The sequence below is a fragment of the Canis lupus genome, chromosome 38 (assembly GCF_003254725.2).
Source record: "Canis lupus dingo isolate Sandy chromosome 38, ASM325472v2, whole genome shotgun sequence".
Taxonomy (NCBI): Eukaryota; Metazoa; Chordata; class Mammalia; order Carnivora; family Canidae; genus Canis; species Canis lupus.
The window spans coordinates 7,813,601-7,957,779 of NC_064280.1; the positions used below are offsets into that span (position 1 = coordinate 7,813,601).

A 144,179-nucleotide genomic window follows, 5' to 3' on the forward strand; every position below is an offset into this window, starting at 1 on the left:
TTCACTTCACACCTGTTAGAATGGCTAAAATCAAATGGACAAATAAACCTCTATCACATTTGATGCTTTCACTGGTTTACATTGGGTAAAAGGCTAATTTTAGACAGATTATCAGTCAAGAATGACAACTAGAACATGGAAATTCTTTTTACAGTAGTGTATTCCTTTTCCTTTAAAAAAAAAAACGTATGGAACGTGCTAACACACATATTGCACATACTGGTACACTCAAGCAATAATAATTACAGTGAATTTCAATGCATTTATACTAGCCATTAACAGCTGGAGTAGTGGAAGATCTTTCTAGAATATAATAGTCTTGATTGACATCAATTTTAAATGTCACTTCAATGCATATTTTTGGTATTGGCTATTATAGAAATGCAGAATATTATATTTTACTTTATGTGGCTGTTCCTTGTAAATATCTTAGATTATTCAACATTTTGAGTTCTTCTGCATCTCTGGACCTCAGTTTCTCCTATGAACATTAAGGCTAAATCTGGTGGTGTTTCTAGATCATACAGTGTTTGAGCTTACTATCAATCACTCAGTAATTGCTCAAGAGATCTAACTTCATAAATATAATTAAGCATTTGTAATATTTCACAATATACTTTTTGGGAGGAGACAATATCTCATGAATATTTTCACATTTCTGCGTAGTTACACCTTACTGAGCAAAGTAAGATGGTTAGATGATTAAAGAGCAAATATTACTTGAAAGAGTATTATCCACCTTAAAGGTAATGAAAACCCAGGGACCTTTCCCTTTCCAGAGCATTTGCTTTCAGAGCTAAGGTCTTTTTCTCTCTGGAAATAAGTGGGAACTGATGTGAAAGCTTCTCTAAACAAGCTTTTCATATAATGTTGGGATTCCTGTCCCGTAGTGCAACCTCAGTGGGTGTGCAAGGTAATATCTGGCTTCTATCATGACATTCTATGGGGACTGAGGTTCAGAGAACTGGCAATAAGGTGGTGTATGACTAATAGCAATCTGGTCTCTAATCTAGAGATGCCATGTGCTCTGTCAAGATAAATAACTAGGTATGGATATAAAAACTTAGCAATGCTAAATACAAATCATTTTATAATTTCTCCAGTGTACTTTCCTGGCTTAAGAATCATGAATTACTATTCAGTTTCTAAAAAAATTCTTGAGCACCTCTATGTTTCAGGCACTGTGCTATCTCACATTATTATCAATTAATTTGATGTTATAATTTTATTGAACTGGCTGTGAAGGTCTATATCATGATTTAAACAATGTAAAATTTATACTGATTATACAAAGGGTAAATTTTGGAAATCATAACTGCGCTTGTCAAACAAAAATGTTTAAAATATATCTGTGAACTTTTAAATCTTCTGGCTTCATCTAGGTAACGCACCAGAGTTTTCTTTTTCTCTTTTTCTCTATAAAACCAAAACTTCATGAACATGCCAGAAACATTTGACTAAGAAATGTCACAGACTCATAGACTGAATAATCAACATAGGGAAGAGTCCGTTGGTATGTAAAAAACAAATTTGTTGATTTTCAAATTAGCAAACTTCACTGAAAATTTAATTTGAATGTGTTATCGTGTTGAAGCCCTAATAATAGTCACACAGTGAAAAATACCTTTTGATGAAATACCTCAGTGCCCATATTCATATTATTTTTAAAAATTCATTGATGTTTGTTTTCTATAAGTTAAGAATGCTTTCATTGCTAGAAATAAACCCTTTTAGGGAAAAATAAATTAAGATATACTTTCCCCAGTTCTCTATATTTGAGTAGCTTGACTGAGCTAAGCCAATGATAATTTGATGTTTTCAATATAAATATTTTGCTCCTTTGACCTTTCCCACTTTAAGAGGATATATGTGAGTCACAGGCAGTGAAAGTATCTTTCAGGTCCCATGGTGGTGAGTAGAATTAACATAATTTATATATAAAATACTTAAGTATTAATTTTTCACAATTTATTATATTGAAGATGGAGACTGGGAAATTTAAGAATACACACAAACAAGCACACATACATTAGCCATCAAAGCAATGATCTAATTACATGTCATGTAGCTTCTAAAAATTCTACTGCAGAGGTGCCCAGGTGGCTTAGTCAGTTAAGATCTGACTCTTGATTTCAGTTCAGGTCATAATCTCAGGGTTTTGAGATTGAGCCCTGTGCCTGGCTCCTTGCTCAGTGGGGAGCCTGCTTAAGGTTCCCTCTCTCCCTCTGGCCCCCTCACTCATGTGTGCACTCACACTCTCTCTGAATATAATAAAATTAAAATTTAAAAAATATATAAAAATTAAAAAATCCTACGGTATGTTCATTAGATGAGAGTAGAAAAACGCTAAAATATTTTTAACATTTCTCTTATTTTTTGGATTCCCCAAGAGGAACTCAGAAATCTCCAGAGGTTCCCAGATCACAAATTGAGAAATGTCATTTTAGAGTATAACTATTATCTATTTTTATTTCTTTATAGTGTTGATTAGATGTATAAATTACAAATTATTTGTTGCACCATGGATGCATGTTTGGGTTCTTTTAAGTTGTTTTTCAATATGAATAAGTCTATTTCAATGGCATTGCAATTCCAGATGCATATTTTAAGTTTTCTCTGATATACAGGTAAGCATGAAAGTACCAGATCAGACAATTACCCTTCAGCTTTTTAAAGTAAAGAAACACTGTTTTCTGGGAATAGTGTTTCAGTTTACCATCCCATCAGCAGGATAAAAGTTTTTTTCCATTTCTTCACATCCTCTCTGTTGCTTCTTGAAATTTATGATTTTGTTACTAGATTGGTGTAAAATTGTTAACTATGGTTAGCAAGTAATTTTCCTGATTACTCATAAGCTTCAAACTGTTTTTTTCTTCATATATTTATTATCCATTTGGTATGTCTATTTTGTGAAATAAAGCTCTTCATATTAGCAAGTTTTAAATATGAAAATTAATTTTGTTTGCTATTAATGGAGTTATGCCAGTTTTCTTTCAGTGAGTGTTTTCATATTATATTTCATTTTTAGTCTCAGTTTATAGAGGTGTTTTCTCTCTAGACAACTCAGTTGGATTAATTTTTATAAACTTTGTTATCTTTGTTTTTTAACTGGAATTTCAAACCACCTACATTAAAGGTAGGTAGATATCTGGGAGTCATATCTATCAATTTATTTCTGGCTTTCAATTTGTCTCATGTATTCCATTTTTCTATTATGGTTTATTGCCTCTTTTCGAGATCAGAAGAACGTTTTCTTTTTCTACTTTTCATTTACCAGTCTGGAATATTTATATTGTTTCTCTCCTAGAGATTACAAAAGATATGATAACATGATTATTTAAAATATTATGACCTAAATTAATCATTGTCTTCATGTCCTCCCTCAAATACCAATCTCTTAGAACACCATACTTTAATATTTTAATATTATATAATTTTAGTGAGTTATGTGTTTATCACTTTAAAACTAAAAAATACATTGTCACTACTTTTTATATAGTTAGTAACCATAGAATATACTCAGATGTTTACAACATACTTTATTCTTCATCTTTTATCTCAGATTTTCTAAAACCTTATTTCCTTAGTATGCAGTGTTCTATACAAGATATATGGCTTTCAACAAATAATTACAAGACATGCTAAAATTCAAGGGAAAAAAATCTCACAGTCTGAAAAGATGAAGCAATTATAACAAGACTTAATTAGAATACAGTTATTGGAGTTATCAGACTGACAATTTGGAATAACTATCTTTAATATGTTAAAGGCTAATTATAAAGGTGGGCAACATACAAGTTCAAATAGACAATTTTAGCAGAGATGGAAACTAAAGAAAAAATAAATGGAAATGCTAAATATAAAAGTGATATAAGAAATAAAGACTACTTTCAACAGCCTCATTAATAGATTTGCCAAAGCTAAAGAAATCATAAATTCTTAAGGCAGGTCAACAGAAATTACACAAAGTGAAATGCAAAGAGAGAAAAAGAATAAAACTAAGAACAAACAATTTGGGGCCCTGAGTGGCTCATTTGGTTAAGCACTGTCTCCTGCACAGGTCATGATCCCAGGATTCTGGGAATGGGTCCCATGTCAGGCTCCCTGATCAGTGGGGAGTCTGATTCTCCCTCTATCTGCCCCCCCTCATTCTCTCTCTTGCTTTCTCAAATAAATAAATAAAATCTTAAAAAAAAAAAAACAAATAATCCAAGAGTGGTGGGACAAAGTATATTGCTATAACATGTGCAATTGGAATCCCAGAGAGAAAAAAGAAAATGAAACATAAGAAATATTAAGAAAAAAATGGAAGTTGACTAAAATTAGTTCCACCAGAAAAGATCTGGGAATCATAGAACACCAAGGGAAAAAAATCACAAAACAACAGTAGCAACATCAACAACTAATCACACTTTGTCATATTATATTAAACCTGCAAAGATTAAAGACAGAAAATTTTCAAGCTATCTGGAATTAAGAGTGAGGACATCTTATTGACAAATTAGCAAAAATAAGAATATGACCAATTTCTTGTCAGAAAACATGTCAGCAGGCAGCTGGGTGACTCAGTCAGTTGAGTGTCTGACATTTGGTTTTGGTTCTGGTCATGATCTCAAGGTTGTGGGATCAAGCTCCCAGCAGACTCCACGCTCATCATTGAAATCTGCCTGAGATTCTCTCTCTCCCTCTCTTTCTGCCCTTCCCCCACTCATGCTATCACTTTCTAAAAATAAATAAATAAATAAGAAAGAAAGCTATCAGTAAGAAAATACTGGATTGCTGAAGAAAAAAAGAAACCTCTCAACCTAGAAATTCATTTTTTTTGTTTTAATTTTGTTTATTTATTTGGGGTATATTTGACAATGTTATTTTAGGTTTCAAATGTAAAACATAGTGATTCAGTAAGTTTATAAATTGTTATGCTCACCACAAGTATAGCTAAAATCTATCCCCATACATCACTATGACAGTGTCATTGACTACTCCTTATGCTGTGCCTTTTATTCCTGTGACTTATTCAATCTATAACTGAGAGTATATATCTCCCACTCTCCTTCACCCATTTTGACCATCCCCTACCTTCTCTCCCTCTTTCAACCATCAACAGCTTTTCTGTATTTATAGGTCTGATTCTACTTCAAGTTTATTCTTCTTTTTTCCTTTTTTTTTAATTTCACATATGAGTAAAACCATGTGGTATTTGTCTTTCTCAGTATGACTTATGTCACTTAGAATAATACCCTCAAAGTTCTTCCGTATTGTCTGAAGTGATACAATCTCATTCTTTTTTTATAGCCAAGCTGTGTTTCATTGTATATATACACCACATATTTTTTATCCGTATATCTATTGACGGACACTTAGGTTGCTTCCATATCTTGGCTATTATAAATAATACTGCAATAAATGTATGGGTGCATATATATTTTCAAATTTATGTTTTTCCCCTTTGGTTAAATACCCAGTAGTAGAATTATAAGTTTATATGGTATTTCTATTTTTAATTTTTTGAGGAACCTCCATACTGTTTTTCACAATGGCTATACCAGCTAACATTCCCACTAATGGTGCACAAACATTTCCTTTCTCCACATCCTCAACAACAACTGTTATTTCTTGTCATTTTTATTTTAGCTCTTAGACAGTTTAAGGTGATATCTCATTGTGGTTTTGATTTGCAATTCCCTGATGATGAGTGATATTGAGAAATTTTTCTTGTGTCTATTGGCAATCTGTATGTCTGGGAAAATGTCTATTCATTCACCTAGAAATTAATATGCAAAGAAAATATCCTTCAAAAATAGAGAAGTAGATTTTTCTCAAATAAAATGGGAGATCCATTGTCAGCTCACCTGCTCTACAAGATATGTTAAAGTTCTGATGGCAAAATAATTTAAAATTTTTTTACCTATTTTATTTATTCATGAGAGACACACACACAGAGAGAGAGAGAGAGAGAGAGAGGAACAGACACAGGCAGAGACAGAAGCATGTTCCATGCAGGGAGCCTGACATGGGACTCCATCCCAGGTCTCCAGGATCACACCCTGGGCTGAAGGCGGCACTAAACTGCTGAGCCACCTGGGCTGCCCCAAAATATATATTTTTTAACATCAGAAACTGGCCTTTGCACAGAGTAATTAAGAACATTTGGAACAGAATACATAAAGCTTTGAAAACTGTGTATGTGTCTGTGTGTATGTGTGTTTATTTATTTTAAGTGCTCTTAAAGAGAATTCACTTAAAGTTAAACTTTAAAGATAAACTTTTTAGTCAGTAATCATTCATGTTAAATAGAGAAGTAATCACCTTTTCCCATATACCATTTCTTCATAACCCAAAGATGATGATTAGTAGGGTTAGTGGGGAAGAAGAAAGCAGAGGAGGTCACTAACATTCAAGTACTTTCCCACATAATCTTTTATTTTATTTAATAAAATTATAAGGTCTGTTGTACGATAAACCTGGAGACTATTTCAGCACCAAAAAAATTTAATCTTTTTCTGGGACACTCTCTTGTTTCTCTATTTGAGCATATAATTATGCACAAAAATAGGTTATCATTTATAATAGTAAACAAAATTTGATTTTCCATGTCTAGCCTTTTACTGTCAGAAAGAAGAGAATGATATAAAAATACTACAAAAGATAATGTTAAATAAAGAAAAATAAGCAATCCTTTAGGCGAGACTGTTCTACAAATCTACCTTCAATCAGAGTTGCCTATAAAGGCTTTTTTATAAGATCATGAAAAAGATTCCTAAATGTAATGTGTACTGTGTACATACAAGTATATAATCTAGATGTAGGCCCCTGTCCATTTGTGAAAGCCACCATAAATCATAAACTATATTTTCGTATAAAATTAGAAAGAAAATTTATAGTCAATAATAGAACAAAATTCTATTTCTCTGGGTAATTATATTCACCATCTTTATAAAATAAAACTTCAGAAAAATTATCCTCGTCAAACTTTTTTTTTTCCCTCCACTCTGGTGACTTGCTAACAACTAACATTGTTATTTTCCTTCATCTAATTTAATAAGGAACATTAATCATCCATTAGTTGGTTCTTTAGCTTAATGTTATTTGCTCTAGTCCACAAATAAGACAGCTATGGCTTGAAGTTGTTAGCATTGGAATTCTATTAGGATATAGCATTTATCTTGTCCCTTCATATTAGTTCAGTTAATTGCATTTGATTTTTTATTATTCTATTTAATGAAAAATATACACTGTTATATGTAGGGCCAGCCCTAGGCAAAATAGTTAAGCAAATTAATGTGTGTCTTCAGTTTCTCCCTGTTCATTGCCCTTCTCTTATATTTAGGAAGAATCTCACATTTAAATGAAATGATTGATTAGAATGTTGACTTTTCAAGCATCATTGCAAGTCAATGGCCTGAGAGTTTAGGACAGCTGAACATTTTGTGACTATTGTCTGGTATGTTTATACATTGATTGACCAAACATATATATAATCTAAAAGAATTAAATATGCTAATAATCTGATTTAAGACAAAACATGATGTACATATCTGTACATGAGAAGGCAAGATAATGGAAGAAAATTAGTCATTTCTATCATATATTAGATAACAAACAAAGTGAATGAGTTAGCCGTTAGTGGCAGTATGGTAGAAATAACCGATGAACAACCTTTCTATAAGAACCTTAAAATTCAGTTTTATATTGTCACAAAAGAATTTCCAGAGGCTAAAAACAACGCAAAAATAGGAACTATGGTAAGTAGTCAAGCATCAAGACAGTCTTTACCAACTTGGGATCCTTAAGCAGCTCAGGCTGCTGTAACAAAAGTACTGTAGATTGGATGCCTTATACAATAAGCCTTTATTTCTCACGGTTTTAGAGCCTGGAAAGTCCAAGATTAAGGTGTCAGCAGATCCAGTAAGGACCTGCTTCCTGGCTTGTAGACCCCTGTATTCTCACTCTACCTTCGCATGACAGAGAGAGAGAGAAAGAAGAGATTTTTAGTGTCTCTTCATTCTTGGGCTCTAATCTCATTCATGAGGGCTCTGACCTCCTGATCTGATTACCTCCAAAGACCCTATCTCTAGTTACCAGCAATAAAATTCTGTTTTGATGACTATATGAATTATAGAGGACAGAAAATAAAGCCCCAGCCTGCACATAGTAGGGATTCCGTAGTAGATGCCCACTAAATAAATAAATAAATAAATAAATAAATAAATAAATAATAAATAATAAAAAAAAGATTTCCACACATATATAAGATTCTCAGTGAAATTGTGCATAAGAAATGCCTATATTTTGCAATAGAAAGTGGCTCTCTTAACTTTCATTCTAGTAGAAGAAACAAAAACAATATATGTCCCTAGACGATTCATAAGGCTATGCCAGCCACCCTGTGATTCTTAGCATCTTCAAATTTCAGACTTCATTCAAGTTTTCTTTTCCAGAAGTATAAACTGGAAGAAGCAAACACAAATTCTCTTTGGAGGAATGACTTTTCAATCTAGTCTTCAAAGTATTCACAGATAAAAATCCAAGGAACATGGGCTTACAACCAAGATGAAAGCACAAAATTACATTAAAAAAGAAACGATGAGACCTATGTGGACCGCAGTGCTGTAGTGAGAACCAGTGGGGAACAAATAAGTTGGATTTTAATGAATAAGAATTTAGATAGAGAATTTTACACTTTATCAGAGACAAAACATAAAATATCACTATTATATTTGAGGATACAGAGGAAGTACATGTTACATGACAAATGAGGAAGAAATTCATTATAAGACTGCTGCCAAACTACTCTAGAATTTTGTCACTTAAAAGAGCAATAATTTACTTATAGAGCAGGAATTTTGTTTGGGCACAGTTGAGTGGTTCTGCTGGTCTGGAGGGACTTACTCATATAGTTGCTACAGATCCAAGTTCACTGGAGAACACGTTTAATCTGCAGGGGTCCCACCGTAGCGGCTATTCTCTGTCACTTCTAAAAGGATGTAGTTTGAAGTTATTCACTTGATGGCAGAATTTTAACATGACCTGGAAGAGGGACTTTTGAAGTCTCTTCTTATATAGTACTCGCTACTGTCTCACTAGCCAGAGCAAATCAGAAGTCCAACCCAGTGTAAAACTGGAAAAATAGATGACAGCACTTAATAAGAGGTTCTTCAAAGTCCTGTCACAAATGGCATGGATAACTGAACGGGGAGAATTAATTGTTTCTAAAGAACACTTTTAATTAGAAGGTGAATTAAAACACAGGAAAATTTTATTTTAATTATGTGTAAATAATTTTACTAAAATCATCTTTTCTTTATTTTTCAGAATCTCTATCATTCTAAAATACATATTTTTATTCTTATAACTTAATTCACTTTATGTTTTTGCTCTATGTTTTGAGCAGTATCTTTCATGTCTCAGAATACTAATTTTTTTTCTTTTTCAATTGACATATAGTGGACATACAATATTATATTAGTTTCAGGTGTATAATATAGTGATTTGAAAATTACATACATTATGAAATGCGCATCACAGTAAGTATAGTTACTGTCTGTCATCATACAAAGTTACTACAATATTATTGATTATATTCCCCATGCTGTAATTTTCATTCCCATGACCTATTTGTTTTACAGCTGGAAGTTTCTAACTCTTAATCCCCTTATTTCACCCATCCTCCACTGCTGCTACACCTACCACCCTGGCAATCAGCAGCTTGTTTCCTATATTTATGTGTCTCTTTCTGTTGTTTGTTTTGTTTTTCAGATTCCACATATAAGTGAGATCATATGGTATTTGTCTTTCTCTGTCTGACTTATTTCACTTAGCATAATGCTGTCTAGATCCATCCATGTGGTCACAAATGGCAAAATTTCATTCTTTTTTATGGTGTGTGTGTATATATATACAGTATATGTATATATACTGTATTTTCTTGATTCATTAAATATGGCTGTTATAAATAATGCTGCAATAAACATAAGTGTGAATATCTTTCTGAATTACTCTTTTTGTTTTCTTTGAGTAAATGCCTAGAAGTAGAATTACTGAATTGTATGGTATTTCCATTTATAATTTTTTAGGAACCTCCATACTGTTTTCTGTAGTGTCTACATCAATTTACATTCCCACAAATAGTGCACAAGAGTTCTGTTCTCTCCATATCCTCCCAACACTCATCGTCTTTTTGACACTAGCCGTTCTGACAGGTATAAGGTCATAACTCATTGAGATTTTGATTTGCATTTCCATGATGATTAGTGATGTTGGGCATCCTTTCTAGTCTCTATTGGCCACCTCATGTCTGTTCAGGTCCTCCTAAATTTATTTTTACTATTTTCTTGGGTGTTGAGTTTTATGAATTATTTATGCATTTTAGATATGAACCTCTTATTCAATATACAAATATCGAATTTACAAATATCTTCTCCCTTTTTTTTTTAAGATTTTATTTATTTATTCATGAGAGACACAGGGAGAGAGAGAACCAGAGGGAGAAGCAGGCTCCATGCAAGGAGCCGGATGCGGGACTTGATCCGGGGTCTCCAGGATCACGCCCTGGGCTGAAGACAGGCGCCCAACCGTTGAGCCACCAAGGGATCCCCCAAATATCTTCTCCTATGCGGTAGGTTGCCTTTGTGTTTTGTTGGTTTCTTTCACTGTGCAAAAGCTTTTTAGTTTGATGTAGTCCCAATTGTTTGTTTTGGTTTTTGTTTCCCCTGCCTGGGAGGACAGTTCCAGAAGAGTATTGCTAAGTTTGATGTCCAAGAGTTTTCTTTTGGGAGTCTATGGTTGCAAGTCTTACCATTTAAGTCTTTAATCTGTTTTGTGTTCATTGTGTATAGTGTAAGAAAGTGGTCCAGATGTACTCTTTTGCGAGTAGTTGTCCAGTTTTTCCAATACCATTTATCAGAACACTAATCTTATCCTCAGCAGAATCTACTAATTTTACATTCCTTCATTGAGCTTAACATTTATTTTTATTCAAGAAAAATATTGTTTATGTTTTATTTTCTTGGAAGCTGTCATTTTAATTTCTCTTCTTTTCCACTTGTTTTATTTCAATATGAAAAACCTGCCCTACTAATTCAGCTGTGTATCCTACTTAGGTTATTTTATTTATTTAATGTGTTTAATCATTCTTAGGACACTCATGTAATACACCCCCTTGTTTGTTGCTTTACTTTGTCCTTATGTAGATCATTCTATTATAATGACTCTGGAATTGTTAACTGGCAAGAGCTAGACAATATAGAAAAATAATGTATTTCCATGGCAATACAGTAAACAGAGTACAAATTTAGACTTTTATGATGAGTTTTTTCCTCAGTAATTTTGTTGTCCTTAATTTCTTTTTTAAAAGTATTTTATTTATCTGACAGAGAGAAAGTGCGCTCATGAGTTGGGGCGACCGAGAGAAAGAAGGATAAGCAGATTCCCTGCTGAGCACAGAGCCCAACCTACCATGGGGCTCAAGGCAGGGCCTGATCCCAGGGCTCTGAGATGATGACCTGAGCTGAAGTCATACACTTAACCGAATGAGCCACCTAGGGGCCCCTGTTCTTAATTTCTAACAAGTGGTGAACAAGGATTAAAGAAGTCTTTGCCTACCAGTCAGAATGGCCTCAACTCATTCTGTAGGGGAATTTGTTGGGATTGCCATTTAATCAGGAGGTATTTGTGGCCTAAAAGATGCCATGCTATTAATGAGCAGAGGAACCTTTCTCTTTTAGCTAGAGTACGCTAGAGTGACTTATGCATATCAGGTAGCAGTAGAGTGAGTGGTCTTTTCTCTCTCTTCCTCCAATGAGAAAATTCCCCCCCCTTTTTTTTCATTCTGGTTTCTCCCTTAAATCATTAAAACACTTAATTTCTCTGTGAGATCTCTCTAATACAAAATATGTGGCTTCAAATGTCCTTAGTTTCTTCTACATTGTTACTTAGTAGCTCATCTTATTTTAATTGGTGAAGGAACCATGCACATGCTGAGTAGAAAAGAAAAATAATCTCAGAAAATTATGCCCAGGTCACCATCATAACCAAAGTGTTTTATTTTAAAGTAAGTAAATCCACTTGGATGTTAATATCTTATATGAAATCATATTTTATGGTTTCTACTATTGCCTACACTGTAGTATTTAATATTTATTGATGACTATATTAGTTTAAGAAGCACTAAACACTGATTTTTGCAAAGACATTACCATGGTCTACATGCTTAATCTGATTCTTAAAAATTATTCCAAAGAATATTAAAGGATAAGGACATGGAAATGAATATGTGTGTGATAGTGCAGCAAAGAAAAATATAGATGCATTTTTCACATTATTTTCTTCCTAATACTTACAACTGGAATATCAATTGTTTGTTTTTTTCTTTTCTAACTCGTGTTACTTTTTATATGTTGGATTTATGACCTGTCACAAATTTCTGGTGCTCAGATATAGGTACTATGATGTTTTCTACAATTTTGAGTTATTTGCTTTGCTTTTTAAAATTTTGCCTTGCTATAACTTGTTTCTACTAAATGATGGCAGAGATTGGATTTTCCTGTTTTACAATAAAGATATCTAACAGGTATGTCTGCAGAATGCACAATAACCACTGGCCTTCAGTTACTAGATCTATATAATTGTATCTGTGGCTAAAATCTTCTTTTAGAGAATATTTTCAATATTACAGATGCTAACAATCTGTTTAAATGGATTTTCTAGGCTTATAGGGAAATCACAAAATTGTCAAGCCTCGGTTTGTTTTCTTTTGACAATGTTACCCTGAAATACACAAGTAAATAGACTAGTTTTCCCCTCTGGAAATGTAATTCTCTGTGATATGCTAAGGCAATACGTCCCTTTTCTCATATTAAAAAAGCTGATGGGAATTCTTTTATTTTACTCTATATTTGTTTCTTTATACTGACTGTTGTTTTATATGTTGCTTTACACTGAGTAAAGTTTATAATTTCCAAATGTTAGGAATGGTAATACATTCAAGTACAAACTTGATTTGTTGTAAGAGCAATTTTTACCATTCATACTCCAATAAGATTAAGTCATTTAATGTTATGTAATTTAATGCACTAGATGTTTTGAATTTCATCTAATTGAGAACTGTTCTTCTAATTTTGCAGACATATACATATACCTATATTTTTGTGTAAAGATTATTACTGTTCATATATACTGTAAAATTAATCCTAACTTTTCATTACTACCTTGATTTTTTAAAATTTTGTAAGGATTTTTATTATTTTAAAATGTATTTGGGACACCTGGGTAGCTCAGCGGTTGAGCATCTGCCTTTGGATCAGGGCCTGATCCCAGGATCTAGGATCGAGTCCCATATTGGGCTCCCTGAGAGATGCCTGCTTCTCCTTCTGCCTATGTCTCTGCTTCTCTCTCTGTGTGTATCTCTCATGAATAAATAAATAAAATCCTTACAAAAAATGTATTTAACTTTAGTGATGTAAAATGTGGTGTTCAAAGCAGAACAAGTAAAATTTTTCAAAGTAGTACGATGATGGATTACAATTAGATTTTTATTAAACTTTTTTTTTTCAAAGACACCATTTTCTGGGGCACCTGGGTGATACAAACAGTTAAGCACCCAAGCTTTTTTTTAAGATTCTATCTATCTATCTATCTATCTATCTATCTATCTATCTATCATCTATCTATCTATCTGCAACAGAGAGGCAGAGATATAGGCAGAAGGAGAAGCAAGCTCCATGTAGGGAGCCCAAATTGGGACTTGATCACGGGACCCTGGGATCACAATCTGAGCCAAAGGCAGATGCTCAACCTCTGAGCCACCCAGGTGTCCCATTTATTTATTTATTTGAGAGAGAGAGCAAGGGAGAGAGAGAAAGCATGCACACATTCTGACTTATTTTTTTCATTGTAACTGACTGAGCCAGGCACCGCAAGAGTCCAACTCTTTATGTCAGATCTGGTCATGATCTCAGGGTGGTGGGATTGAGCCCTGCATTGGGCTCCATGCTCAGCACAAAGTCTACTTAAGATTCTCTCTCCCTCTTCCTCTGCCCGTACTCCTATTCTCTCTCTCACTCTTTCTTGGTCTCTCTCACAATATATAAATCTTAAAAAAGAACAAAAACAAAAACAAAAACAAAAACAGAAACAACAAAAAAAACATAAAGATACCTATGCAGTTTTAGAAAATAGATACCTATTTTCCTATGCAGTTTTTCTTGAATCTTTTTTTCATTATCAACACCCCCTTTTTCTTTCATTATCACCCCAAGAAGTAGCCTTTTTAGATATTTTGTCCTAATCATACACCTAGTCCTGCTTGTGAATGTTACTTATGTTGTTTAGTACTGTGGCCCTTTGGAGGGACATAAACCAATACAATATCTAGGATTTTTTTTTCACCATCCCCAAACATCACCTTTGTTGCAAAAATTTGCCTGAGACAAAGGAGCCTAATATTTATCCTAGATTTGTCCCTGTAAGGGCACATTGAGGGCTTTCTCAGAAGATGACATCTGTGCTCCAGACCTTTCCACTAATCCTTTCTCTTACAGCTATCTTGTTCTAACACTTTTAAATGCTTTGCCACTATAGTTAATCAAACATTTATGGTAAAAATGAATTACTCTATTTCATTGTATTACAAAACATCAAAAAATTTTAAATAGTAAAGAAGAAATATAAATTAAAGTTATGATTTAACACATATGCTTAATATAGGCACCTGAGACAGAAGTACTGACAGAAATGTGTGCTTAGATATGTTGCTTTTTTTTTGTTTTAGAAAAATTTGATTCTATTATTTATATAATTTTCATCATGTATGTATATCCCTTGCCTATCCTGTTAATCACAAGTTTTTCACATGTAATAGTAGTTCATAAGGATAGTAAACCTTACTCTGTAATATATGTTCTGAGTCATATTTCCCAAGTTCATTTATAAAATTTGACAGTGTGGAGAAGTGCGGGGTTCCTTTCACTTAAATATAATTAAGGTAATCAATCTATTTCTGTGGAACTACTTGTTATTCATTATCATATTTTTTGCTCTCCCTGTTCTAAATCAGGTAATTATTTATCTATATTATATTCTGCGTGGTCTAATTTTTCACCTTTGAATATTTAATCTAGCTGAAAATTATTTTGGTTTATGATGTAATGGTGGGAGTGTCCAATTTTGTGGTCTCTGGCTTTCAGGATAATGGTAGCAGCATAAGCAGGACAAAATTTCTTGTGATATCATGCAAGATTTTCAAAATCTTTTTCAAAGGTGTATAGGCCCAGTTCATTTGACATGAGTCTTTTTATCAAGAAGCGTTCTACTGTATATATATTTGCGTTTATTCATTCAGAAAGCTATGCATTTACCTGTCATTTATTCACCAAGTGTCTATCAATTACCTATTGTGGGTATCAAGTGTGGTATGTCATATAACAGACCGAAGTACTTGCAGCACTGACTACCACAGTGTACGTAGCTTAGTCATAGATTTGATATGTGTACAGATAATAATAAAACCAGCCTAATGTTAATCTCCTGATTATTTTACACAGTACACAGGTCAAGGAATATTTTTTTTTAACACTAAACATTCTTTTTTTTAAAATTTTTATTTATTTATGATAGTCACACTCAGAGAGAGAGATAGAGGCAGAGACACAGGCAGAGGGAGAAGCAGGCTCCATGCACCGGGAGCCCGACGTGGGATTCGATCCCGGGTCTCCAGGATCGCGCCCTGGGCCAAAGGCAGGCGCCAAACCGCTGCTCCACCCAGGGATCCCCAGGTCAAGGAATATTAAAATAAAAATTTATAGCCTTTCACACAAAAGTTTTGTTCATGCTTTTTCATGATAATAAAACATTACTCAAATATTATTGACAGTAATGTTTTCCAAATATTCAGAAATCTCAACATATTAATTGCAATGTCAAAATATCAATAAGTATGTTCAACGTTATTTTAGGGGTTTTTTTCTGCCTGTAAAAATGCTCTTCAAGTATAATCTGATCTCAGTATTGTATGCACATCTTTTCAAATCTCCCTTTATAAGGACTAGCATGAATTCAATTAATTTTTCAGAAATGACCTACTTTAGTCATATGTTTTCTAATCCTCAGATCCTCCTTATTTCTATAAGAATTCATAATATTAAATAAGAATTATTTATTATTAAGAATTATTTAATCTTGAAAAGCAAAACATGTTTTTTCTATTATTTTGGCATATGCAGTTTTGAACACCAAAAATGTGAGGACACACTGGCAGCAATAGGTTTATAATGTCAGTATATCAAATCAAAGGGAATGTCAGGAATAATTTTCACTCATGAGATTCAAAGATACATCTTCTAATAGTTTTTATATAATAGGTAGTTTTGATTTCATTCCACACCAGTAAATAAATTGATCTACTTTTTCATTTCTATACTAGAAATTAAAATAAGGATTTGCTTCTGAAATATAAGTTGCTGTTAGATTGAAATCAAAGTGGTGGTGAGGGTCACGAATGCTTGTAATGAGTGGACACACTTTTTTAATTCAGCAGATACTGGAAAATCAAGACTAATATTTGGAACTAAGAGGTCTTTTTGTTATTGTTGTTATTCGTGCTACTAACTCATGTTTTGGGGATCTAATCTTACTGAATCTCAGTTGCATTATTATTGAATAGCACTTTCTGTTGACTCCCTGTTGTGAGAATTAATGAGACTAAATCACGTCCTAAAATATAATAAGGAAGAAACATTTCATAATGCACAGCTACACTATTTAGAAAAAAATGAGAGCATTGACAGATATATCATGAAAGAAAACAGAATATTAGCTTTAGACAAGGCCATAGCCTGAGCCAATAAAGCACCCAAGTAGGAAACAGTATCCAAATCAAGAAAACAGACAGTTTAGCACATGCTCACAGCTGTTTGTGCTCTTTTTCAGCATTCACCACCTTTAAGCTTGATTATACTATCCTGGCATTTAACAACAGACTAATATAACCTGCTTTAGTGCTTATAAAAATGGAATCCCTCATTATTTTCTCCTTTGGTTATGTGATCTTTGATCATTGTCATCACTCTATTATATTCTATGGTAAATAACTATAGTTTATTGATCTATTACACTATTGGTGGGCATTTGTTTATTTTCCTTTAAAAGCCCAGTACATGCAGTGGTGATATAAACATTTTACCATATACCTTTTGCTAAATATGTAAATACATTTCTGTTGGAAATACATCTAGAATTGGGATTCCTGGACCGTAGGGTGGGCACTGCTCAGTTTTAGTAGAGAATGCTCAATAGTTTTCAAATGGTTTTACCATTTCTTTACTTTCCTTTTAGTACTTAGGTTCACCTGAAATATTATATGTTTACTGGTTTAGTTCCTCCATATATAATGTAATTTCCATGAGAATAGGTACTTTTTCTGTTGAAGTAAACCCTATGTATGAAAAGTAACTCATATATTGTTTATACTAAAGAAAAGCTTTCATTTTGAATGAGTGAATAAATGTACATTATTTTATGTGTTTTTATATATGCAGAAAATTGGGGGGACCAAAAAGAATGTCTACCTCAACCAGTCTTCTCCATTGTCTTTTCTTTGCATAGTCTCTAAAATATGATAAAAATTGAACATATGTGACATCATGTGAACCATTAGCATGTTGTTTAAATAAGTAGTTTATTGCAATTCTTAGTTTATAGCAAGTTCTTGAAAAAACTGGAAAGAAAAAAAATGGAAAGAAGATTAATATATTTGGATAGATTGACATAAAAATGTTTGGATTTAAATTTTTTACTGTACTTTAAATCTAGGAAAAATGTCAAAATATGAAAAATTATCTTATTTTAAAAGGTATATTTATATGTAAATTTATTATTATGCCCATTTTGAAAAAAAAGGATATCTTTTCCTGGCCTCTTCTGTCTCTGATAGACTTATAGCATTAAGTTACAGAGTTTTATCTGTCAGATCCATGAGTTTAAAAGTGATTACCCTGTTTCTTACAATTCTAGGCAGGATTCTAAAGTTTGACAACTAGAATCTCGCTCAACTTTTTTTTTTTTAGTCTGCTTTTGTCAATCAGAGTTTTGTGTGCTGGGAGATAAAGCAGCTCATTCTATGTACAACTCAATGCTAGCATCAAAAAGGACAGAGCCACTATGATTTTCATAATATATTATTGATATGATTTACGACCTGAAGTTCAGCATTCAGAGAACCAAGAACTTTTCTACAAATATATTTCCCTGCACACATGTGAAATCCACTTGTTGAATCTCAAGTAAAAGACATAAAAATCCAATGTTATAAAATAGGCCACAGGTCGATTTGCTACTCACAAAACCTTACATTTTGATAATTATACTATAAGTAGTAGAAAGTAAAATTGAAAGCTGGATTCACCCAAGCATAAATACTATACATTTACTTTCCATTCTCAGTGCTACTTTTTTTCTGCCCTATTTGGTAGTGCTGAAATATAATGTTTAGGCCAAAGCTCAAACCAAATATATCTAACACATGGAGGAAGAGAGATTTTATTAAATGATGGAAAATCCTTCAGGTTTACAAAAGCATCATATATTGCAAAATAGGAATTATCTTCATTTTTCTTATTACTTCTATTCTTACTTCCAGGAAGGAGAGAAATATGTTCAGATACTGACTGCAGGGCTAGCCGGGAGGGACCTTACAATACCTAAAGACAATTTGTTCTGGCTTTTCTGTGAAGTAGTCATTCTAACCTCCTGATTGATCACCTCCCTGTGCTTTTACATTTCTGATTATGAAAGTCCCCTGTGAATTCATGCAGAGGGTTGGAGGTTGGATGGTGGGAGGAAGAAAAGGAAAGGCTTTCTTCTATTCCATGAAAATAAATTCTCAATCTTACTGGGTCACTTTATGTCATCGCCATTGTTGCATATTCTCAGACAATATGTGGAAGAGTCCAGAGAAGCTTTCACAGGCAGAAATACATGGATTGAAAGCTTTAAAGGAAAGAGAGAGTGCCTTACGTTTTATTCTATTTAACAGAATAAAAGGAGTTGAAATGTATATTGGTGATATGGGAGGGAAGCAGGGTAGAGAGAACGAAGAAGGCAGAGAAGAAAGGGAAAACAAGAGTAAAGCAGAAGAAAAGAGAAGGGAAGGGAAAGAGAAAGAAGGGAAACAATACAGAGAAACAGGGGAGAGAATTAAATGTAAATTTAGAATACATCTGGAACAACTTCAAAGCCTGTAGCCTGTAGCAATGACCTCATAACCATTGCTTCTACTTGCCCTGCCTCTAATAAAAGCAGGGATGTATATGTATTTTTTCAGAGATTTATTTATTTATTTGAGATAGAGAGAGGCATGCTGGGGGGAACAGCAGAGGGAGAGGAAGATAGAGTCTTAAGCAGACTCTGTGCTGAGCACAAAGACAGATGACACAGGGCTCAGTCTCAGGCCCCTGAGATCATGACCTGAGCAGAAACCCAAGAATCAGGTGCTTAACCGATGCACGACCCAGGTGCCCCAAAGCAAGGAAGTATATTAAGGAAACAATCAGATGAAGGCTTTTAAGACCAGATCTTGGTTGTATTTCTCTAGATATTTTAATAACATTAATAACTTTTATGAGACAGAATAAAAGACAATACAGTTAAAATTGCACCATTAAATGCTCAGCAGGTTTGAAAACCAGTCTCATTTCTATTAACTCAACAGCACCAAATGAGGACCATATCTACCAAGCTGAAGGATTTAATTAATATCATTAAAATAATAGAATAATACATCAAGAACATCAAGGATTTTAATTTTGTCAAATGATTACTTTTTTATATGATCTTATTTGGCCTTACAGCAGCATTCAATGAAATCGACCACTGTCTTTACCTTCAAAGACTCTTTTCTTGGCCTTTCTGACCACTCCCTCTCCTTTTCCTGCATCTGGTTTCCTCTTCACACCACTATGTATTGGAGTCCACAGAACGCTTTCTCCATCCTGCTCTCTCTAAACAGGTCTATTGAGTGATTTCATCTAATCCTTTGGATTTATATATAGTGTAAATATCTCCTGACAGCACCCAAACTTTTATTTCCAAAATAAAGAGAGACCAAGCTTTGGCCCAAACTAGAGAACTGTATCTCTAACAGCCAGTTCTCTATTGTTATATTGTATAACTGGAATGAGGTGTTGGTCAATTGACTAAGTTTTGATAACTCAGAGTAATTACCATGGGGTATATGTATCTTTAGAAATGAAGGGTAATTTTCATGTATTATCCTCATTGTTTGGGCTTTCACCAAAAAAGCTAAGAAAACAGAGCCTTACTCTAAATATTTTATTTTTTGTTCTGTAATGGGATGACATGAGGAAATGGATGGGAGAGCTTAGCACAAAAGAGATGCACTCTTTTTCAAAATAACAAGGCTCTCTGTTATGTTGGTATATTATCTCATTGTGGGATTTACTCTATAACCTATTTCTTAAATCAGGCCACTTTCCATATTCCTTGAACATAAAAGGAGACAGTAGATGGCAGAAGTAGTTTTGTTAGGTAATAGAATAATCACAACAAACTAGGAAAAAAATAGAAGAAATCTTTAAAAGATGGGCAAAGTAAATTAATACAAGAGGTATCTAAGCCATCATTGGTCATTGTATCTTTGAAAAATATTTAATGGCATTAAAATTTTCATGATGTATAGAAGTATACAGAAGTATCCAGATTGTTTTTTTTTTCAGCCACTCATATCCTAAAATTGGAATAGTAGAGAAAGAGTTATCATGGCCTTTATGTAAATATAATGAAATATTTGTGAATTATTCTACGTAATATATTTAATGTGTAACCATAGACTATGTGCCCACAGAATAAGTGCATTATATATATATTTTCATAGGCACCTTTTATAGGCAAATTTATCTCATATTTACTCCTCTCTTTCTATGACTGTGCACTATCATAAATATAGTGCTGATGATGAACATTCTTATTCAGGTCTTACTCAAGGAAAAAAATCCTTAAAAAAAACAGAAAAAATTCCTTATGTAAGGGATACATTGAGCAGATTGTTCAAAAGTAAAAAACATGTCACCAAAAGCAGTCTTGTGTGGTTTCACTGTTTACTGTCATTTATAAGTAACCTTAAAGATAATTTTAGTCTTCTCTTTATTACAAATTGGACCAAAAAAGGCAACCAGCATATTCTTTTACATGCCTTACATACCATATATAATTTGCTATTTTTTAAATGCTAATATTAAAATTTTAAAGTTAGATTAATTTCCTTAATGTGCTCTCATACAAACACAGAAAACTCTTAGAACTTTCTCATAGCCTTTAAAACCTCTGGAATGTAAAACATTCAGTTTTGATCGTTTTTATATCCTAATAACCTGGGTAGAGAAAACCAGGTGAACTGGAAAGATAGTAAGATTCAAAACTGGCATTAGAATGTCAAAAATGGGAATGCATAATTTACAAGCACATCCATTGTATTTAAATTATATTCAGCTTCCAGAATCTTAGGATTTGTGTATGACTATGATTTACTGAGTATATATTGTGAAGGACACTACTGTGAATGCTTTTCTTTTTCATCTTATTTCTTACAACAAACCGTGAAGTAGTGCTCATCATTATATTTGTTTTATAAATAAATAAGCACTAAAGAACAAAGAACAAAGAAGTTGAGTTATGCATAGTCATCTAGTTAGTAAGTCGTGAAACAGATTCAAATGCAATCTCACTCCAAATCCAATACACTTAAACACAATATGAATAATGAGCATAAAAATCAAAGACACAAAACTCATGGTACTCCAGTGCCCCTGCATACACACTTGCTTGTTCTCTCTCTTTATATATATAATGTGTGTATATCTACACTACATACCACTGACATAGGTATTTTTAAAAATATATTATTAAAAAATAAAACTCATAGCCTATCAGGTAGTATGTAAAAGAAAATTATATATATATATAATTTTAAAGTATTCTTATGTCCATTTAATACTCAATTTTTCATTTTAAAGTATTCTTATATCCATTTAATACTCAAATATGGCACTTTTACTTCTTTTCACAGGTAGTAGATTAAAACAATAATAAACATTAAACACAAAAAAGGAATAAACTACCCTCCTCATAATTAAAAATAAAACAAGCAGTCAGTTGGAGTCCCCAAAATAATTAACATATTTCTTAGGTAATTTTTTTTCACACTTTTCACAGTTATTATAGATTGTCTTCTCAAGCATTTTGTTAAATTGTTCCCAGCCTGGTAATTTGTTGCAGGAAGAATAATTTCAAAGTCATACCAAAGGAGATTTGATATTATGTTTCCTATTATTAATATTTTTATATGATATTCTTTGGTCTTTTAAAAAGCATTATATCAGAATATTATAATGCAGAAAATTACTGCTACAGATTTCACATGTCAATACAAATTTGGGGGAAAAATGAGGCCTTGAAAATATCAAGTTTAATTATTAAAGTTTGTTCTTTTATTTTTTTATTTTTATTTTTTTTTAGATTTTATTTATTCATGAGAGTCACAGAGAGAAGACAGAGACAGAGGGAGAGGGAGAAGCAGGCTCCTCACAAGGACCCTCAACCTCTGAGACACCCAGACATCCCTGAAGTTTATTTTAAAACGTATTTGTTGTAGTAGTAAAAAATAGTTACAAATGATATAAAAGCTATCTAATCATTTGAAATATGCTTCTTAAAAATTTTGATCTTAGACTTCTTAGACCAGAATTTTTAGTAAAATTAAAAATAAAATATTACCAATGTTTTAATATCCTATGTTTTTATTTTAAACATTTTAAATTATCCTGAACTTAAACCACTTTGTGAATGTTTTCAAAATACTTTGTATTCTAATACTAGCATCATTTCAAGTCTCATAGGTCCAAACACATATACTTACCTTCTTTCCACTGGTAAAATCTTCTCCTGGGGATAATTTACCAACTTGTTTGATATTAAGGCAAATAGTGTGTTTAATAATGGAGTGGTTAAAGAAGGTAACCTTCTATGTATAAAAGTGATTCATATCCACTTCAGGTCTACAGTGCTTCACTTTGCAATCAGATTTTTTTTTTTAATATTTTGTTTATTTTACAGGACACCTGGGTGGCTCAAAGGTTGAGCATCTGCCTTTGGCTCAGGCATGACCCTGGAGCCCCAGGATGGAGTCCCACATCAGGATTCTGCATGGAGCCTGCTTCTCCTCCCTCTCCCTATGTCTCTACGTCTCTCTCTCTGTGTCTCTCATGAATAAATAAATCAAATCTTTAAAAAAATGTTTTATTTATTTGAGAGAGAGAGCACAAGAGGTGGGGAAGGCCAGAGAAAGAGGGAGAAGCAGGCTCCCCACTGAACAGGGAGCCTGTGGGCTCCATCCCAGGACCATGGGATCATGACCTGAGCCCCAGGCAGATGCTTCACCAACAGAGTTAACCAGGTGCCCCTGCATTCAGATTATTTTTAAGAATAATAATTTTAAAAATCACAATTTAAAATCATAAAATAACTTAAGGGCTCATCCAAAATAAAGTTTGAAATATTAAATTCAGCACGTGAGCAAACACTTAGGATGGTAGAAGAGAGTAAGTAAATAAATGTTGAATTACATAACAGCACCAGGAAACTGAAAGCCTCACAGGAGTGTCACTAATAGAATTCAAGCCCACTGAAATGTACCAGAAAGGCCTAACAATTTAAGGTGCAGTGTATCTATGAATTCAGATGTATGGTAGGAAGATCTTGAAAACAAAGCATTTCACTGAATAAGAATAATTATACTGCAACAAATACATCCCTTTACACTGCATGTTCACCATAGATGATTAGCAGTGTGTTGACTGAAAAGGTAGAAAGACAATTCCCCCAGACTCAGGGCTAATGAACACAACTAAAAGCAAGATGAGAGATTTGTGTGAAAACAGTATTGAGGAAATAAACAACATGATAAATCATGAAAGCTAGCTTATGTTGCTGTTTCAGTTGCCAGATTCCTAGCAAATAGTTTTAAACCCATGGGGGGAGGGATAAAAGGATTCTCTAAGGAGTATTAATAAGACAAAGAGAAGGGACATAAAGCCAGCTTTTCACCTCCTTTTCTTTATTACCATAGAGTGTTGTCATAAGTTTTAGAAATACACACAGAAATTCCAATCAATATAAGTATACATTTATAGCCAAGGTAAGGGTTTCAGACTTAAAGTCTTAAGGTAAAGTCTAATTTCTGACATGAGTTTCCAAACCAAACCAAACCAAACAAAAACGCCCCACCATAATTTAAAAAATTAACTCAAAGGAAACAGAGATAATATAACATCCATTATAAGAACAGACCACCATTAAAAGAACAGAGAAGATTTAGAATAGAAGAAAAAAAAAATCAAGCTAGGTAGAATTTAAAAACCAAAAATAGAAAATTTGGACATAAATTGAAGACTTCTTTAGAGAAAAGATAAATGTGTGAAAAATTAACACATTTTTAATTATATAAATTTATAGGTTGCTGTATCTAAATGCCATAATAAATTCAATCTAAGACTCCCAACAGTTAGAAGATGCTGTATTAAGAATCCATTAAAATAGTGTTGCTAAATGAATTATTACAGAACATTGATTATAAGACACATCCTTATATAGGTGTTAAAATGCAAAATAAAACAGAACAAGAACATAACTATAAGTCCAATAAAATGTTTTAAAATCAGTTCCATAATGGAAAAGGAAAAGAAAACTGGAGGAAATAATTTAACAAAGAAATATATAAAGAAGTAGCTATAAATAAAGGAAAACATGCTTCAAATTCAAATACAAAGGAACCAACAAAGTCCTAGCACTGCAAATTAAAGATATACCATAATTTGAATATATGATATTCTAAAATATTGGACCCATTGGCATCCCAAGGCTGATAAAGCATAATACCACAAGCTAGATTGTTTAAACAGAAGAAATAATCTCACAATTCTAGAGGCCAGAAGTCAAAGGATTAGAGAATCACATTTTCTGCAAAGGTTCTAGAGAAGCCCTCCTTTCCCCTCAGAGAGTCTGGTGGATCCTGATGTTCCTTGGTTTGTGTCAGTAGAGCTCCAATCTCTCCTTCCATCTTCACATGGGCTTCTTCCCTGTGTGTGTCTGTGTCTTTGCCCTCTCTCTGCCTTTAATGAGGACAGTGGTCATTGAGATCACCTGATTTAATCTTGTAGTCCTTATTTTAATGATATCTGCAAAGACCCTTATTCCAAATAAGGTCACATTCTGACATTCCAGAGGTTTGGATTTGGGCATATCTTTTGGATGACATGATTCAACCTACCACAATATTAATAGCAATTATTAAAGATTGGCAATAAAATGTATTATTTTTTCTCAGTATGCTTATATCATGAAATTTTCTGTAATGAAAACATATTGCTTATCTGAAAGGAAAAAAATGAAAAAGATTTAAGGGCTTTTAGATATATGACTCTTATTGAAAATGAGATTAAACAGCTAAATAGCAAAAAAATAAAATAAATTAAAAAATAAATAAATAGCTAAATAGCTTCGTAATCATCGAATGTATATCAAAAACCTAATAAGAATAGTTAAAAGTTACCATCAAGTACCATTATGACATCATTGCAAAAAATATTATGACCTTTGTATAATTTACAGTGTAATGTTTTTCTGGTTATTGAAGCATTTCCCGTGGAAAACTCTAAAAATGACTACAAACTTAATATGCAAAGATGTTCATATAAAATAAAACTATTTCTGTAAAAAGCTTTAAATGATATTGGTTAACATAATTGTAACACAGCGCCATACAAAAATCACTTACTGGCTTGAAAATATCTTGGGAAAATAGTAACATTGTTATTATGAACATAAATATTTTTTACTTTTACATTCATTATTACTACAGTTGCGCATCTACAACAATATATTTGACTTATATACCACACTCTTAATAGTACATTTAACAAATGCTATAATTTGCTAAATTCTTCATGAGAATCAAGTAAAGATTCATAAAATGTATAAAGGGTAATATCTAACATTATTATGACTCAATGTAAAATATTGTTTTCATTATGTCATGTTCTTTGAGTTCCTGGTTTAAAAATTACACAAGGTTATAATGTTAAAATATGTGTTATGATAATAACTATACAAGTGATTGAACAGCTTTCAACTTAAATGTAAAAATGTCTTAAATCCTCATCTTTATTGTTTTAGTAGCAGAATAACAGTGACAATATAAAATGAGAAAAAATCAGAATCATTTAAGAATAATTGAAATTTATTTTTGAAGTAGTGTTAGAGCTTGTAAATAATGGAGTTCCTTATTTCTCCAGCCATTTGGTATCAGTGAGATAAAGAAACCTTTGCTTGGTGTCACCTGAGAGATTATTCACTAAAGAATCAAAGGAAGAGTGATTTAAGCCATTTATTTATATGCCATAAATTCATTTTATTTGTATGCCATAAACCAAAAATGATATTGCTATCATTTATTAGCAATAGGATAAGATAAATAATTATATAAGATAAATAATTATATACATAGTGACATTTCAGCTTTGTAATATTAGATGCATTTCCCTTATTGTTATTTTTTAAAGTTAGTATTAACAGTCAGTAGACGTATAGTCACTTCCACAAACTATGTTTCACATACTGCATTGATTAAGTTTTGTTTTTTGCCCTCATTTGTTCGTAACTTTAGAGAAAAGAATCATCAAAAACATTTATTGTTCTGGAGGGAGGACGGAGGAGGATAGGGTAAAAGGGTGATGGGCATTAAAGAAAACATTTGTTATAATGAGCACTGGGAGCTTAATGCAAGTGATGAATTACTAAATCTATGTCTGAAATTAGTAATACACGACATGTTAACTAACTTGAATTTAAAATCTTTAAAAAAATTATGTGTTAAATATCACAGAGGATAATGGGTTTTATATGAATTATGTAGGTAAAAAAATGATCAAGGATTCTATTCATGGATGTGAATAAATGCTCACAAACCAAGTCACTTTTAATGAAGGCTTTAAGGGAGAGGTAGACCCTCCAGGTGGAAGGGCCACATAGGTCATTTCAGGAATTGTTGGAAAGAAGTTGTCATAATGTAACCCACACACGATGGATAGGAAGCAAAAGTAAAAACAAAGCATGGACCTCTAGAGAACATGTGTCCAGTGATATTTAAGTTTACTAGGGACAATACTCTTTATAATTTAGAAAGTAAGAAATCACAGTTGGTTAAAGGGTTTGTTTTTACTTTGATGCTACATTCCATTTGCTGAGAAAATTGTCTTTCTCCAAAAGGCATGGATTCGAAGGTACACTTTCCAAGCATTAGGAGAAGGATTCCAGTGCCAACCTAAACCTCAGGGTGCACTTTTCAGTGCAGATCCTAAAAATAGCAAGAAGGGAAGCAGCGTAGCTCTAGAAAGTGAAGGCATGGCAGGAAATCAGTGAAGGAGCAGAAGCAGGACTCGGAGATTAGCAGCACAGGAAGAAAACACGGTATAAAGGGAATTCAACAAGAGGCCTTCCAGGAAATAACAAGACAGCAGGAGCAAGCAAACCGCAGGGTAGACGAGAGAATATGCTCCCTCACATATAAGAGAGTGGCACACATAAGAAAGAAGGCAGGAAAATGACTGAAAGAGTTGGAAAGACTTTTTAGAGGGGGTGTTCAGGGTCAAAAGGTATTGTGATTGCTGAACGTGGAGAAGCTGAAAAATAAGAGAAGAAGATACGATACAGAACAAGGCCACCATGAGATCACAAAAACTTGTCAAGGATGAATTTTGTGTTATCTCTGACTGTGGAATATGTTCTAGGAAGACAGTGCACCTAAATTTCATGGAAATCTAATATATACAATGTCTGGCCCACACTAAATTTTTCCCGTCTACTTTATATAATTAGAAAATGATGCACTTATAACTTAACCTTTTCTTGAAAATAAAATTTAAACACCAAATCCTGAAAACTGTATAGATAAATGTTACTAAGCCATTTTGGCTTGTTCAGCACTTTTGAGAATATATTGAAAGGTATAAACTCTCCCTCCAGAGAAAAAGAATAATTTTAACATGTATAAAATATTTTGGCTTACTTTCTTATCTTGGAATTTATGTATTTCAGAGAGAAAGGCTATAAAAATAATTGCATTCCTTTCATTCTATTTTTATGCAAAAACCAATGGCTACAGTTCTGAAAAAGTGAGATGAATCTAAATGTTGCAAATCATGGTTTTTTAAAGATGCTTTAAATTTACTCAAAAGTAAATTTCAACATCAAAACTGCGATTGGTTTTAATAATAACTTGAAATTTGAAGTGATTTTGGCATAGCAACTTACTTGTAATAAGGGCCTTTAATCAATTTCTATTATTTATTTTGATGACAGAAAATGTTCAGATCTTGGAGTGGGTATATAGCGATAGCCAAAATTAGGTTTTGCATGATCAATGCACTTTAAAAAGCAGAAAGAGATTTGTGTCAGCCAAGGCTGGAATTCACCAAGATCTTTACATTTTCCTCAACCCATTTAAACCACGTATGTCAAGTTGAGCACCATCAATTTGTCAGCACTAGAGTGACTATGAATGAACATTCAAATCTTAAGATTATCCAAGCATATTATTTGCCTGCATTTCAACTTTATTATTTAATATTAACCTTTCACTGCTCTCCTCAAAATACTTTAAAAGCACCCTGCATTATTTCCAGGGGCCTAAGGGGTTTGCTTGGTACAAACATGGCCAAGCTTGCTAATATTCTTTTTAAAATCTGCATAAGATCTCCCTCTGAAGCAACAAGTTTTCTTAATATTCTTCAGGTCTATTCTACTCTTAGAAATTGCCCAACACAATGTAATTTCTTCTTTTCTTCCTGGGTAGAATTAGCATTTCCCAGCCTTTGGTGTAGTTAAATAGAGCCATGAGGCTGAGTTCCAGTCAATGAGGTATGAACATTGAAATAATGTGAATTCTTTCCAGTTCTGGCTCATAACAACTCCCACACATGCTCCATTATGTTATTCTTCCTTCTGGCTGACTGGAATACAGATTATTTTACGGCTATCTTGAAAGTCCTGTGTTGAAGATCATGGCGGAGCTTTGGTCAGCCTCTATTCTTGAATGATTAAGCAGAGAAAGGCTGTCCTGCTTACTTCTTTACCTACCCAGTATTGTTGCAGGAGAAAGAAATACATTTTCCAAGTCTGAGCCTGTAAATATCTCAATACATTCTTGTTTAGAATTAGACTATCTATATGATGCAAAAGCATGTACCTTGAAATGGGCCTAAGAGAATTTAAAATATGTCAGCGCCCCTGTAGACTGTGAAAAAAAAAGACAGTTGGTGAGAAAATAGACAGTTGATGTTGGAAAGCTGGTATGGTATTATCCATTGACAAACATTTGGCAATGTTGTGGCAAGTGAGAAGTGAACTAGATTTCTGCAAAACACCTTAGCTTCAGGTAATTGGGAAGATCCAAGATAGTAATGTATAATACAATAGAGAGGTAAGCTTGTGGGAAGTGGGAAGAGGGGCAGAGAAGGGAGTCCAGTTTACAAGCAGGAATGAAAGGCAGAGAAAGAAGCTCAATAATGAGGACTTTGCAGAAATAGAACTGGTTTTAAATACCAAATAATAAGAAACTAGTTGTACAGTGTTTATGCGGCAATGCCATTAAGACTTCTGAGTTTCAGTTGGCTTCTCTGTGGCTGCCACTAATTTGAGAGACTATTGAATGGGTGCAGGAAACAAAGGAAAGGATTTGTGAGATTTTTGTCTAGTAAAGAAATTTGAGTATAATTAGTGCCACATGAACCTAAATGGGAGAAAATTGGTCAAATACCTTCTAATATTTTGAAGGATTTATAGTTACAAAGAAAATGAGAACCTGGACTAATAAAGATTGAATTCTTTGTGTCCTCTTCAATTTCTTTCATAAGAGTTCTATAGTTTTCAGAGTATAGATCTTTTACCTCTCTGGTTAGGTTTATTCCTAGGTAACTTACTGTTTTTGGTGTAATTGCAAATGGGATCTATTCTTTGATTTCTCTTTCTGCTGTTTCATTATCGGTGTATAGAACTGCAACAGATTTCTGTATAGCAATTTATGTCCAGTAGCCTTGATGGATTTGTGTATTAGTTCCAGCAATTTTTTTGGTGGAGTTTTTTGGGTTTTCTGCAAGAGTGTCATGTCATCTTTAAATAGTGTAAGTTTGACTCCTTCCTTTACAATTTGAGTGCTTTTTATTTCTTTTTGTTGTCTGATTGTTGAGGCTAAAACTTCCAGTACTATGTTAAATAGTAATGGTGAGAGTAGACATCCCTATACTGTTCCTGCCTGTAGAGGAAAAGCCCTCAGTTTATCCCTATTAAAGATGATATTAGCTCTGGGGCTTTTGGATATGGCCTTTATGATGTTAAAGTATGTTCCATCTATCCTTACCTTGTTGAGAGTGTTTATTAAGAATGAATGCTGTATTTTGTCAAATGCTTTTTCTGTATCTATTGAGAGGATCATATAGTTCTTAGCCTTTCTTTTGTTAATGTGATGCATCACGTTAATTTGCAAATATTGTTAATTTGCAAATATTGAACCACACCCACAGACGAGGAATAAATTCCACTTGATTGTGGTGAATAATTCTTTTAATGTATTGTTAGATCTGATTTACTAGGGTCTTGTTGAGAATTTTTGTTCATCAGGGATATTGGCCTGTGATTCTCCTTTGTAGTGGGCTGTTTGGTCTTGGAATCAAGGTAATGTTGGCTTTGTAGAATAGACTTGGAATTTTACCTTCCATTTCTATTTTTTGAAACAGTTTGAGAAGAGTAGGTATTAACTCCTCTTTAAATGTCTGGTAAGGGGATCCCGGGGTGGCTCAGCGGTTTGGTGCCTGCCTTTGGCCCAGGGCGCTATCCTGGAGTCCCGGGATCAAGTCCCACGTCCAGCTTCCTGCATGGAGCCTGCTTCTCCCTCTGCCTGTGTCTCTGCCTCTCTCTCTCTGTCTATCATAAATAAATAAATAAATCTTAAATGTCTGGTAAAATTTCCCAGGGAAGCTCTCTGGCCCTGGACTTTTGTTTGTTGGGAGATTTTTGATGACTGATTCAGTTTCTTTGCTGGTTATGAGTTTGTTCAAATTTTCTATTTCTTCTTGTTTCAGTTTTGGTAATTTGTATATTTCTAGGAATTTCTCCATTTCTTCCAGATTGCCCAGTTTGTTGGCATACAATTTTTCATAATATTCTAATTGTTGGTATTTCTATAATGTTGGTTATGATTTCTCCTCTTTTTTTTTAAGATTTTATTTATTTATTTATTTATTTATTTATTTATTTATTTATGTATTTATTTATTTATTTTCATGAGAGACACACAGAAAGAGAGAGAGGCAGAGACATAGGCAGAGGGAGAAGCAGGCTCCATGCAGGAAGCCAATGCGGGACTCCGTCCCGGGACTCCAGAATCACGCCCTGAGCCAGCCTCAGTAACCCCTGAGCTGCCTCTTAATATTAACTGCTTAACCTCTGAGCCACCCAGGCATCCCACTCACCTCTTTAATTTGTAATTTTACTTATTCAGGTTATTTCTCTTTTATTTTTGATAAATCTGGCTAAGTGTTTATTAATTCTTTCAAAGAACCAGGCCCTAGTTTCATTGATTTGTTCTGTTATTCTTTTTGTTTCTCTATCATTTATTTCTGCTCTAATCTTTATTATTTCCCTTCTCTGCTGCCTTTGACTTTATTTGCAGTTCCTTTTGTAGCTCCTTTAGATGTAAAGGTAGCCTGTGTAGTTGAGACTTTTCTAGCTTCTAGAGATAGACTTATATTGCAATATATTTCCTTCTTAGGACTGCCTTTGCTGATTCCAAAGGTTTTGGACTGTCATATTTTCATTTCTCATTTGCTTCTATGTCCTTTTAATTTCTTCTTTTATGTCCTGATTAATCCATTCATTCTTTGGTAGAAGGTTCTTTAACCTCCATATATTTGTGATCTTTCCAAATTTTTTCTTGTTGTTGACTTCAAGTTTCATAGCATTGTGCTCTGAAAATATTCATGGCATGATCTCAGTGTTTTTGTATTTGTTGAACCCTGATTTATGACCCAGTTAGTGACCTATTCTGGAGAATGTTCCATGTGCAGTTGAAAAGAACATATATTCTGCTGCATTAGGATAAAATGTTCTGAATATATATGTGAAATCCATACAGTCCAGTGTGTCATTCAAAGCCATTGATTCTTTGTGGATTTTCTGCTTAGATGATCTGTCTATTACTATAAGACAATGTTAAAGTACCCTACCACTATTGCATTATCAAAGAGTTTCTTCTCAACGTCTGTCCGGCAGTAGTGTATCATCACCATGACCATGAAGCATTAACTTCTGTATTTCCCATATTTCTATCTTACTGGGAACTTGTATGCAGTTTATCCTGTCCCAGCTGTCTGCAGTGGTGTGGTGTAGTGTGTGTGTGTGTGTGTGTGTGTTTGTGTGTGTCTGTGTGTGTGTGAAGTAGCAGGGTATTTAATTCTTAAATTTTATGACCACAAAGTATCATATCTACATTGATGGAGAAAATGATTTACCCTGTGGATTTTATCACTTTACAGTCCTCTTGGTACAAGGAATGTGATCCATAACACAGAAAATTAAAATGAAAAGAAAATATAGATAAGTTTTCACAGTGGGGAAAAGAAAAAGAAATAATTTTATTTACTATGAAATATCTAATGTAAAGAAAGTCCATAATGATAAATAATAATAATAATAGTTTTTTATTGGAGTTCAATTTCCCAACATATAGCATAACACCCAGTGCTCATCCCATCAAGTGCCCCCCTCAGTGCCCATCACCCAGTCACTCCAACTCCCTGCCCACCTCCCTTTCCACTACCCCTTGTTCATTTCCCAGAGATAGGTGTCTATTGCTATTGATATTAATAATTCTTAATGTTACAACAATTTTGACAAATGTACATTTACCATCTTGTAACACAATATACCTAATAATTTTCAGGTAGAATCATTCAAAAAATTTAAGGAATTATTAAAGTATATCTAAGGAAACAGAAGTATATATATATATATGTAAGCTTACAAAATTTACAAGTTTCAAAGTAACTGGAAGGAAATAAAAATGCATTTATGCAGATATACATATGTTAATATAACAGTATATTTAACATATATCAGAACTTAGAATATTAAGTACATCACATATTCTCTAATACATATTATACATTTTACACATCTGCATACCTATATAGAAATATCTGTATGCCATCACACTTGTATCCTCTTCTTCCAAAAAAATTATTTGAAAATTTTTATAAATTATGCTAACACATTAATTTATTTTACATTAATTTTTATTCTGCTTAAAATTTTTAATAGTGTACGTGGCCTTCTAGTGTAGTTGTATGCAATTGAAATTTTAATTAAGAATAAACATAGTCTTTCATTCTAAAGTGAGGAACAAGACAAGACTATCCACACTTTTCACTTCTCAGAACACTGTATTAGAATTCCATTTGCTCTGTGTAATTAATAATTCAGTGTTTTGTATCGCCAGTTGTAGTTGTTTTCATTTTGATAGTAAAAGAGGTGTAATTATATCTCACTGTGGTTTTAACTCTTTAATTTGCTTTCCCTAATGACTATTAATCTTGAGCATCTTTTGATAATTTTGCTATCCATATATATATATTTATAATATAATGTATAATGTAAATGTATGTGATGTAGTGTGTAATGTACATTTTTTGGTTAACTATCTGTTTAGATATTTGAGAAATTGAAAAAATGAGATTTGTGATCATTGTATTAAAGTACAAAAAGTGTATACTAGGGGTTAGGAGTGCTGCATTGAGTTCCACACAGGTAGCTTGCCTCTCCCTCTGCCGGTCTCTGCCTGCCTCTCTGTGCCCCTCATGAATAAATAAATAAAATCCTCAAAAAAAAAAAAAACTATTTCACTATGAAAGGTGATACAGACATACTCATGAAATGAGTGTTTTTTGTGTGTGTGTGAAGAAATTACTTCGTATCATTTCTAATGCTTACCTAACTGAAAATTACATTAAAAAAAATTACTACACATAACATGGGGAAAAACATAAAAGACTTCATTGCCTATTAAATATAGCTTTTATGAAACTGATAAAAAAAACAGAACTCTTTAGTTAAAGCAAAATGTTAGCTTATATTGTTTAAAGTTTACTAATAAGATATTTGTAAATATATTTACTTTATGCAATATATATTATATTACTTTTCTATTGCTGTGCAACAATGCAACAAATTATTGCAAATGTAATAGCTTAAAACAACACAAATACATTATCTCCTGATTTCCATAGGTCATGAGTCAGGGTACTGTTGGTTGGATCCGCTACACAACATCTCACCAGGCTGAAGTCAAGGTATAGCTGGGGCTGCAGTATTATCTAAAGTTCACAGTCTTCATTCAAGATCAAAGATTCTAGAGAGGATTCAATTTGTTGCATTTCTCAGTCTGAGGTTCCCATTTTCTTGCATGCTGTTATCCAGGGAGCATTTTTAGCTGCTAGAAGCCACCTACCACTACCTGCCCTGTGGCCCTCTCTACGACACTGCAGTTTACTTCTTCATGACCAGAAGGAGGTAGCTGCTTCACGTTCTCATTTTTTGAGGCCACTTCACTCTCTGGCCTCTAGATGTACTTTGAAATGGCCTACCTCATTAGGCTAGACCCACCCAGGAAATCTCTGTAACTTAAAGGCAACTGAGACTTTTTCATCAAAATTCATCAAAATTCATTCACATCAACACCTAGATTATTGTGTGATTGCAACCCTGGGAGAAGATGTGTATACTAGAGGTTAAAAATCATAAGGGGCTAAATACTTTTGCTTACTTTACATACATTTAGAAACAGAATGACTTTTATTGAGCAGTCTCATGAATTAATTGGATTCATATACAGGGTTATATCCTGGCTCTCAGTAACTACCACAATATCTTATAAATAACTATACTTTGAGTTTATTAAAAACAAAACAACAAACCTTACATATATTGAGAATAAGTAGGGGTATTTTGTAGGTTACAAAAATATATCTTACATTCTAAAATTATGTTCACAAAATTTAATTCTATATTGTAAGAAAAAGTGAAGTTTCGTTTTGGCCTCTTTATTATTTATAATATTAAGATATTTAACTATATTTAACTATATAAAATCATTTTACCAATTAGGTTGGATATTTCAGAAATTCCATCATATTCTTTGATAAAACAAATGTTCAAGATGTGCATTTTTTTACGCAATCAGTGAATTTTATTAAGTGTATTTTAGGCTTAATATATATTCCTGAATCATCTTTTCAGAATTAGTAAATGGCTTATGCTATTGATATAGCTAGATACATCGATGATTCTACCGCAGAGCATAGAGGCTAATTTTAGACATTTGCAAGTTTGAACATGTACTTTACAGATTAGGCTCTGGTGTGTACTAATCAACCTGCAGACATTAGAAGCTCAAGCTTTATTCTTTATAAATTAGTATACTCTTTTCAGAAATCTATATGAAAGCATCCTCACTGCCACTATAGTATCAAATTTAATATCAAATTTTAAAAAAATAGGCTTAAAATTTTTTATCATTATGTAATTATATTTTACCATAAATTACATGAAATTATTCTTACTCAATTTTGCTAATGCAGAGAAAGTAATTATCATGTTTTGGAAATAAAGTAAAAAATAGATTCTATTTAGGTGGTCATATTACAGCACTTAGAAGTTTATGAATATCCTAGTGCACATGCCGCTTAATAGACAAAATGTCTAATCGTTAACTGTAACATCGGGCAAAAAACTTAATTTCTTCTTTTATTTAATCATCTATAAAATAAGCTGTCTTTGCAGTCTGCAAATGCTATGATCTATGATTTGGAGGAATGACTAGAGATGTTTTCCAGAATCACTGCTCTAAATTTATTGTTCTTTATAAGCATTAACTATGGAGAAAATCATAAGAACGTTTTCTATCTTTCTCCCTCTCCTTCTCTCTCTTTCTAGGTATCTATTAATCATTTATCTATTTATTTAATCGAGCTACTTATTTATCTATCTATATCATTCTATATAGACTTTATTATTTCATTATTTTATAAGATAATGAATTAGATTGGTTATAGAAAATATTATTTTGTGTATATGTCCAAGAAAATTAAAAGAAAATAATTAGAAAAACAATACCAACAACAAAGGCAACTTTCTCTAATCTTCCAGTTCAGAAGAGAATAGTTTCTTAAAAATAAAACAAAAGAAAAAAAAAAAAAAAACAACTCCTATTGAGGTAGTGTTTTTCAGTGTTTTATTGGATAAATTTTATTTATTGATAAAGTTAGTATAAAGAGTCTAAGAACATCATGAAACAAAGGAATTCTCAGATTAAATACTTAGAACTTTAAATATTTAAAGCCTTTATTCTTAAACTCAGTATTTTGTAAAAAAAAGAAAAAATACCTGAATTTCTTCAGGTACAGAGGGTTTATTATTACTATTTTTGAGATCATCAAGAGACTTTATTTTTTTTTCATCTTTATTTATTTATGATAGTCACATAGAGAGAGAGAGAGAGGCAGAGACATAGGCAGAGGAAGAAGCAGGCTCCATGCACCGGGAGCCCGACATGGGATTCGATCCCGGGTCTCCAGGATCGCGCCCTGGGCCAAAGGCAGGCACTAAACCGCTGCACCACCCAGGGATCCCAAGAGACTTTAATTTTGAGAGCAGTTTTAGGTTTACTGAAAAATTGAGCAGATAGAGTTCCCTATCCTCCACATCCAGTTTCTCAGATTATTAGCATCTTATATTAGTATGTACTATTTGTTGTAAGTAATGAACTAATATATTTTTTAAAGGTTTTATTTATTTATTCATGAGAGAAACAGAGAGAGAGAGAAGCAGAGACACAGGCAGAGGGAGAAGCAGGCTCCATGCAGGGAGCCCGACGTGGGACTCAATCCCAGGACTCCAGGATCACACCCTGGGTTGAAGGCGGTGCTAAACCGCTGAGCCACCCAGGGATTCCTTAATGAACCAACATTGATGTATTATTATAGTTCATAATTTATTCAGCTATCTTTAGTGTTTTCTCTTCCAGAATCCCATGCAAGATACTACATTGCATTTAGTTGCAGTATCTCTCTGGGTTTCTTTTGTCTGTGATAATTTATTTGACTTTCTTTGTTTTTGATAACTTAAAAGTTTTGAGGAGTATCGGTAAGGGAGTTTGTAAAATGCCCCTTCTTTGGCATTTGTGGTGTTTTGTTTTATTTGTTTATGTATTGATTTTTGAGTTTGGGGTTTGGGAAAGGGAGAGCACAGAGTTATGTCAAGGGTCCATTTGATCTGGAGATAGCTGACCTGCTAGATGTCAGAGTAGCTGATTACAACTAGCCACAATGAAAGTGACAGCCAAGCCTTCAATCCTTACTGCATGAAGATAAGCAAGAGGCTAAATGGGGGAATGTGCTGCCCTCCACTGTTCTGTTTTTCACGTCTAGGACTATGTGCTGGTGGAGATTCAGGTGTATCCGTGCAGATATGAGCATAGTCTTATTTCTGAGGTGGTCCCAAACAAGTGGTTTCTGTAATTTTATGGATCTAGGGGCTGGGGGAAAGAAGAGGAAGAAGGGCTAGGAGTAGAAAAAGTAGTGAGCAATGAGTTAGAGAAAAATGTCTTCAGATTTCTTCCTTTCTCCCCTTGATAAGGCAATCTCAACAGAGGTACCTAGGGAAGGCCTCAGCAGAAAGCCCAGGTAAAGAGGCCTCAATTTGAAGCCTAAAGCATGCCACAGCCGGGGCCCTGAGACCATGACTTCAGTCCTCTTCAGCCTGCAGTGCACTGGCTGTGCAGAGTCTGGTGTGTAGAGGGAAACTTCTCTGGTGAGGCCTGCCAGATAAGTCCTTTATAAATGCTTAAGGTCAGGCCTAAAAAATCATAGATAGTATTTCGGGCAGGATCCAGACTTTTCAATCTAATGTATCATTTCCATTACATCATATCAAATGTACATTCCATCAACATGACTTATGACTGTTGGTATTAATGGTGGTCACCTGCCTGAGGTAGTATTTGTCATGTTTCTGCATCATAAAGTTACTCTCCGCCTCCCCACCCTTTCCATACAGACTTCTTTGGAAGGAAATCCCTATGTGCTCTCCACACTTTAGGAGTGAGAAGTTACCTTTTACTTTCTTGAGGCAGACCATCTACTTAATTCATTTGGGATTCTTTTGCACAGATTTGTCCCTTCTTCCTCATTTATTTATTCAATCATGCATTTTTATCAATATGGGCTCATGAGTATTTATTTTATATTCTGTGTTATATTCTAATATTACTTTGTTTAGTTTGTTGCCCAAATTGTTCTGACTATGGCCGTTGATCAGGGGATTTATTTTAAGTACATTTTTAGAAATGAGAAAGGTATATATTAGGACCAATGAGCCAATCCTGGGAACTGCTATATAGCCAGTCACCACATATTTGAGTAGTAGTGCAGTACACAACTCCGGGGACACTATTGACCTTGTCATGTATCTGAATGGGACTCTACAGAGTTCACATAGAAAGCTTGTGAACCCAAACCCAGTCTCCTAATATATACTTATGCCTCTCAGGAAGTGGACAACAATTCAGATGCTTCAGAATTCAATGCAGCTTTTTAACTTGGATATTTTATCATCCCTGACAGTGTATGTATTCCTTCAGATTGCTTGTAAATGTTCCAGATTAGGTTTATTCTGCCTCTTTTTATATCTTCTTTCACTGTCCCTGCCCTTTTGAACTAACTGCTTCCGACTTCATTGCTCTCAAAGCCAAGTGTTAAAAATCACTGCAAGTCAAGAGGTAAATCTGGGCTCAAAGTAGAGTGTAATGTATTGAATGAACTTCTTAGCTAAAAACAAACTTGGTTTTTATAGTTTGGAATTTTATTACATTGTTCTTGTTATACAAGTTTAATTCTCAGATTTCAAGAATTTGCATTGTGATTCAGTTTAATAATTTTTAGCTTTCTCTACTGTTCAAAGATTCCTATGATTCCTATGAATCCTATACAGCACAATTGAAATACTAATTAGACACATTCTTTCAACCGATGTAACTATGGGAGAAAGATGTTTTTAGCTACAGAATCCTGCCCAGGAAAATACTGATAGTAAGTTAATAACTTTTCTTTCTCTATGATAACAGACCAAGACTCAGCTACTCCTGGACCTGAAGTTTGGTTTTCAGAGGTGTTGCAGTTTATACAAGCTCTAAAAAAGGAGGTATGTGCTCTGTTTTGTAAAGTAAACTTAATATTTTTTATCCTTATCATGTTGCTGTTTCTACCATAAAGGCATTTTACTTGTTTCTTAATTCAGTTGGCAAATATTGCTTCTTAAAAGTTAGATCTAGAAATCTGGCAATTGGTGATGTAATTGGCTTTAAAATGAGGAAAATCTTATCTAAATTTCCTTTTCCTTCATATCTTTTACTGCATTCAATACTAGCATCTTACCTACAGTAGGATGATTGCAATTTGTTTGCAGTTGGTATCCTGTAAGAAATCCTTGCAGTGTCAAGGTACCTCAGTTTGGTTAACTTATGTAGCGGATTCCAGCATTGAAACTATTTTGTCTGCAAGCAACCATTAGTAAGTGCTCCCGTTAGTATTGTTGTCTAAAAAAAATTGGAAAAAGGTATTCTTTTTCAGTCTTTAAAATATGTCATTGTGGGCTATTCCATCATGTTCACTGTAAGTTACATCCTTGAAAGGGATTTGAAAGGGAATATTTATAGGTTTAAAATAAATCCAAATAAAAATCTTATTTGCATCATTGTCATATCATAATTATATATGATAATGAATGGCTTGATTACATAAATATTTTAGGCTACCAAAAATAATATTGAAGTAGACATTTTAAAACTATTTATTCTTCTAAAATATAATGCCAAAATTGAAGGGGAAGCTGAAGACTAGATTTTTGCCTAAGACTAGGGCCAAAGGCAAATGTTGCTCTGCTTTTTTATTTAGTACCTCAATTCCTTTTTGCTTTTATCTCACCTTACTTCTACTTTCCTTAATACATTATTATCTTTTTCTTACTTTTTTTTCCTTACTACATTTTGATAAATGTCTTTGGTTTTTGAATATTTTACCACATAATTGCTCAATTATAAATCATATTTTTTTTGGATGGGCCACTCCACATATACCTAGGCAGCATGATATAACATGGTATATATACATGGGTGGATTTTTATTGTTAAGCTGGTGGGCATAGCAAGTATTTTTGTACTTTTTAATGAAAGACTCTAATGAATAAAACCATGAATATATGTTAATTCACAATAAAGGCATTTATTAGAGAGTTTAAAATTTCTTGTAAGCTTTGTGGGTTTGCATTTTTTTCTCCAATTTGCTTATGCTCTTATATTTTTTGTTAACAATTGCCTGGGATAGCTAAGGTGGTGAGTTGTTGAGTGAGATAATAACCATTTTTTCTCTGTGATGTGTGCAGTGCAAAGTATTTCTAGTTGGTCATAATTGTGATGTTTATAAAACCCACCTCAGGGCAAAGGAATATGAATAAAACCGGCTAATAGAGAATATGTAATCATAAAAGAAATTAAAGATAGCATTAGGAAATTAGAAACTACAACAGACTACTTACCATGTGGGATCTAAATAGTTAAACAAGTTTGTGAAAAACGGAATTTGTAGAGGAGAAGAGGCAGGAGACAATTACCTTTCCTATGAACTTTCTCTATGTCTCTGGCATTGGGTTTTTCATATATGTCATTTTAGCAGCTGCTAATTTTTCATCTAATCCTCAGAGTTCTTTGCATACATTTGCCCATTAATAACTAATTATAGATAACTGTGCAAACTGAAAGAGATGGTAAAGGAATAAGAATTTTCTTCATAGGACTTTTCCACAAGTGAATATACATTAAATAAAAAATAAAGACATGCTATCTTGTCAAAATATGTAAATTCATTTGCTTTAGTAAAGTGGTAAAAGTACTTTTATCTTGCATATCAACAACATGACTTCACTTCCATGTTTGTCCTTCCTAAATTTCCTAATTCTTTTTCTCTATCTGTACAATCATTTTGAATCCAAACATTTATCCTCTTATCATTCTATTTATATTTTTAATATTTTATTTATTTATTCATGAGAGAGAAAGAGAGAGAGAAAGACACACAGGCAGAGGGAGAAGCAGGCTCCATACAGGGAACCCGATGTGGGACTCGATTCCGGATCCCAGGACACGCCCTGGGCTGAAGGCAGACGCTCAACCGTTGAGCCACCCAGGCATCCCTCATCAGTCTATTTCTGAAGAGATTATTTTGTTTAAAGATTTTGGCATTGCTCATTATTTATTATCCATAACTTGTATATTACCTATACATGACAGACTTTCAGCAAAATGTATTAAATAAATCAGTGTAATGCTATCACATATTTACAACTAAACACAATGCTGCAATATTCTAAAATAGTACCCCAAGAACAGAGTTGTATATAAATCAAGAAACATACTTTGCTTATTATTTTTAAATATTTTTAAATTATTCATGAATTAGCTAAAATAATTTTATTATTTGAATGGAAATTTGTTGTTCAGCACCAAAGAATGCATACCAAGGTGATACTTCACGATGTAGACACTAAACTTCTACCATAGGATATTTAATGACAGTAGAAACCCAATCAGATAGAAGCAGTGCATGAAATGAATCAACATCAAGGAAGAGAAAGAGAAAGACAGGCATTTTTCATTCCAAAAGGTGTGCACATTCACTTTACATTAAAAGCACTCCATCAGGTACATGGGTATCTTACCAAAAAAAAAAAAAAAATGTTAAACAGAAAGAAAATATGTATTTAGATACTTAATGACTCAAATTGAAGAGTCTACAGGAAGCAAAGGAGGATGATCAAGCAACGAGGATATTTAAATCTGAGCAGCTGGGAAGGCCCAAGAGAAAGTTCTAATCTTTATATCCTGGTTGTGGCTAAATTGCAGTATGAAACAGATTTATTTGGAATGTCTTAAACTATAAAGTTGGGCAACCTTTGTTAAACTCTGGAGAGGACAATATTTTATTTTGAGCCTAACAAATTAAAGATCAACCTGGGCCATCTGGGTCTGTAATAAGAACAAATAGCAAAAGCATGGTTAGCAAATATCATAGCATGGTTAAAGGGACGTTACAAACATAGCTGTCTATAGATGCTGTAATTTACAGACATTTTCTATTTCCTCTGATAATAAATTTAATTTATTCCTCTGGCCCTTCATTTTGGATAAATTTTCTGCCACTTTATCAATACATTCCCAAGGATTTCAGAATAAAGTTGCATACAATAAAACTCATGGACCTGACACATTGTAAGTAAAATATTCTCGTGTATTTGCTACATATAGTTTTCTCTCTTAGATTTCTCTTTAACAAATAAAAGTTATTCAAGTGAATTATAAATTTGATATTTCTAGTTCATTCATGGTCTGTTAGATTAGCTTAGAAGAATTTTTTAAAAATGATCCCAGGCTTTTTCCATGATATAAAACTAATCATATGAAATATTTTCAGAAAAACTATCCATTTTAAATTGTACCTTAGAGTCACATTTTTTTTTACGCTAGCAATATTTTATTTTTACTTTTGATTCAAATATTTCATTCGTATTGGACATGCAGAGAAATATGTATATGTACAGATGAAAATAAGATGCAAAGGAAATGTATTTTAACAACAAATTGATAATGAGTAGTTTATGATTCATAGAAAATTATCTCTGCATTCTTAGTTTTGCATTTGGTTCCTGCTCACTTTCATCATTCCATATTGCTTTAGAAAATAAATTTACTTTATTTTTCTTTATCTAAGAATCATAGCCACTGATTTACCATGTTGAAATGAAAATATTTTATTTTATTTTATTTATTTTTTTTTGAAATGAAAATATTTTAAAGTGATAATGAACTGTTTTTAAAATTGTTATCCCAATGATTGCTTACAAAAGATGAACTCTGAAATAAAATTGGGGGGACAATTTTCATTAAAGTTGGGCACACATATCTTTAAGCATTTATTAACATTATTTATAGAATTCAATTTCCAATTCTACATTCTTAATCATTCAAATCACCCTGTATTTAAGACCTCTCATTTTAGCAATATTTATTGGCTACATACTTTCCTCCATTCAGTTTTTTCATATATTTACTCCATGTAAACATATCTTTCTTATCAGTAGCTGAGAAATATCTTTTTCACCTAAAAATTATCCTATATTAAGCTTCCTCTTTGTCTTTTACATTTTACTCCTTTTCTTACTTGGATTTATTCTTAAGAAATCAGTTCAACCTGTCCTTTATATGCTACCATAAGCTCTAATGAATTATTTGCTATGCTCTGCTTATTCACCCTACCTGGTCTTTATCTCTGTTTCTGTATTCTCAAATGGAAATGATTTTTCCTCTTGTGTTCTAATGGCTTCACTATCTACATCATTGATCACAACATCTCCTACCCATTTGTGATATAATTTCATATAGATCTTTAAAAAGAAATCTCTCTCTGTATATAGGTTACCTAACAATATATATGATAGGATCATACTGCTGTGATTGAAAGAAAACTCTCCTGAAATGACTTTGAACTATGTAATGCTTATACAGCAAACAAAAGGAAGATGTAATCAATGAAGGACTGGTGTTCAAAGTTATCAGAATACCAGATTTCTCCTCTCTTTATATTCCTTGTGTCCAGCAGGTTACTTTTATGATTATTATCCCATCAAATGGCTGTGGTACTTTGACTTTTGGATAACCATGCCAGGTAGCTGAAAACATCCTTTTCCTTGTGAAGTTTTTATCTTTTATTGTTTTGAATGAAAGAAAGCCTCCAACACATCCTATTGGTAGAATTGAATCATATAATCGCTCTTAATGAAAGAAAAGTTCAATATGTTTGGCTTCCCATTCTTTGTAATCAAGAAAGTATAGGATACAGAACTCTGGAAATGGGCCCTGAATATATATTCTACAATGTCAGCCACAGCATTTAGCTACATGCAACCTCATAATCCAGCTTCCAACCTATTTTGCCATCTTCTGTCTCAGAGATTTTCAACTAGAGCTGGAACCACCTCCTTTAATGATATTTGGGAAACGGTGGGGGTGTTTTCTGATTGTTATAGACTGAATATTGCTACCAGCATGGAGGATATGAATGCCAGAGATGTTAATATCTTGCATTGTGTGGGGTAGTGTTTAATGTCAAATGATGGTATTTCCATCAAAATTGTTGGTAGTATCCACTTTGTTAAAACAAACAGACATTTTGTATAACCTTTTCAGGCAACTCAACTCAGCATTTCTTTTGTTGTCAAACTCTAATTATTATATATTTATTTGTGTCAAATTCATAAGATATTTATACATGTAATATATAATATTTGTGTCAAATTCATAAGATATTTATACATGTAATATATAACATATATATTATTAGTATAGATATGGAGAGAGAGAAAGAGGGACACACATACACACATACACACACACCATAAGAGGAGACACATTACACAAGTGTATCCAGATTCAGTGCATGTTAGGAAATGAGTCACTGATATTGTGGGACTAATAACAAAGGTATTGCATATGACAAACTGCACCATTGCCTTTACTTCATATTGTCTCACTTTCATCTTAAATTTCTATTTGGCTTAATCACTTACTAAGTGATTGGCTTAATCACATGGTCTAAAGAAATTAACATCCATGAACTTTGTTTTCTAATAACTGTAATTGAAGTATTAGTTTTTTAAACTTTCTAAATTTTTTTGAAAGGCATGGATTATAAATTGTGATGGTACATTTGAGAAACATACCTTCAGTATTTAGTGCATGGCATATAATAAACTGTATTAAATGTTGTGTCTTCCTTGTATTATACCTCCAAAGATTTCCTTGATATTATATGATGCATTTCCATTACTTTCATAACAAGAGAACTTGAATATTATCCTCTTTGCACCCGTTTCCTCATTTTTAAATGGCATCCTTATATATTTGTTATGAGGAAAAATAATGTAATTTACTTAAAGTCCTTAGCATAACACCTAAAATGGGGTAGCCTTCAATGCATGTTAACTATAACTTTTATTTTTTTATTTTTTTTAAAGATTTTATTTATTTATTCATGAGAAACACAGAGAGAGAGGGAGAGAGGCAGAGACACAGGCAGAGGGAGAAGCAGGCTCCATGCAGAGAGCCTGACGTGGGACTCGATCTCGGGTCTCCAGAAACAGGCCCTGGACTGAAGGTGGCGCTAAACCGCTAAGCCACCTGGGCTGCCCATCTATAACTTGTAATATGTTATTACAAACTAAACTTATTTGGTTTTGGTTAAAGAATATGAAAAATAATATTCCTTAGGAATATTATTATAAGCTAATAATTATGTCATTATAATATGTTTTAATAAGGACAAAGCTATATAATTTTTAAAAAGTGGATATTCTTTCTGTATTCAAAAAAAAATTTAATGAGGGGCCCCTGGCCGGCTCAGTTGGTTAAGCACCTGCCTTTGGCTCAGATCATGATCCCAAAGTCCTGGAATGGAGCCCTGCATCAGGCTCCCTGCTCAGTGGGAAATCTGCTTTTCCCTCTCCCTCTGCTCCCCACCCCCACTTGTGATCACTCTTGCTCTCTCTCTCTCTCAAATAAATAATCTTTAAAAAAAATGAATGACTAATCCTCATGAGTGTTATATGAGTGTCCTAAGGGCTGCCTGAACAAAGTATCACAAACCAGATGGCTTAAAATAATAGAAACGCTATCTTCCAGTTTTGGAGGTCAGAAGTCTGCGGTGGAGGATTTCATAGTGCTTACTCCCTGAAGATCCGGTGGGGGTATGGGATCCTTCCTTGGCTCTTCCTATCTTCTATTGGTTGCCAACAATCTTTGGTGTTCCTTGGCTTGCTGATGCATCATTTTGCATCCATTGTCATGCCGCCTTCTCTGTATCTTCATATAACATTCTCTTCTATATGTGTCTGCATTTCTGTGTCTGAATTTCCTCTTCTAACAAGGACACTGGTCATTGGGTGAAGACCCAGCCTAACCCATAACGACACCATCTTAGCTTGATTACATCTGCAAAGTCCCTTTTCCAAATAAAGACACATTCCTAGTTACTGAGGATTAGGACTTCAACCATCTTTTGGGGGACACAATTAAACCAAACAGTTACTTGCTTTTTTTTTCCTTTCTTCTTTTTTTTTTTTTTCTCTTTTTGAGAGGTGGGGAAGGAGCAGAGGGAGAGGGAAAGAATCTGTTTTTTAAGGTTTATTTATTTATTTTAGAGAGAGACAGTGACAGCATGAGTGGGGGGAGGGGCAGAGGGAAAGAAACTCAAGCAGACTGCCCACTGAGCTTGGAACCCAAGTGGGGCTTGATCCCAGGACCCATGAGATCATGACCTGAGCTGAAATCAAGAATTAGATGCTTAACCGACTGAGCCACCAGGCACCTCAGTTACTTGCTATTTGAAAACAATGATCTAAATCCTTCACACGTACTTTCTTAATTTTCTCACTTCTATCACTATTAGAAATCATCTTACAATTATGCTATTACATATAGGTAAAATGAGGCACAGGTTAATTAACCAAAATTTGCACAAACGGTAGGCATTGGAGCCATTTTATGAACATAGGTAATCTGACTTCAAATATATATGAGTAGATCTTAAATGTCTTGGGCTGGAAAGACATGTAGTATGAGGCTGTTGGAAAATAATTTATTGACGGGTGAACTCACTCATTGCTGGTCTCAGGTCTGTCAAGGGTACCAGAAATAGTCCTAAAATTTGGCTGAGGTGGTTTATTAAAACTTGGACAGGATAACAGCCTTCAGTACTTGAAATGGTAATGAAAGGACATTTTGTTACAACACTAAGGAAAGGTTAGAAGCTTAAGGAAGTAGGATGTTAGAATTAATTTAATTTGCAAGATGTAAATATCTACCACTTAATTGTGTTCCCCAGCAGGTCCTCGAGGACATTTCCTTCACTTAGTCAATTACTAATCCCCTGATGGAGACCACACTGGCATCTTAGTGGCTCAATGGTTGCTGACCTCTATAAACTACATTTAATGGTAGAAAATGCTTCTGTGGAACCAGGCTCTTTAATATGAATGGGGTCAACAGAATTTTAGGATAGCAAAAGCTAGGTGGCAATACTTAAATATTGACACATGCATGACACACAAAATCAATATAAAGTGCAGCAATGAGAGACTGAAATTCAGCCTGCCCCTATCTAAGGGGATCTGTGTCAGTGTATAAAATATCATAACGGTTTTAGGAGTTGCATGGTGGGACAGAAACCAGAATGTTGCTCAAATGTATATAATCCAAAGTTAAGAATAAGAGCTAGTGAGCAGTAAGATGATACTTGTTATACCCTTTTCTGAATGTAAAACACTTCAAAATCTGATAGTCTACTGATTGAGGAGGAGAATACTTTCTTTAGAGGAAAGACCCTATAATGCCACTGTAAAAATATACAACAGATATCATTTTGATCCTTTTTAAAAGGGCTCTGTGACCTCTTTATAGTTTTACAGTATACTGGAGGCAGAAGAATATACTAACATTTTGAAGAATTTTAGACGTAGTTGCTAGGTTGACTCTAATATCAAGAAACTCAAAAGATACTCCAGTTATCGTGGTGATATGGAAGTTAGATTATAATGGAAGCTCTGGTCTAAGTACAATTCACAGTGAGTCCTGTGCTAATTTTTCCAGGCTTCAAATGTATAATCAGGTTAAATATAGTTAGCACCTGACCTATGGAATAGAACCCCTCAAAGTACTTAGCTCTATTTCTTAGCCTCTAGGCATAACTCAAGGCAACAACTATTTCATTATATCTAATACTTTTGTGGTTCAGGAAATTGAGCTGAACGTCGCAGAGGGACTTCTGTTCAGTGTGTCATCACGGTTCACCAGTGACACTCACTTGGCATCTGGTCATGTTTGAAAATAAATAGCTTCCATTTACATAAGTAATGTTGTTGCAGAGATGCTTGAGAGGTTGCATTCACATGGGCCCCTTTCTCTATGCAGTCTTAGTGTTTTGTTTTGTTTTTCATATAGTCTCTCAAGACTAGGCCTAGAAGGGGCATAGTGACACTTCCACTGTACTTTGCTAGTCCAAGCAATCACAGACAGGCCAGAATTCAAGTAGAATAAACATTGAGCCCATTTATCAATTAAAATGTACCAAAAATATGCAGCCAAAGGTGTGATCTTTTGGATTATTAATTTATTATTATTATTATTATTATTATTATTATTATTATTAATTGAGAAAAACCTTCTACAGCTAGTTCACTGGTCCAAGGCACATTAGGCCCAATTTGTAGCTTGAACCCAAAGTTAAACCCCATGTAGACCATCTAACCTTCAAGTACTCATAGATTCATGGGTAAAAATAAATTCTTGTTCTTTCAACTCACTAAATTCTGGGAGTAATTTGTTATTAAGCAATAACTCATCAATATAATCATTATAGAGGTAGATCCTAGATCAAGTTTAAGAATGTCTAGCAGCTGCAGGTAAGTCACATGAGAATGCAGGCTCCCAGATATCATTTTATAGACCATTGCCTCTTCTTCAGGTCATACCAGAGGTCTTATAGAGGTTTTTCTATGAACTTAAAGAAAAAGATTTGAGTTAGTTTCCCAGATGGCTGGAAATAGACTATAGTCTCATTTTCAGATCGCTCTGACGGACAGTTATGAAGAAAAGTCTTCCTAGTAACAGAGCTAAAAGTAAATAGTTAAATAACCAAGTTGCATATATTGGAAAGTAGTAGGAGGTGACTCCTATAGTCACTCAGGTGACTCCTGAGTAGTGGAAAACATCTTGGGTAGTTGTTTAGAACTTCAAATGAACAAGTCTGAAAGAAATGGAATATAAAATTTTGAGGGAGATGTGTGTGTAGGGACCTATGAGATTGAGAGTATATGGATCTTTGTGTCTCACATTAGTGCTCAGAAATAAGTAGCTGTCACTAATGATTCTAAATAATCGAGGAGACAAAATGACAGATTTTGTGGCTATAAATCAGACTTTCCTCTTAGCTTGACAAGTTTTTTTTTTTGTACAAAGTGCCCATGAAAATGTGGTCATCATGGCAGGAAGACCCTAATGATGCTAACAGCAACATATTGTAATTTGTGTAAATAGGCATCTGCATGAAATTGGAAAACATGCTCTCCCTTGATGAAATTTTCAAGACACTCAGGTATGATGGACAAACCCAGAACTCATCACAGTAACACTATCCTCTAAAACTTTCGACAGCTAGTTGGTTTTCACACAAGGAACATGATTTTACAATTCTAAAATTTCCCAAGTAATTGTTCAGTATATTTTTTGATTAACTACTGTTTATCCTTCCTTAAATATAAGCTGGAGAAAGAAAATATGTAATCTGTGGTTTCTAAAACAGTGAGTAATTTGTCAAGATGACCTTGTTATCTTGATTTCTCTTCTTAACATTTTTATTGAGCAAAACATTTGGCTGAGGAATAACATTAATGATGGATTAGAATTGAAAGAATTTTCACTGCCAAATAAAATTTTTCCCTGCACCTTTTTATTCTATCATAGTAGTGGATAATTTACTTGTTTCATTATAAAAATAATTTTCGTCATGAATACTTGCATTTAATGCTTGTGCAGAAACATGAGAATAGAATAGATTATCATGCCACAGTGACCTAGAAATACAGAAAAGATCATTTTGTTTGTACTTGTATCTAGTTCTATCAAATACCAGATGGTCTGGAAAGGTAAGATAATGCTAATGAGTCTCAAGATATTGCATAGCAATTAGTGCAGCAACCAAGGTCAAACTGCCATTGTTCGACTCAACAAATAATTTAATTTATAAATAAGTTTATTTCCCAGATAAGGTAAAGAAAATATCACTAAGAAAATATTGTAGTTTTTAAATTTTATCTGTTAGACTTTCCTAGAGTTTCTGAATTATTTTGGGTTTTCTGTTGTGTAGCAGAGGATTATTCAGCAGATTTGGGTTGTCCCCATTCTACTTATTGCAAAGAAAGATTTGATCTTCGCTCAGCTTCTAGGTTATAATTTGTAAGCCTTTGATTTTTGCCTATTAACAGTATCATTGTTTACCTAAGGCTGTAGAGCTGCACCACATACTTTATGCTGACAAATGTGATTTTTGGAGGCGTTCTCTGGCCATACTAGATATTGTTTATTATAGCATGTTGATCTGTGGTTGAAGCCTTGGATTATGTGGTATCAGTTTGACCTTGAGAGAGGCTGTAGACTGAAAGTCATATGGGCAGATGTAGGCTGCACTTCTAAAGTCTATGCATTACCTTGTCAACTCCCTTGCCTATAATTTTAAGTAATTATTTGTTGATTATGTTATTTTGTTTACTCATTTTTATTATGTAAATATAAAATAAAAATAAGGATACATAAAAGTAGCTTCCAAACTTATGGACACTTTTATTTTTTTATGGACACTTTTAAATAGATGTATGGATAAAGATGTAATAGAATTATGTGTAATAGAATATTACAAAACCATTAAAAGGATGCAGTCTTACTCTTTATAAACAACATGAATGGGCCTAGAGGGTATTATGCCAAGTGAAACAAGTCAGAATGAGAAAGACAAATACCATATGATTTCACTCATACATGGAATCTAAAAAAAAACAAATGAATAAACAAACAGCAGGGTCAGACCTATAAATACAGAGGACAAACTGCCAGTACCAGAAGGAAGAAGGGTGGGGGAATGGACAAAATGGGTGAAGGAGAGTGGCTTGCAGTTACAGATACAGGCTTCCAGTTATGGAATGAATAAGTCACAAGACTAAAAGGCACAGTATAGGGAATATAGTCAATAATGTTGCAGGAGCAATGTATGGTGACAGATGGTAGGTACAATTGTAGTGAGCATAGCATAACATACAGAGAAATTGAGTAACTATGTTGTATACATGGAACTAATACAACTTTGTGTATCAACTATACTTAAATACAAAAAGCTAAAAATTCATTTGCAGTTTCTCATCCCTCCTCAAACAATTATGGACATTTTTATTTTATTTTTTTTTTTAAAGATTTTATTTATTTATTCATGAGAGACAGAGAGAGAGGCAGAGACACAGGCAAAGTGGAACTCTATCCCGGGACTCCAGGATCACACCCTGGGCTAAAGGCAGACACTCAACCACTGAGCCACCCAGGCATCCCCAGTTATGGACATTTTAAAAGTTAATATATACCATTGCTTTGTTCAATCTCAGTTTCATTTTATGAGTTGCACAATAAATTATTTTAAGCATTTGTTTATTAAACTACAAGCTTTAATATTAATATCACACTCCATCATTATATAATTAATTTTTAAATCATCCAGATATTACTAGTAAGTGGTAAAAAAGTAAATATAGTTCCATGTTACAATACCTACACCAATTTCAAACCATGTTATTTAACAGTAATTTGAGAAAAACATAACAAAAACTTTTTTTTTTCTAACAGTTTGAAGATATTAAATGTTTCGGCTTTATCTTTCTGCTGTCTGATACACTAGCAAAATGCAACTATGCATTTTTTTTCAAATCCCATTCTATTGAGATGCAACTTAACATCCTTTGGTAATTCACTTATTTGATAGTAACAATAATAATCAAATGATAATAATGTTTAATTGAACAGTACTTTAATAAATGTGTCTTTGCTTCTAATGGCTGAAGTTTGCTTTTTACATAATTTGATTATAAATTGAGATCATTTTTTTTTTTCGGCACAATTAAACTTTTTTTTAATGCAAGAAAGAAAGTTGTCTTCAGTTGCCCTTTCTTCCCACAAGCCAAGTGCAGATGAGCCACGGCACCTTGCAGTGACTTTAAGTGAGATTTAAGTTCTCATAGTTTAATTTTTTTGATTTATTAATATCATATTCATGAAGTTCAATTTCATTCTTGACTCATAATATTCTTCCAATATTTAATAAATGAAAATAAATGTCATACAAGATATTGGATAATGTGTCTAGAGTAAAATTGCTCTGAGCATTTGTTTTGTAATTATACATTTCCACTTTTGTAAAAAGCTTTGCAATGATTATAAGGAAATTTCCAACGATATTTTCTGTTAGCATTTTATTATCAATTAGAACTTGCTAAATGATTTTTCGTAAATATTTTTATAATGATGTTGATAATTTGTCTAGATTTATGACAAAAGATTCAAGGTATATAGATTAAGTTGAATATGCAAATGTTACCTGCAATTTATGTTTTTATTTTTTTTTAATTGTATTTATTTATTCATGAGAGACACAGAGAGAGAGGCAGAGACAGACAGAGGGAGTAACAGACTCCATGCGGGGAGCCCCGTGCGGGACTTGATCTTGGAACCACGCCCTTGGCCAAAGGCAGACGCTCAACCACTGAGCCACCCAAGTGTCCCAATATGTGTTTAATCTATAAATAAGTCTATGTTTTTTTATCTCATTTGTGCATGTACAACTTTTTTTACTCCTACTTTTACTTTACTATTACCCCAAAGAAAGTGGATGAGAAATGTGAGAACTAATGTTTATTGAACTATATATCAGTGCTCCTGCTAGTCACAGAAGTAAATTAATTCGCCCAAGTTCACAGAACTAGTAATTAATATAATTGACCAGATTCACAAGTGGATGAACTAAGCTCTGTTTCACTGTAATCATTATGGTCCTTTTATGATCTCAGGTCATTAGCAATTTTATTAAATCTAAACTGCACTGTTTGAAGAACCTTTTGAAAATAGTGACAGCTTAATCCAAATTTGTTTTTCATAACTCATGTATAGCTCAGTCATTTTGTAAGACTTTTCTAGTTACTGTTTCATAAACATTGAAATATGCTAATTTGTCAGTTTTTCTTTCACTTTTGTTTTTCACGATTTTGACAGTTTCTTACTGCTATCCATCCAGATATTCTTTCTTCTTCAAGTTCCAGTTCAGCATCAACTATTTGTATTAATCTTTCCTTAAAAAATAAAATAAAATAAAATAAATCTTTCCTTAAGTATTTTATCCATTGTTGATTTACATATTTATGAACTTTGCAATTTTAAATTGCATTTTGCTTTAATAGTTACTATTTAATGTTGGCATTATTAAATTGATAAATTTTATAAGTGTTCTCTGACATTTCGTTTTCTAGTTTCCATTGATTACCAATAATATTACATAAAAACAACAAATACATGATGATGTATATAAATAATAATGGTTAAGATAGCTTCTGTTTAAGTGAAGCATTTATAGATTAGTTTATGTATCAGTGCATTATAAATCATTTAAAAATTTAAAACTCACAGATATTTGAAGCTTAATACAATCTTCTTCTGAATTACTAGTATGTAATTGAGCTTCTATGAAGAGAAATAAAAATAGTAAGTCCTCTCTTCTGGCTAGAAGTATTGTAGTTGCTGATAAAGGGTTAGTACTTAGAAATATGTAAAGAACTTATAAAACTAAATACCCAAAAAAGGAATAATCCATTTTTAAAAATGGGCAGAAGACACGAATAGATATTTTTTTGAAAGAAGACATCCAGATGGCTAAAAGACACATGAAAAGATGCTCAACATCACTCATCATCAGGGAAATACACATTAAAACTACAATGAGATACCACCTTGCTCCAGTCAAATGACTAAAATTAACAACACAAGAAACAATGATATAGATGAGAATACAGAGATAATGGAACTCTCTTACAGTTTTGGTGAGAATTGCAAATTGCTGCAGCCACTCTGGAAAACAGTACAGAGGTTATCAGAAAGTTAAAAATACAACTACCCTATGATCCAGCCATTGTACTACTAGGGATCTACTCAAATAATATAAAAATATTTTATATTCTGTGAGTAGAATATTTATATATTACTATGGAATATTACTCAGCAATCAAAAAGAATGAAATCTTGCCATTTGCAATGACATAGATGGAACTAAAGAATATTAATTATATTAAGCAAAATAAGTTGGTCAGAGAAAGGCAAATACTGAATGATTTCACTCATGTGGAATTAAAAAAAATTATTCATGAGAGACACAGAGAGACAGAGATAGAGACAAGGCAGAGGGAGAAGCAGGCTCCATGCAGGGAGCCCGATGCGGGACTCAATCCCGGGACTCCAGGATCACACCCTGGGCCAAAGGCAGACACTCAACTGCCGAGCCATCCAGGCACCCCTCATATGCAGAATTTAAGAAACAAAACAGATGATAATGGAAAAAGAGGAGAAAAGAAAGGCAAACCAAGAAACAGACTCTTAACTATAGAGAACAAACCAATGGTTACCAGAAGGGAGCTGGGTGGGAGGGATGGATTAAATAAATGATAGGTATTAAGGACAGCCATTGTTGATGAGCACTAGGTATTGTATATAAGTGGATGGATCACTAAATTCTACACATGAAACTAATATTGTACTATATATTAAATGGCTGGAATTTAAATAAAAACTTGGAAATATATTGCATATGAAAACATATCATTAAAATTCTATATACATCAATTAAATATACTATTGGCATATAAGGATTAAATATCAGTTAGAAAGCTTATATGCTATTTTTTATTAAGGAGAAATGATTCTCATATAAAATAGGTAGTTGTACAGTAATAACTACAAAAATCATAATGGGTAAACTGTACAGAGAAATTAGAATTAAAAAATGCATGAGAGAGAAATGAGTATACATTTGTAGTATCCTCTGGTCAACATTTCAAACAGAAAACAGAGCCTCATTTAGAGGCCAGAGATAGAGCATGAGGCTTTTGCCAATAATGCAGGATAGATCATATCAGCCTTCTATAATTCATGTTTTGATGGATCCTTCATAAATATGTTAAGTTTTGTAGGAGCAGATAAAATTTTAGTGAGGTCATAATTTGAGCAAAACATGAACAGTAGATTTTTTTCTTTTTTCTTCTGAGAACATAATTTTTTTTTTTCTGGGGTTTCACCAAAGTAAAGCACATCGGTATTTATAGAAAGACTTAAGAGCCTCAAGTCACTATATATGTATGTATACATTTATGTATATACATAGATAAACATTAATTAATTATATCAAATCTTTGTCATGTTCAGATACTCAGGATTTAGAAGACTAGCCTTTTTTTACATTTTTAGAAATTCCTACAGTTTTCCTATTATGTAAAATTATCTTCATTCATGTCCTCCCTTTATGTGTCCTTTCTAAACAGAACAGTCAATATTACACTGTTCTGTATAACACTTTTTGGAGCTTATTTGTTATAATATAAGATGAAGCCTAGAGTAACAGGTAGTATTCAGTGCATTTAGAAAATGTGGACAGTACTGAGCAATTTCACTGGGATCACAATTATCAAGTTAGGTCTCTTACATTTTTATTTACTAAGAAAATTATTTCATTGCATTAAAGTTATTTATTCAATGTTACGTTTATAAAACTTCTTCCAGACTGAGATCTTAAATTTACCCAGAATCTAAACAGAATCTGGCACAGAAAACAAAACATAATAGTTTTTTGGTTGAACAAGTTAGTGAAATACTTTTTCCTATATGAAATTATTAAAAAGGACTTGTCTGAACTTCTAGGTATAAGACTGTATTGTCAGTAAATTTGGGCCTGGCACCATGGAGGGCATTTGATCAACGCTTGGCCTATCAGACCAATTTAAACCCAGGAGATAGAAATTGGCCAAAAGGTGGACATTATAGATACATATTATATATATATATATATATATATATATATATATATAATTTATATATTTATATATATAAATGTTATATGAAGTTACATGTTGATAGTAGAATAAGATCAGGAAAGTATACATAAAACCTTAAAATATAATAGCATTTAACTATTATGGTCTAATACACCTGTATAAATTATAGAAATAAAGCAATTGAAAAAATAAACCAAAACCTTATTCAGTAACCTGAAGCAGACACAAAGTTTTGGGATATTTTCTCATTTTGGAAACATATTGCATACATAATATCTCTTGTATCTGGTCAATATTCAGGAGAAACTGAACCAGTGAGATAATATACTGAAGGATATATCAGAGGGAGTTGGTTTACACAGTGGTGGAGACTAACTAAGCAATCCCAATTCTGAAATTAGACTATCAGGAAGGAAAGATCACTAGCCAACTGAAACCTCACAGGATGGTAAGAACCTGGTGTCCATGGGCAGTTAAGAAGCGAAGATCTGGTGCAAGCTAGAATTATACGAACAGGGGACAGAGCTATGGTCTACAGATGGAATTCTTCAGCTCTACTTTAAAAATCTTCTGATTATGGTAGCATACCCACAGTAATATCCTAAAAATGTACTCTTTAGGGAATCTAATTGCATCTATAAAATTCCTTCACAGGAGCGCCTAGATTAGTGTTGTTAAACAACTGGGAATAGAAAGCTAGCCAAAGTAACATATCAAAAGCCATCACATCTATTACTTTCTTTATATTATTGCAGTCCTAAAATATAAAACCCTATTTTATTTAGCTTAATAGTGCAAGTATTATAAGGTAAAATTATATATAATGTCTCAATAATACATATGGATATACCAATATTTTGCTAACCATTTTAATATTGGACATAAGTAGTTTTTAATTTCCCATGCCAAAAAAGAAAAAATATAATAATTTCCCATGCCATAAATAATACCATTCTGAATATATTTACATGTAAAACTTAACTCTCTTATTCTTTAATAAAATATGTATTTAGAACAATGTTACTTGTACATGGATTATGGGCATTCAGATTTAATATTTAATATTGTTTTTACTTGTTTTAAATTATATATTAAATGTTGTGTGAAAACTCAAGACTTTGTCCTCCCCACCTCTCTCACTCTTTAATCAAGGCCGACAGGGGTGCCTGGGAGTTTCAGGACATAATCTCAGAGTCCTGGGATTGAGCCCCAAATCTGGCTCTCTGCTCAGTGGGGAGTCTGCTGCTTCCTCTGCCCCTCTCCTTGCTTGTGTTCTCTCTCTCTCATTCTCTCTCTCTCTCTCTCAAATAAAGGAATAAAAATCTTAAAAAAAAAATCAAGCCTACAGTCAAAGTCACAGTTATGTGCTCTGTTATTCTATGATATCAAGGAATAGAATTTTCTCCGAGAAGAAATAAATTAATAAAATTATTTCCTATGTACAGAGTAATGCACAATTAAAGGATTTGTTCCTCTTTTGTGGTCTCTATATTTCAAGTGCTCTTATTGCTTTCTTTTTCCATTTTTTTTCTTTGAAACTACATGCAACCAAGGTAACTATTGTAGAAATACTTAGATGAAGGTGTGATTTGGGAAAACACCTTAGCCTTTAGCTAAGCAAGTTCCTTAGGAAGCCAAGAAGGATCAGCATGATTTCTAAGGACATGGCAAATGGTTAAAATTGTTCTGCTCTTGGGGGAAACTATTTTTCTCTGGATTAATCTTTTATATTTTCTCCTAAGCATTTGAATATGTAAAGAACTCAACAGCCAAGATTTAACCAAGTTCTGTAAATTAAAGAGGGCTAGAGAGCCACTTAGCCTAGGGGACTGGTCCTCATGGTTCAAGCAAGTCCCACACATCTTCCAAGTAAGGAGCCCACACAAAAACTAAAGCATTTGGATAAAATAAAGTTGAATTCAGGGCTCAATCCCACCACCCTGAGATCACGACCAGAGCTGGCATAAAGAGTTGGACTTTTGGGGTTCCTGGCTCAGTCAGTTAAAATGAAAAAAATAAGTCAGAATGTGTGCATGCTTTCTCTCTCTCCCTTGCTCTCTCTCTCTCTCTCTCAAATAAATAAATAAATAAATAAATAAATAAATAAATAAATAAATAAAAAGACAACTGGGTGGCTCAGTTGTTGAGCATCTGTCTTTGGCTCAGGGTGTGATCCCAGGATCTGGGATCGAGTTTCACATCCAGCTCCTTGCAGGGCGCCTGCTTCTCCCTCTGCCTTTGTCTCTGCCTCCCTTTCTCTGTGTCTCTCATAAACGAATAAATAAATCTTTTTTAAAAAAAGGAACATTTGTATAACAACAGTATGCTATGCATACATCTCATAGGATTCTAAGAGCTCATGGTAGTCAAATACATGCACATTCAGGAATCTAGGACTTTAACTGCACTCATCATGAGAAATATCAATGTAGTTCTGGTTACTGATTGTTTATATGCTCTGAAGTTCTAACAGGATCACTCGGAACTTCAAATTAAAGGAAAAGTTAAAATGTCTTAAAATAAAGCCTCATAAAAAGGATTGTGTACATCAGAAGAGAACTCCAACAAAAGTATCCATTCTGTGGAACACCTTGTGTTTTTATCTTATTTAGATTTCAATTGTTTTTTTTTCTAGTTAGTAGGAAAATAATTAAAATATTAATATATAGTAATACCTGAAAACATCATATTGGTACCTGTGTGTGAATGATGTTTTGATGGTTAGTAGGTAGATGGATAGAAATAAGGAGATACAGAGATATATAGCTATAGATAAGTATATTCTATAGCTCTTTATTTTCTGCTTTGTGTTATACTCTCTTCAATATTATTATACAACATACATCAAAATAACTTCATTACTGTCTTCATGGATCTAATATTCTCAAGAGGAAGAAATAGTTTAGAAACAAATGCAATTATTTATAATATAACATGATATAATCCTGATTTCTGATTAATATTCTTAAATAGGGAAAAATATCACTACCCACTATCAGACAACAGATAAAAATGTTCCTATTAAAATAAATAGCTCACTATTTATGAGTAAATAGTTTTAGGAAAACCCAATAGGCAAGACAAAAATGGGAAGGCTATATTAGCAAAATATATCATCAACAAAGGTCTTATGTTGAGAATATGTAATAAACCACAATGTCAATAATTTAAAAACAGATGACTAGAATGGGCAAGAGGACCAAATAGCTGATTTAGCAAAAAGGGAAATTTAAATGGTAAATAAGCATATGAAATAATGTTTGACTCTATTAATAATCAGATAAGTTAAAAAATATGGAACACAAGGACATCCTTGCTGGTGTGGCTAAAATTTTAAGATTGACAATGTAACATGTGATAGCTTAGAGTATGAAAGTTATGTACATTGCTACTGAGAGTGAGCACTCATACAACCATTGCAGAAAATGTTTAATTAGCATCAGTAACATTTACCTACACATGTCTGTGATGCAGTAATTTCAGTCTTAGATATATACACAGTTGAAATCTATGCTTATATGCATGTATACCTACATAAAGGAGACATGGGTAAGAATATTCATAACCCCATTAATAAAAAGAGCAATGAATGGGAAAAACATAACAGGGAAATAGATAAATAGTATTGATTCATACAATATTATGCAACATATCCTTGACAATGAATGAACTATATCTTCACAAGGTAACCTGGATGAAATGCAATCATAATGCAAAGTGAAAGAGATACGATACAAAATGACATGTGCTGCCTAATTCCATTTACACTAAGTTCAAAAATAGGTAAAGCTAAACTTTAGTATTTAGGGAAGTATACTTGAGTAACTAAACTCTATAATAAAAATGCAAAAACACAGTTAATGTAAATTAGAATTGTGGTTAACTTAGTGAGAAGGGAATTTGCTGAAGAGAAGCATATGGTAGATCCTTGAGTATTGACAATGCTTTATGTATTAGGGTGAGAGTTTTATCAATGTTCACATTGTAAAAATTAGCAGTGTACAATTATTTTTATACACATTATATATGTGTGTTATATCTCACAATAAAAATAAGAGTAGAAATTCCATATATATTTTAAAAATGTATCTGCATTAAGTATGCTACCCAATTCACTCAACCCTTATTTATTTTCCACACAGTTATTGGCCGTGGAGTTTGTCTATGATGGAAACCTGAGTCAGCATCCCTTCACTAAATATTTTTGAGGATTTTTTATATCTGCCAAGTACTTTGTAGATCATGAAAATTCACAGGTGAGGTAGAGTCTCCGTCCTTAGAGAGTTGATAAATATCTTTCTAAATGTTCAAATGCATACTGATGAAATGATATTTTTCTCTGGACAACATTGCTAATTTAACTTAATTGAAATTGTACTGATAAACATAATACAATGATCTTCTTGACCTATTCACTGTGATTTAACTACATTCAACACTGTGTAAGCAAAAAAGGTATTGCTATAGTCTATATGATAATTTATTAGTCTTCTAATCTAATGACTTGAAGAAGCTCCTTTTTGTCACAAAGGATCTGAAGAATCCTATATCTGTTTGCCTTATGAAATTATTATTTTATCTGTAATCAAATGGATATGTATGTAGGAAAATTAGGTTTTCTATATATTACATTTTTCTGAAGTGTGATTATTTATGAAGAGTTTCTGAATGTTACATAAATTAGGACAGTGTGAAGGACTCTAGGAAATAAACTTGTCTATAAAATATTTCAAGTGACTACCATTTTTACCTTCTTATTCTTGCAAAGTGATATGGATATTTAAGAATGATATTTTCTGTTATTTGTGAGTGATATTTTCTGACAAGATACACAGTTTATTTTTTTAATTCCAAAAACTTGAATTCTTTTTGAGCTCCAATAGAGAGAATGAAATCTTTATCACTAAGTTGTAGTAATGATAGGATTTTGAAATAAAACGATTTTCTTCAAAAGTATATTGAAAAGGACCACTTGTTTGAACAAGTTTAATAAGTTATTGATAATCTTTCACTTTTCTACCTAAAAGCAGGTATCAGAGGAATATCAGTTTGGTTCCTAACTGAATTCACAATATATTCATTACTAAAATTGCCCTGTTCATTTTTGATTAGCAGTAAATCTTATAAAAACAAGCCAAACACCTAAGGAATTTTGAGTAAAACAGCATTAGTACTCATTTTCTAATATTTCCTTTCATAATTTCTGGTGAAATATGCCCTGGAATGATGAAAAAGATTCTGTTGTCATTAAAAATTATAGGAGTTATCTACATACCTAAAACCTCAGGATAGTTTAGATAAAGTAGATAAAAGACCACTTAATAAAGTACATTTTCAGGATTAAATGTATAGCCAGTTTCTTTCTCATCACCTCTAAACTCACTCTGAATAGAAGTGAGCCACTGTGGAGTCACATCCTAACATTCACAAACCAACATTCCACCTTGGTAGAATGAGATCTGGAGGTGACAAAGCATCAGCCATGTCCTGTATATTGAAATGAGCCTGTGCTTTGGAAGCCTTCCCCCTCAGTGAGCATGTGGCCCGATCACACCAACATAGACATGAGAGACGTCTCCTAGGGACATCAAAGATGTTGCTTATCCCTAAGAAAGAAATCTAAGATATCCACAGGTTATTTCTCTGCCTCTGGATAACAATGTCAGCGTGTAGACATGACATTTGTGACTATCTTGAAATTGTAAAAGAGAATTGTTTTCCAATGAAAACCTGTCAGTAGCAAGACAGCATTTTCACCAAGTTTGTTCAACTATCTTACTCTTTAAACCTATACATTCTATACTATAAAGGCTACAAATGTTATCTTTACTTTGGCATTTAATGTGCCAATTTGTTTGTCTGAAGGACCAATTTATTTTTAAGTTCTACTGCAAGAGAAATGGAGGCCCATTCATTAATTTGTTATTCACTTTTTTAAACATGTGTGCCAGCAGCTCTTCTAGAAATATAATAGAAGAGAAAAAAGTATATACATAATTGCCAGTGAGTGACTCAATCAAGGCAACAAAATATAACACATTTTGTATGCAAGGTATGAGACTCTCAAGTTACTAAATTACAAAATTCCATCATTTAAAATATTATCTTTCACATTTGAGCACTATGGCAATAAACATATATACTTCTATTATAAATCAATTTCTCTTTTGTGGTCAAGTAAAGTTATTGAAAAAACCACATTATATGATGGACCCAGCTGGAATTCAGTCTAGGAATTAGAATAAGGAATAAGCAGGTTTTGAAATTTTAGTTAACATAGTCAATAGGATAACAACAATCTGAAATATTTAAATGGAGCATCTGAGTATTGCTCCCGACTTATTAGTAGGATATTTTATTTCAGTAAATTTCTGAATATCATTATTGATTTAATTACATAAAATAAAATATTCTAGTGTGTTAGGAAAATAATACAGAATATGGGATTTTTTTGATAACTATGTAGAATGGCAGAAGTCTGTGATGTCATAAAGGAAAGCATCAAGAGGACAAGAAAAACTGTCTAACTTACAGTCGCAGCTATAGGTGAATAAAATTAAAAACCATAAATACATTAATCTACGAAGGTGACAATATTCAAGCCTCATTAGAATCACTTATATCCTGTGAGGGAAATATCCCATCTGTTCTGCTGTGTCTCATTGTCTAAGATTTGTGTGATCCAGTAAGGGAGTCAAGGAGAAGCTTCTGTTGCTATAGGGAGCTGCTGTGCCACTGATGAAACAAATATCCCTTGCTCCATCTATTGAGGTGTACGTGTGAAAATATAGTCACAATTATATAATTCATTTCACTGTAAATAAATTCATTTACACATTTCCAAGCTATTTCTTATTTTACTTGTTTCTCATATCATTTTTCTCAGAGTGGTGCAAAATGTAATAACATAAGCAAACAAACAAACAAAAACCTTTCAATTGACAGCAGTAATGGAATTAGAGGTGGAAACACGATGTGTAGTACCAGTGACAAAGGCAAGGTCAGTTATAAGGAATCCAAATGAAATTGCCAAGAGGTGAGTAAGAAGGCTCAAAAAATAGGCAGAAGAGGCAGCAGGATAGAGGAGTGGGGGTGGGATGGGGGCGGGAGGAGACAAGAAAATGTTGGCCTAGCCTAATTAATTTTAGGAAAATGAATTTTTTTCAGGCTGTAGACTAATTTTAAAAGTTCTACAATGCATTTGTATTCTTGGTAGTTCACATTTTAAAAATGTTTTTCTAAGTATATGCATCCCATGCATACACACATCTGCAAATATACAGAAACCTCGGCACTAGAGTTCTTTTAGTACCTTTACATCATCAGTAAGATATCATTCCCTTTATTGATTTAACCTTAAATGTTTATAAAACAACACTAAGCATTATAGAGATACATTACAATAAGATGTTGAGTCATATAAATTCAATTATCAAGAGATTCAAAATCTAGTTTGTATATTCCTAAATCAACTGAAAATATTTTGAACACCCTTTGTATGTCAAAATGTATTTGGAGCTGATATAAAATAAAGCCTGAACATGTCATGTTTACAACTAAGGTAAAGAAAAAAAAAAAGTAGGCTTTTAGGTAGAATATTTGGTTTGAAGAAAGAATTGAAGAATATGTATAAGTAATTGATTATAGTAATGGAAGAAAATGAGGTACCAACCACTTATGTAAAATTAAGGCTATTTCACTGAAGATTCCTGTGATTAGCACAATCCAAAAAGGTATGATACATGGTGACATAGAGATAGTGAGTCTGAATTTCGGAATGATGACAGTTGGATGAATGCATAAATGCCCAGAAGTTCTGACAAATATATAAAGCTTCCAGCTAAATACATATTTAGAAATTATTTGGTTTATCAATGTTGATTTCATAATTCTTTCTCACTTTACTTTTGTATATCAATGTTAGATGATAGAAAAGCAGTAAGAGGGGAAATAGGTATAATTAAAATGAAGACATTAAAATCTAAAATGGCATGTCAGGATTTTCTGTGAATTTATTTTACAATATTCTCTCTAGCTTTAATTTCCATGGATTAAAAACGTTGACTGGGCTATCGTATACAGGTTTTCATTTCCTCTTGTTTACTCTAATGAGTCGCAAGGGCATCCTGGGTTATTAGTTTTCCCAGCTATTAGAGACTTGATTACTTCCTTTTCCATTTATTTTATTTTCCTCCTTAGTCCTACTAGAATACGGCTTTCTAAATAATCTTCCATTTGCATGGTGCCTCTTCCCTCTGGATTTGATTATTTTTAGACTGGTCATATGTCTGGAAAATATGTGTTACCTGAATTTTTATTTATTGTTATTTTTTGGTTTGGGTTTTTCTATTTTGTTGTGAGTGTGTCTACAAAATCTCAGAAATTTGGCCTCATGGTAATTTACTGAATTTATGGGTATATTGTCAATGCTGCTATTTAGAAAATTTGAAAATAAGTGCAATATTACCTATAATGTCTTCATCACAAACACTATTCAAATCTACCTGTTTCTATCTGCCATATCTACAAACTGATTTTAAGGAATTTTGTTAGTTTTCAACTATTCTTTACTTGTTAAGGGTATCTGTATGTGTGTGATACCCAAACCAATTTCAAATATTAAAAACAAAGACTTGAATTTTAGTATTCAGTGTAAAGAGTTTATAAAGACAGAACACTACAACTGGAAACAAAGTATCTAGGAATTCTAATTATTCTGAGAGTACTTCCTCGGGTTGTTTTTAGAATAATTGAGCTACGGAATTCGAAAATCCTTTGCAATCTCATGCTGTATGTATGTCACATATTTATTATTCAATAAAAAAATTAATGCATCACTCTAAGAAATGTGTGTTTCCTTGTAGCAAAATTAATGCAGTCTTTATTTCAGTCCTTAACTTAATCTTGAATACGTATGAGATCTTCAGACAAACACTTATGAATTATATCCATAAGCATTCTGATAGGCACAAACAATAACGAGAAACAGAACAAAAGTATTTGGGGAAAAAAGGTATCTTTTTCTTATTTTTGAATGGAAGTGGCTACATAGAAACTTTAACACATTGAAAAAAAGAAGTTTAATAAGCTCCAGGTATTTTGAGATTTTTCTTTGGTTTGTTTTTCTCTAAGAAGATAAGATATTTCTTTCATTCTAAAACTGTACTTCAAACGTCCTTAGATTTCTAGAATTATTTTTATAAAACTAAGTGGTATAGTAGTAATTAGCAGATGTCATAGTCTCTAGGATCACTCTTTACATAATAACAACACAAACAAAAACATATACAGGGATTCATCTTCAGATTACCCAGGCATTTGCTATTTATTTTATATTCACAGATTTCTTTGAGTGAAATAGTTTGTTGTTTGTATGGCATGATTTCAGATATTATATAAAATAAGGTACATATACTGTCACATAAATAATGTTAATACAATAATTCTAAATGGTGTTGCTTAAAGGAACAATGTGTAAATGAGTGTATGAATAAGGATACTTATAGTATTTGCAAAGAGATGGTGATCAAGTTTATTTCCCTGAACTCTAGTGTACCACTTATTTTTTCTGAACTATAAAACCATAATTTTTATTGAAGGGAGGATGTGTTGTAATTGTTGTGTTTTTGTTGTCTATATAGAACCTGTCTACATTCCTAATGTAGGATTCTTCACAGACGAGACACGCTTCAAGATCAAGACCATGATGTATTCTTCTTGGGCTAGTAGCAAGCAGGAACCACAAACATTTGTTCCATATGTGTCCATGGAATGGAAACTTAATTATTTGTTTTTTCTTTAAATTACAAGAGAGGAGATGGCTATTTACTTTTGTTGTTACAGAATCCAGAGGAAGCTTTAGTTTAAGGAAGTCAACCATCAACTGTGTTAATAACTTAGGAACTTATCAATTATTTTTTCTCTGTTGGGTTTTCACAATTGAATCCAAGCAGCACTGTGAAATGCTTTGGATCTGACTTCACTTGTAATCTGTGAACTTCCAAAAGGAGGTGAAAAGAGGACAGATGACATCACCAAAGGGAAAATGTGTGGGACAACAGATTGGAATAAGATGTGCCAGCAATAATGAAATTAACACCCAAAGATACCAGCTGAGGACTCCTCCTGGTGGCTTTAATCAGCAATCATTAACCACAGGAAAACTCCCAAGGCAGAATGAATTGTGTTAACTGTTTCCTTGGAGGAACTGTAAACAATCAACTCACCTGCTTTTTAAAATTAGGGTTAAGAAACTAAAATATAGTTTATTTATGCATTCAACAAAGTTAAAAAAGATACAGTCAGCTGTAGAAAGAAAAAAAACATATGCATACAAAAGAGGTACACGATAGGTAAAAAAAAGAATGAGAGAGCTGGATTTAAGAACTTAAGCAAAATCAACAGACAGAAGTAGAAAATACTGGCTTAACATGCATTTCAAAAATTAAGCAAAAGAGAAAAAGAAGAAAAGAGAAAAGGAGATACCAAAAGAGGGGGGAGGGAGGGAATGACAAATTGAAGAGAAATAAAGGAAGCAGAGTTTAGGGTGGGAGATGATAGATGGGAAGGTAAAGAGAAATGGAAAAGGAGACTTACCTCTCCAGCACTTTCACAAAAGCAAGTATAAAAGGCATGGGCACTGCTAACCTGAGCAGATAGCAGACAGCCTAAAAAGGCTGCACTAGTGCATGTCAGCTGCCTGCCAGTTTGCATGAAACACAGACTTCTGTCTTAACACAATTTCACCTCTGAGCTCCAAGCCTATACATTTAACTGTCTAGATGACACTTTCTCTTGGAATCCTTGTAGGTACCTTAAAAGTAGAATGTCCAAACCTGTCCTCCCTGCCCAGTGTCCTCATCAGGGGGTTGACATCAACATCACCCATGCTGGCTAAACATCCTTCTTTCCACATTTGTATTTTAATGATTCCTATGGTATGTATACAAAATAAGAGATAAATAAAATTATATACATTTAAGCATAAATATAAGCAAGAAATACAAATAGAAAGTACAAGTTTTGTTTAACTTATTTAACACAAATCATAATATGTGTATATGTCTATTTGTGTATACACACACACACGAACACACATGCAAAATGTTTCAGTGTTAATACAAGTAGGGGAAGAGAGGATTTATTCTTGAATATTAGAGCAAGATAAAACTAGAAATGTTTCTTCCCTTTTTCATTGTTGTCATTTTGTTATTTTCAACTGAGTGCATTTCTTAGCCATGAGCAGTTCAAGTGGCAGAAGTTAAAAGCTTTCTAGGCTTGATGCATCAGAGGAACGATAATGTGAGACCAGTAAAGCAGCTGTAAATTGGGGCAGAATCTATAGATTTTAAAAAAATCACAGAACGAGCACAGTGCTGAAAAAAGTCCTTGGCTGAAAGCCAATTTATGTATAAACAATGGAGAACCCCTGGGGTCCTGGTTAAAAGGCAGCTTCAAGAAGTAATAGTAGTAAGAAAGAGATATGAGCTACTGCATACCAAGGGGGAGACAGCATTTGTAGTTTGAGCTCATGTAACCTTACCGCCTGCTGCTGCAACAACAAAATATCCTTAGAAAAATACAGCAGAATATAAAATGACTGCAAACTAATCTCAGCACTGCCCATTTCCCAATCAATTAAACATGCAAAGACAAAAAGAAAGGCATGTAGACATATAAAATGATGACCTAGTCAATAAAATAAATCTAAGTGGGTATAGACAGTGAATTAAGCAAAAGTCCTAAAACACCTATTTTAGACACACACACACATATATAACTTTAAACAAAAATGTAGTGTCAATGAATGAAAACTAGACCACTATCTTACAAATTACTCAAAAATCAACTTAAGTGAATTACACACACATTTGATCATAAGACCTAAAACCATAAAACTCCTAGAAGAAAACATGCATAAATTCCTTTGCAGCAGTCTTGGCAATGACTTTTTTGGATTTAACACAAGAAGTAAAGGCAACAAAAACAAAAATCAACAAGTGAGACTCTATCAAATTAAAAAAAAAAAAAAACACCTCTACTTGGCAAAGGAAGTTATCAACAAAATGAAAAGGTAGCCCACGAATTGGGAGAAAATATTTGCAAATCTTATTTCTGATAAGGGATTAATAACCAAAATATATTAAAAAAACTTATACAACTCACAATGGAAAAAATCCGATTAAAAATGGTCAGAGTAACTCTTTTTTTTTTTTTTTCAAAGGAGACATATAGATGGCTAATAGAGACAAGAAAAGGTACTCATCATCACTAATCATCAGGGAAAGGTAAATCAAAACTACAGTAGATATTACCTCACATTTAATATAATGGCTGCCATCCAAAAGACAAGAAGTAACAAGTGTTGGCAAAGATGTGGAGTAAATGGGAGCATTTGTGTACTGTTGGAGGGCATGCAAATTGGTGCAATCACTACAGAAAACAATTATGTCCAGCAATTCCATTTCTGGGTCAATATCCAATGGAAATGTAAACAGAATATCAAAGAATTATCTACATATCCATGTTCACTGTAGCATTATTGACAATATCCAAGTTAATGGAAATCATCTGAGTGCCCTTCAATGAATGAATGGATAAAGACCTGATGTGTATATGTATATAAAATGATATATTTCTCAACCATGAAAAGGAGAAAATCGTGCAATTTGCAACCTGGATGGACCTTGAGAGCATTATGCTAGGTGAAATAAGCCAGACAGAGGAGGACAAATTTCACTTACATGTGAAATCTATTTAAAAAAAAAATTATGGAAACTAGAAAAGTGTTTGCCAGGGGCTGGGGAGTAAGGAAAATAAGGTAAGTTGGTAAAAAGTGCACAAACTTTCAGCTATAAGATGAACAGGGTCTGAGAATCTAATGTAAATCATACATAGTGACTATAGTTGTTAACACTGTATTACATAATTGAAATTTGCTAAATGTTCTCACACAAACACAAAAGATAAATAAGTGAGAGGTGTTAATGAACTCCATGATGGGACTCCTTTCACAATGTATACAGGTATTTTAAAAGTATGTATAACATACACTTTGAATATTTTAACATTTTGTCAATTTTACCTCAAAGTTAAAAAAAAATAATAGATTCAAAATCCTCAAAACATCGAGAATTTGCTATAGAAACTCAGATTTCATTCTCCACTATTCTGGAACATGCCAACACACTCCCTTAGGACAAAAATCTACCTGTTTTCCTAGAAAAACGAAATCAGATCCCATTACCTTGCTTACACAGTTGTATTTCTCTGATACTCATGCTCCTGGTGTAATTTAAATTACACATACTAAATATAACATTTATCAAATAAACTAAATTCTATTTCATGTAGTTGTAATTGATAATTGCCTATCATATAAGGACTTTAGCAAATAGACCAGCAAAGTTCAGTCACTGTAGGCAAACGTTTTAATTTTGTACATTCTTAAAGTGGCAAGAACCAGCACATTAAGTGATGTGATTTAAAATTTTAGCCACTCTCTAATATATCAAAGAATCTAAGGCACTATTATTAGTGCCTAAAGAATCTAAGGCACAAATATTAAATTTGTGCTTGGGGTTCAATATTGTTTTATTTTAAAAATTATCCAAGTATCTGAACATTACCATAATTAATTTAAAAGCAGTTTAAGCTCTTTCAGTTAACTATAGATCTTGGGAATTATGTTTAAGCTGAAATTCTACAGAACATAATTACTGTTTATATCAAAAATCTTGTCAGAATTATAATCTATTTTAGTTGAACATAATTTTACATTTCATAACTTTAATATATTGAGGAAGTAGTGTCCGTTTATAAGAAAAAAACTAGTGAGCAAAGATGATGAATTAAGCAAAAATTTTGAAACAGCTCTTGTCTATTTATATGAAAATTTAAAGAAAAATATGCTATCAATGAATGAGCAGTGAATGAATTTCAAAAGACTAGTGGAAACAAAGAGCTTTAATTGTACGACTGGAAAGTATTGTAACTGAAATTAAATTGAAGGGCTTCTGGCAGCCCCGGTGGCGCAGCGGTTTAGCGCCGCCTGCAGCCCAGGGTGTGATCTGGAGACCCTGGATCGAGTCCCACATCAGGCTCTCTGCATGGAGCCTGCTTCTCCCTCTGCCTATGTCTCTGCCTCTCTCTCTCTCTCTCTCTCTCTCTCTCTCTGCATCTCTATGAATAAATAAATAAAATCTTAAAAAAAAACCTTCAAACTTCAAAAAAATAAATAAATAAATAAATTGATTGGCTTCACTGATCAAAAAACAGAATAATTACTGAATTTGAGGATAGATCATTGTAAATTAAATAATCTAAACAAAGGAAAAAAGTGAAGTAATTGAACATAGTCTCAGAAACCAGTGGAATGATGTCAAGTAATCCAACATATTTGTTGGTAGAATCCTGGAAGTCAAGAAGAAAATGACAGGAATATAAACATGCTCTTTGGGATGGCTAGGTGGCTCAGTGATTGAGCGTCTGCCTTTGGCTCAGGGTGTGATCCCAGAGTCCCGAGATTGAGTCCTGCACCAGGCTCCCTGGCGGGAGTGTGCTTCTCTCTCTGCCTATGTCTCTGCCTCTCCCTCTTGTCTCTCATGTATAAATAAATAAAATCTTAAAAAAAAAAATCCAGTGCTACCATAATACATGATGGTGAGAGATTAAAGGCTTCCCTGCTTAGGTAACGAATAAAAAACAAATATAAATTATCCTTTCTTCTATTCCAGACTATGTTGATGATTCTATCCAGTACAAAAGACAAGAAATATAAATAGATGATAAATATACTGCAATAGAAAAAAAAGTAACGCTATAGATTTTCAGTTAATATAAATGAGAATGTAGAAAAATCCATTGAATTTAGGAAGGTTGAAGGATAAAAGTCACTATGAAAAGTAGCATCTGTAATTTTATGTATTACAAAAGAACATTTGGGAAATGAGATAAAAATGCAATTCAGTTTCCAATGGCATCCAAGAAAGAAAGAAAGAAAGAAAGAAAGAAAGAAAGAAAGAAAGAAAGAAAGAAAGAAATTTAGTGAAATATATGTAGGCCTTATTCATTGAACATTGCAAATTATTTTTTTTTAAGATTTTATTTATTAGAGTGAGCACAATTAGAGGAAGGGACAGAGGGAGAGGGAGAGGCAGACTGCCTGCTGTACAGGAGTCTGGATGTGGAGTTTGCTCCCAGGACCCTATGATCATGACCTGAGCTGAAGTCAGGTGCTTAACTGACTGAGCCACTTAGGCACCCTGAACATTGGAAATTATTGTTGAGTAAAATTAAATTAGACCAAATCAAATCAATAGCTATACTTGTCTGCCCAATGGAGAACTCAAAGCTAGTAAAACCTCTATTATCTCTAAATTAATCTCTAGATTTAATGCCATCCAAATCAAAATAGTAGCAAGTTTTGTAGAAACTAAGAATCTGATTCTATAATTCATACAGAAAAGCAAATGACTAGAAGAGTGAAAGAAATTTAAAAGAAAATAGAAAAACGGAGGATTAAATTAGATTACATTATAATAGAGATGCTAACGTAAGCCAACATTCATCAAGACAATTTGATATTCATGAAAGGACAGACATAAAGATCAATGGAACAAAACTGAAAGTACAGAAATATGTCCGAATATATATAATCAATTGATCTTTGAAAGAGTTATGGTGGGAATTCAATGAGACAAATGAAAGTATTTTCAAGAAATGTGATAGAACAACCATATAAGAAAAAAAAAATCAAACTTGACCCTTACCTCATTATATACAAAAGTTAACTTGAATCACTAACTATATAATAATATGCTAAATAATATTGTAATATAATAATGAAATATAAACACTAAAACTGGGCAGCCCGGGTGGCTCAGTTGTTTAGAGCCACCTTTAGCCCAGGGTGTGATCCTGGAAACCTGGGATCGAGTCCCACATCAGGCTCCTGCGTGGAACCTGCTTCTCCCTCTGCCTGTGTCTCTGCCTCTCTCTCTCTCTCTCTCGAGTAAATAAAATCTTTAAAAAATAAAAAATAAAAAAATAAATACTAAAACTATATATTACCTAGAAAAGTTATAGAAGAAGTATTTCCCAACCTTTAAGCAAGCAGAAAATTTTTAGGTAAGATTCTAAAAACATACATTAATTTTTTTAAAATTTTTTATTTTATTTATTCAGATTTTTATTTATTTTGTATTTATTTATTCAAATTTGTATTGTATTTATTTATTATTCATTTATTTATTCCCCCCAATACGGGACTTGATCTGTGGGCCCTGGAATCACAACCTGAGCTGGAGGCAGTGGCTCAACCACTGAACCACTCAGGCGTCCTAAAAAAAATACATTTTATTTGAAAATTGTGAATTGACTTTCAAATAAAACCTCTTCCTCTGGAAAACACCATTAATGAAATGAGAAGACAACCTATAAAATGAGACAAAATATTTTCAATACATGCATCTAACAAATGATTCATATTAGAATATAGAAAGAATTCTTAAAATCCAATAACAAAAGGAAAATCAACCCCAAAAGATTTTAACAGATACTTTACAAAACAGTGTTAAAGGGACGTCTGGGTGGCTCAGCATTATTAAGCAGCGGCCTTTAGCTCAGGGTGTGATCCTGGAGTCCTGGGATTGAGTCGTACATCGGGCTGCCTGCATGGAGCCTGCTTTTTCTGCCTATGTCTCTGCTTTTCTCTCTCTGTATCTCTCATTTAAAAAAAAAAAAACAAAAAAAAAAAAACACAACAGTGTTAAAATGACTAATGAACATATGAGAAGTTGCTCTATGTCTGTAATCACTAGGGAAATGACAAACAACAAAATCAATCACTGTGATGTAACTCTACGTTCTCTAAGATATCTATAATCAAAGACTGATAATAGTGGAGGTAAAGATACCTGGAAGTGAAACCCCTCAAACACTGTTGGTGAGCATATAAAATATTATAACCACTTCAGCATTTTTTTTAAATATACAACCAGTCAATTCAGTTATCTATTCCTGGGTATTAACCCTAAGAGGTGAAATCTATTTTCATACATAAACTTGTGTATAGAAGTTCATAGCAATTGTAATCATAAAAACAAAACAGTTTATACAACACAAATATCTATCAACATGTTAATAAGCACACTAAAAGTTAAATCTAGACAATGCTACTGTTAGCAATAAATAATGCACTACTGACATTTTCAACACCATGGGAAAAAAATCTTAAACTCATTATTTAGAGCAAAAGATGCGAGATGCATAAGGAAATATATAATCTATTAATATGAATTTCTAGGAGGGGGGAATTAAGCTCATTGGTTGTGATGATTGTTTCATGGTTGTATACATCTTTCAAAACTCATTGCATTGCTCACTCTACATGAATGCAGCTTATTGTACATAAATTATATTTCACTAAGATTGCTAAACACTGCATCAGGAGAAATAATTTATAGTAGCTTATTGCCGGTTAATATGTTTCTGGGAACATCTGTTGAGGTATTGTTCATTTAAAAATTAGACATTGAGTTTGGTACATGACACTCATTATTATTTGATGAAGTTCAAAAAATATGAAAATTCTCACTACTTTGACCAACCCTATTTTCAATAAAGTTCCAGTCTTGTTTTAAGAAACAGAGATTTAAAAAGAGAGATTTGTACTTAAGCAAACTACATATTAGAAAGAAAGAAATAAGAAAGCAAATACTCTAATTTTACAAATATGCATATATGCTATCTGCATGCTATGTATGTTAGATGATAGACATAAATAGATAAAATGATAAACGCCTCAGAAAGTCAGTGCTCTTTGTCTCTTATGATGCTAGCATATACAATAAAGCATATTGAATAATGTCTTATAAAACTTAATACATCTTTTGATGGTGTGACACAATGCACTGACCCGTGAGTAAATGAAAGGTAGAATGCTTTGTTAGTTACAGTTTGAAAGGAGAGAAGGCTGTTGGCAGGGCCTCGGGAGGGGTTGTGCTTGGAGACAGGGGCATGATAGGTTAGAGGCATTAGGAGGTGCATTTTATGCATGGCAAACAGGGTGGGATTAACAAGATTTTTCTCCCAGTGGATTGGCTAATCTCACTGGTTCAGAGATGCGGGGGTTGTCCTATGTGTCTGATTCCTGGCCCTGGGCAATAAGGGCAATAAGGTACACCCTGGGCAATAAGGGCAATAAGGTACATATTGGCCCTGAGGATGAGATCGTACAAGGGCTTGGTACATGAACTTAATCAGTTACTCAAAAAGGGGAACAGGTTAGTCTCTAGTCAGGGTCCAGAAAAGATTGAGTCAATGTAGCTTAAAAAACAAAACACTAAATTATGAATAATTATACACCAAGGATAAAAAGACTGCATTTTGAGAGTGATGTATAACAAGCAGAAAATTTTAATAATCTGAACCAGTGTAAATAAAATTTAAAGTTACAGTTATTAAAGAAAAATTTTTCTGCAAACAAGCTACTCTCCAATGTGAGATTCATAGAACTAAAACATCATTTAATATTCATGAATTATATGCATCTCTAAAAGAATTATTTATAGCATTGTTTTCGAGAGTACAGCAAATAGGACATAAAACATTTTGTGGGTCATTTTCATGACCATTTAGTAGTATTCTGAAATACACACCCAGCAGTTTGCCTACATCGCCTCTGGCTAAGCTATGCAGTTCAAACTGGTCCAACACAGATCATATCAGAGTCCACTGCACTTATCTCTGCTTTAAAGAGATGCTTACTATTCAGAAAAGAGGTTTGACTATTTCATTAGATCTGTTAAAATACATTCATATATTGAAAAAAAAAAATGTCAGTCACCATTTCTACCAAGTCTTAAAAAGAACAGAGGCAGAGGGAGAGAGAAACTCAAGCGGACTCCCATGGAGCATGAAGCCTGAGACAGGCTCACTTCCAGGACTCTGAGATCCTGACCTGAACTGAAACTGAGAGTTGGATACTCAACCAATTGTGCCACCCAGATGCCCCTGTGTATAATGACATTTAAAAATGAATCTGGGATCCCTGGGTGGCTCAGTGGTTTAGTGCCACCTTCAACCCAGGGTGTGATCCTGGAGACCCAGGATCGAGTCCCACATCAGGCTCCCTGCATGGAACCTGCTTCTCCTTCTGCCTGTGTCTCTGCCTCTCTCTCCCTCTGTGTATCTCATGAATAAATTAACAGAATCTTAAAAAAAATAATAAACAAAAATAAAAATAAAAATGAACCTGGTCTTATCCAATGGAATATAAAATCACATATGGATTTAAAGCCCAATAATATTCATTTAAAAGATATATTTAAACTTTTTTTTTCAACATTTGGCAATTTACATTATTTATTCTTCTCCTTTATCTCAAATTTACATTCCACTTCTTGCAGTTTTTACAGATTGACACATATTATAAAGCATTTAAGAAATATCTTCAATTCTAGCCCAATCTCATTAATTTCATTGTTGTAATTTTAATATAAATAGATAGAAACAGTTTTTATATTATAGAAATACCAATCAGTTCTTTGCATTTTTTGAGTTATATGCCAAAGTTTACATTATTTTTGTTCATCATATTTAGCTATGAGCTAAGAGCAAGAGTTGGTTTCCCCTTTAGTTTTATTGGTATCATAAAATTCAAAGTGACATCCTGTGTCAAGGTTGGGATTTTTATTTGTTTTTACCAAATTTTTAGAAAAATTCACATTCTAAATCACTGTGGATTATACCAGTAAGACTATCAGGAGTTGACAATAACTGACCTTCTCTGAGATTTTTTGACTTCAGTATGTTTTAATTCAGTTAAAATTAGCTGAAACAAGTGTAAAATTGTCTCTTAGAAATTGGAAGCTACACAATTGACACTTTTTTTCTTAATTTATACATTCATGCCAAATGTCAATTTATGCTGCTTCCTTCTTCCACCTCATGATCTAGAATCTTCCCTACCATCCTTCCTTTTTTTTCACTCCTTTTATCTGTGGCATCAGCAAATCCAGAGAGCCTTTTGTCTTCACGTTATATCTAGAAGCCAACCATTTCTCTTCTATTCTATTGTTTTGTTTGTTTTGTTTTTTAAAATATTTTATTTATTTATTCATGAGAGATACAGAGAGAGAGAGAGAGAGAGAGAGAGAGGCAGAGACACAGGCAGAGGGAGAAGCAGGCTCCGTGCAGGGAGCCCGACATGGTACTCAATCCCAGGTCTCCAGGATCAGGCCCTGGGCTGAAGGCAGGTGCCAAACCGCTGAGCCACCCGGGCTGCCCTCCTCTACTCTATTGTTAAAACTCATATTCAGTCAGGACAACTTTTTGCCTGGATTGTAACAAAGGTTGTCTAATCTGTCCTTTTGCTTCATTTTATGAAGATCACAGGAGTCAGAATTATACTGTTTATTTCAAAACTCTTCTACTTGAAATACTCCAATGTCCACCTGTTTTATTTAGAGTTAAAATCTTAGTCACATCACTCTGAACCCCTGTCTTACTTCTGTCTCCATACTCTTTTCACTAATACTCACCTCCTCAATCTGACTCAAATGCTAAGCTACACTCCAATATGGGACTCCTGGGTGGCTCTGTGGTTGAGCATCTGCCTTCAACTCAGGTTGTGATCCTGGGGTCCTGGGATCAAGTCCCACTTTGGGCTCCCTGCAGGGAGCCTGCTTCTCCCTCTGCCTATGTCTCGGCCTCTCGCTGTGTGTCTCTCATGAATAAATAAATAAATAAATCTTAAAAAAATAAAAACTATACTCCAATCATTAAGTGAGGTATTATAACATTTTTATTTAGTGAAGTATTTATTTCAGATATAGGTATCAGATGTCAATGTTATTATTTACTACTGTAATATTGTTCTCTGTCTCTTGAATATTCCTTTCAAATGCATTCTCTCTCTCTTTCTCTCTCTCTCTCCCTTTCTCCAAATTTTCATTAGTTTAGTGCTGATAAACCTAGATCAGATTATCTTTGCATTTATCTTTTTTGGAGCTTTTAGAAATTCTAAAATCTCTATTTTAGATAATGATGCCTTTCATTAGTGTTGGAAAATTCGTACTCATTACAAATATTTTAGCTCTAGGGATGCCTGGGTAGTTCAGTCGGTTAGGCATTTGCATTTGGCTCAGGCCATGATCTCGGGGTCCTGGGATCAAGCCCCACATTGGGCTCCCTGCTCAAGCCCCACATTGGGCTCCCTGCTCAGTGGCAAGTCTGTTTCTCTCTCTCCTCTACACCTCCCCCAGTTTGTGCACTCTAAAATGAATAAAAAAATAAAAATATATAAAAATAAAAATAAAAATAAAAAATAAAAATAAAAATATATATTTTAGATGTAAAATCTGTTTCATTCATGGATGTTTCAAACATCCATGTGTTTTTCAGAAATTCTCCACCCTTTCCAATATTTTCTTATACATATTAACATTGATTATTCTATGGTGCATGCCTATAGATCTCTATTATGTTTTATTCTTGTCTTTGAAAATTTGTTCTAATTTTAGCATTTAAAAATTTTTGATTGGATGCCAAATACTTTTCTTTGAATTTTGTGGAATATTTTTACAGCCTAAGGAAAAATTGTTCACAGAATATAGGCTCACTCACTGAGATTTCCTCTCTTCGTCTCTACTGGGATTTTGGTCCTCGAGTCCCTCCTGCTTTACCTCTAAAGTGTAAATGCTGCCTCCTTAGACCATGTGAGTGTCATTTCTGTTTGAACTCAATTCAGAGTCCACCTGTGTCCTCTATGAAGAGCCAGTGGTAAATAAAGTACTTACAGTATTTATACCTATCACAGATTGTAGTGTAGTTGTTCTTCAGTACAGTCAGAGGTTTTGTTTTTTGTTTTCATGCATGTCTAGCTTTTATAGGATTTTTAATCTTTTATTACTATTTATTTTGTTTTGATTTTTGGTAGAAGGTTAAGGTAAAATATGTTGGCCAGAACTTGAAAACTTCCTATTTTTGTTTGTAAGAAATTGAAAAAATGAATATTGAGGAATGTACAGAAGTAGAAATTTTTTATGGCATTTCCTTGGAATAAGTCTTCCTGGAAAGGGACAGTCAGGAACCATTGTTCCCTCTCACTTTGGTTAAAAAAAAAAATGGGTTTGTGCTCTTAAAATTTTTTTTTGGAAGGTCCATAACTTCCATAGTTCAATAGACTCTGATCTTGATTTTCATATTTTAATAAAATTAGATTTTGGATGCTGAATATTTAATGCCTTGTTTATTTGGCATAGAGTAATATTTGTAGGAGTTGGGTATAAAAGGATTAGACAAAATACTTCAATACAATTAGAACAAATATATTGTAGATAGGCAAAAAGAATGCTGACAGATAGACAATGTATTAAACTCTCTTTAAAATGTATTTAACTCTCCTTTTCAAGCTTTAAGTAGCGTATAATACATTTTTACATCAGAATTCTTCTGTGAAAGTGTATATTATTATAGAGATAAATCATTTAAAAATGAGGATGTAATAAATGCTATAGGGAGTGCTTTTTAGTTACTTAAACCATAGTACTAATTATTATTTTCTTATCTAAATCATATATGCTATATCTTAATATTATATAGCATATATATAACAACTAAGGGCTTTACTGTGCTGAAAATTAATGATAATGTCTTGTATTTTGAGGCAATTCAGTTACATTTACAATTCTTTTAACTTTCATTAAGATGAAAAGAGGAAAAGAAAAAAGATTTCTATGGTAACTTTAGAAAGAGCTTTCAAAAGGCAAGAAAATTATATTCATCATATTCACTAACTTTTTTCAGAGACTTGGAAGTTACATAAATGTAATTTTATTTTATAGAAGGCATATACCTCATTTAACTAGACTGTGTTTGCCCAGAAACTGTAATAATAGAGCCTCAATTAAATATTTCTCGATTTCTCTGATTAAGTATCTTAGTCCTTTTATGTATTATTATTTTGTATTCTCTAGGAATACTCTATTTAGAAACTTGTCCAGTGTTATGTTAAACAACATTTAGATTTTTTACACAGTCAAATAAGCCAAAAATTTCAGTGAATATTCACAGTAAACTGAAAGTTTACTGTGTTGACTAATAATATGATTATTGTTCACTGAAGAAAATAGGTCTAGATTTTTGTCGGTCAAATAAAAATTTGAAGCAGTACATGTTGAAGCATATGCTTCTGACTATATAAAAGTTTTAAAAAAAAGCTTTTTTATTATTATAGCTGTGGAATGTACATAGGGAAAATAATATTGAATTTTTGTATTGAATTATTAATATAAAAAGTAAATAATACTATTTTTCTGGAATTAACATCCACAACACCAAAAAATAAATAATCTCTCTGGAAGAATGAGAAGTGGTAAAGCTCTGTATTCATAAAGATTAAAAAGAAGAAAGAAACCCAAATGTTAATAGAGTGATATATGTCAAAAGAGTTCATAACTTACCTCAGATACTGAATCAAGAGTAAGAGGCTGTGAATTTTAAACAATGTATAGTAAATATAAGAGTGCATATATTATTTTGAATTCGTGTTTTCATTTTCTTTGGATATTGGAAGCAACCCTGATGCTTCCATAGATTAATGGAATTAATATAGATTAATGGATAAAGAACATTTGATATAGACACACACACTCACACGAATATTATATAGTCCTAAAAAGGATGTGATCTTGCCATTTGTGACAATACAGATGGATCTAGAGCAAGTGTAAGTAATGGTATAAGATATTTATTCATAGAAAGACTAATAGGGACTCTTGAATTCTTAATAAAAGACTCATTCCCCTTCACAGGTAAATTTATACCAGCAACTTTTGGAATTGGATATGTTGTAGTTGGAAAAATAGTAAAGGTAAAAATATCAGAATAACAAGTTTAAAGTCCATAATTTTATACTTTTATAATTCAAGTTGTTAGCTCGTGAGTTGCTAGTTAGAATATATATCTAGGCATCCTGCCCCTTACTGGTGCAAGAAATATGATGTTAAACACAATTTGAAACCAAATTAAACTCAGTAAATGCTTTTATCAAATTTGTTTGTTTATTTGTTTTCTGTCCTGATTCTAGCTTTCTCAATATTCTATGTTCTGATTCGGTTTTGTGAATATTTCAGTAATGGCCTATATTATAACAACATCATTTCCATTTTGTTGGATAACAGTGAACATTTATACAATGACAGTAACCAATAAACATATTTCTGTTTTTTAATTAACCAATATTGCAGTGTTTGTTCAAAGAACTGTTACCAGTTATGTTGATTATGGAGAAGTGTCATAAGTCTTCAGTCACATAGGCCGCTGAAATCTGGAGTATTTATCATAATATGCAGCTTCAGCCTCAGGCTTTTCAAGGCAAAATGAAAGAAGAAACAAAAGACAAGGAACTGATATTAGGCACTGAACAATATTAGCTTTGATATTGATGAGATGTCAGGGAGAATGGACATAGTCACAGAGACTTGGATAATACTACTTTATTGTTTGATTCTATCCTGGAAGAGTTCTGAGACTCACATAGGGATTTTCCTGTCAGTCTTCCAGCAATTTCCATTATTGTGATGATAGAAGATCCTCAATGTAGTGGTAGAGGAGATAAAGTAGTGAGATAGTATGTCTCAGTGCAATCTAATAATCATACACAATGCTGTGTATATCTCACTCAAAATTAGTAACGAGTTCTGCTGATGCTGCCTCCATATGTGCTAAAAAAACATTTCTTCAAACTCCAAAGGGAAAATAAGTTTTCTACCTAACTGCCTCTCATGTTCTTTTCTCGTATTATACATGGATAAATTAAAAGAAAGGGAATGATCAAGATGAAAGAAATGTATGTGTCTTTAAGTAGATAAATATAGAATACAATGTATGATGTATATGCACGTGTATACATTTAATGTACACATAAATATTATACATATGTCTATGTATGATATGTATGTGTGTGTGTATCTCACAAACTGTAATCAGTTGAGTAGTACATATTTAATGAATGTCTTCTCCGAGCTAGAACACAACGAAAACCCTAGCAAGGACCATGGTCTCAAGGAATTTATGTGCTAATGAAAGGAATCATCAATAAATACACACAAAGTCCAGATATCACTAAGTGTTTTGAAGAAAATAATGTAGATTGTAGTAGTACTCTGAGGAGGTGGAATTCAAGCAGATACCTGGACTCTGACTCTGGCCTTGAGTCTGTTTTTTCTAGAATCAACAAGAAGCAGATTATCTTTTTGGATAAAAAAGGTGCAATTACTTAGCAATTAATACAGCTAAATTAATGTAGCTAACTGATGCTTACGGGAGATGTAAAAAATAAGAATATGGTCATATAACAATCTAAAAATTTAGGAAAGTAGAATATTCTCAAAATAGTTGTTGGAACCTCTTTCTGATTCTTAGGGGTGGACACTGGCATAACATCCTCCCTGTCCTATCAGCTCCATCTGTGTTGCTCACTCTGTCAGCTTCCTCCCACCATATAATTTCCCTTTGTCTTACTCCCTTATACTCTCTCTCTCTTGTTGCCCTTTACCATTATTGCTTTATCTCATCCTGGGCACTCCTGATTCTTTCCTCATACATTTCCATTCTCAGTATCTCCTCTGTCCTCTCTAATGCTAAACTTGGAAAATCTGTTCTCAGGGGAAAAAAAAAAAAAAAAACTGCAGGAGATCACATTAGGCTTCTCCTTCTTCTTTTTTAAAATGTGGAAATCTGAATGAGGCCCTTAACCCTCAACCTGCTGGCTCTAAAGCAGCTTAGAGTTTTGAAAAAAGAAATATGAAAGAGACAGAGGCAGAAGGAAGGGGGAAGATTTTGGTATATAAAAAGATAATGGGTTAGCTAGGGATACAAGAGAGTTTGGGAACCCTCCCTGCAATCCTGGCACAAAAATCCCATGGCAAACGGATCAAGTCTGTATAATCTGCCAGGTGCAATCTGGTATTAATTTACCTGATGAATCAATGATGAAAACTCTAGGCAAGGGTGATGATGAATACCTATCACCTTTCCCACCTCTACAAAACTTGAAATCCATCCAGAAACCACATATCATGTTCCTAACTAGAACATTATGACACCTTGCCTCCCAGGAAAGGGTGACTTGCACAGACACAGAGATGCACAAAGACACAAAAGTGGGGCAGATATTCCAAAACCAACTCAATGGATGGGAAATTGTGATTCCAACTCATGAGGTAGTTATGATAATATCCATGTTACAGATCAGGAAAATGGAGCTTTAAGGGGTAAAATATTTTCTACATCCTCTTAAGTTCAAGATCTGGAATTCTAAACTCAGATGCTGTGAATAAAAATCCTGTGCTTCTTTTTAGAGCATAATAACCTATTATTTGACTTAAACTGATACAGCTTTAGGGCAGCCCGGGTGGCTCAGTGTTTTAGCGCTGCCTTGGAGACCCAGGATCGAGTCTCACGTCAGGTTCCCTGCGTGGAACCTGCTTCTCCCTCTGCCTGTGTCTCTGCCTCTTTCTCTCTCTCTCTCTCTCTGTCTCTCATTCATAAATAAAATCTTTAAAAAAATCCTGGCTTTATTACTCACTGTTATTGATAGTAGGCAAGAAACTTAGCCCATCAATATCTCAGTTCCTTGCTTGCATATCAGACATGATGAAACTTACCCTACATTTTTATTGCAGTAATTTGAGAGGTAGATGATGGATAGCACATTATCCATTCTGTCACCCCATGTTTTTGATTGGAGAATTTTGTCTATTTACAATCAAAATAACTCTTGATAGGTATGTACTTATTATCATTTTATTACCTGTTTTATAATTGCTTTTGGACTTATCTGTTTCTATTTCTCTTGCTTTTTTCTCTCATGGTTTCCTGGCTTTCTTTAGTGATATTCTTGAATTCTTTTCTCTTCATTTTCTGCATATGTATTATCATTTTTTAAAAGATTTTATTTATTTATTTTAGAGAGAAAGAGAAAGCATAGGCAGGGAGAGGGACAGAGATGAAAGTAAAGGGAGAGGAAAAGAATCTCATGTGGACTCCGCACTGAGCACAGAGCCTGACTCAAGGCTTGATCTCAGTACCCTGAGATCATAACCTGAACCAAAACCTAGTTGATCACTTAATTGACTGAGCTACCCAGGCACTCTTTTATTACTGGGTTTTGATTTCATAAATACACTTATTTTTACTGCTATTGTGCTTCCTACTTTTCTTACTCCTGCTTACTGGCTTTCTTTTCCACTCAAAGGGTCCCCATTAACATTTCTTTTTTTCTTTTTTTTTTTAATTTTTATTTATTTATGATAGGCACACAGTGAGACAGAGAGAGGCAGAGACACAGGCAGAGGGAGAAGCAGGCTCCATGCACCGGGAGCCCGATGTGGGATTTGATCCCGGATCTCCAGGATCGTGCCCTGGGCCAAAGGCAGGCGTCAAACCACTGCGCCACCCAGGGATTCGCCCCTTTAACATTTCTTGTAAGACTGGTTTAGTGATGATGAATTCCTTTAACTTTCATTTGTCTTGTAAATTCTTTCTCTCTCCTTCTACTCTGAATGATAGCCTTGCTGGATGTAGTATTCTTGGTTGCAGGTTTTTTTGTTTTGTTTTGTTTTATTTTGTTTTTCTTTCAACATTTTGAATATATCATGCCACTCTCTTCTGTCTTGCAAAGGTTTTGCTGAAAAATCAACTGATAGCCTTATGGGGTTTCCCTTGTATGTAACTGTTTTTGGTTGTCTGTTTTGCTTTTAAGATTCTTTATCATTATATTTTGCCATTTTAATTACTGCATGTCTTGGTGTGGACCTCCTTGGGTTGATTTTGTTGGGGATATTCTGTGTATCTTGGATTGGAATATCTATTTCCTTTCCCAGATTTGGGAAGTTTTCAGTTATTATTTCTTTAAATATATATTTTTATATTTTTTTGCCTCTTTTTCTCTTTTTACCCTGCTGGTATCCCTATAATGCAAATGTTATTATGCTTGATAGTGTAATTGAGTTCCCTTAATCTATATTCATTTTTAAATTAGTCTTTTTTTTCTCTCTCCTGGTCAGCTTGATTGCTTTCTATCCCTCTCCTCCATTTTGCTGATCCATTCTTCTGCTTCCTCTAGTCTAGTATTTATTCCCTTAATTAATTTCAGTTATTGAGTTCCTCATTTCTGATTAATTCTTTTTTTATGTTTTCTATCTCTTTGTTGAGGGTCTCACCGAGGTCCTCCATTCATTTCTCAAGTCCAGTGAACATCTTTGTGACCATTATTTTAAATTCTCTATCAGGAAAATTACTTATCTCTGTTTCATTTAAGTCTTTCTCAGTAATTTTGTCCTGTTATTTCATTTCAGACATATTTTTCTGTCTCTTCACTTTATCTCACTCTCCATGTCTGTCTCTCTTGGTCCTTGTGCTGCTTGTAGGCCAGTCTTGGGCTTGATTTGAGAGAGACTAGGCATTGCTAGAGCTGTGGAAGCACATTACTGTAGGGCACTGTCCCTGAGTTGTCTCCTGGGAAGCTTTTATTGTGGGGTGAGGCCTGCAGTCAGATCAGATGTCTGTGCCCAAAATGTTGCTAGGGTCCAATCAGACTGGTATGTGTGGTTATCTTCTGACTCACGGACAGGAATCACTTTGAAGTGGTGCTGGCCCCTTTGCGGACTGCTTGCACACTTCAGTGCTTGTGGTGCTGCTTTGGTTGGTTTCCTGCTGAAGGGAGGTTTATAGGAGAACATGGGGGCTGGGTGTGTAGTGGTAACAATATTTGTGCAGATCTGCTGTTGAAGAAGATCTGGAGCTGAAGCCTGGATGGAGGGACAGGTCCAGGGGAAAGTGAGGAGGCTAGGTGCATTCATAGCTAGCTGATTGAAGAGTATTTGTGATGCACTGATTTCAGTAGTTGTCTGTGTATCTAGGCTAGGGGATGGGAAGGGAAATGGCACTCACCAGCAATTTTGTTCTTAAAAAAAAGTCTCCTAAAGATCTCTGCTCCTCCAACACTTGCTCTGAGATTGGTAACCAGTTCTCTGTTGTATACTCCCAGTGTTTTTTGAATTGCTGCTTCTATGCTGTATCTCAAGAGGGCTGTTTATTGAGCCATCTCTTTTAGGGTGGGGAGTATCACCCTTAGGCTCCCCTAGATCTGAACCTAGTGATTTTTAAAGTTCCAGCTGTTGACTTACTGATTGTATGAATTCATGAAATTATCCTCTTCTGCTTTTCACAGCTATATATTATGGGAACTCGTCTTCCCAATCTGCATCCTTTGTACCTGGGATGCCTGGTGTGGAGTCTCTTCCTCTATCTATTCCACAACCACAGCATTGCTCCCTCTTATGGACATCCTCTTGGTCAGATTGGCTACCAAACATATCTCTGCCCTTTCTACCCTGTGATGAGGTGTGATGAGTGTGATGAGGTCTCTCCTCTACATGTAGGTATAGAGAGCCTGTTCTGCTAGTCTTTGAGTCATTCTCTAGGTTATTTATGTCAGTGTCATCTAGTTGTATCCATGGAATAAGGTGAGCTAAGGATTCTCCTACTCTACCATCTTCCTCCGTATATACATCTTTTAAAAGTGTCACTTGATATTTTTTCTTTACCTATTATTATGGTAAATGAATATAGATTTATTTTTAATAAAAATAAAACTGCATTTCATGAATGATCCCATTTACTTGTTATGCATTATTCTCTTTATAATTAATGAACTATATTTATATCTTTTTGTTAAAGCTTTTAGACATCTATGTTCATGACTGATACTGGTTTATAGATTTATTTTTAATTTTTAGTTTTTTAAAAGATTTTATTTATTTATTTTACAGAGATAGAGAGAGAGGGAGCACAAGGTGGGAGACCAGCAGGTAGAGGGGAGAGGGAGCAGCAGGCTCCTTGCAGGGCTCAATCCCAAGATGCTAGAATCATGACCTGAGCCAAAGGCAGATACTTAACCGAATGAGCCACCCAAGGGACCTCTATTTTTCTTTTTTAAACACTGTTTGGTATTGGCTTAGGGGACTTATTGGACTTATAAACTGAATTGGGAAAGGCCTTCCTGCCTTTCCTGATTAATTTTATATGGAATTTGTGTCTTTTCTTTCATAAATATGATAGGAAAAATCAGAGACTTTACATGAATATGGCATTGTATTTGAAGGTTTTAAATTGCAAGAATTTCTTCCAGAGACTTAGGATTGATTAGATGTTTCTGTTTCTTTTTATATTAGTTTTGGTAATTTTTGTATTTTCAGGTATTTGTCAATTTTATCTAAGTTTGCAAATAGATTGACATAGGGCTGTACACTTTTAGTATTACTTTATAATCCTTTTGATGTCTTTGGAATCTCTATTAACATTCTCCATTTATTCCTGATATCAAAAGTTCCATTCTATTTTCTTCTAACTTCCAGTTTTGTTCTTTTAGTAATCCATTATCAATTGAATGTTTCTACTTTCAACATCATCCACCTTGTTCACTTTCTTATTTTAGGCTTTATCTTTGTCCTTTATTATAGTTGTTACTGTGAACTTAACAGGCATAGTTTTATCTTTATTTGTTCTGGTGGTGTTCATAGTTCTTTTTGAATATGTAGTAAAAGAACTTTCATAACCTGTGAATACATCTTAGTATATATTAAAATGAAGTCCTATTTCTTTGATTCCAAATAAATGTCCCCTAGTACATGAAACTTAACCTCTTTCTCCTTTGTCTAACTTCCTGTACTTCTTTGCTCATGCTGGAGTTTTTCCTGACCTATGTTCCATTTTCCTAATTGTATCTTAATTTGTGTCTTACATGTCTTTAAAGCCACCATTGAAGATTACATTTTATGTTGTCTATAAACATTTTTTATTAAATTTCATATTCTTTAAAAATTTGGATGTTATCAGTAACTTTAGCCCAAGTTGCTTGGATTGCCATTGCCAGGTGTGGAAGGCTGAAATGATTTTATGTTTTCATCAATTTATATTTTCATAATTATATTTTCTAGTTATTTGTATCATTTAGCTAACTGTTCTTGCTCTTATTAAAATCTTATCATTTCAATGAATGTAATTTAAAATCACTATTACAATTAATGGAAGAGAAAATGTAAATCAAAAGACCTGGTAAGCTAGTTTATTTCTTTTTTAAAAAACAGTTTATTTTGTATGTAGTTTTAATAAGTGAGAGTAACCTAGCTTATATATCAGTTTCTCTTTTTAATTGTTGTTAAGTATAATTGACACACAATGTTGCATTGGTTTCACGTATACTGCATAATTAGTCCATTTCTGTGTACATTATGCTGTGCTCACCACAAGTATAGCTATTACAGTATCATTGACAATATTTCCTATTCTGTGCCTTTTATTCCTGTGACTTATTCATTCCATAACTGGAAGCCGGTATCTCCCACTCTCCTTTACACATTTTCCATTTGGTACATGGATGGACCTAAAGGGTATTAGGCTAATTGAAATAAATCAGATTGAGAGATAAATACCATATGATTTTACTCATATGTGGAATCTAAAAAACAAGTAAATAAAATACAGAATCAAACCTATAAATATACCAATTCTTATATGTTGGATAATTGTGGCAAGATATTTTTGCTTTCCACTAACTGAGATCTATAAAAAAAAAATACCTAGGTTCCTTCTTGCCACTTTAATAATCTGATTTTGTGCAATAGCAAATATTTTAAGAAAACATCTATTTGGAGGTTTTTCCATGGTCAGGCAGATGCCTTCCTAATAAATATTTCATGCATGTATAACTTTTTAGCCATGAGTAGGTGTATGAGTTAATTTCACATTCATTTGAAAGAAATTACTTGGTAACTTTATTCATAAGTTTATTACAATGGTTTAATTTATTTTTCGTTTACATATCAAATGACCAAAGTTACTGTTGATTAAATCTCCTTTGCATGGTATAGATGTTCCAATCTGCACAATCAGGAATAGTATTAACTAGTTACTTGAATGGGGAATTTACTTACTAGTATAATCTGGATAAAGGAAGTCACTGTCAGAAGAGAAAGAAGTTATTAATTCAAGATTTAGCTTAATTTACAAATTAGTGACATTTTAAGTATAACAATATTTGAAGGTAGAAGACATACCTCCACATTTCTAATGAATTAAACAGGAAAACTATCCCTCTGCAGTACAAATTTGGTAAACATCAGTATAGAGATTTATTAGAATCTAATGATTAAAGTGATAGATAAATGTGTTGCCTTTCAGCCCAGAAAACAATAGGAGAATAAAAATATAGAAGCATCCATGTAAAATAATTCTACCAGTGATGTTTGCATTTTTAAAAGTGTAACTTGACTGTTAACAATGATAAAGTAATTGAAACTGAAATAATGTAAAGATAGTAGGTAGTGAAGCCAATCTAATTCTACTGGATTGATTAGAAGCGCCAAATGAATTCTGTTTAATTTTAGAATTCTTATTTTAAGAAATCCATAGATGAGTCATATTGTTTTCATAAGAGTTTCATTTGGATGAAGAGAAAGATAGAAAATGAATCATATCATATAAGGAATTTGAGAAGGAAGTGTGAATTTTTGCCTGAATAAGAGATAAGTATTTGAAGGTCTGCCATGCAGAACAGGGGTTTGGGGCTTATTATAATAAAGATACTGACAAGGTTGTCTAAAAATGGAATTATTTTTCTGCTACTGAAGTTATTGAAAAAGAAGCTGAAGTAACTTTAGAAAGAATTTTAAAGAGATTCAAGTATCTGATGAGATATTCAAATAGAAAACTTGGTAACCTTTACGGTTCCTTCCAATCAAACGTTTTCTCTGACTTTATGAAAACAAATTAATAAATTAACTGATGTCTTCATACACCTATATCTGTTCTCCTTCTCCCATGCTCATTGCCATTTGTATTCATCATATCCCTTATATTTTTCATATCCCTTCAATAAGTTTTCATGTCTTATAAATGTGTAATTTGTGACTCAGATTTTTACTCACAGTGTAAATAGACTTCACCTTCATAACTTTATATTAAGAATCAATCTTAAATTTTGTTTTCAAAACTTGTCCTCTGAAACTTCTCCCAGCTAACAACTCCCTTTCTTAGTAACCATTTTTAAGTTACTACTTGTATTTGTTTTCTGGGGATGCCATGACAAAATACCACAAATGTGATAGCTTAAAACAACACAAATTTATTCTTTCATAGTTCTGGAAGCTAGAAGTCTGAAATCAAGGTGTCATCTGCACCATGCTCCCTCAGAAGACTCATGGGGAAGATGACTCCTGACCTTCTCCAGGCTCTGGTGGCCCCAGATATGCCTTTGTGTGTGATAGTATCATTCCAATCCCTGCCAGTGTCTTTCTTCTCCCTGTGTGTGTCTAGGTCATTTTCTGTCTTTCATAAGGACACTCCCATTGCATTTGAGGGTCCATCTTAATTTCTTATGACTTTATCTTAATCTTTACCTTAATTACATCTGTAAAGGCCCTGTTGCCAAATAGGGTCACATTCTGAGGTGCTGTGTGAATGAATCTTGGGGAATGCTACTTAGCCTACAGTCACTGTCCAACTACTATTACTCTAATGGCACAAGGAACAGCTATGTGTGACATGTCAGTGGATGCTTCAGTTTCTTTTTGTTTTTTTTTGTTTTTGGTCCTGTTAAGCTTCTTTACTAAAGAAACAATATATGCTCTGTATGAAGAAGCAGTAGATCTTTGTGCTATTTCAATGTGGTTGAGTTTCTCTTACTGATTTGCTTGCAATAACATGATGAAATCTTAGAAAGTATAAAAATTTACCAAAAGAACCATCATGTACATGCATTTAAAGGTAAACCATTGAAAGCATTGAAAAGTAAAGAATCTTTATAACCCACTTGATAGTACTTTTGTAAGCAATGTTTCCGCAGTCTGTTTCCGGAGTACTTTCTTTCCATTCTAGATGATCTAATTTTGCCTTATCGATCCCAGAAGCTAAAAAATAATATCATTAAATTTCACAGAAAGAATATAGATATATGTTATCAGAACAGTTACAGAAAGGAGGTGCTTTAAACAAATGACAAAAAAATCAAACTGTTTTAGTTTTCCTTAGCACTGTTAACCACACATATCATAAACACCTTAAATTAATTTATGTTTAACTTAGGAGAGATTTTAATATAATCACAGTTAATTGTTAGAAGCCACATGTGACATATTTAGCTACTTACTAGAGATGAGTATAATATTTTTTATCTTTAATAATTTTGTGAATACTTTACAGAACATTAAGCAATTGCATTTTAGAAATTCTCCAACTGGGCAGAATTGTTATGTATTACTTATACATCCAAAATGTCTTTGGGGATTTTAAACTGTAGTCTTCCGTTATACTCTTTTATAGAAAATATTCTAGTAATTGTGATAATATGTTATAAATATTTATGATAGTGTATTATATTTCAAGTATATATTAATTATACATAACATAAATAACAATAATATCTCAAAAATGGATTCAGGAAATATACAAGTAACGGAGCCTACATCTAAAATGTGAATCAAATAGTAAAGAAGAAGCTTAAATAAAGCAACTGTGCCCTAACTGTGCCCTCAGAATAAACAGGCACCAGAGGCCCAAATCTGTGCTGACTGTGCTTTTGAAGAATACAGGAGCTCTGGGGTGGTGGGTTAGGTCTCTGATGAGAAGTGGGTGAAAGCTTAAATATGAGCATTACTTGGAGATTAGCTCATGACCTCCTTTAAGTATGGTTTGGTTCATCTCCTCTTTCAAATGAGAAACTTTTCCCCAAACTTGAAGATTTTAGGCCATGTTGCAATATATTTTCTTTCATATACAACCTTCTTTGCCTTTTTCTTCAACAAATAAAAAGTAAAGAATGAAGATGGTTACTTTTTCTTCTCAGGGTATGCACATAAGATGTAAAGATTAAAAAAAAAAAGATGTAAAGATTATGATTGATGTTATGATTTTTTTGCTACACTCTTACAATCAAGTCTTGGTCTAAAAATCAGGATCAAATAGATTTTGACCCTTTAGGAAACCAAGGATATGTAGATATTTTAGAAACGGAATATCAAGTGCTAGGGAGAAAGCTTACTGATTGCACAGTCTGATTTATGTAGTTTAAACTTAAATAAGACTAAAAAATCTTTTATAACTATTTTTAATTTTTTTATATATCTCTTGAGAAATGAAAAATGGCAGTACATTAACTGCCTTTTAATTACTTTTCGAAACCCTGATGAAGAATGATACTTTAAAACTCTTATTTAACATCAGCTTTCAGACTAAGATCATTAAATATTGTATCATGAGATTTTAATACTATTATTTTCTGTCCCAGGTTTATCACATTAAAGCTTTTCTTAATGAGCACCTAATAACCTTCAGGCTGCCCTGCCCTTCTGGAACTAATGAGCAGAGAGCAAGCTGGAATATTAATAGGCTTAGCCCCCACATATAATACAATCTTGTAATGTTTATTTCTGCTTAACACCTGAGATTGGGTATATAAGGTGGCAGTCACTCCTCAGAATAGATCTATAGTCAGGCCACCTGCAAGGCTCACCCTTATCTAAGGCTTTTGATCCTTGATGTGTCCCTTCCTCTCCTATTAATGAGTGTAAAATATGGGCAATTGCTCTGTACCCAAGCCTTTAGACAATGTCTTGTCTGTCTTAATTAAAACAAAGTAAACATTTTTCTTCAGTAAAGAGGATTCTGTAGATGGAAACCGTTGGTGGATAAAATGGCTTTGTCTTCTTTGTTGCAAAGAAAGAAAATTTCATACAGATGCAATGAGAAAGAACCTAAATAGTATAGATTCTTAACTAATCTTGAGATTTGTTATATCCATGAAATTAGTTTGGAGTATAACTAAAACACATTATTTCGTTATGACAGGTATTTAGAAAGGCAGATGGAGCATTAACTGATGTCAAAAAAACAAAGAATCTACAAAAGAAATCTGAAGGTTACACTTTGCAAATTGTCTAACAAAGTAATAACATGCAATACATCTTTGATATTTCATAAAAATATAATGGATGGGAAATGAATAGATTACCTGAAAGAAGATGCTTTGCTAAGATAATTCTTAACATTATTACTACAGTAAGGAATTAGGGTGCCCTAATGAATTTTTTCTAAAGGGATTTCAACTCATTTAATTAAATAAATAATCTCAGAGGCTGTTTCACTGATACCACTTTTTTCCTTCTCTGATAAAATCTACATAAAAAATTCTGTGACACTGGTTATATTAATTGCAAAGTTAGAAATGATTATGCAAATGATAAAGGGTTTCCAAACTCATTCTTTATAAAAAGTAATGATTATAATGCATTATTATGTAAAATAAGTATATGAAACATTGGGAGAATAAAAGAACAAAACTGTGCCACAAAATGTTAAAAGTTCCCTAATATTATGTGAAGATGATAACATGTGTCAGAATAATATGGCAAAGAGTCTCTGACTCAAAAATAGACAAACAGGTGTATCACCATACAGACGGTAGAGCTTTCTAGTTCTTCTGTTCCTTTCATCCTCTTTCCCTATATTTTCCTTATTCTGGCCAGTCTGGGTCTCAATATCTGAATATATATCCTTATTATGCTATTGCTCTTTTGTTTTTAAAGGCAAACATCCTTTTAGGGCTCAATGCCAATGTGGAAATGATTTATCATGTACAGTCCTGTAGAATTCTACTGAGTAGAGGGTAAAAAGCATACTAAGTAGACCCAGATTAGCAATTAAGTGGTAGCTATTTTTCTAATATTTTTGTTCCTTCCTTTTGTTGAATCATTTTAAATTTCTAATTCAAAGTTTAATGTGACTCTTAAATGCAGATTATAATCAAAATGGTTAGATGTATAGCTTCCTATAGAGGTAGGAGCAATTAAAGCATTATATAAAATGAAAATAGGAAAGAGGTAAAAGCAAGTAAGCAAAAGACAGAAAAAGACATGGACATCGGTCCATCAATTATTGTTTTTTGTCAGAGTCCTATTATGGTGCTACTGGTTTACACTTGAAACAAGATAGATTTTAGGTTTAGTGAATATAGTGAAGAAGAAATAATTGATACTATTCCCAATAACTTAAAACCAGAGTTGTGTACAGTTTTAAATTCTTTGGAGCATCTGTGGAGTTATTAGCACTGTTTTTTATGTCAGGTGAGATATACAACTAGACTAGATAAAGTGCATAGAGGGTACTTACACTATAATGTCATCATGTGTTGATTAAATTAAAATGATAAAGATTTGCATTGTACTAATAAGCCCCTCCTTTAGATGTTTATTGTTATTATTATTGTTAACCTTTACTGCTCATGATAAATTTTTGAAGATTTTTCTCCCTACTAGTTTAATGATAATTAAGATTATTTTACTTCCTTGTATTTTCATAGACTGAGATAATCAGATTTTATAGTTGATAAATTTGTTGAGGTAGGGCACATTCTTTTTCCTTCTAGCTTTAAGACATGCTACAATATTTCTTTTTTCTCATTTGGATATTATTTTTCAGTTTACTCTCAACTTACTAAGTTTACTCAAACTCTTGATTTATTCTATGTTTAGCTACATTGACTCATTAATAAGTGTTAAACAGCATAATTAATTATGTTACTTTTAAAAAAATAAGTTGAATCACATTTTGAAAAATGACAGCTGGCCAGCACTAGCCAAGAGGGGTTTAACATTTTCCTGACACCAGGGTTATATGACCATAAATTTCGTTGACTTTCAGCCTCTCACAACAATAATGTTTTTTCATTTGTGGCTGAATCCACAAAGGCAGCCACTTTTCCATCTCTTCCTGGCTTTGTCAAACTCCATAGATGCCAGGTTAGCATCTTCCAGAGTAGCCTCACAAACAGATCAGCAAATTTCCTCCTCCTTTTTCTGGAGCTCCAGTATTGATGGTTCATTGACATTGAACTCATAGCCAACAACAGTATGCCTCAGGCCTGAAGGAAACTTACATAACCCACATCATTTTCTCCATAAGGTACATAATAGCTATAATAGCTTTCTTCCTCTTCAGAACACTAGATAACACTTGACTACATTTGAGGTTTATTTTATTATTTTATTTTATTTTATTTTATTTTATTATTTTATTTTATTTTTTAATTTAATTTAATTTAATTTAGTTTTATTTTATTATTTTATTTTATTTTATTTTATTTTATTTTATTTTATTTTATTTTATTTTATTATTTTATTATTTTAATTGAGATCCCTCAGGTGATATATGATTACCCTGGCTTGCTTCTTTTTTTTTAAGATTTTATTTATATGTTCATGAGAGACAAAGAGAGAGAGAGGCAGAGACACAGGTAGAGGGAGAAACAGGCTCCATGTAGGGAGCCTGATGTAGGACTCGATCCCCAAACTCCAGGATCACACCCTGAGCTGAAGGTGGGTGCTTAACCACTGAGCCACCCGGGCGTCCCTTGGGGTTTAAACATAGAAGTAATAATTTAAAAAAAAAATATGAAAATGTGCTACTAAATAAGTGGTTAACAAGACACTTCTTTACAATATGAAGCGGAAACAATAAGACAGTGTTGCCTTCCTTGACTTTGGCTGGGAAGATGTGACTCTCATGACTCAAATATTTTGCCACTCTGCACATGTCTGCAAATGACCACCAAAGCTCATGAATGTTTGGAGGTAACAAATTTTAGCAAGCAGGTGGATCTGTGAATAGTGAAAATCTACTCTAGTTTGATTAGTCTGGAAGCCTAGATGAAGATTTATGTTTAAAAAGTGAGTCAAGTTGATTTGTTCTCCATAATCAGTGATGTGAATTCATGCCTTATTTTATGGTGCTTTATATAAGACAGTGTTTCTTTTCACAGTCTTTTTAAAATTAATGCAAATATTATGTAGATGAAGTAGTCCAGGATTCCAGATATTTTTTATACAAAATTATAACAATTTTGAACACTCAGGTTAACAACAACAAGAAAAAATTTGTATCTTCTTTTCATTTTTATAAATTAATTTACATTTAGTAACATTTGCTTTTTTCAGTTTACATTTCTGAGGATTTTAACAAAGTTATACAATCATGTGAGCACCAACGTAATCAAGATATGGAAGGATTCCATCACCAGAAAAAATTGTAATCAGTCCTCTCCTCCACAGCCCCATCACAGATCTGTTTTATGACTCTATAAACTTACCTTTTCCGGAATGTCAAATAAATGAAATCATAAATACATAGCCTTTCCAGTCTATCTTCACTTAGTATTATTTATTTGAGATCCATATATGTTCTAGTATTTATCATTCATTCTCTTAATTTGATGGATAGTGTGTGTGTGTGTGTGTGTGTGTGTGTGTGTATACCCATCCTTATCCACTCATTGGTTGATAGACAATTGGGCTGTTTCCCATATTTTGACTACTGTAGATAATGCTGCTATAAACATCAGGATGCAGATATCCCTTTGAATTAGTATTTTTCATATTCTTTGGATAATTACCTACTAGCACAATGGCTTGTTCATAGGGTAGTTCAATTTTTAATTTTTTGAAGAACCTCCATTCTGCTTTCCAGAGTGGATGCACCAGCTTGCATTCCCACCAACAGTGCAAGAGGGTTTCCCTCTCTCCACATCCTCACCAACACTTATTTTAAAAAATAATGAAATCTTGCCATTTGCAACAACGTGATTGAGGATAGAGAGTATTATGCTAAGAGAAATTAGCCAAAGAAAGGCAAATACCATATGATTTCACTCATATGTGGAATGTAAGAAAGAAAACATGAACAAATGAAAGAGAAAGAGAGACAAATCAGGAAACAGACTTTTAACTATGGAGAAAAAATTGAGGGTTACTGGAGGAGAGGTGGGCAGATGGATGGATTAAATGGGTGATGGGTATTATGCGGGCACTAGTAGTGAGGAGCACTGGGCGTTGTATATAATTGATGAGTCACTAAATTCTACACCTGAAACTAATATTTCATTGTATGTTAACCAGCTGGAATTTAAATAAAACTTGATAAAGAAAAAATATCTTTTTATGCATTTTTGGATTTTATTGCTAATATCTTGCTGAGGATTTTTGCATTTATGTTTATGACAGATATTGGTCTGTATTTTTCTTTACTTTTGTGATAACCTGGCTTCATAGAATAAATTAGGAATCACTGTCTCCAATGTGAAAGAAATAATAGAGAATTGGTATAATTTTCTCCCTAAACATTTGGTGGGACTCACCAATGAGTCCATCTGAGACCGATGTTTCTGTTTTGGAAGATTACTAAGTATTGATTCAATTTCTTTAATATATATAGGTCTATTCATATGGGTTCTTTTTTCTTGAGTAAGTGTTGCTAGATTGTATCTTTTAAATAATTGGTCCATTTCACATAGGTTATCAAATTTATGAGTATAGAATTGATTATAGTATTCCTTTATCTTTTTACTGTCCATGTCATCGGTATTCTCCTTCTTTCTAAAGAATTTCCTTTAATGTTACTTGTGAGGCAGGTTAGTTGGCAACAAATTTGCTCAGTTTGTGTTTGTCTGAAAAATTCTTTGTTTCTCTTTCATTTGTGAAAGATAATTTCATAGGGTACACAATTCTAGGTTTGTGGGGATTTTTTTCTCCTAAAACATTAAATATTTAATTTTACTTTCTTCTTGCTTGCATGATTCCCGAGAAACCTGTGTAATTATTATTTTTTTTAGGTATTATACCTCTGTAGGTAAGGTGTTTCTTGACTTTGGCTTTTTCCAGGATTTCTTCTTTATCTTTGATATTCTGTAGTTTGAAATTATAGATCCAAGTATAGGTTCTTGGTTTTTTGTCTTGCTTTCTTTTATTTTCTTTTTTCCCCCTGATTGGAATTCTAGGAGCTCATCAGGACTGTGATTAATGGTCTGACATTTATTTGAGGAAATGTGTTAAGAATTTCTCATGTACTGTTCTCTGTTTCTTCTCCTGGTATTCCCAGTATGTGCATGTTATAACTTTTGTACTTGCCCCACACTTCTTGGATATGCTGTTTTATCCATTATATTTTTTCTCTTTGCTTTTTAGTTTAGGAGGTTTCTTTTGATATATCAAGCTCATAGATTCTTTCCTCAGTTGTGTCCAGTGTACTAATAAGCTCATCAAAGATTTTTACTTCAGTGTTACAGTGTTTCTGATCCCTAACATTTTTTATTAGTTATTTCTTAGGACCCCCTTTCCACCTTTCTGCTCACATTTCCCATCTGTTCTTACTTGCTGACTACATTATCCCTTAGAGCCCTTAGAATATTAATCATAGTTGTTTTAAATTCCTAGCTGGATAATTCCAACACCCTTTCCATGTCCAGTTTTGATGCTTCTGTCTCTTCAAATTGTGTTTTTTGCCTTTTAGTATCCCGTGTATATTTTTTTCTTGATAGCCAGATACTCTGTAAAAGGAACTGCTGAAAATAGACCTTTAATAATATGATAGTGAGGTGTGGGAAGAGGGGAATCTTTTTACATTCCTACAATTAGATCATGGCTTTTTGTGAGCTTGTACCTCTGGACTGTGAACTTCACAAGTGCTTCTCAGTTTCCTTCCACCAGTCCACTCAGACCCACCATAGAAGGGAAAGAATGAGTAGGGTATTTGGAGTTGGGTCTTTCCCATCACCTACATAAAGGCTAGAGCTGGCTGGAGTTGAGAATTTCCCTTCCTTCAAGTGAATTAGAGTGATAAAACCCAAGCAAGTTAGGCTCTGGTTAAATAGTTTTTCTTCAGAACAGGCCTTGGTAAGAACAGAGTGTTCTGGTGTGTTTCAGGATGGTGTTAAGCTCAAAGGAATTTTTCTCCATTATATACTATGAGAACCTAATCAAGCTCCTGGAAGCAAAATGCACAAAAGTGTGGGGATTCCTGATGACAAGGTCCCAAGTCGTTTTTAACTCTCCAAATTATCCGTACTGAGCCTCCTGGAATTCCCCAATTACAGTTCAGTTTCTCTTACCCTGGCATTGGTTCCCATAGCAGTTTCTGTCCTAGGTCTCTGCTCAAGTAAGCTGTCACTCCCTGTATTTACCTTTCTATCTGATCTTGAGGCTGCTGTTTACTGTGAGTCCTCACTTCTTTTACAGATCCAAGAAGAGTTGCTAATTTATCAGACTGCTCAGTGTTTTACTTGTTGTTAGGAAGAAGTGACTTCCAAAATTCCTTACATGTGAAACCAGACTGGCCTTCAAATATATTTAAACTTTATTTTCCGTTGTGTGTGTATATTTGTCTTAGTAAGCAAAGATTTTGCTTTCTTTGTATGTCTGATTATTCCAGTTTGTGAATATCCATCTGTAGGTCTGTTTCTGCACCCTGTGGATGATGGCATATACTAGCAGATTGCCTTGTAACTTTTTTTTTTTTAATCGGTTTACTCTCTTGGGAAATTATTTTGGAGAACTTTTAAGTTCTAGTTTTAAGATAATTTCCAAAAAGGATTACTCTTTGCAATGTTAAGCACCAGGGAGTATTACCTGTCAGGTATTTTATATTTAATTCAGAATTTGTATTTTTAACTCCTAGATAGCATGTATTTGGTCTGCAAATGCAGGTAAAGATGGGCTTTTTGCTTTAACTTCTCTGATATTAATTTTACCCTCCAGCTTTGCTTACTGCCATGGTAACTTTTATATCAATTCTCTTGGGGTAGCAGCTAGAGCAAACATATTTCAGTTTCCTCATGCACGGAGGGTGTTTTCTTTTGATGTTTCTGCCTTATTTAGAAGGGTCATTCACCTTGTAGTGGTACTGGAATTTGTCTCTGTCTCCCATTTTAGACAAGGCCAGGAAAGTGAAGTTCAATTTTTATAAAACGTGGTAAATACCATCAAAACAAAATACACTTCTGAGTTGCTATTTCACTGAGACTTTAACTTGATACTTTCCTAATGTCTTTTTAGAACTCTGATATTTTTTAGGATTTTTTTGGAAGTTCATTCTGTATTTTTTAATTTTTGGTTTGAGGGGTAGAGTGGATACCTGAACAACCCTGCTGCTAGAAATGGACTCCTGTCCAAAGATTTTTTTTTTAATTTTTATTTATTTATGATAGTCACAGAGAGAGAGAGAGAGGCAGAGACATAGGCAGAGGGAGAAGCAGGCTCCATGCACCGGGAGCCTGATGTGGGATTCGATCCTGGGTCTCCAGGATTGCACCCTGGGCCAAAGGCAGGCACCAAACCGCTGCGCCACCCAGGGATCCCTAGATTTTGATTATTCTTTACATTGTACACTAAACTACATATGCTTTCACTATATTACTAATGTTTTCCAGGTTCATAAATACTGTTTCTTAAAGTATTTTAAGACATGTTTTCTCTGATTTCACAGAATTAGTATGCTATAATAACCTGATATCTCTTTTTATGACATTCTGTATATGTCAGTTTCCTAGATTCCAGTTTTTGTCTTTCTTGCAGTCATTTATATGAAGTCATAGTATTAGTCTCTTAATCAATATTCTTAGTGGTGTTTTTCTTTAGAAAAGGTAGAAGTGACATACAAGTTTTGAGTTCTTAACTTTCTTAGATATATTTAGTCTGTTCTCAAATTTGAACTAAAAATATTACGGTGATCCCTGGGTGGCGCGGCAGTTTAGCACCTGCCTTTGGCCCAGGGTGTGATCTTGGATTCCCAGGATCGAGTCCCACATCAGGCTCATGCATGGAGCCTTCTTCTCCCTCTGCCTGTGTCTCTGCCTTCTCTCTCTGTGTCTCGCATGAATAAATAAATAAAATCTTAAAAAAAAATACTGCATATAAATTCTGGATTCATAATGTTTTCTCATTTTGATGGGATACTGCATCACAATTTTGTGAATATGCTTTCCAATACTGCTGATATGAATCTGGTGCCAATTAATTACTTATACCTTTGCCAGTAGTTTTTATTCTTCAGGGAGGATAATGCTGTTCTTTTCAGTATTAGGACTCATTTGTTATGTGTCAGGCAACTATGTGTGAGCATTTTTCATTTATTTAACATGTTAACTGTAAAATCAGTGTAAAACTCCTGTATGGATTAAGATAATGAACACACTGTAGTAAGTGTCTATTTCCCTTACCTTTATCTTACCCAGTATTTTTCATTTGTCTTTTTACTGGATTTTCTAGAAATTTATCTCACAATTAGGGGGAAGTTATTTACCATTACTTTTCTAACTTCTGAAGTTAGAAGGTTGGATTAATGATTTTTAATTTGCATTCTTTTCTAATGTATTCGTGAAAAACTATTATTTAATCTCTGTTATACCACATCACAAAATTTGATATATTGCATCTCCATTTTCATTTGATTCAAAGTATTTTTATTTCAAAACATTTTCTAATTTATTTTCCCAGCTATGGATCATCTACAAGTATTTTTACTTAATTTCCTTTTTTTTCTGGTAAATTTTGTTTTATCTACTATATTCTGTATCATTACAATTTTTTAGAATATGTCGGGACTTATTTTGTGGCTCAATTTATGATTAATTTTTGAAAAAATTCCATGTGCATATGAGAATAATATATTCAGTATTTGTTGGAAAATGTCAAGTAGGTAAGTCATATTGTTCAGATCACGTTTTCTTCTGGAAGATGCACAGAATAATTGAATCAACTAAATTTTCTGAAAGGTTGTGTTTTTACATTATTAGTTAGGTCTTATTTCAGTTTTGCCCTTACTCTTGGGTTATAGCTCCTACTCCTAGTGTGTGATCTGATGCCTTGAGTATGTGCTTTAATCCCATCTTTTATGGACTTTGAAATGAAAGGGATTGGGCAAAGTTTTTCCACCGTGACTGGATTTTGAACTCAAATTTTGTTCTCTTTTAATACCAAAGAACTATTAATATTTCTATGATGGCTCACAGCCACTGCTTTCTTGGGGCGGGTGGGGGGATCTGGAAGTTTATACCATAAGCATATGCAATTTAGAATTAAGCCAATGATATGAATAGGATTTTTATGAAGATGTTTTTTGTCTACTCTTTGTGGTTTCCTCATCTCCAACTGTGTATTCTGATGTTTATCATCGTTGTTCTGTAAGCCTATAGCTCTCTCCTAATAATCTGTTTTCTATTTATTGGTATTAGAAATTGTCTGTTGGGGAAAAATAAAAACAGGTTGAATGTAGTAATCACCTCATGTTTTTCCTTTTGTAGATTATCGTGGAGCCTCAAGTGTTGACTGAATTGATAGCACTTCAAGCCTTTGTAGTGAGTTTAATCTGCTAGGAGTGATATCTAGCATGGGCAGCACTAGAAGCCCCTGGCAGCCTTTTAATATTTTCTTTTAAAGTTGTATTTTGAGTATCTTTCATTCACTATATAATAATAGTGGCTGATACTTATGGGAAAGGTTGTTAACTATTATGTTAAGCCCTCTTATAATCCCTTTAAGGATGAACTCGTTTTACCTTTGTAAAGGCCTTATATATTTAATACTATTTTTATACTTTATTGTGAAAGTAAAAAAAAAAAAAAACAAAACAAAACAAAAAAAAAACAAAAAAATAGGGTAAGTAATCTGTTCAACATCGAAGAGCTAGAACTCAGAGGAGCCTGGCTTTGAACCTATAAGTATGCCTCCAAAGTACTCATTTTTAACCACTACATTTATATGTTTGCCATATACCCTTGACAAATATTAATAAATAAATGTATGCATGGGTAGATTAAAAAGACAAAAATAATCTCTTCTGGATTTAAAACAAGCAAAGAGACTGAAAAACACAAAGAGAATACTATGTGATAATGAATGCAGAGGTTGGAGTTATGCATTTGCAAGCCGAGAGATGTCAAAAATTGCCATCAAAAGCTCAGAATCTACTAAGAGGCACAAAGGATTTCTCTGCAACTTTCAATGAGAACATGGTTTTGCCAATAGCTTTATTTTGGAGTTTTAGTCTCCAAGATCATGAGAAAATACATATCTGCTGTTTTAAGCTAGCCAGTTTATGATATTTTCTTAGGGCAGCCCCAGGAAACTGATACACTAATAATGAATTTATTAAATCTTACTACAAAAAATACATAACTGAACACCCACAATTACTACTTTGAGTCTACTACTTCATGAAGCATTAAAATACTTAGAAGAATTTTTGGAAATAAGAAATCCTAAATAATTAAGGGAGTCTTTGTAATTGAAACTATGTACTTATGATTAAACCATAGCTCCGGGGCACCCCCGGTGGCGCAGCGGTTTAGCGCCACCTGCAGCCCGGGGTCTGATCCTGGAGACCCAGGATTGAGTCCCGCGTCGGGCTCCCTGCATGGAGCCCGCTTCTCCCTCTGCCTGTGTCTCTGCCTCTCAGTCTCTCTCTCTCTCTGAGTAAATAAATTAAAAAACAAACAAACAAAAAAAAAACAAAAAAAAAACCATAGCTCCGCTCAGATGTTTCTATCCCAAACTATATGTTTTAATGAATACTTTTATTTATGTTAAAAATATATATAGAAACATAAACATTGTTTTCTATAGAAAAAAAACTGAATTTTCCTACTTCTTATAAGTAACATTTTTTTCCTCAGAATTCATGATGTAGATAGATCATGATTACAAAACCAAACAAGATAATAGTTTAATTCTTTCAAAATGATGTGATCATCAGAGGATTTAACATCTTCTAAGAATTTGTAAGATGATGAAATACAAAAAATAGATTTATAGCCTCTGTATGGAGATCATATACATTGCTTGACTTATATCTGGTTTGTGAAATTACTTTTTTGAAGTGATTTCCTAAACTTCACACACACACACACACACACACACACCATTAATATCATCATTGTCTTTCATGAGAGAAATAAATAGTGTTGAATTAATTTTAATATTGGTATTTATTTATTTATTTATTTATTTATTTATTATTTGAACTTGGTGCGACTTCAAGCCTGCTAAGGATGTTCTTCTTACTGCAAAAAAAAAATCTTGTTTATGTATGATACTGAAGTAGTCATTGTTTATCTGAAATCCAAATGTAATGTGGCATTCTGTATTTTTAGTTGCTCAATCTGGTAACCAAACTCTGAGGCAGAATGAAATCTCTACATTTGAGGTCAGCACAATGAGACTGAAAGTGAGTGAGAAGGGTAAGAAAAAGGGATTAGATGAATCTGGAGAAAGTTACAGTGATCAGGACCATCAGAGTCTTGAGGGCAATTTTAACATTTAATTATAGTCTAAATGGGAAAAAAATCCATTGAAAAATTTTGAGAATAGCATAAACTTATTAACGTTTTTTTAAAAGAATTATAGCTGCTAAAATGAGGCAAATAATTATATTTTGTTATTTGAGATGATAAATTTAGAGAAGTTTATCAGGAAAAAAAATTATCTTGAAGGAATAGGTAATGGAAGAGGATTTTTGAGAAAAAGTTACATGCTAGTAAATAATGCACTGAGGATTAACTCTATCCTAATAATCAAGTTGTAAGGAGGATAACTTTGTAGTAGAGGTCATAGAACATTATGTCCCAATGTTTACAGAGATAAGGCAAACAAAAAAGTTAGGAAATTAATCACAGTACAATAGTAAATAATTAAATCAATACAGGATGGATTAGGTAAACTTAGCCGCATATTGAGATTTCAAAGAAGTCAGCCCAACTCTATGGAAGACCATGCACTGGCAATAGACCTTGTGTTAGTTTGCTAAGACTGCCATAACCAACTGCCACCAACTAGGTACAGAAATTTATTGTCTCTCAGTTCTGGAGGCAAGAAGTCTAAGATCAACTTTTCATTTTGAAGTTAATTAGTAAATTTAGTTCCATTTGAGGGCTCTAAGACAACCTCTTTTTAAAAAAATTTATTTTAATGTACAATAAATTTTAATGTACTTGCTTTTACTTTTTTCAAAGTTTTTATTTAAATTCCAGCTGGTTAATATACAGTATAGTACTCGTTTCAGGTGTACAACACTTCCATAGAACACCCAGTGATCCTCGGGACAAGTGCACTTAATCCCCGTCATCTATTTAACCCCTTCTCTCCCTCCCCTCTGGTAACCATCAGTTTGTTCTTTATAGTTAACAACCTGTTTCTTGTTTTGCCTCCCTCTCTCTTTTTCCCTTTGTTTAATTTCTTAAATCCCACACATAAGTGAAATTACATGGTATTTTGGGTTTTTGGTTTCTGTTTTTGTTTCTGTTTTTGTTTTTTTGACTGACTGACTTATTTCACTAACTCTATGTCATTGCAAAGGCAAAACTTCATTCTTTGATTCCTCCCTCGTAGATTCTGGTGGTTTAGTACCAATCTTTGACATTCCTTGTAGAAGTGTCACCCAAAATCTTGTCTTCACCTTCACATAGTGTCCTCCCTAACTGCAGTAGAGACCTACCAGACTCCAATATGATGAAATCTCAACTGAATACAGCTAAAGCAACCCTATTCCCAAATAAGATCACGTTCTGAGGTACTAGAAGCAGTACTTAACATATGAATCTTGAGAAGGACACAATTTAATCCATAAAAGGTACTTATACAAAATAACAGGTAAGACATTTTACAGTTGGCTATTGTTTTAAAATCTTGTATGAAACTGTGATCTACTATCTACATCAGATTTTTTCTGAATCTACAATTTTAATGTTTTAAATATGTTCATGTAAAATTCCATGTTATCTACCCATCACTTCTATATGGTAGGTGGTGGTGTCTAATTTTACACATAGAACGGGGAAATAACTTGGTTCGGCATTTTCAGCTAGTGAATCACAGAATCCTCATTTCAACCCTAAATCGCCAGGGTCCAAAATCTGGATCATTAAGTGAACATTTTATGAAGAGCAAAGGATAATTCAGGAAGCACAAAACACATGATGTTTTTCATTGTGAGAATATAAAAAATACAATTTTTCACATCAAAAATAGTGTTTTAAAAATAATGTTTTATAATCTCACAGTTCACTACAGCAGCATAATATTTATTCAAAATGTTATGTGCCTGGTTCTTTTCCTTGTCTTATTATCATAATTTTAGTCAGAATATTTAAGTATTATTTTCCCTTTAGTTTTTACTTTCAACTAGTAATAGTTATCAATGAACTCATTTCTACTTTTCCCATTTTAAGACAAATCACCAATTTCTTTCACTTCTGTCTTGAATTGCATACTTTATTTTCTATTCCAGCAGCCCTAGAATTTAAGGGAACTGAAGGAATCTGTCAGATATTCACACCTAGTGACAGGCAATGAACTAGTTATCACCAATTCTTCCTAGTTTCTCAAAAAGACATAAAAAGAGGCGAAAAGAAGGTTTATTTTCTCTTACCCTTTTCTGATGAGAATGAATCCTCTCTATGTTAATTCTACAGTTGGAATCAAAGTTCAATTGGATGTCATTGAAAAACCCCATCAGCTTAATTGACTACAGAACATTTCCATAAATCTGGCAAGTAATAGAGACTCAGATGTGACAGACAGGCAGAGCTACTCCTAATGCAGCAAGTAAGACTAAATTATACAGGTTTTGGTGTATTTGTTTTTACCTTTTTTGTTGCATTACAACTCAGGAAAATAAGAAAAATTATATTATTGACTGGGAGAAAGGGTGATGAATATTTGGGACAGTTAACTAAAGGGGTAAATGGATTTTAAGAAAAATCATTAACCTGGACTGGGCTACTATGATTCTTTAATATCATGGTTTGGTGTAATTTTCTATATGGATTGAAAAATTATCTCAACACATTTTGTTTAACCTGTTTTACATGCAGGTATAGGTGTTCATCATGGAATACTGTTTGATAATTAATGTTTTTAAACCTTAAAAATTATTATTCAAGAATAGTTTCCAGAGTTTTTATTTATTTATTTGAGAGAGGCAGAGAGAGAGCAGAAGGGAGGGTCACAGGGAGAGGAGACTCCCCACTGAGCAGGGTGCCCAATGTGGGGCTTGACCCCAGGGCCCCAGGATCTCAGATTCATGACCAGAGCCGAAGGCAGATGCTTAATTGACTGAGTCACCCGGGCACCCCTAGGATATTTTTAAATGAGAATTTATGTCTCTAGAAAGAAACTTCAGTGCACTTCATTAAAAAAAAAATTTGTACTTACAAATAAAAATATACTTATACATAAAAGGAATTCTACCAACACGGAATAGATAAAATATACAATTTTATTAAAATATAATAAAATTCGAGAAAAAGGGGATTCAGGAATAAAAATAAAAAATATAATAAAATAAAGCATATAATTAAGATACAGCACATTTTGGATTTTCTAGAACTGTGATTTATACCTGTTCTTCTGGTTTACATTCTGCCTTAATAATTGCCTTGGACATTTTATCCTTAGAGCAGTATTATTTACATTAAAATTATTTGCTGTACTAAAATAACCCATGATAGTATGGAGAGACTGCCATTTTGTACATTGTCCTTCTGTTGTGTTCTCTAATTGCATATAAAATGCATCTGCAGTGAATGGTATATACTCAGAATAATATTTGACTAAATCTGATTGATAGCTGTATCTTTTCTCGATCCTTTCCAGGCTCAATATTATTACAGTTTCCTTTCAAGGACAATATGCAGGGCATTTGCTAAAATATTTAAATGTTCTTGGGATGGGAGTGGTCAAGGGGAGACAATCCACTTTGGTTTCAGAGGGTGGTGGAGATGTATTTGATACGACTGCATCTGCCAGCCTTTTGGTCAAAAAGCCAGTTGTGCCAGGTTAGCTAGGTATCTGGGAAATGGCATTATGTTGTAAATAAAACATATGCTTGGAATAAGAGGATGAGCAATCCTGATATAGAGCTTATTGAGCATAATATGAATTCTCTTGTGGCACTGTTTTAGCACTTATAGTACACTGTATATTTAAAGGTATATACTTACATTATTTGGTAACTTGTTTTTTACATTTGGCAATTAACCACTTACGCACAAATATAAAAACCACAAAACACAACTGTATATTTAATAAATGAATCAGGTACTGAATTTTCAACTTTTAAGAATGCTGATAAATGGGGAATAGCAGAAATTGTAGATGTTTTTGCACCATTAAGATGGGGGGGAGAGTTATACTGATATCACTGATTGCACTAAACTTCTATGATTCAGATCTCCTAAGAAGGCACCTAAATCTAAACTTCGTAATTTAAGAAGGCTTTCCAGAAGAGGATGATTCAACCTATAGGGCTTTAAAGGAACAGCTACATGATTTATTTGGAATTCTGCACATATTTGTCTCTTATTTATGTATTTACATAATTATTTAATAATAATTTATTTGCATCAGTGTGGAAACATGGATATGTATTTTATTATTTTGGCTATAATCTAATTCTACATTATTTTGTTCCTCAGATTGTTCCAGGTTTGGCCGTTGGGTCCTGTGTGTCTCTTTGACATACCCCACTATGGCATATATTTGGCATATATGCTGTAACCTTTTGTTTGTTTCTTTCTTTTGTTTATTTATTTTTGTTATATTGTATATATAAAAATACTAAAATATATAAATAAATATATAATGTATCTATATATAAATATATAAGTAAATATATAAATGTATAAATATATTAAAATATAAGTGTAATTTATATTTTTTTATTTGTTATATGTTTAGACTTTTAAATTTATGTCACTACAAAGTGCTCCAGGCTCACCTACTGGTTTCTTGCCTCAGCTCTAGAATCAGCTACTTCTCCAAGGTCCCCATATATTGTTTTATTGGAGAATTCTTTAGAAAACAAAGATCGGGGTGTAACCTGTATGCTGTTACTCTTGGAATGTTGTTTCTTCTAGGACTCTAAACTGATGGGGCAAGGAAATAGATGCATGTGTACTAACTTGTATTTCTATATGTTAACATCTGGCTCTATATTGAGCTAAAGTAAGTTCATACTGATTTCTCCTACTCTAATCCATCATCATATGATGATCTACCCCCCATCCTTACTTATCTATATATTTTCTATACTGCAAAAGTAAGAAACTTGGCTCCCAACAGTAAGAAATTTTGTATCAGTTTAACTAGTTTTTTTTTCTTTTTTAAAAGACTTATTTATTTATTATTTATTTGAGAGAGAGGGAGAGATCACAGGGCAGAGGGGGAGGGAGGAGACTGATGGGAGGAAAAGGGACAAGCAGACTCCCGGCTGAGTGCAAAGACTAATATAAGGCTCAATCCTAGGACCCTAGGATGACTTGAGCTGAAACCAAGAGATGGAGGCCTAACCCACTGAGCCTACTCCTACTTATTTTTTTCAATTTCAGTATACATGTATCAAATTTGTATCAAAATAGTTAACTCATACCCTTGTGGGATACAACTTTATATAGTAAAGTACAGTGTTTATATGCATTTGATTTTGTTTTTAGTCTTACTCCTCTCATTTCTAAATTTACTTAGGTGAGCATCTTTAGTGAAGTTGTTTGTAATACTGTTAGAAAGAACTGCATTTCTTCCTGGGATCCCTGATTTTACTTAGGAAAGTAAAAACTTTTGTAATTGTATACGTTAAATGTTTGGTGATGTAAAATTCTATGAGTTTTAATATATCCATTGTACCATGTATCCATCTTTGTAATAGCATACCAAGTAGTCTCACCACCTTAAAAATCCCCTGTACTTCACCTATTCACTCCTTACACCTTTTCCCAAACCCATAGTAATCGCAATCTTTTACAAGCCCACCCTCTCTGCTCTCCAAAATTTCTGATGAGAAATCTACTGATAATCTTTGTGAGAAGATCCCTTCTATTTGTGAGTCACTTCTCTTTTACTGTTTTCAAGATCTTTTTGTCTTTGGCTATTGGCAAATTTATCATAATGTATCTCAGTGTGTGTCTCTGCAAATATATCTCCCCCTTGGGGTTTCTTGATAGTTTAGGTTGTTGTCTTTCATCCAGTTTGGGAAGTTTTCAACCATTATTTCTTCAAATAAACTCCTTGTCCTTTTCTTTTTTCTTATCACCTCTCTTTCTCCTTGGGACCCTCACAATACAAATGTTGGTTCACCTCATGGTGTCCTAGGGTTACTTATGTTCTGTTCATTTTTCTTCTTTTACTCCCTTTTAGTTTCTCAGATATTATAATTTCTATTGTCCTATCTTTATATTCATTGACTCTTTCCAATGTCTGCCTAAATCTTTTTTTTTTTTTTGTCTACCCAAATCTGCCTTTGAGTCCTCTCATGAATTTTTCATCTCTGCTATTACATTTTTCAGGTCTTGAATTTCTTCTTGATTTCTTTTAGATTTTCCTTCTCTTTATTAATATTTCCATTTTGACACATTATTATTATTATTATTATTATTATTATTATTATTATTATTTACTTTCTCCACATCTTCCTTGAGTTCTTTGAAGCATCTTTAAGGCGGTTGTTTTAAAGTCTTTATCTAGTAGGTCCACCATCTGGTCTTTTTCTAAGACAATTTTGTTGGCTTATGTATACATTTTCCCTTTGACTGGGCCAAATTTCTAGTTTCCTTGTATACTTTCTGATTTTTTTTAAAAAAGATTTTATTTATTCATGAGAGACACACAGAGAGAGAGGCAGAGACATAAACAGAGAGAAGCAGGCTCCATCCATGGAGCCTGATGCTGGACTCTATCCCAGGACTCCAGGATCGTGTCCTGGGGCTGAAGGCAGGCATTCAACCACTGAGCTACCCAGGCATCCTACTTTCTGATTTTTGTTGTTGTTGTTGAAAAAATGATACTTGAATCTAATGATGTGGTAACTCTGGAAATCTTATTCTCTCTCCCCAATATTTGCTGATAGCTTTTGTGTATTATTTTATTTATTTTAGTTATTGCAATCTGTCTCCATGCTGAGGATTAGCCTGGAGCACAAACTTTAGGTTTTCTCTAGTCTTTTTCTGGATCTGTGCCTTTCCCTGGGCATTTGTAGTGACTTTCTAGTTTTTCCATGTATATGACAGCTTTTAAATGTATAGTATTTGGGATCCCTGGGTGGCGCAGCGGTTTGGCGCCTGCCTTTGGCCCGGAGCACGATCCTGGAGACCCGGGATCGGATCCCATATTGGTCTCCCGGTGCATGGAGCCTGCTTCTCCCTCTGCCTGTGTCTCTGCCTCTCTCTCTCTCTCTCTCTCTCTCTCTCTGTGACTATAATGAATAAATAAAAATTAAAAAATAATAATAAATAAATGTACTAGTATTTAATTTCTGGCTTCCAAATGGGGGGAAAAACATGAAGAGGGGAATGAAAGGGTGCTGGACCTTTAAATTCTCAGAAGTTACTAAAGTCAGAGGGGAAGGAGCTTTACAACAATACCAGAGTGGAAGATGGAGATGCAACAATCGATACTCACCTCTATGTTTGCATGTCCATGATAAAAAGCAGCAATTAATGATCAGAACTCAGATCCCTGATATTTGGAAATCAGGGTCCTTATTATCCACTCTAGCTCTTGCAATCTGCATGTAAGCTACTGTTGGAACAGTGCAGAGCTGCCTACTACAGGGCTGGAAGTGGGGAATGGTTGTAGCCGCTGAGCTAGGAGCTGAAATTGACATTAATTAACTATAATTTAAAGCCATTTTCTGGAAGTTACAAGTCTTTGCTAGAACACAGAGTTCCAAAATAGTTAAATCAGACAGATTTTACCTGTGTAATTGTTATCTAGGTGGGTAGACAGACCATTGGTGCTTACTATTCCACCATCCTACCATAGTTCTTCCAACTCTATTTTGAATAGTGTTAGCATATTGTATTTTTTCCATCCCTTTACTTTTGACTGCTTTATTTATATTTAAAGTGACTGTATTATAGACAACATATAGTGAATGTTACTTTAATCAATTCTGATAATATCTGTCTATAGTTGGTATATTCCCACTATTCATATATATTTTTTAATTTTATTTATTTATTCACAAGAGACAGAGAGGGGCAGAGACACAGGAGAGGGAGAAGCAGGCTCCCCACAGGGAACCCAATGAGGGATGCTATCCCAGCTTCCAGGATCATGGGATCACACCCTGAGCTGAAGGCAGATGCTCAACCATTGAGCCACCCAGGCATCCTGCATTATTCATATTTAAAGTAATTATTGACATAGCTCTATCAGTATCTACCATATTGGTAACTGTTTTCTATTTGCTGCACTCATTCTTTTTTTCTTTCTTATTTTTCTGTTTTCTCTAGTATTACTTGACTTCATGTGATTCCATATTATACACTGTCTTGGTTTATCAATGATATGTTTTTTTATTTTATTTTATTATTTTTTTAAATAGCACTTACTCTAGAGTTCACAGTATATATTTACAACTAATCTACATGCACTTTCAAATAACATTATATCACTTTACTAATAGTGGAGGTACCCTACAACAGGGTAATCAAAAGTCTTCTTAATTTTTTACAAAATTTCTCTCACTTATTTTACTTATCCAGTTATTTCATTATAATCTCTCAATGCATTTTTACTACTAATGCTTTAAAAAGTTGTCTTTTAGACCAGTTAATAATAAGAGCAATAAAATATTTTATTTTACCTCTATTATTTTCCCAATGATTTTCCTTTCTTTATGTATTTCTCTATTTCTGAAATATATTATTTTTCTTTTCTTCTAGAAATTCTTGCAAGGTAGGTTTGAGAACAATGGATCCTCTCCGTTTTTGCTTGTCTGATAAATTTTTACCTCTCCTTTACTTTTGAAGGATCATTTCACTGAATTTATAATTCTATAATCATAGTTTTGTCATTTCAACACTTTAAATGGTTACTTTTTTAATGATTTCTGATGAGAAGTCTGCTGTAATTAATGACTTAAAACTCTTTACATATTGCATCTAAAACTGGAAAACTCTTGAAAATTTTGTTTTTACTTTAAATTTAGTAAATCACAAGCTAGATAAAAGATAAAAACACTGATTTAAACAGAGAATTCACATATTAAAATTTTTAAAAAAGTCAAAGCAGTGGTTAATACTAGATGATTAGCAAAAGACAAAATAGGAGGAGGAATAGAATGTGATTCAAATCAAATTAAGGAAGGGAATAACATTTTTTTACGAACTTTTAGGGAATACTCTACAGCAGACAAATTGCATAGTAATGACCAAGTCAAGTTGAAACCTGTAATTTTAAGCACAGATGATCACTTAACATGTTTTCACATGATTGTCCTAGCATTCCCCATATGAGTGAAACCATATAATAATTGTCTTTCTCCGGTTGACTTACTTCACTCAGCATAATACCCTCTAGTTCTATCCATGTCAAAGCAAATGGTGGGTATTTGTCATTTCTAATGGCTGAGTAATATTCCATTGAAGATTTATATATATGTATATATATATAGATACATATACATATATATACATATACATATATAAATAATCCATTCCATATATAATATATATAAATCTTAATATATATAATATATATAAATATTCCATGGAAAAAATATATATCTTTTTTAGCCATTCATCTTTTGATGGACAATGAGGCTCCTTCCACAGTGTGGCTATTGTGGACATTGCTGCTATAAACATTGGGGTGCAGGTTTGGGTGCAGGTGTCCTGCCGTTTCACTGCATCTGTATCTTAGGGGTAAATTCCCAGCAGTGCAATTGCTGGGTCGTAGGGCAGCTCTATTTTTAACTCTTTGAGGAACCTCCACACAGTTTTCCAGAGAGACTGTACCAGTTCACATTCCCACCAACAGTGCAAGAGGGTGCCCCTTTCTCCATATCCTCTCCAACATTTGTTGTTTCCTGCCTTGTTATTTTTCCCTATTCTCACTGGTGTGAGGTGGTATCTCATTGTGGTTTTGATTTGTATTTCCCTGATGGCAAGGGATGCAGAGCATCTTCTCATGTGCTTGTTGGCCATGTCTATGTCTTCCTCTGTGAAACAGAAGTTCATGTGAACAGAAGTTCATGTCTTTTGCCCATTTCATGATTGGATTGTTTGTTGCTTTGCTGTTGCTGTTGAGTTTAATCAGTTCTTTATAGATTTTAGATACTAGCCCTTTATCTGATATATACAAAATAGTGAAAGTGATTATAGGGGAAAGAAGAGAAAATGAGTAGGAAATTTCAGAGAGGGTGACAAAACAGGAGAGACTCCTAACTCTGGGAAACAAATAAGGGTTAGGGGAAGGGGAGGTTGGTGGGGGGATGGGGTGACTGGGTGATGGGCACTGAGAGGGGCACTTGATGAAATGAGCACTGGGTGTTATACCATATGCCGGCAAATCAAACTCCAATAAAAAAAATACACAAAAAAAATCTTTAAAAGCATAAAAAAGTACTGATTCAAATGACTCATATACCCTGATATTTATAGCAGCACTATCAACAATAGCCCAATTATGGAAAGAGCCCATATGTCCATCATCTGATGAAAGAATAAAGAAGATGTGGTGTGTGTGTGTGTGTATATATATATATATATATATATATATATATATATATGATGGAATATTGCTCAGACATCAAAAAGAATGAAACCTTGCCATCTACAACCATGTGGATGCAACTAGAGTATTATGCTAAGCAAAATGTCAGTCTCATACAAATACCATATGATTTCACTCATATGTGGGATTTAACAAACAAAACAGATAAACCTATGGGAGGGAAGGAAAAGTAAACTAAGATGAAAACAGAGAGAGAGACAAACCATAACGTACTCTTCATGATTGAGAACACACTATCTCTAGTGGCTTGATAGAGGAAGGTGGGTGGGGGTGGACTAAATGGATGATAGGTTTTAAGAAGGGCATTTAAGCACTGGGTGTTGTAAGTGAAAATCACTAAATTCTATACTTGAAACCAATTTTTTACCATGTGTGTTAACTAATTAAAATTTAAATAAAAACTTGAAATTAAAAAAAAGATTGTTATAGCATAATGACATTGACAATGTTTTTGTATAAATATCAGTGTTTAGTTCTGACAGAGTGCTTGGAAACTTCAAATAATAAAGGATAAAACCTTCAAATATTCACTCTGTTAATGTAGAGCAGATCTTCGAGAATATACTCAAGCATATGTTCCCATTTAAGATATAGCTCCCTGAACTTTAGAGAAATAGGGTGTAAACAAATTCACACAGAAAAATAGTTGCTTAACTTTTTCAAAATGAAAATATATATTGTGACAAACCATTTTAATGGAATTTTAGATGCTTAGTAATATGTATTCATTATATCTATTAAAATATTTATGTTTTCATTTAAAATCATACATTAACTTCATCTATAGAAAACCACTTTGTCCAGAATCAAAAAGTCACTCCAGACCTAATTAACATATTTGTAATATATAGAAGAAGGAGCTTTGGTTAATTATATTTAATAAAAAACTTAATAATATTCACATGTGACTTTTCTGCAAATATAAGAGCAATCTGGCTAACAGATTAGGCTTCTATGTAACTTGTAATTCATTTTGTAAAATCAAAGAATTTTGAGATTTCATGGCAGAAATTTAAACAAATAAATTTAAAAATATGTTTCATACTTTATATATACACACACATAAAGTATATACATTACACAAAATTTTTTTGCATTATTCTGTTTTTCTCAATTGGGTCATTTCTTTATCCTATTATGATTCAACTCAGATATAAACTTTTCAGGAAACTCTCTGACTCCTTAAGACTGATTAGCTCATTCTTCTGTGTTTTCACTTTGTTCTACCATTGATTACATTTTATCATAATTTCTTTTTTTTTTATTTATGATAGTCACAGAGAGAGAGAGAGAGAGAGAGAGGCAGAGACACAGGCAGAGGGAGAAGCAGGCTCCATGCACCGGGAGCCCGATGTGGGGTTCGATCCTGGGTCTCCAGGATCCCGCCCTGGGCCAAAGGCAGGCACCAAACCACTGCGCCACCCAGGGATCCCCATCATAATTTCTTTTATGTTGTAATTTCTCTCCACTGTTCTGCAACTCTCTTAAGAAAAGTGACTCTTTATTATTTGTCATTACATTTTTGCATTCTGGCACATATGAAATAAAAACTGTTAGTTGTAGAAATAATTGAATGAATGAATGGAAGTAAAATAATATTTTTCAAGTATTATTTTTTCTTTATTTTTCTTTTTTTTAAGTATTATTTTTTCTTTAAGGGAGTTCTTACATGTATAACCAAAACATTGATACTTCTGTCTAAACAATGATATAGGAAGACAAAATCAAAGGTTCTATTAGATGGACTTATCTCCCCATTCATAGAGAGAAGGAGTGATAATCTGATAGTGTTGTTCGAAATTTGAAAATACTATTCAATTTTTCAATTCCAAATACTGAAAAATAGGTACAATTACTGTTACCTAAATTTTAGTTTGTCTTTATTAGGCATATGATCATATATGATTCCATTATTTACTGTTAAAATACTGATATTGCAATATTACCAGTACTTTTAGGATTAAAAGTGTAAGCACAGGCTACTTAAATTTCTTTGGATTGAACAGTGGACTATGGAATGAGGATCAAGTTCATGACTCTCTCACTTTCAGTCATGGTCTTGCTTGAAAGCAAAAGTTTGAAAAGGCATCTGTCTAAGTTATCTCTATCTCCATAGGACATTAGAAGCCTTGAGTACTTCTACTACAGTTATTGGAAGCACCCGTTCACCAAAAGGGGCTTGTGGTTGAGTAGACTACTGCCTGTGCTCATTTGGAACAAGAATATGTTTTAGAGTGAGGCAAATATGGGACTAGCCTCCATCATGTACTAACAGGTACTTGCTATAATCCCTAACTTCAGGTTTATTTTGAGGATTAAATGAAATAACATATGAAAAACCCTGCACATGGTCTAAAAATCTAGTAGTTGTTCATTCTGTTCATCACTTGACAATTATGTATTAAATAATTACTATGCATAAAATGGCCTGAAGTTGGGTTGGATCTATCAAATATGCAAACAATATTTGATTTTTTTTTCTCAAAAATAACTTGACTCAGTATCCTAGAGAGTATATATATACATTTCTGAGGGAACACTGTAAAATCACTGGAGACCTGACAATATCTATTGGACATGCTCCTTAGGTAATTCTTATAAACTTTAAATAAACAAGATTGAATTTTTAGCTTTAAGGTTGATTTTATCTATTTTGTAAGGGAAATATATCAAGGCTTACTTTATAATAAACATTTAAATAATAACCAATCCTTATTGACTATATTGTATGTAATATGCATGAGGCTAATTTCTTCTACATTTTTTTCATTTAAACGTTACAGTTGTATTTAATGTTTACCATTATATCATATTAAAATTTTATATTGATCTTTCAAAACAATACATATATTTTAGACTCACTGCTTGACATAAGAGCAAAAGAATCTCATTGAATCTCATTTGCCCAACTGTATACTCAAGATTGTCACACAACTGAACAATAAGGTATGTGAAGTTGTCTTAAAAACCACTAAAACCCAGGATCCCTGGGTGGCGCAGCGGTTTAGTGCCTGCCTTTGGCCCAGGGCGCGATCCTGGAGACCTGGGATCAAATCCCACGTTGGGCTCCTGGTGTATGGAGTTTGCTTCTCCCTCTACCTGTGTCTCTGACTCTCTCTCTCTCTCTGTGACTATCATAAATAAAAATTAAAAATAAAAAACCACTAAAACCCTCTATAATTTTTGATATTCTGATATTACTATTAATAAAAAATAATAAAAGCATGTCTTCTCAAGAATTACTACTATGAATGGTACATATAAGTGCTAATTTTAAGTAGTTTACAGATTTATTTTTTTAATTTTTAGGGTAATGTTACTTGATATTGTCTCTTCTTCAGAAGCAATTCCTTTATTCTCTAAAACAGGTTCTCTAAAAATTAGTACATTTTGTAAAGTATAGCATCAGAGAGAATAATTTTCTCTCATAAAAAATAAGCTTAAGACAAGTTTCCTTCATTCTAGCGCTTTCTAATATCTTCTTATATTATAAATACTGGTTTTCTTAACTTGTATAATGAAAAAAAATATATAGATTACTCCAGTTTATCAAAGCAAAATCTGTCCACCTGCACTTCTCTGTCACTTGCTAGGAACCTATGTATGTCAGGGGAAGCCCGGGTGGCTCAGCGGTTTAGCTCCACCTTCAGTCCAGGGTGTGATCCTGGAGACCCGGGATCGAGTCCCACGTCAGGCTCCCTGCATGGAGCCTGCTTCTCCCTCTGCCTGTCTCTCTCTCTGTCTATGAATAAATACATAAAATCTTTTTAAAAATGTATATCAGAATATTGTACTCCTCTGCTTAACAAAATCAAATTTCCCTAGAATAAAATATAAATCTGTGCAAATGGCCAAATCCTTTCCATCCTTTAGATCTCAGTGGAAGCATCACCTGTTCAGGAAGATTTCCTCTCATTAATCAACTAAAGATTTTTTTTCCAATTGTTCTATGTCAACTCTTTTACTACAGCACTTCTCATGATTTATTCTATATTTGCATTTTGTTTACTTCATTCCATAAAGGCAAAAATCATGTATGATATGTTTCTTTGTAAACATAGGTATGAAGTATTTGACAGGTAATAGCTTCTTAATAAATATCTATCCCATAAGTGAATAAATAAATTAGTGAATAAAAACCAATGTATTAAATAGTAAAATGCAATGCACTTTTATTAAAATATTTATAAGTATTAGTTGATTCATGAGGAACTATATACTTTATTCTTATTTTTATTTTACCTTAACAATTTGAAATGTCTACTCATCTGTTTCAAAGACAAAAAGTAAAATTATATCATTTGGGTTAAATTGGCCAAAGAGTTATATTTATAAGAAAAGTTACCTACAGTGTTTTATTGGAAATACTATGTAGTTGATAATTATCCTCTGCTGCATTTTCTTTTCAAAAGATTTTCTTTTTTTTTTAAGATTTTATTTATTTATTTGAGAGTAAGAGAGAGCACAAGCAAGGGGTAGGAGGAGAGAAAGAAGCAGACTTCCCACTGAACAGGAAGCCCAGTGAGAGGCTTGATCCCAGGACCCTGGGAGCATGACCTGAGCCCAACCTGAGCCCAAGGCAGATGCTTAACTACATGAGCCACCCAGGTACCCCTCTTTTCAAAAGATTCTATGTAAATCTAGTTATTTATAAAATGAATTAAGTGACTTCCCATAGTATTTTAATGGAGAAGCTATAGGGTGTCTATTAATTGAATTCCAATAATGTGTTAATTTTTTTTTTCGTTTCTTAGAGTATTAGCTATGTACAACATTACTTCCTTTTGGTCTATGCAGTATATAGATTACAAAATATGCATTACAGAATAACCTCAATATATAACATTTCTTATCCCTTTTGGTATCACAGTGCAATGTGATAAGAAAGCACAAGGATTCCTTTTGATCTATTATATATTTAACCGGCAAATTTTAAAAATGAATTCAGCAAATGTGACTGCAGGAGCCCATTTATGTTTTAAGTGCAGTTCTTTCTACTTAGAGTCAAATCTTCAGGAAAAGCAAGGCAGTAAAAAGAAATGCAAAATGTTTCATCAGAGTAACTCTTTAAAGAGAATGCCCTAACATTATAACCAAATGAAGATGATCCAGACTACTGATTGCCTCTTTTTTGAAAATTATTTCCATAGCTAACTGGACAATCTTGCAACCCCATGCCACCTATGTGATAGATTTCTCTCTCTCTCTCTTTCTTTATCTTTATTACGCAGAGTCTTATTTAGACTCTTCATTTTTAACTGCAAATTCCATGATTCTAAACAGTGCTCTCAGTACCACTTAGAACTAGTTTATTTCTAGAGATTCTACCCTTAGCTCTAAAGTAGAATAGATTAAACTTTTAAGACAGGTCAAATGATGTGCTAAGAGAGACAGAAAAGACGTAAAGAAGATATTTTAGCTGGCAATTGCCAAGAAATGCTGATAAATTTTATGTCTTTGGGGTACCAGGAATCCCTTGAAGAATTATAAGGTGATAAAGAAAGCTCATTTCCTCTAATTCTCCCTTTTTTTATAGATATCCAAAACTTGGCACCACCACCACATGGAAGTGATACTCTAGAATATATTCATAAGAAAAAAATTATTTATGTCAGGAAGGTAAGACAGATCCAAAGTGAACGTAACATTTCAACTCCAACTCTCATTTAGTCTGACCCTCTGGGACCTAATCAATTTTATCATCTCTGTTTCTTCATCAGACACGCATGAATTGAAGCATATTTCCTAGACATCTAGGATAATGCTAACTATGTGCCTACCTTGGGAGAATTGAGAAGAAGGCCACACATATCCTTTTCTTTATGGTTTAATTCTCTTAGATGAATCTGGGTGAGAAATGTGTAATTCTGATTACAACATGTTTTAGGGTTGAACAACAGCACTTCCATCATCAGAGGACAAGAGATTAGAATCTTAGGTCACAGCCTGGCTCTACCAAATCAGAATCTGGATTTTAATAATATCACCAGGGAAATATATATATAAAACTTTGAGAAGCACCAATGTTTTCATTAAAACATTAATTTTTTTCATTAATGTTTTTAAATTAAAACTTCACCCCATAATTTAGATTATTTGGGGCAAAATTACAAAAAGATACAGCAAGAATGCTTTCTTCAGTTCCACATCTGAGAAGCCCTCTGGGAAGACTCGATACTAGGGCAAAGTCTTCTGAAGCTGTCTTTAATTACATGTTTGGCATTTGATAATAGGTATCAGTTGAGAAACTAAGAAAAATAAAACTAAGAAAGGCTTATTTTAAACTTACCATGTTTTAATTCCTTTATACTTGACAGTTCATTCTTCAGCTCTCTCATCTCAGATTTATCATGAGATTTTATCTCTTTTCAGATGAGACCAAATCATCTTTTTAATTTTCTCTGTTCAAATATTTCTAAAAAAATATTTCTAGCTAGATCATTGAGTTCCTTAAGTATATTTCCTATTTTCCATATTACTACAGGTAATAGCTTTGCCAAATTCTCTTCTGTTACATAACAAGAAAAGTCATAAGAGACAGACTGGTCTTTGAGTGTATGACGATTATGCAGAAGATGGTAAGTATCTTGTGTATAATCACTTATGGTGATCACTTAACTTACAGGTTAGAATTTAGCAGGAGAAAAAAATGGCCTAGTTATAGTATAGACAGTTTATACTTGTATCTACAATTTATAAAGCATGGGAAAAATAAATATTAGGAAGAATGGTTTGGGGACATGTCACCATGACTGTGATGGTTAATTTAATGTGTCAACTTGACTGAGCCATGAGATGTTCAGGTATCTGGTTAAACATTATTTCTAGGTGTGCCTCTGAGGATATTTCTGGAATAGATTAGCATTTGAATAAGTGGACTGCACTGGGTGAAATGGATGGTTTTCCCCAGTGTAAGTAGGCATCATCCAATTTATTGAGGACATGAATAGAACAAAAAGGAAGGGGAAAGGAGAATTTGGCCTTGTGGCCTGCCTATGGATCCAGGACATTAGTCTTCTCCTGACCTAGAGCTGAGAATGGTACTGTCAATTCCTCTGATTCTCAGGCCTTTGGATTTGGACTGAAATGCATGACTTGCTTTCTAGAATGTAGGAGTCAAATGTGCTCCTCATGTTGCATTATTTAAGTAGCATCAGTGCCACAAAGCTTAAATGTTTTGTTTCTACAATTTGGGTTCTAGCACACAGAGTTTGAAGATCAGAGTATCAGGAATTCATTTGATTTAAATTTATACTTTAAGGTAGAGGTGAACCTAACTTGAATTCACGGTATTTACAAAATTCTTTATAATGAAAGTCCCTTGCAACATTTAAAATCTAATATCTAACTACATTCTATGAATATAATTGAAATTTATGCCTTTGACTTACTTTCTCTAGAAGCTGAGTAGCTGTTATTTGTACTGTGCTTTTATAACCACCAGAGACATGAAAATAATTCTTTCTTAAGAGAGAAGTTTGTTCAGAGTGCAACTTTCATGTTTTTTCTTCTAATTATGTGTAAAAGAATTTAGATTGTAATAGCTTTGTAGATAATTATATATTTATAACCATCATCTGACAGGCTAATTAAATAACATTGCATTATAAATAATAATCGGGATTTTCTTAATTTTGCCTCAATAATAATACATTTCTACATATTGTATGATCTTTTAAACATAAATAAACACAACACACTTCAATATTTATTGGGAAGGGGTGCTTCTGATATATAATTTCATTTAAATTATAGCTTAAGCAAATGCTGAGAAAACATGAGCTAGTTAATTCTCTTTTTTTTTAATCAACAAACTTCTGTCTTTTATTTGCCACTAAGAGTGCTGGAGAACATAAGAGGAAAAAAATAAAAAAATAAAAACAAAAGAACAAAACTGTGGATTGTGCTATAATAAATTCCTTGTTTCCATTATCAGTTGATCAGTCTTCAAAATACCTGTAATTAGCACCCTCTCATCTCATTCACCAGAGCCAAACTATTCTAAATCTTTTATCACCCTTCTCAGGCACTTTTGTTTCTATCTTTCTGCAAATGTACTTGTTTCTGTGAAATAGAGATAAATGCAGCTATAATGGATACTCCCTTACGATGGTTGTCCACTAGAGGGGGTTTGAGGAATTTGGGGGCTGAACATTTTTGAAAAAGATATGGCCAATAATTTATCGTAGCACACACAAGGTTGGTTTATGAGACTCTGACATGTGAGGATGTAAGGAAGTCTTTCACAGCATGAGACCTTCCAGAGGATATGGAGACATGGGAGACACCATCCAGAAAGGGAGAGAGGAATTGGTAAGGGAGTTGCATGTCTAGGTGATGTTCCTTAGCAATACGACAGAAAGTTTCTGGATGGGAGATCAGAATGGCAGCAACAGCTTGAGGTCTTTATCGATTCAGATTTTATATTATCCATTAGTAAGCAGATAGTAGGTGTAAGTTTAGAGTGTGGGCAAAACAGACAGACTAGAGATGGCTAAAAATCTTATTTGGGCTATATTTAAAACAATTGGATGTATAAAAATTTTGATTTAGTACCAGCAGGCTTTTGAGATAATAGCTCTCAGTCTTCTGGGAAGAAATGACCAATCTAGGGGCAAATATATAAAAACCATTTTAGCTTATTTAAATAGCAGCTACATACTTAACCCATCCACAACCTACTCACATCTTTCTTCTTTAAACCTTCATAGATGAGGATCTTTCCTCTTTTCCAAATCTAGTATTTATTCTTATGTTCTGGGTTCCATCCCTTGGTGATTTCTCAAGAAATAAAGTTTATTAGTAGGACCTTCCTTCACCTGGAACATCATATGTACAATTATCTGAGGAACAAAAGGACCTGTTGTTCTTGAGAAATTAACACTTCTGCAGAAAATAGGATACCTCAGTATTCACCTTGAATTTTTATCAATTTGAATTAATAAAGGGGTTTGAGTTTGAATTAATAAGGGGGAAAATGCTAAGTATATCAGGAGTCTTTCCCTGCTCCCCACCTTAAAACTGGATTGTGATTATATGTCTTATGTTACCCAGGTTTATACCTTAATGTAATAGAGGGGGGCTGAGAAGAACATTTTTAATTACCTCTTTGTACCCTGTGCCCCACAGCAAAAGATAGTCCTCAAGTCCTTTATTTTGCCTAAGGATGAACTTTAAGCCTATTATCTCTCTTTGTCACCTGTCTCAAATATTTCTTTATCTATCTATCTATCTATCTATCTATCTATCTATCTATTTATCTATCATCTATCTATCTATCATCTTCTATCTATCTATCGGCTTATTTATTTATATTTCTTATTTTCAAATTTTTATTTAAATTCCACTTAGTTAACACATTATGTAATATTAGTTTCAGGTGTAGAATTTATTGATTCATCACTTGTATATAAAATAACTAGTGCTCATCACTACTAATGCCCCTATAACACCCATCACCCATTTAAGCAAACCCCCTTACCACTTCCCCTCTAGTAACCTTGCCATGTTTTCTATAGTTAACAGTCTGTTTTCTGGTTTGTCCTTTTTTGTCTTCGCACCACAGTGGTGTGAGTAGACATTCCTGTCTTATTCCTGATCACAGAGGAAAGGCTCTCAGTTTTTCCTCATAAAGGATAGTATTTGCTGTGGGTTTTTTATACATGTCTTTATTAAGATGAGGTGTGTTCCCTCTATTCCTACTTTGTTGTCAGTTTTTCTCATGAATAAACGTTGTACTTTGTCAACTGAATTTTCTGCATCTATGGAAAGGATAGGATTCTTATCCTTTCTTTTATTAATGTAGTGTATCACAATGATTGATTTGTGAATATTGAACCACCTTTGCAACCCAGGAATAAATCCCACTTTATTGTAGTGAATGATTTGTTTAATGTACTGTTGCATTTGATTTGCTAGTATTTTGTTGAGAATTTTTCATCCATGTTCATCAAGAATTATTGCTGTAGTTCTCTTTTTTTTTTTTTTTTTTTTGTAGTGTCTTTTTATCTGAATTTGGTTTCAGGGTGATGCTGGCCTCATAGAATGAGTTTGTAGTTTCCATCCATTTCCATTGGGGGGGGCAGTTTGAGAAGAATAGGTATTAATTCTTCTTTAAATGTTTGCAAGAATTCCCCTGTGAAGCTATCTGGCCCTGAACTTTTGTTTGTTGGGAGATTTTTGATGACTGATTCAATTCCTTTGCTGGTTATTGATTTGTGCATTTTCTTTTTCTTCCTGTTTCAGTCTTGGTAGTTTATATGTTTTTAGAAATTTATCCATTTCTTCCAGATCTTCTGATTTGGTGGAATGCAATTTTTTTTATGATATTCTAACAATTGTTTATACTTCTGTGATATTAGCTGTGATTTCTCCTCTCTGTGATTTTTTTTTTTTTTCATTTAGGTTATTTCTCTTTTCTTTTTGATAAATCTCGCTAGGGGTTTATCATTTTCATTTATTTATTTATTTTCAAAGAACGAACTCCTGGTTTCATTGATCTGTTCCACTGGTTTTCTCTTTGTTTCTCTTTCATTTATTTATGCTCTAATCTTTTTTATTTCCCTACTTCTGCTGGCTTTAGGTTTCATTTGCTGTTCTTTTCTAGCTCCATTAAGTGTAAGTTTAGGTTATGTATTGAGATTTTTCTTACTTCTTGAGGTAGGCCTGTATTGCTCTATACTTCCCTCTTAATGAACACTTTTGCTGCATCCCAAAGGTTTTGAACCATCATGTTTTAGTTTTCATTCGTTTCCTTGTATTTTTTCATTTCTTCTGTGATTTTCTGGTTGACTCATTCATTCTTTAGTAGAATGTTCTTTAATCTCCATGTATTTGTAGTCTTCCCAAATTTTCTCTAGTGGTTGACTTCAAGTTTCATAGCATGTGATAAGAAAAGATGCATAGTATGACTTCCATCTTTTCATACTTATTGATGCCTGATTTGTGACCTAGTATGTGATCTATTCTGAAGAACGTCCCATGTGTGCTCAAAAAGATTGTGTATTCTGCTGCTTTAGGATAAATATTCTGAATATATCTGTTAAGTCCATCCACTCCAGTGTGTCATTCGAGGCTATTGTTTCCTTTTGGATTTTCTGCTTAGAAGATCTGTCCATTGATGTAAGTGGGATGTTAAAGTCCCCTACTATTATTGTATTATTATCAATGTGTTCCTTTATGTCTGTTATTGTTTTATACTTCTGGGTGCTTCCAAGTTGGGAGCATAAATATTTACAGTTGTTAGATCTTTTGTTGTATAGTCTCCTTTATTATGATACAGTGTCCTTCTCCATCTCTTATTACAGTCTTTGGGTTAAAATCTAGTTTTTCTGATAAATGTATTGCTACTCCAGCTTTCTTTTGATTTCCATTTTGATGTTCAAATTTCTCCATCCTTTCACTTTCAATATGCAGGTGTGTTTAGATCTAGAATAAGTCTCTTGTAGGGAGCATATACATGAGTCTTGCTTTTGTTTTTATTTTTCTTTTTTTTTTTTTTTCCCATTCTGACACCCTATGTCTTTTGATTGGAGCATTTAGTCCATTTACATTCAGAGTGGTTATTGATAAATGTGAATTTAGTGGCATTTTATTACTTGTTTAGTCATTGTTTTTAGAAATTTTCTCTGTTGCTCTCTAGTCTTTGTCTTTTTTGGTCTTTCCTTTCCACTCAAATAATCCCTTTTAATATTTCTTGTAGGGCTGGTTTAGTGGTCACTATCTCCTTTAGTTTTTGTTTGTCTGGAAACTCTGTCTCTCCTTTAATTCTGAACAATAGCCCTGCTGTAGAGAGTATACTTGGCTGCAGATTTTTCCCATTCAGCACATTGAATATATCATGCCACTCTCTTCTAGCCTGCCAAGCTTCTGTGGATATATCTGCTGCTAACCTTATTTGTCTTCTCTTTTAAGGTAGGGACTTCTTTTGCTTTTAGGATTTTTTTTTCTTTATCACTATATTTTGCAAGTTTAACTGCAGGATGTCTTGGTGTTAGCCTGCTTTTGTTGATTTTGACAGGAGTTCTGCATGCCTCCTGGATTTAAATGTCTGTTTCCTTCTCCAGATTAAGGATATTTTCAGCTGTCTTCCTCAGATAAAACTTCTTCCCCCTTCTCTCTCTCTTTTCTTCCCCTGGGACTCCTAATAGACCAATGTTATTACATTTGATGGAGTAACTGTGTTCCCTTAAATGTAAATGATCCAAGATTTTACTTTCCCTCTTTGCTTAGCTTCATTATTTTCCATAATTCTGCCTTCTATATCATTTATTCATTCCTCTGTTTTTTTCCAGCCTTGTGGCCATTACATCCAGTGAATTCCAAATCTCAGTTATTGCATTTATCATTTTGGCCTGCTTGGTTTTAAGCTCTTTTATCTTTGTGGTATGGGTATCCCTGATGTCTTCTATGCTTTTTTAAGCCCAGCTAGTATTCTTATGATTGTTGCCTTAAATTCTGGATTAGGCATATTATATCTGTTTCTATTAGATTCCTGGATGTGACCTCTTCTTTCTTTTGGGATGAATTCCACTATTTTCTCATTTCATCTAGGTCTATGTATTCTTCTGTGTTAGGAAAGCCTGTTTTGTCTCCTGTTCCTGAAAGTATGACTTTATGAGAAGAGGTCATATTATGTCCAGGGTCTGGCACTTCAGGAAGTGTCTCTGGTGTGTGTTGCATACACCCTGCTACCATGTGCTTCTCTATCCCTTAGGTCTGTTCTCTTCAGAGTTTCTCCTTGCCTACATAAGGGAGTGTTGGGACCTCAGCCAGAATGTGGTGAGTTTTAACTAGGTGTGCTCTAGGGACACCTGGGTGCCTCAGCAATTGAGCATCTGCCTTTGGCTCATGGTGTGATCCCAGGGTCCTGGGGTTGAGTCCCACATCAGACTCCCCACAGAGAGCCTGCTTCTCCTTCTGCCTATGTCTGCTTCTCTCTGTGTTTCTCATGAATAAATAAATATAATCTTAAACAACAACAACAACAACAACAACAGGGTGTGCTCTGAACTGCTTGCTAAAAGAGATCTGATCCTATTTCCACTAGAACTGAAGCTTTGCAGAACTCTGTGGTCAGTAGACATGGTACTTCTGGGGATTTGTGCTGGTTCTTAGGCACACTTGTCTAAGAAAAGCAGTCTCAGCAGTGCTCAGGGTTTTCGATTTGGAATAAGCAGGCTAGGCAGCTAGTGTTGGTGCTGTGCTGTTTACTACATTTGGATTATGCTGAGGGATAGAGGAGGGGAGTGGCACCAGCCTACATCTTTGTCCCAGCAAGGGAAGTCCATGCTTGTTGCCCTCATGGAAGCACTTTCAGAGGAGTGGATAATTCCCCTCATGCATCACAAGTTGTTTTCAGATCGCTAATTTCACATTGTCTTTTGCCTGCTTGGGGCAGTGCAGCACCCCTTGGGCTCTATCCTAGCCAGGCTTGCTGACTTTTAAAACTCCAAACTTCTGGGACCTAGTACATCAGGGATCTGCACTGCTCTTCTGGAAATGGTCTCACTGCACTGGGATGGATGCAGGTTTGATTCTGAAGGACAGTTGCACCAGAGTGCAGGAGATTTGGAACAAGCCAGCTAAACAGCCAATGTCCGGGTTAACCACCCTTAGCAGGTGTCTCTGTGTCAATGCTGGGAGGAAAGGAAGGTAGGGAAATGGCACCCGCTGATGCTTTTGTCCCCAGAGAGGCAATGGCACCTCTCACAGATAAACTCCAAAAAGTACAAACAGTCTCTCTCTGTGCCCCTTAAGAATCTTCAGGTTGCACAGTCTGCCCCTGAGGTTGTTTGCCTGTCTCTTCTTAAGGAACAGGGCAATATCTTTAAGTCTCTATCCCAACAAACCCCAGGGACCTCTAAAACTCCTGTCTTTGAGCCCTGCTGGTTGCAAAAATTCATGACATTCAGCCCCTCTGATTCTCCAGGCTACCTTTCTCACCCTTCTCTGCAACAGGGGAGGTCCCTGCCCTCCATAGCACCTGTGATTGCTTTCTCCCCCAAACTATATCCCACACTTCCTATCTTCCTCTAAATGGTGTCTTTTCTCCCTCTAATTGTGGAGTTTGTTCTCTTAGTTCTCTGGTTGATTTCCTGAGTATTTAGAATAATTTGATAGTTATCTAGCTGTGTTTGAGGGATAAGAGGAGCCTAGGGTCCTGCTATTATATCACCATCTTAGCTTTCTTCCTAGTTAATTCCAGATATGTGAAAATTATGTATATCTATGAAAATATTGATTTTAAGTATATGTATATATATATATGATCATATATTATTTTTGAATTTTCAAATACATACATATATGTGTGTTTTCCAGAGAGAGAGAGGGGTGGAGAAGATCCACTTTTCAGGTGAAACTAATTGTGGAGCTAATTGAAAATAACTAGTTTTGATAGAAATTTCAAAAACAAGAACTCACACTATACTTCTCTTGAAGCATTCTGTTTTCCTTTCCTGTTTCATCCACTGAGTTATGATTCTATGACAGTCACATTTCTAGCATCCTTCTGAATACTGCATGTTCCATAATAATATTTTGCTTCTATCATAACTCCATCAAAAGCTGTAATTCCATCAGTGCCTCTGATTTCATGTAGTCATTACGAGGTAGAAAGTAGAACTCTGTTAATGAACTTTGAAGCGAATTTCCTTGAGTAGTTCATGCTGTAGTAGCAAATGAGAAACAGTTCATCTGACTCTATTATCATGGAAAAAAGTTTAAATAATCCATTTATTTTCTAATTGCTCATTATCAGCATATTAATTTTCTAGAAAGTGTTTCATGTGTGCTCCTATCTTTTCCCTACCAATAAAATAGACTATTTCCCTCTTCTCTTTTCCAGAGTTTTTCTGGGTGGTATTTTTAACACTCCTTATGCATAATACTCGAATAGTTTGGGATGCAGTATCTTCCCCATCTCTCTATTTCATCCTCCAGGGTGCCAATAAAACCTATAACTTTTTAAATATATTTGTGTTATTTTTATTGTGTAGATAAAGAAAAGAGTGCTGTTTTATGCCCATAATATCTTACAGCAAGTTCAGTTGTCAATTTTTAATACTGCTGTCCAATGGAGACGCAGGAGAAAAAGAAATTTAGCAGCTTTTATTTTCCTATATTTAAAATAATCATTTTACTCTGAGGTTGACCAAGTGCTCTTCATTGTTCATTTATATTCTCTCTTACTTTGGTAGACCTTAATTCCTGTTAGAGGTCTTAGGACATGTTGAAAACTAACCCCTGGTACACTAGTCCCCAAGGTGCTCCCAACATGGATACCATCATACAAGGCTTGTCAACCCTTTGTAATCCTATTGCATGTGAATAACTAACACCCTTATGTTTCCAAGGATAAATTTGTCTAATAGAAAAAGTCCTTTTTAATAGGAAATGTGTACTGAAAAATTTACACTAAATTTAACCCACAAAGAGTTCTATTATCACTGTTATTATCAATATTATTATTAGAAATAACAAGAAGTCACATGGGCCTCAGACACAGAGAATGCAGTTCTTGGCACCCCCTAAAATCAATAAAAACCATTCAACACTTCAACATTTAATAGTGAAACTTGCAAATTCCAAAGATAAAGAGAAAATCCTTAAAGCAGCAATAGACAAGAGATCCCTAACTTATATGGAGAGAAATGTTAGATTAACAGCAGACTTCTCCACAGAAACCTGGCAGGCCAGAAAGGGCTGGCAGGTTATATTCAGGGTCCTAAATGAGAAGAACATGCAGCCAAGAATACTTTATCCAGCAAGGCTCTCATTCAGAATATAAAGAGAGATAAAGAGCTTCCAAAATACGCAGAAACTGAAAGAATATGTGACCTCCAAACCAGCTCTGCAAAAAATATTAAGGGGGACTCTGTAAGAGAAAGAGGAAGCCCAAAGATATAATCCACAAAACAGGGACTGAATAGATATTATGATGACACTACATTCATATCTTTCAATAGTAACTCTGAACGTGAATGGGCTTAATGATACCATCAAAAGATGCAGGGTTTCAGACTGCATAAATAAGTAAGACCCATCTATTTGCTGTCTACAAGAGACTCATTTTAAACCTAATGACACCTACAGACTGAAAATAAAAGGTTGGAGAATTATTTACCATTCAAATGGTCCTCAAAAGAAAGTAGGGGTAGCAATCCTCATATCAGATAAATTAAAGTTTACCCCCAAAGACTATTGTAAGAGATGAAGAGGGACACTATATCATGCTTAACAGGTCTATCCAACAAGAAAACCTAACAATCAGAATATTTATGCCCCAAATGTGGGAGCTGGAAGTATATCAATCAATTAATAACCAGAGTAAAGACATACTTAGATAATAATACTGGGATAATTAATACTGGGAGACTTCAACACGGCACTCTCTGCAAATGACAAATATTCTAAGCATAACATCTCCAAAAAATAAGAGCTTGAAATGATACACTGGACCAGATGTATTTCACAGATATTTACAGAACTTTACATCCAAATGCAACTGAATACATATTTTTCTCAAGTGCGCATAGAACTTTCTCCAGAATAGACCACATACTGAGTCACAAATCAGGTCTTAACTGATACCAAAAGACTGGTATTGTCCCCTGCATATCTTCAGACCATAATGCTTTGAGACTAGAACTCAAGCACAAGAAGAAATTTGAAAGAAACTCAAACACGTGGAGGTTAAAGACCATCCTCCTAAAAGATGAAAGTGTCAATCAGGAAATTAGAGAAGAATTAAAAAGATTCATGGAAACTAATGAAAATGAAGATACAACCATTCAAAATCTTTGGGATACAGCAAAAACAGTCCTAAGAGGGAATTACATCGCAATACAAGCATCTTTCAACAAATTGGAAAAAAAATACACAAGCTAACCTCACACCTAAAGGAACTGGAGAAAGAACAGCAAATAAAACCTACACTGAGCAGAAGGAAAGAGCTAATAAAGATTCGAGCAGAACTCAATGAAATAGAGACCAGAAGAACTGTTGAATAGAACAACAAAACCAGGAGTTGGTTCTTTGAAAGAATTAATAAGAGAGATAAACCATTAGCCAGCCTTATTAAAAACAATACAGAAAAGACTCTAATTTATAAAATCATGAATGAAAAAGGAGAACTCACAATCAATACCAAGGAAATACAAGCAATTTTAAAAACATATTATGAGCAGCTATATGCCAATAATTTAGGCACTCTAGAAGAAATGGATGCATTTCTGGAAAACCACAAACTAACAAAAATGAAACAGGAAGAAATAGAAAACCTGAACAGGCCAATAATCAGGGAGGAAATTGAAACAGTCATCAAAAACCTCGAAAGACACAAAAGTCCGGGGCCAGATGGCTTCCCAAGGGAATTCTATCAAATGTTTAAAGAAGAAACAATATGTATTCTACTGAAGCTGTTCCAAAAGAAGCAAAGGGACTGAATACTTCCAAATTCATTTTATGAGGCCAGCATCACCTTAATTCCAAAAACAGACAAAGAGCCCGCTAAAAAGGAGAATTATAGACCAATGTCCCTGATGAACACAGATGCAAAATTCTCAACAAGATACTAGCCAATAGGATCCAACAGTACATTAATTAGATTATTCACCATGACCAAGTGGGATTTATCCCCAGGATGCAAGGCTGGTTCAACACTCGTAAAGCAAACAACGTGATAGATCATATCAACAAGAGAAAAAACAAGAACCATATGATCCTTTCAATAGATGCAGAGAAAACATTTGACAAAATACAGAATCCATTCCTCATCAAAAGACTTCAGAGTGTAGGGACAGATGGAACATTCCTCAGCATCTTAAAAGCCATCTACGAAAAGCCCACAGCAAATATCATTCTCAATGGAGAAACACTGGGAGTCTTTCCTCTAAGATCAGGAACAGGAGAGGGATGTCCACTCTCACCACTGCTATTCAATGTAGTACTAGAAATCCTAACCTCAGCAATCAGGCAACAAAAAGAAATAAAAGGCATTCAAATTGGCCAAGAAGAAGTCAAACTCTCCCTCTTCTCAGATGACATGATACCGTACATAGAAAACCCAAAAGACTCCACCCCAAGATTGTTAGAACTTATACAGCAATTCGGCAGTGTGACAGGATACAAAATCAGTGCCCAGAAATCAGTGGCATTTCTATACACTAACAATAAAACTGAAGAAAGAGAAATTAAGGAGTAAGTCCCATTTATAACTTATACTCTCATTTATAACTGCATCCAAAAGCATAAGATACCTAGGAATAAACCTAACCAAAGAGGTAAAGGATCTATACCCTAAACGCTACAGAACACTTCTGAAAGAAATTGAGGAAAAACAGATGGAAATTCCATGCTCATAGATTGGAAGAATTAATATTGTGAAAATGTCAATCTTATCTAGGGCAATTTACACATCCAATGCAATTCCTATCAAAATACAATGGACTTTCTTCAGAGAGTTGGAATAAATAATCTCAAGATTTGTGTGGAATCAGAAAAGACCCCGAATAGCCAGGGGAATATTGAAAAAGAAAGCCAGAGCTGGGGCATCACAATGCCAGATTTCAAGTTGTAGTACAAAGCTGTGATCATCAAGACAGTGTGGGTCTGGCACAAAAACAGACACATAGATCAATGGAATAGAATAGAGAACTCAGAAGTGGACCCTGAACTTTATGGTCAACTAATATTCGATAAAGGAGGAAAGACTATCCATTGGAAGAAAGACAGTCTCTTCAATAGATGGTGCTGGGAAAATTAGACATCCACATGCAGAAGAATGAAACTAGACCATTCTCTTATACGAGCACAAAGATAAATTCAAAATGGATGAAAGATCTCAATGTGAGACAAGAATCCATCAAAATTCTAGAGGAGGACAAAGGCAAAACCCGTTTTGAACCTGCCCACAGCAACTTCTTGCAAGATACATCTATGAAGGCAAGGAAACAAAAGCAAAAATGAATTATTGGAACTTAATCAAGATAAATAACTTTTCACAGCAAAAGAAATTGTCAAAAAAACTAAAAGATAACCTATAGAATGGCAGAAGGTATTTGCAAATGACATATCAGATAAAGGCTAGTATCCAATATCTATAAATAATTTATTAAACTCAAAGGCAAAGAAACAAAAAATGCAATCATGAAATAGGCAAAAGAGATTAACAGATATCTCACCAAAGAAGACATACAAATGGCCAACAAGTGCATGAGAAAATGCTCTGCATCACTTGCCATCAGGGAAATAGAAATCAAAACCACAATGAGATGCCACCTCACACCAGTGAGAATGGGGAAAATTAACAAGACAGGAAACAGCAAACGTTGGAGAGGATGTGGAGAAAGGGGAACCCTCCTGAACTGTTGGTGGGAATGTGAACTGGTGCAGCCACTCTGGAAAACTGGGTGGAAGTTCCTCAAAGAGCTAAAAATAGAGCCACCCTACCACCCAACAATTGCACTGCTGGGGATTTACCCCTAAGATACAGATGCAGTGAAACGGCAGGACACCTGCACCCCGATGTTTCTTTTTTTTTTTCACCCCGATGTTTCTAGCAGCAATGTCCACAATAGCCAAACTGTGGAAGAAACCTTGGTGCCCATCGAAAGATGATGGATAAAGAAGCTGTGGTCTATGTATACACTGAAATATTAATCAGCCATTAGAAACCACGAATACCCACCATTGACGTGGAGGAACTGGAGGGTATTATTCTGAGTGAAATTAGTCAATTGGAGAAGGACAAACATTATATGGTCTCATTCATTTGGGGAATATAAAAAATAGTGAAAGGGAGTAAAGACGAAAGGAGAGAAAATGAGTGGGAAATGCCAGTGAGGGTGACACAACATGAGAGACTCCTAACTGCGAAACGAACAAGAGGTGGTGGAAAGAGAATTAGGTGGGTGATGGGGTGACTGGGTGATGGGCACCGAGGGGGGCACTTGACGGGATGAGCACTGAGTGTTATACTCTATGTTGGCAAATCAAACTCCAGTAAAAAATATACAAAAAAGAAAAAAGAAAAAAGAAAAAAAATAGTTCTTGGAAAGGTGTCAGAACAAAGGATGAATCCATTTCGTTCCCTCTCCGGTGCCACAGGACCTCTCCTCATTTCTGTATGTTTATATGATGTTTGTCCTTTTTCTGGCTGTTGTCTCTGCTCTGCTACTTACCTCCACTTTCTACTGTCATGAATGTTTCCAAAGACAGCGTACATCCTCCAAGCTTCCACACCCTGGTTCTCCAGTCATCATGACCATCTCAGTCAACTGCTTTTAATCCTGTACCCTGATTCTACCTTTTACAAGGAGAAAACTGTAACTGAGTCAGCCTGTGCACATGATCAATAAAGCCATCATAAATGTCTAGGAACAAAATCATGTGCTATTTTCAGGGCTGTAGTACTATGTGCTACCATCAGAGCTATGTGAACTTTTTCTTTACTTTTTTGTCAAATTTTACTCTTTCATAGATCAAATAATATAATTCCACTTTGACATTTCATAAATAAGCATATTTATTTTAATACAAAATTTCACTTACTTGCAACACTTTTAAATAATTTCTGCCAATAATTTATTTAGATTGAAAACATTCCTGGCCAACTGAGTGATACCAGTTCCACCTCCAGGGACAGCCTCTTACTGCATGGAAAGATAGCAAAGAGCCTAACAATGCCTACTCTCAGGAAAAACAGTCCCAGGATGATGCCCTGTCCCCTGCTATGTGCTTTATAGGAGTTGGAGTCACCAAGAAAGACAAGATTCACTCACAGGCTCTGAACTGAATGCTTTATTCACCTAGACACAGAATAATAGTTCATTCCCCGTGGCCGAATGGTCCTCCCCATAGTCAATGCAAGGAGGTAATCTCTTCATGGTTCAGGCAAAGGACCCAATTTTCTTCTCACTGGGAACATATATAGTTACGGGGTTGTGCCATATGATAAACACATTAAGCAGAACAAAGAAATACACATCAAGTCCAGATATGGAAAGACATTTCCAAAGAAGTTGATATGCTCAGTGCAGGTCATGAGGGCTCTTTATCTCTTTGAAGAGAAGTGTCCCAGGTCCAAGGTACACTCTTATGTAGCCATACCAGGGTAACTGTCTTTCCCAATATGCATCTAATATTTCTGTTAAAATGGTTGTTGTACTTGAATTTTGTTATATATTTTAAAAATAATGCATTATAAATATGCTGAATATTTCTTTCCTTCATTTTCCAACTAATCTGAATATAGATATCAAAATACCGCATTGATAGTTTGACCTCAGTATTACTTACCATCTCTGTGTACTAAGAAGTTGAATTTACATAGTTTCGGGGGGGGGGGAAGGTTTATGTTAAATTAATAATCTCAGTTTTATCATGTCCGAACATGTCTGCTATGCTCTTAGATTTATAAAATCTGCTCTGCTTATGTGACTCTGCCCCTTCATGATCTAAGATTAGAGGAAATGCTCATGGGGGCTCAGTTCAATTGAATTCACTTGTGTTAAAACAAGTATAGCCAATTCATGATTTACCATACAAGATGGTTCAAGATCAGGAGAGAAAAGCAAGGAGTAATCAAAATGTAGTTAAAATAAAATTATTCAATTATAATATATAATGTAATATTTCTCTTAGTATATAATCTTATCTGTATATAACACATAAAAAGCATATTTGTAATTTTCCAGACATCTGAAAAAGTACAGAGGCAATAAAATATAACAGGCTGATCCATTTGAAGTATAACAAGGAATCTCCTAAGAAAAAAAGTAGGTATGTGTTATTTTTTCCCTTCCCAAGAAGACATCCAGGACTTTGTGTCTCAGATATTTTATATGTCAGACTTCTAATATCCATAAGAAGTAAATATCTCTCCTCTTTTTGATCAGAGGACTGACTTGCTGAGTTATAAAGTACTTCCAAAAGTTAATTAAGTGAGTGAGTTTGAAAATGAATAAGAAGACTAAATCTGGGGGGAGAGGGGAGAGGATATAGAATCTCAAAAGGAAGAACTCAGGAAACTTAGGATAAAGACATGAACCCACTAGAACAAAATCTTCAAACTCTGTGGAATCACAGAAGGGATATGACTGTGGGAATATTGGTCCTAGTTGACCACACGAGCTTGAAGATTATAGGCTGTTATCATACCCAAGCTTGTTTAAAGGTCTGACACATTTTCAGGAAGCAGAGCAGGTCTGGAAGCATCCTAAAGAAATCAATGCAAAATCACTTACTTTTTGTTTCATGTTTTTCTTTCTTAGAACTTTGTGTTTTTCTTAGAATCCCATTAAATCTTGGGCCAGCTTAGGGATAATGGACATCGCTATAATGTTGATTCTTCCAATCAATGACATGCTATCTTTTTTTTTTATTGTTTTCCCTCATTTCTCTCAGCAGTTTTTAAAACTTTAAAGATCTTAAAAATATTTCATTCACTTTCTAAGTTGTTTTTTTTATTTTTCTTTAATTTTTCTATTTTGATAAAGCATCTATGACACAAAATGTACCATTTTAACCATTTTCAAGTGTACAATCCAATGGCACTAAATACTTTAGACAGATGCTGTACCAGCCTCTGACAGTGGTGACCAGTAATAAGCATGGATATGAGATTTATCTCCAACAGAAGAACCAGTATATAAAAAAGAGATACAACCTCTTACTTTAGTGTGTTGTAGATAATGACAGATACATGGAAACCTATTTACAAGCCCTCAAAAACAAGCTCAACACACTAAAGGACAGTCATTCCACTCATATAATAAATGTTCATGCCTTGCGATATATATTTGTTGTTTGGTTTGATTTTGTTTGGCTACATTAGGTTGAGCTTGGTTTGGTTTTACTTTCTCCTCATACAAATTTTCAGCCCTGTGACGTGGTTGCCAGGTTGTGCGGTAGAGTTTCTGAGTGTGATGCCCCTCCCTCTCTTCCTGCCAGTTCCTGCACTCCATTACTAACAATAGTAGTTAACTCGAGATGCCTCCCATTCAGGCAGATCCCTGGCACCTCAAGCCCACTCTTTGGTGTCTCTCCAGTCATGCTCACTTCTTCCTAGATGTATATGGCTTTGGGTAAATTACAGGATTTCTCCTTTTGGCCAATTCAGAAGAACAAAAGTTTAATTACTTTCCACATACATTTCATTGTCAAGACTAACTTTGGGTATTTTAGATACAGAAGCTAAAATTGCATAGTGGTATCTGGCATATCAAGACATACATCAACAGTGATTTTTCATGTCGATGGCAATAATTATTAAGTGTTTTACCAAAAACTGTAGACAAATTTGGAATTGGAGTTTGCTAAGCTCATTTTACTAGCAAAGGGAAAGTTTGGTATATGATGCTGTGATTTATCATAAAACCTATAGATTAAATCTTTGTTCAATTCATGTCACCACAAAGACAAATTAGGATGATTCGGGTGTGTAAGCAGAAGACATTGCTTAAATGGAAAGAGAAGTATTGTTCACATAATAAGCTGTTTCACAGATAAAAACTCCTAGCAACATATTTTGGCTCTGGTTCTGCTTCTCTGTAAATTGAACTTGTACTTTTTACCTATCTCTACTTTCAGGGAGGTAGTGAGGTGACCACAACATTTCCAGAGATTATAACCAAACACTGTTCAGAAGCACGAATTCAAAATTTCTAGTTTTTGTTAAGAGCAAGGATGACACATTTCACAAATGGCCTTCAGCTAACTGAATTACACATTTTATTTTATTTTATTGAGATACAAACATGTGCCAGTTGCTATAGTGCCCAGATTCTGAATACCACACTTCTGTCTCCTCGTTAACTTACTTTGCTTTATTTTCCTCACCTCAAGGATTTCTGTAGTGAAGAAATAGAAGGTTATTTAAAATAATACTTTTTACATCATTTTCAAAAGCATGCACACATTGGTGTGATTTTGTTAGTTGTTAGGAGGAAGAGAGGAAAGATTAGAGGAGAAAGGAGAGATTCTAGATAACTAGGAAAAAAGACAAAGTTCATTTGGACTGATGATTAATAATGACCTGCTCTACTGAACCACAAAGAAATAAAAATTGCAGAGGACACAGCTGTCTGACATAAATAAGGAAGTTGGGCCATAAACACAAGAATTTTCTGTTTAGCAAAGCTAATCATGGCACACATCTAGCATAATACAGAGAACAACCCAATTTCTGAAAATAATCTTGACTTAGGCAAGGAGTATTTCAATTTTTACCTTTGAATTGAGTCACAGATCAGCTCCATCATTGTAAGGCATGTGACATCATCAGAATTTCTTTTTTTTCTTTTTTTTTTTTTAGAATTTCTTAATCTTCTATAGCAATAGATTACTCATAAGGGAGATGATTTATTTGATGTTATATAGGCACAAATCCACATATTATTTTTATTTTTTTATTTTTTTATTTTTTCACATATTATTTTCATTATAAAGAAATCCACAGTACCTCTTGCATATTCAAGATGGGTAGTCAGTAATGAGGCATTCATTTATATATTTCCCAATTATATTGAAATATATCTTGTAATAGTAATATTCTAGTACTGGTGAGCAAAACATGTCTTGTGACTTTTATTCTAGTGTGTGTTGGAGGTGAGTTTTGAGGAGACAAACAAAATCTAAATATATAGCAGATAGTAAATAGGAGCTGTGAAGAAAAATACATGGTGCAAGGAGGTAGTAACAGTGGTGAATGTTACTTAATGAAGAGTGATCTGAAGGATCACTTTAATGAGACATTTTGTTAGGAACTTGATGGAAGTGGAAGACAGATATTGAGGACAGAGTGTTTGAAACAGAAGCAGAAGCAAATTCAAAGGAGAAGAATTAATGGAATGTAGACTTCAGTATGCCATTGACAGATACCTCTCAATAAAAAAAAATAGTAAGACTTTTGGATTACTCTATGTTGGAGGATAAAGCAAAGTCTTAAAAAACATAAGCAATTGAAACCTTTTTTAAAAAAAATTTAAAGATATATTTATCTAATTGAGACAGAGCCCTGGGGAAGAAGCAGAGGGAGGGAATCTCAAAGCAGACTCCCCACTGAGGGCAGAGCCAGACACAGGGCTGGATCTTATGATCCTTAAGATCAGGACCTAAGCTGAAATCAAGAGTCAAATGCTCAAGCAGGTGAGTCACCCTGGTGCCCCTTGATACCATGTTTTTATGATATTTTCTAACTTTAAGCCCAACATAAACAAATTTTGTGTTGTGGGTAATATCATTAAGGTACTTTATGTGCAGAATGTATATTTTATGCCTATGAACTAATAGAAAACTTTGTAAACAGTGGAATACTATGATAATTTCATTACATACAGGAACACTTTATGTACTTGTATCTTTTTTTTTTTTTAAGCAACCAACAAAAATCTGCTTTAACTAATTTAAGAAAAACAAACATCCATTGGAAAAGTCAGAAAGGCCCAAACAAAGAAACAGCTGCCAACCTACAGTGCTTGATTGATTTACCATGGATCATGCCCAGGTGTCCTTACTTGGGGGGGAAAGCACTCAGGAAAGCCACTATGAGAAAAAGAGAGCTTTGCAAAAAGAAATGGAGAAAAATCCTTTTCAGAAGAAGGGGAAAGTAAATGATGTCCCAACGTGAAAATATTCATTATTAGTCTCTTCATTTATTAATAATATTATAGTTTCATAATAATCATATATTAAAAATAATCTGGTATAATATTTATATTTTATATATAGAAAACCTTTCAATAAAGATGAAATATATTCATATAAAAATGATCTTTCACACTCATTTCAGGAACACTTGAGGGTCTCCAAGGATATTCAAATAGAATAAATGGATACAAGTTAAGGGCATTGGTGAAAAGGATAGCTAGGAATACAACAAGCCACTGCGGTTGGAATAATACAGAGCTAGAGTTTAATTTCAGATCAGCCAATTTCTAGATTTGTGACGTTGGACAATTTAATCCTTTTTGCTTCATTTTTCTCATCTAGAAAAGTAAGTGATAATGACAGTGCTATGATGGTATAAGGGGTACATTGGAGATTAGTATACATTGCATATTCAAGTACTTAATTTTATTTACATAATAAAATGATTTTAAAATATTTTAACATGAAAATATAAATATGTAGTAAGTATAAATAAATAATATATTTTTTAAATTAGGGATAGGCTGGTATGACACTCTCTGACTTCCCTCCCATCTTTATTGATAACAATGTAGTACTTTCGTAGAACAATTTCAAAGAAACACAGTTTAAAACCACAGACTTCCTCCTTTGAGGTTTGAGAAAGGTTACATACCTTTCTATTAAAACAGCCAGTTAGTTAAAACCGAAACTAAAGCAGCTTATTATACAGATTCTGTTCTTTTCACCCTATTTCCCTCCTATCTTTGTCTTTGTAAGATAGAAATTTGAAACTTGCATTGTATAATATCATTGCAGAGCCCAGGTTGGCTTTCATCAATCTTTTCCCTTGGAGAATTATTTGTACTATATAAAACCTGGTTTCTTGTATAATTCACTCACTGTTTAAATTACTATTTGATGATGGGAAGAAAGAATATTCATGGGTTTCCTCAGCATTGAAGGAAGTTTCTTACATAGATTATATTTCAATGATCATTCCAGTCTTTAGATTTTGATCAAAAGCAAAATTTCACCTTTGAACTTTTGAAAGGAAACTTGTTGAAATTTAAAATCTTTTTCTAAAGGCAGAGAGACAGATCCCTGGGTGGCTCAGCGGTTTAGCGCCTGCCTTCCTCCCAGGGCGTGATCCTGGAGTCCCGGGATCAAATCCCACATCGGACTCCCTGCATGGAGCCTGCTTCTCCCTCTGCCTGTCTCTCTCTCTCTCTGTGTGTGTCTTTCATGAATAAATACATAAGATATTTTAAAAATAAAAAAATAATTAAACAAAGAATTAAATCCGGGAACTGTTTACTTTGTGGGTGTTTGTATCAAATCTGTTTAGGCCCCTATTTCTTTATTTTTGTGTTTTCTTATATTCAGTGTTTCTCTCACCAACACTTATATAAACTTGTCTCATTTTTAATCCATTTCACACTTAAATAATATATACTCAGCTCTCTATTACATCTCCTATTATATTTTCTATTTTACTTTATTTTGTGGCATTTTAACTTGTCTATCCTAAATCACTGTATTTGTTATAGATTTTCATTTAGCAGTAACTTCAATCAAATTGTTTTGTAAGCCATTTAAATCACATGTCCTATATTCTACCTACAGATATCCAGAAATTCAAAATAATTAATCGGTAATATAATCTAATTGATAATTATATCTAAAGCATGTAGTGTCAGAAAAAGAGCACCAGTATCTCTAATAGATGGTACTTTTCAATATGGCAAACTATAACTCTTGAAATTTTTATCTAGTTCTAACAATGTAATTTCCTTAATTCTGTTTTTTTCTTATTAAAAGCGTTTTAACAATTTTTGATGTTGTGGATATTTTAGTATGCCCCCTTAAATCATATATAGAACTATATATATACTATATACACGCATAATTTAGTAATATGATTTTTTCCTGGCTTCTAACTTTATATTATTAGCTTAAAAAATCATGTTAAAATAAAGACAGAATTTTTCATGTAGCCAGAGAAAAGAAAGTTAAATATAACAATCTTGGTTGTTGGCACAGCAATAAAAACAAAGTCTATTTTCATAGTATGTCACCAAGGAAAACTAAATTTTAAATGTCCATATGCTTTAAGATATTTTTTGTGATATAGTCTCATATTGATAACTTGAAATTGGAACATATTACTACTTTTTATGTTATAGCTATCCTGTTCTTGATACTTTTATGAGATTTATTAATTAGTGTCTGTGATATATGATATCACAATCATGACATATTTGGAAGAATGGTTTACTGTTTATTTCATTAAGGAATTTTACCAAGAAAAATAATTTATTTTTTTGTTTATAAAACTTGATGTATATAGTACATGAGGTGTCTCTACTCTATAGGAATGTATCAATCTAGTTTATTTCAAAATTTGAAACTTATTTCTAACAAACATTATTGGATTATTTTCTCAAGAAAATGGTATAATTTCTGTAATGTTATATAAAAGTACATTGTAGAAAGTAAAAGCTTCTGTTCAAGTACGTTTTGTCTTCTACAGGAGAAATTCATTTCATCATTTTGTAACTTAAGGAAATATTTGATTAAAATTGCCAAAGCATAGGGACGCCTGGGTGGCTCAGTGGTTGAGCATCTTCTTTAGGCTCAGGGCATGATCTCAGGGTCCTAGGATCCAGGCCCACATCAGGCTCTCTACCGGGAGTCTGCTTCTCCCTCTGCCTATGTCTCTGCCTTCTCTGTGTCTCTCATGAATAAATAAAGTCTTTTTTTAAAAAGTTACCAAGGCATAAAATTTGCTTTACAAGATACTTCAAATGTATCATGTAGCACTTGGCAATGTTTAAAAATGTTTAAGCTAATATATATTTGTATCTGTGGAAGTAGACTACATTATGGTTGGCTTAGATTTGCATACTGATAGCCAGGTCTTCCCTGTATTTGATATTAAATGTAAAATGCTAGGGCACATGAGGATGTTCATAATCGGAGCTGATGGTATTTAAATGACTCTTAATCATAGGACTGGAAAACATTTCTGATTGCTTATATATTTCACTTATTCCACTTTTACATGGAAAATAGAAACCATAATATAATTGTTTGAACTTGACATTGAGAGTTTTTGCAGCAGCTGGTAGTATAATTTCTTCATGTGATACTACCAACTTGTTACATTTGAACAGATAGTTTACGGCTTTTAAAGAGCAATTAAAATTTTGTGGCAGGTGATTATGCCTCAGTGCTCCAGTTGCTTATATAAATGCATCAGTACAGTACTTCACAAACAGAAAAAGAATAACAAACTTATGCATATGCCCAATTACACTTGTAAACTATGTGTAGAAAGTCAGTGCCATTTCATTTCATTGTACCCAACAACAACTTAACTAACTTTGGAGCCTGAAAAATACTTTATTTCTATATAAATCTATCTTGAGGTTGTAATAATTAGGTTCATTGATTTTCTTCAGAATTTCTGGCCTGCTGATAATTATAAACAGAGGGAAATTATACTAACTGATAAATATTATACTTCTACAAATTTTGAGAAAAATAATAGACTAAGGAAATAATGAATATGCATTCATATAATTTTGTAGACTTAATGTAGGTACTTAACATTTTTCTTTCATTTTGCATATAAAATATACTCTAAAACTCACAAGATGTTATCCTCCACAGCCTTCAATTTAGCAGAAGGAAGGACTTCTATTTTTTTTTTCCTGATGAAGGTATTTGATTCCTTAGTTACTTTTTAATGAATTGTTCAAAGACACTCTATTTGGTTGGCTCCTCTAAGAAAGGAGTATCTCTTTCTAGCTAATTACATTGCAAATGATTCAGTTTTATGGTTTCCGTGTTGAGAAATATGTATTAAAAATGTTTTACTGTAATAAATATTAGGAAAACTGTACTTCTTCAGTATTGCTAGCCAAATAAATGCCAACTGGTTGAGTAGATTTATTTTACTTATATTTATATGGTGATACTATGAATTTTTGTTCTTTTTCTTTCATTCCTGCAATAGAACTTTTGGATTACCAGTTAGCTGAGAAGCAAGGCACTAGCATGTCTAATGCTGACAGTTACAATTGTATCCTTGTGCTGTTTTCTCTCTTGGAAGATCATTTCTTTCTCTTATGTTATAGTGTATGTTTCATTATACTCATTTTTTAAGGAGGTAAAGCATTTTTTTCTTATCACATCCACAGAAAGTATTGCATTATCAATGCTGAATGACAGGGACACTATTTAATTTCCTGATTCTCACTCTATTGAGAAACAGAGAGAATTTATTGACTTATTTTATCAGACGGAGGTTCAAATGTGAATTTATCAGTAGATTTTGGAAAGACATGAGACTTGTGTTTTGTCATTTTCTTAGTATTTTGTGGAAACAATATTCCCAGCCTCTAAATATGCAATGATTACCCCTCTGCTCATGTTGCATTTGTAGATAAAGCATCCCACACAAGTAATCATAATCACAGTTCATTGAGGTTGAATTTGCATGAGCAGAAGTATAAGTAAATAAAACTAGTGTTTCCTCTTCTTATATTTTTCACTCTTCTATCAAGAAGCTTTTGCATACTTTTTCTAAACTTTAGATGCCCAATAGGAATGATAATTTATACATTTTATTTTAGGGTGATTTGTAACAGAGAAAAAAGATTTCTTACATAGGAAAGGCATTTCTATCATTACTGTTAATAGGAAATAATTAAGCATTTTAATAGCAGAGGATTCACTTCCTCTAAGTATGTGTAACTTAATGTAGAGTGAAAAGTAAAATAATCCTATAAAATTATTCAGAAGTAGATTATTTCTATGCATTTCTAACTTAGGAAGCATTGTTCTAATTTTCCCATTGGTTTGGAATCGATATCTCATATAAAGGAGAAACAAATAACCTAGTTACATATATACTTAGTATAAAATCACCTAGATAAAGTATCCTATGGGAACCAAAATAGTCTATATAGAAATGTTACTTTCAAAAGTTTTAAATATCTGTCCTACTATTTGGTTTATTTATGAATTCAAAAGTATTTCCATTTCAATCCCCTATTTACTTTTTGTGACATGACACACATTATGTTTACCTTACTGTAGGCTCCTTGAGGTGCATAATATGTTTCCTAG

At 33.6% G+C, this 144,179-nt stretch overlaps 1 long non-coding RNA gene across 1 annotated transcript; it reads left to right on the plus strand.

Annotated features, from left to right (window-relative positions):
* Positions 1–10,446: 10,446 nt before the first annotated feature.
* On the plus strand, positions 10,447–60,652 carry LOC125754578 (uncharacterized). The gene is made up of 3 exons (XR_007409206.1): positions 10,447–10,618; positions 39,296–39,372; positions 60,102–60,652. It is a non-coding gene; the product is annotated as an uncharacterized LOC125754578 (long non-coding RNA).
* The last annotated feature ends 83,527 nt before the right edge of the window (positions 60,653–144,179 follow it).